Source organism: Carcharhinus amblyrhynchos, chromosome 4 (assembly GCF_965287045.1).
Source record: "Carcharhinus amblyrhynchos chromosome 4, sCarAmb.v2.hapA, whole genome shotgun sequence".
Classification (NCBI taxonomy): Eukaryota; Metazoa; Chordata; class Chondrichthyes; order Carcharhiniformes; family Carcharhinidae; genus Carcharhinus; species Carcharhinus amblyrhynchos.
The window spans coordinates 135819459-135941354 of NC_137327.1; the positions used below are offsets into that span (position 1 = coordinate 135819459).

Below are 121896 nucleotides of genomic sequence, written 5' to 3' on the forward strand. Positions count from 1 at the left end.
ACTTTCCCGTCGCTGCTTCTTTCGAGCGAAAAGCAATGTTAGTCACAGTGACCGTGAGCCATACAGAAAAAAAACTAGCAAGGTTCCAGCTTCAGTGATGACAGTTTTGTGATGCTTTAGCTGTTCGCCACTGGTCCAAGTGTTACAATTAACCTCACATTCCACCAGTAATCCCCATTGCAAATAAACATGTTTATGACAAGAAGCACCGGAGGGGTGGGGGCAGAGGAATTTTTGGGGTCGCAAGAAGCAACTCATTGAAGTAGATGGGGGGGCAGTGTTCCAAAAGCTCCTGATTCCAGTGAAACCTGGTCTGGTGAGACTCCTTACACTGCCCACCAACTCCGTCACCTCAGCAAATTAGAACTCAGACCAAAGGATGCTGAGCTTAAGCATCAAGGGGGTGAAAGGTTACGGGGGGGTGGGTGGGACTCTGGGGTCGAGGTTACAATCAGGTCAGCCAGGATCACATTGGATGGCGGAAGAATTGGCCGAGGGACCGAATGGCCTACTCCTGCTCCTAATTCGTGTGTCTGTATCATGAGAAGAATAAAATATAAAAGCAAGGAAGTGCTGCGATAATTACAAAGAGCCATGGGGTCAGTATTGTCTGAAGGAAAAGGAAGGGGCTTGATTTCTCCCATGTCATCAAAGCCCACTATAGTATGTCCTAATTGTCGTAATATGACCTTAAGGGATAGCAACATTCCATCACGAGAAGGGACATGTGATCCAGTCTCAGTTTCACTTTAGCCTCTGATCGAAACACAGCGAACACAGCTCTGCTGCTGTCTTTAAAAAACCTGTTTACTTGCGCTTATCATGACAAATCCCAGGATTTCAGCTCAGTCAATTAAAGGTGACACAGTGGGGTGGCTGGTCACTGAATATCATGGGAGCAGTATTAAACTGTTACCTGATGTCAGACACTTCACAACAGCTTTCGGGATCTGTATTTCACTGATTATTAGCAAAATTGATCATAAGAACATAAGAATGTAAGAAATAGGAGCAGGAGTAGGCCATCTAGCCCTTCGAGCCTGCCCCGCCATTCAATAAGATCATGGCTGATCTGAAGTGGATCAGTTCCACTTTCCCGCTTTCTCCTCATTACCCTTAATTCCCCTGCCTATCAGAAACCTATCTACCCGTGTCTTAAATATATTTAGCGAGGCAGCCTCCACCACTTCAACGGGCAGAGAATTCCAGAGATTCACCACCCTTTGAGTGAAGAAGTTCCTCCTCAACTCTGATCTAAACTGCACCCCTCTTATCTTGAGGCTGTGCCATCAAGTCCTGCTATCCTTTTTAAGCGGGAAGAATCTCTCTACCTCTACCCTATCCATCCCTTTCATTATCTTATACGTCTCTATAAGATCCCCCCTCAGCCTTCTAAACTCCAACGAGTACAGACCCAGTCTATTTAGTCTCTCTTCATAGTCCAACCCCCTCATCTCCCGTATCAGCCTAGTGAACCTCCTCTGCACTCCCTCCAAGGCCAAAATATCCTTGCGCAAGTGCGGCGGCCAAAACTGCACACAGTACTCCAGCTGCAGCCTAACCAGTGCCCTGTACAGTTGCAGCAAGACCTCCCTGCTTTTATATTCTATCCCCCTCGCTATAAAGGCCAGCATCCCATTCGCCTTCCTGACCACCTGCTGCACCTGCAGACTGGGTTTTTGCGACTCATGCACAAGGACCCCCAGGTCCCTCTGCACCGTAGCATGCTGCAGTTTTTCGCCCTTTAAATAGTAATCCCTCCTACTATTATTTCTGCCAAAGTGGATAACCTCACACTTGCTAACATTATACTCCATCTGCCAGGTCCTCGCCCACTCGCTCAGCCTATCCAGATCCCTCTGCAGACTTTCCACGTCCTCCGCGCAATTTGCTTTTCCACTCATCTTTGTGTCATCAGCAAATCCTATGCTTGAGTTCATCCAAACGATCGAATATACACAGCAGTCCCTCTGGGTTCTTCCAGAGTTCTCCCAGAACATTCCCAAAATGAGGATACTGATCCAGTACTGGATTCTTCAGATTTATTCCACAGTTCAGATCCTGGAATTTAAAACTGAAAACAAATGGGAAGGGTGGGAAGATTGGACAAGGTCACGAAAAAGGGCAGAGGCAAGCATTTTTAAATTGGTATTTTTCATTTGTGTTTTCCAATTGGCACTCAGGCTGTCTGAAACTTTGATGTCAGTTGTAAATTATTTATGTTTTGTCCCTACATTATGACTGGCACAAATGACATTTTGCTAATTGGAATTTCCCCGTCTGAGGGGTTTTAAAGATGACCAACAAAGAGATATGAAGCAGCTCTGACTGTATGGAAGACAGAAACAGCATGACCAACCCATTAATACACTCATCCCGGCAGTCAGGAGGACACACTTTGGAAAACAATTATTGCAGGCAGAAGTTTCAATTACCAAAAAAAAAAGAAGGGGACTTGTGTAAACGCCTGACTCCTCGATGCCTTCTTAAAAATATTCCAGCCACAGTGTCTATGCTTTCAGTAATACAGCACAAGAGAATTTGTGTCAGGCTGTTTACATCGCTCCTCAGTAAATTTAAGGTAGGAAGTTGCTCCCAGGAGATTGACTATGGCAGAGCTCTGTGGCAGAGTGCTTAGCTCACCCGCTCTCTGCCAAGTTACCCTTGCTCGCTCCTGTCTTCCTTGGTGTCCCCTGCCTTCATCCACCAGCTCCAAATACGGGTCATCCACATCTACAATGAAATTATTTTCAAAGGCAGTCAGTTCTGAGGGAAGGAGGCAGCCTAGTGGTTTTATCGCTAGTCTATTAATCCAGAAACTCAACTAATGTTCTGGGGACCCACGTCCGGGAACCGGAATCCCACAACGGCAGATGGTGGAATTCGAATTCAATAAAAAAAAAATCTTGAATTAAGAGTCTATTGATGACCATGAATACATTGCTGGTTGTCATAAAAACCCATCTGGTTCACTAGTATCCTTTTGGGAAGGAAATCTGCTGTCCTTATCTAGACTGATCTACATCTGACTCCACATCCATAGCAATGCGGCCAACTCTCAAATGCCCTCGGGCAGCTAGGGATGGGCAATAAGTGCTGGCCAGCCAGGCATGCCCATGTCCCACCAATTAATTAAAAAAAGCAGCCCGGCACCGACACAAAGTTGTTAGTGGCTGTCAAAGTTCTGTTGTTCAATGCAGAAAAAAGATTCAGAATGCAGCTCGGAATTTTGCCAGTAGCCTATGAGTGTATGGCCCATTATGTGGGCTCCTGCAGTGTTATGGTGGGTTGTTAGCACCGATTAGCTCAGCAATTTGCTTATATGTATCACCTCATTAGTCAGGTCTGTGGCAGACCGGTTTCTCACAAGGTTTACAGAAACATAGGTCTCTTATTTCAATATAGAACCATAGAACAACCATAGAACACTACACCACAAAAACAGGCCCTTTGGCCCTTCTTGTCTGTGCCAAACCATTTTTCTGCCTAGTTCCACTGACCTGCACCTGGACCATATCCCTCCACACCCCTCTCATCCATGTACCTGTCCAAGCTTTTCTTAAATGTTAAAAGTGAGCCAGCATTTACCACTTTATCTAGCAGCTCATTCCACACTCACATCACTCTCTGTGTGAAGAAGCCCCCCCGTAACATTCCCTTTAAATTTTTCTCCCTTCACCCTTAACCCATGCCCTCTGGTTTTTTTCTCTCCTAGCCTCAGTGGAAAAAGCCTGCTTGCATTCACTCTATCGATACCCATCAAAATCTTATACACCTCTATCAAATCTTCCCTCATTCTTCTACGCTCCAGGGAATAAAGTCCTAACCTATTCAATCTCTCTCTGTAACTCAGTTTCTCAAGACCTGGCAACATCCTCGTAAACCTTCTCTGTACTCTTTCAACCTTATTAGTATCCTTCCTGTAATTAGGTGACCAAAACTGCACACAATACTCTGAATCTGGCCTTGTAAGGACAGTGCTTTCGATGTCAGTGGAGAGTCTTGATTCATGATGGCAAGTGGTAATCATTCAGAATGAAATGAACATTTGTATGCCACCTATCAGATGAAACACAAGGACCAAATTTTCGCCAGGGCACATTTTGGAGTGAAATCCAATTTACCTTCACATTCCTGACTTTGTACCGTTTTCCTTTGGTGTTTTCGAGGGTCATGAATGCCCAGCATTTGAAAATCTACAGCTGCCCCTACAGAAGTTGAGGTTCCTATTTTGAATAGGGGACACAAATTGAATTTCCTCTCACTCACCGTTTTCATTCAGTGGCGTGAGTTCTGGAAGCTCATTAAGCATACACCATGTTTGAGCATTTCAGAAGAATATGGAAAGCCTACTGAGCAGTCTGGAAATTCTGAAAGGCAAGTTGTAAAATGTTCTGACACCTTCAGAGGTCACTATTTGATGCTGTATTATAAAGTAGATCTGTTTTTAATGCAGTGATTCATCATAAGAATCTGTCCTGCAAAAGTAAGTTGACCCCCTTCATTGGCTAGCATTGTGGGATTGTTCACATGCATTGAAGTACTTTTTGAATGGAGAAAGTACCACAATGTATTGTAAATGTTTTTAAAAAGTCTGCTACTGTTATGTTTTTTGAACTCTGATTTAATTGGCTTTGCAGATCTGGCTGTTTAAAAAATAAACAATGCTTTGGAAAGTATAATAAAATGGTCTACACCTGTCCCATCCATTGATTGACAGGTGCCCTGCTTTGAAATGGAAATATAGATCTGGGTTAGTGGAACTGGAAGCTCTTGTTTGATAGTTGTTCCTTTATGAATGCTTGTCTGGTTTTCAAAAGCTTCACCTTAGCAGATGGTTTTATTAATCCAAGGGCTGTTGAAGTTTATAAAGCCGATAATAACAAAATATGGCTTCGATATTGTTCTTGTTTCTTTACAAACTTTAGAGGCACTCAAAGGATTATAATGCTTTCCCCTTAGGTTTGTGAATGTGAATTTAGCATTTTCTTAGCATTTAAAAGTTTAATATTTCTTCAATGATCTCAAAATAATTTACATTGCTTTAAATAGCTCCTGAGGACTGTACATAGTGCACACTGAGGGTACATAATGAGGGCACAGAGATGGCAAGTGTGATTGAGGAGGCCTATGGTGGCATGGATATTAAGGTGGTGGGGAGGCCTGGGTTGGCATGGGTTGGCATCAGGGTGGCGGGGGGGGTGGTGAAGTAGGGAGAGGTTTAGGGGGACTTTAGACAATGTTGGGAGCTGGACTGCTGTGTTGGAGAACTGAGGCAGACCTTCTACCCAGCCCATTTTGCACCCACACACTTCACGTACTCCATCACAGCTCACAGCCTGAATCATATACCAAAAGATGAAAATCTCTCAAAAGTCACAAATGGATCAGGTTTGCATTTTGCGAGCCGCTAAAGTGCGAGGGCCATGTTTCCCTCAGCCCAGATAAACATTCAGTCTCTCGGTATCTTCTGCCTGTAAAACAGGCACAGAGTGATCCCATTTCTGGGCAAAAATATATAAACACAGAAATGCACCATCGGCTGCTTCTGAAACAAATAAGATTTTTCTCAGTGCTAACAAGCCTACAGGCACTTAGAGCACACTTGAGACGGTGGCACAATGGCTAGCACTGCTGCCTCACAGCGCCAGGGAGTAGGGTTCGATTTCCAGCTTGGGTCACTGTCTGTATTTGCACATTCTCCCCATGTCCGCGTGGGTTTCCTCCGAGTGCTCCAGTTTCCTCCGAAAGACATGTTGGTTAGGTACATTCGCCAAGCTAAGTTCTCCCTCAGTGTACCCCAACAGGCGCCAGAGTGTGGCGACTAGGCGATTTTCACAGTAACTTCATTGCAGTGTTAACGTAAGCCTACTTGTGACACTAACAAATAAAATTTGAACTTTTAAGATGAGCTTCATTGTCCAGTTTCAGAAACAAAGGCATCCGCTATTCTCTCTGCTTAACTTTCATTCAAGCTACTGAGTCACAGTTAGATTCTATATCCTGGGGATCTTAAGGCATACTTTTTACCTTCTCAGATAAAGATCAAATGTGCAGAGGCGAACTGGGAGAGGAAACTCATCACTGCCAAACACTGTAACCACATGTGGAAGTTATGCAATGCTGAGGCATCCTGGGGTCTAACTTCTCCTAACTTTCTAGAATTGGAACACTGCTGTTCTCTTCAAGATAATAAATTTGCTGCATCATTACATGATATATGGTCATATAATCATAGGAGATTCACAAACTAGGAGGAAACAAGTAACCACAAGTTCTTAATGTTGTTTAAAATTACCAGAAGGAATTTTTTCCTTTGACTCATTGCAACATGTGGACTAGTGATAATGAGCTGTAAAGAAATGGCCCCACCAACACACCACATTTCAGAGCCCATTATAAACAACAGGAAACATTAAACATTTTGGGTCGGTTCCATTTTCTTTTTACTTTTTCTGAAAAAATTGCTCTCGACTGAGCCCAGGCTGGGACAAAAAAGGAGAGTTCACCCAAAAATACACAAGCAATTTAACACACACACACACACACACACACACACACGAGAAACAGCCTGGCAAAAGCCAAGACATGGATCAGGGAATGGTTAAAAGGGCAGAAGTAATGTGTGCAGCGGCTGAAAGGAGGGAAAATGAGAGAAATAAAAGGCACATAAGGGACAACAAGATGTGATTAGAGTTAAAAGCAGATCAGTAAATGGAATGAAAACTAATCAACACTAAGGATGCCCCACATGACCATTATAACGGTGGGTACGGATAGAATCATAGAACCCTACAGAGCAGAATCAGGCCCTTCAGCCCATCGAGTCTGCACCAACCACAATCCCACCCAGGCCCTATCCCCATACATTTACCCGCTAATCCCTCTAACCCACACATCCCAGGGCACTGAGGGGCAATTTTAGCATGGCCAATCAACCTGACCCGCACATCTTTGGACTGTGGGAGGAAACCGGAGCACCTGGAGGAAACCCACGCAGACACGAGGAGAATGTGCAAACTCCACACAGACAGTGACCCAAGCTGGGAATCGAACCCAGGATGCTGGAGCTGTGAAGCAGCAGTGCTAACCACTGTGCTACCGTGCCGCCCTTCGGTGGGGAGTGTAACATGTTCTCAGAAGCAGAAGTCCCTTCACCAAACACCATTTATAAGCCTGACAACAGCATACAGAGTGCTTACAGTTAGCAGTCTACACTCGGAGTGCCAGAGCAACTGACACTCCTGGTTAAATACAAAGCTCTCTGACTGGCTATTAATTTGGCTTTTAATCAGGGAGTTCATATTCCATCAGGCCCACCTCAACAGCCTGATTAATGTCGTTACGGGGGTTAGGGTGTCCCCAGCATTAGAACAAACCTACTCATTTCCTCCATTCCTAAAATGATCCAACAGGCTTTTGTGTTGGAATTATGAGTTCAAATACCAGTCTTTCTGAGCCATCAGATCGGGTTACTGCCTTGTGCAGTGAAGGCTGACTCATTGAATTCCTTCATGCGGGATTTGGACCAAACTCAGGTCAGCATGGCCATTATCTCTGACAAAAGGTAAAGAATTCGGGGCCAGGAAATGTGCCTAGCAGCGGAACAGTGAGGGTGAGGATGGGTGGGAGTGAGGATGCGTGGGGGGGGGGTGCTGTTCTTGGTGGCTGTCCCAGTGCAACTCCTCGCTACTTTCCAGACTCTCTCCCCCACCTCTATCCTCAGCACAGTAAAATTGAACCAATATTTTCAGGTGGTGTGGAGTGTGTATATTGCAATACATGAGGTGTTGTAATTATGTGGGACAAGTTACAAGGGCCAACGTGTTTTAACCTGTCTGTCATTGTTTAATATTTTTAATTTTTTTGTTGTTTCCAGTCAATTTGGTTTAGTAGGAGTTATGCTTCCTGCTAGGTGAACCTACTGTAAGAGGAAGAAGCTTGGGCAAGGTGGTCTTTGGGAGACAGACCCAATGTCCGAATGGCCTCCTGATGCACTGTAGGGATTTTATGGCAGCAAGGGTTTTGAAAAGCTACAGAGTTGAGCAGCGTACATTGAGAGAACAGACAATCCCCAAAACACCTGTCTGGACCCCAACATCTCAACATGGTGGCTCTGAGTAAAAGACCCACCAAACCTTAGAAAGACGAAACAGGGCTGGCAAGAAAACAGATCTGTGAAGGGGCACAAAGGAAAAAAAATGCGATGCACCAAGACATCAGAACATTGGAGAAGCAGCAGTACAAGCCAAGACATTGAACCGCAGACTGGACAGCTGTGACCACAGGCATGGAGTAGCAAACAGCTCTATAGAAGAAATAATTTCTAACTGTTGTACTTGTGCCATAAGCAGCCAAGAACAGAAAGAACCACTACAGCCGACTACTTTTCCAAGAAGGCCAGAGGAATGCCTGGGAATAGATTTATTTGAATTTAGGAGGAAAAGTACGGTGGCCCAGTGGTCAGCATTGCTGCCTCACAGCGTCAGGGACCCAGGTTCAATTCCCACCTTGGGTCACTGTCTGTGTAGAGTTTGCACCTTCTCCCCACGTCTGCATGGGTTTCTTCCGGATGCTGTGGTTTTCTCTCACAGTCCAAAGATATGTGGGTTAAGTGGATTGCCCATGCTTAATTGCCCCTGAGAGGGACTAGGTAAGGTAAATGGATGGTGTTATGGGAATAGGGCCTGGGTGGGATTGTGGTCGGTGCAGACTCAGTGGGCTGAATGGCCTCCTTCTGCACTGTAGAATTCTATGATTACCACTCACAGTGGATTGAAGTAAACAGATTGCATAGTATCACAGAAGAAACAGTCATCAAGAAGTTATGTGAGATATGGCACCTTGCTCATCTCAATGTCCGATGATGGGTCTCAATATGTTAATGAGCTAACCCATAATTTCTCAAATGAATATTGCCTGTTCACGTAACAAGTTCACCTTGTTATCCACAAGCGAATGGAGAAGCTTGGAGATGGCTATGAACTATCAAAGATTCAAAGACTTTAATTTAGCTCTTTAGAGTTATTCCCAGAGTTACTAATGAGTAGGAGATTGAGAACAAAGCTTCCATCTCTAGAACAAAAACACAAATCTAGTATCACTACAAATACCCAAGGGTGGGTGCAACAGCATGAGGAAGAACAGAGAAGTAACTGGGCTCTGAATGTTAACCACAGGGACAGAGCACTTGCGTAACCAGTGCTGAAGTCCAGGGAAGGAGAGAGAGACCAAGAGAAGGAAGACTCAATCATTGAAAACACTCCACAACCAAGTTAGTGCAGGATTGAGGCAGACCAGGGTATCATAAAGAGAAATCACAGTGACTTATTATCCTTAGAAAGACAATAGAAACATTGGATTACTACTTAGGCCCTGATAAAGAAGACTTACTACAAGCTGCAGAGCACCCAAGATAGGAACTTTAACAAAATAGAGAGTATTTTCATTTTCAAAAGCAGATCAGAAAGACTAACCCTGTGAACTCTGAGACTTTGTGGCGGGAGATATAGGAGGACGTAAGTATGATAGAGATAAATACTTGGTGGGAGATGTAAAGGGCTAACCATCAGAAACATACATGATACTAATGTACTAATGATGTCAGATCACTTGACGGAGAAATGAGAGAGGTCTAGAAGAAGGAGGAACTCCAACATGCATAGAGGTCCAAATGTGTAAATACTTGCTGTAAATGAAGAGTAATAGTTCTGAGAAACTACAGACTCGAGCAAAATAGGCAATCCCCAATGCTCCCCTCTGGACCCCAACTCTGCAACAAGACCGCGAGAGGGTTGTAGTCTATGTTAACACCTTTGATGAAACAACCACATCTACCATGTGCAAATCCATGGCCAGGAAACCAATATGGTGATCAAAAGAAAAACATAAGGCAAGTTTGTGAATAAATTTACCAATATGGACACTGCATAATCTTGGATTTGCTTTGCTCATGTTGGATTTTAAAAATTATTCAGAATTACAAGTGTCATCAGAACATGGAATCATAGCTGAACACTCTCCCTGAAGGTCCGAACATGCATTCTTTTGAGAAGTGATCACTGGATAGCAAACAGGTAGAGAATCACTGGTAATTTAGTCCTCATTACAGTCCAGAGATTAGTTACTAAACGAAGAGGACAAGATTAGCTTCACTAGGTTTCCAGTTTCCTCCCAACACCCCAAAAACATGCTTTTAGGCTGATTGGTGTTAATAAATTGTCCCTAAATTAGACCTCCCTTAATCTGGCGCACATATAATTCTCCAAATTTGCACCCCTTTATTGTGGAGTCCAAGCGATGTAGACAAAAGTCGTAGGTAGAAAAAGGATTGGAATGAGGCACTCACTGAGTGTTAAAATGGGCGGCGCGGGCTTGTAGGGCCAAAGGGCCTGTTTCCTTCGCTGTGTTGTTCTTCGTTCGTGTACTATATTGTGACAAAAGAGAAACTTCAATGCCAGATCCGAATTGTCAAGGTTTATTTTTCAAGCAGCTGGCACTGTCTATCAGCAATAAATGCATAGTTCCATCAGAAAGTCATATTCTAATGCACCATAACCAGTGATTTTCTCAACAATACTTTGCGACTTCAAACTTGCGTATGCGTTGCTGGTGATTTCTAAAGGAGTTTCCAATATAACCGCAACATGAAATATCAAATAGCTAACTTTCTTCCAGCACTTAAGGTTATTAAGCCATTCTCCTGATGCTTGGATGGAATATTATGCATCCTTTATTCATGGGAATTGATGTCGCTCACAAGATCAATTTCTCATCCCTAATTGCCCTTTAGAAGGCGGTGGTGGTTAGCTGCTTTCTTGAATCTCTACACCCATGGTTGCTGTGGGGAAGGGAGTTCCAGAATTATTGACCCAACAATGATGAAGGAATGACAATATATTTCCAAATCAAGATAGTGGGTCATGGAGGAGAACTTGCAGGTGGTGGCGTTCCCCTGCATCTGCTGCCCTTGTTTTTCTAGGTGATAGAGGTTGTGGGTTTGCAAGGTGCTTTTGGAGAAACCTTGGTGACTTTCTGAAATGCACCTTGTAGATGGTACACTATACATTGGTGGTGGAAGGAATGAATGTTTAAATTGGTAGATGGGTTGTAAACTAAGAGGGCTGCTTTGTCCTGGATGGTGTCCAGCTTCTTGCACGCTGCTGGAGTTGCATGCACCCCAGCAAGAGGAGAGTATTTGAGCACACTCCTGACTCACGCCTTGCAGATGGGGGACAGGCTTTGGGGAATCAGAAGATGAATTATATGAATTCCTAGCCTATGTCTTGCTTGTAGACACAGTCTGTATATGGTTGGACCAGTTCAGTTTCTGGTTAATGGTAACTCCCCCCTCGGAAGTTGATAGGGAGGGATTCAGTGATGGTAATGCCATTGAATGTCAAGGGGTGATGATCAGATTCTCTCTTGTTGGAGATGGTCATTGCTGACACTTGTGCTGCACAAATGTTACTTGCCACTTGCTAGCCCAGCTACAAGTCATAATATTGTCTGGGTCTTGTGCATGTGGATACAAACTGCTTCCATATCTGAGGATTTTGTTCTGATCCATTGGTCATACGATTGCTTATTTCTGTCTTTAACATGCTGTTTAGCATGAGTCAGTAGTCTTGTCACATACAGTGGAGTCCTGATACAATGCAGCCCTGTCTATGCCCCATAACAGACCGTCCAGGTACAGTACAGCTCCACCAGTGCCCCACAACAGGTTCTCCAGGTACAGGGCAGTTCCTGGTACAGCGCACCCAGTCCTGGTCTTGCCTGAGAGCATCAGGAATCGGAACAGCAGGAAGAGATGGCAGGGTGTGCTGTCTAGCGGGGACGTAGTGCTAAACATTGTACATTCATCAGCAATTGTCGCCACTTCTGAGCTCGTGATGGACGGAAGGTCATTGATGAAGCAGCTGAAGATGATTGGCTTAGGCCACTCCACTGAGGAGCTCCTGCAACAATTTCCTGGGGCTGAGGTAATTGGTATCTAACAAACAGAACCATCTTCCTTTGTGTTGGATATGGCTCCAACCAGAGGAAAATTTTCCCCCATTCCCATTGACTTCAATTTTATTAAGGTTCCTTGGTATCACACTTGGTCAAGCGCTGTCTTAATATTGGGGGCAGTCACATCCACCTCACTCCTGGAATTCAGCTTTCTTCTCCATGTTTACACAAAGGTTATAATGAAGTCTGGAGCTGAGGGGCTTTGGCAGAGCCCAAACTGAATGTCAATGAGCGGATGCCACTACCCAGCACTGTCACCGAAACCTTCCGTCACTCTGCAGTTGGACTGCATTTGTCCTGCCTTTTGTGGACAGGACATAACTGCTCAACTTTCCATACTGTCAGGTTGGTGCCAGTGTTGTAGCTGTAGTGGAATAGCTTAGCTAGTTCTAGAGTACAAATCTTCAGTACGACAGTTGGGAAAAGTTTTTGCTGTGTCCCCATGCCTTCAGCCTTTCTTATTATAACATGGCAATTCATTGAATTGGCTGAAGTCTGGCTTCCATGATGCTGTGGACCTCAGGAGGAGGCCAAGTTGGATCATTCACTTGACATATCTAGCTGAAGCTAGTTGCAGATGCTTCCGCCTTATCTTTCGGACTGACACACTGGGCTTCCCCATCATGGAGGGTATTTGTGAAGCTTGAGTTAGTTGTTTAATTGTCAACCACTATTCACAATTGGATGTGACAGGACAGTAGGTTTCTGATCCAACCCATTGGTCGCTTATCTGTCTTGAGCATGCTGTTTAGCATGGACATAGTCCTATGTTAATCAGGTTGACATTTCATTTGTAGCCACCCTTGCCCATGTTCCCCCTAACCCCTTCATTTAAATTGGTAATCTGGTTTGATGGTAATGGTAGTGAGAGTGGAACCCCGGATCAGGAGGTTACTTCCTGTTTAGGAGGCTGATGGGGGATCTTATTGAGACGTATAAGATAATGAAGGGGCTAGATAGGGTAGAGGTAGAGAGATTCTTCCCGCCTAGAAAGGATAGCAGGACTAGAGGGCACAGCCTCAAAATAAGGGGGGGGTGCAGTTTAGAACGGAGTTGAGGAGGAACTTCTTCACTCAAAGGGTGGTGAATCTCTGGAATTCTCTGCCCGTTGAAGTGGTGGAGGCTACCTCACTGAATATATTTAAGTCACGGGTAGATAGGTTTCTGATAGACAGGGGAATTAAGGGTTATGGGGAGAAAGTGGGAAAGTGGAACTGATCCACTTCAGATCAGCCATGATCTTATTGAATGGCGGGGCAAGCTTGAAGGGCTAGATGGCCTACTCCTGCTCCTATTTCTTCTGTTCTTATGCGCCTGATTGTGGTTGATTACAATTCTGCTGCACTGCCAATAATCCACAATGCCTCTTATATGCCCAGTTTGGAAATGCGAGACCTGTTTTGAATCTATACCATTTAGTACAGTGTTAGTGCCCTACACAATGAAACACATCCTCAGTATGATCGCCACTATGACTATGCCGTAGTCACACTTACCAATACCGTCGTAGACAAATCTTCACAATGTAGATTGGTGAGGGTGAGGTCAAGCAGCTTCTTCCCCTCACGTTGGTTCTCTCAGCACCTGGCCCAGCTTGGCAGAACTCTACCAGCTTGGTCAGTCATGGATGCTGCTAAGTCACTCTCAATGGACATTGTCCCAAATTCAGAGTATATTCTATCCCTTTAGTACTTCTTCCAAGTGGTATCCAACAAGGAGGAGTAATGATTCATCAGTTGAGGGCAGTAGGTACTAATCAGCAGGAGATTTCCTTGTCCATGTTTGACCTGATGCCATGAGACATGCTGAAGATTGCTAGGACCACATTGATCTGGTTGTATACCCCCATTCTGTCACCTGGTGATGGTGGAACAGAACATACCCAGAAATGGTGATTGAGGTGTTATAAAGATGTGTCATATAAAATATTAATTTACGTTATCTGCTGGGCATACCTATATATTGGACTTTTTTTTGAAAGGACACTTTCAGCCAAGAAAAGGACATGTGGACAGCAGCTACAATGTTGCATTTGCAAAGAACATAAGCTGATTTATGGAGACACAAAGTCTTTGGAGCACTCAGAGAGAGATCAGTGTGATCCAGCTCTCGGGTGTTAAAAAGGACACTGGGTTCTGTATAGTCAGGGAGAGAACTGCAGGGACAACAGCCTTATCCCATCTACTTTTCTTCTGAAATCTATGGCACCTAAACTGAGCTGTATGCGATTTGGAAAACCCACCAGAGGACATCATTGCTGCAAACCAAAAGTTCTTAAAGGAGAATTCTGAATCAACCAGCCATGACTGCAAAGTAACTGCTCCATTGTGGATTCTTTGATTGTAAGTAAGTCTTTGGATATTCCATGATTCTTTTCTGACTTTTCTACTTTTCTTGTTACTTGGCCAAATTATTTGAGGCTGCCGAGTTTTTCTTTTTTGCATGCTTGGGGGGATTGTGTGTGTGCTGTCTTTACACTAGCCGTTATTTGGACTTGTTAAATTAAGAAACTTGGCTGGCTTGTTTCTCACACCAAGCTATACACAATTAGCACACCTCCTTCTAAATTCAAACTCTTGTTATGGCCAACTCAGGCGTGGATAAAAAAAGGACTCTGTTCATTCTTGTTAACCTGGTTGTAAGAGGAGTCAAGGACATCATCTGTACGGAATGATTTGGTGAGTATGACTGGCTGCTGCTTGACCAGCCTGTGGGACTGACCTCCCAAGTTTGGCACAAGTCTTCAGGTGTTAGCGAGGAGGAATTTGCAGAGCTGAGTGTTGATTCTGAGGCCTAGGTCAATGTTGGGTGGTCTGTTCAGTTTTATTCATAGTTAACTTTCTATAGCTATTTGATACAAGCAGCTTTCCAGGTTGCCTCAGAAGGCAATTAAGAGTCAAATGCGTTGCTTTGTATTGGGAGTTAGATGTAGACCTCACTGTGTAAGGACAACAGATTTCTTTCCCTGAAGAAATCAGGTGGGTTTTTGCAATCTGATGACTTCATAATCAAACTTTTTTATTAGTTAATTGAATCTAACATCCCCCAGTCGCTGTTGTGGAATTTGAATTCATGCCCTTGGAGCATTAGTTCAGGCCTCTGATTACTGGTCGAAAAATATTACCATTAGGTAGCTATCCCTAATCTATTTGGAAATGTATGCAAATGATAAAACAAAAGACAAAAAAAATCATATCCATAGCTATCTTTATCAAAGATTTTAACAGCAAACATTGCTTAGTATTTCCAATAGATAGAATAAAGTTACATAAATACAAAAAAATGCTGAAATAAAAACAGAATTTACATTATAAAATACATACACAATAAATCCAAAATTATCTCCTAAACAATATACAAGAAAGAGATTGCAACTATAATTTATTGGGTTGAATATTGGGTACATGCTCTTGTTCATTCCCTTATATACATCCCCAGAGCAGAAGATATGGCTGCTGGTATCCAACTCCCACTTAAAAAATTTGCATTTGCATATGACACAAGGATAGACATTTTTCATGAAAAAAGTCTTTGCTGTTTTCTCAATGTATTTAGTTGGACCAATGTGTGATGGCCATGCATAAATAAATAGTTTGTGCGTTTAATCTCATGGAGTAGAATTTTAAGGATGGCGAGTGATCAGCAATGCGCCAGCCCGAGAATCACTGCCTATCACACAACCACTGACTCTCCAACTCCCACTGCCACTTAACACTCATTCAGCATTGATTGACAGTGGGCAGGACTTGGTAGGGATTCCTGTATGTGAGAGCTATCGACCAATTAGATTGGTTGATAACTCTTTAACCCAGCCAGGCACAGAGCTGCAGTGGACAAAAGCGGCATTGCACCCCCTCCACTCCCACCCTCACCTCCCCCCCCTCTTCCCACCTAAGGTGAGCAAAAGATGGAAATGTCTATTTCCCACCCTCTCCGCATCCACCAGCCTAAACATTGAGTCCGGGCAGGATAAGGGCCTTAATAGGTGAATGGGCAGGTTTCCCAACTAGGGACAAAATTGCAGCTGGGGTTGGGTGGGTGGGTTACCGGGGGGAGTGTGAGGACTTCTGTCCATTCAATTTTTTGCCCCCCCCCCTCACCTCAGAACCCGCTTTGTGAGGAGTGTAAAATTCTGCCCATGCATATAAACTAAATGTGGAATAAATGCACTTTGTATTGATTCGGTAGTGCTCTGAATAGTGTTTCACTTCCATGGATAAGGTACACGGAATGGCTCCAGTAATATACAGCTGGACTGTCCTGACACGGCCACTGTCCAAAACAACTTCAGCTATAAATCCTGAGAATATAACACGGAACAAACTTTCCCATTCTGCCCTCCTCACTTAAAATAAATAAAAGTTTAAAAACAAATGGAATCACTCTGCCGCCATTCTAGTGCCCTCCCCGAGCAAGAACAGCTGGTGAGGGGCAGACCATGGAAAGATCTGTTGACCTTGGGTGTGGAATTTCTGGTTTCAGGGTAAGTGTGGCTGGAAAATCTCAGCCAAGTTAACAATACTCCGAACAGCAACAACAGATATTATACCATCAACAATACTAACCCTCTGCCCCACCAACTGTTTCCTTTTGCCTTCTCTCCAGCAGACAGCATCTGGTTTTTGATAGTGACTGCATTCTGGTACCTCCCTCAAGCAGCCCTTTGTTTTATCTTAATAATAGTTAGACCATTGAGGAATGAAATCATGAAGCACTTTGTCAAAAGGACAAAGAACATATGGAAAGGCCATGAATCTTGGCTCAATTGAAATTGAAGGTATGAAGGGTCATTGACCAAGAGTGGGTAATTGGTACAGATTCACCATAATGTAAATGAACGGCTGGAGAACTTGAATGGTTTGCTCTTGTTCCAATCTTCCCATTTTCTTTTGTGACTCGGGACAATGAGCAATAGGGAGGCAATCACTCCAGGACAAGTCCATTGGAAAGAATGAGCAACTGTGTTCCCCGCATAGAGGCTGAGAGGTACTGTGGCATTCATTCATGGGATGTGGGCATTGCCAGCTGGGCCAGCATTTGTTGCTCACCCCTGAGGACATTTACAAGTCAACCACATTGCTGTGGATCTGGACTCACTTATAGGCCAGACAAGGTAAGGATGGCAGACTTCCTTCCCTAAAGGACACGAGTGAACCAGATGGGTCCTTATCACAATCAACAATGGTTTCATGGTCATCATTAGACTTTTAAATTTTTTATTGAATACAAGTTTCACCACCTTCCGTGGTGGGATTTGATCCCAGGTCCCCAGAGCCTTACCCTGGGTCTCTGGATTACTAGCCCAGTGACAATACCACCAGGCCACTGCCTTCCCACTTACTACACTAACTGTAGCTAAGTTAACTCAGTGGTAACAAAGCATAAAAATACAGGGACATTCCTGGATCACATGACTCATTGTCACACCACAAAATGCACTTAATCGCAGAGCCATCCAACATTTGAAAAGATTTTCACATAAAAAGACAGAATTCCTTTGCTTATTATCAAAGAATCCCAAGTTTCAATCCTGAGCAAAGTTCAGAAGGGTCAGTCTCATTGCATTCAATAGTCCAGCTTCACTTGATGTTGTAACAGGCTGTTAGTGAACCTTCCAATGGGATCCCAAATCTGAAGTAGGATCCCAAGCTTTGATGTTTGTTCCCTGGTGCAGTTCAGAAATGCAGTTCACCACTTTATGTCTGTATTTTAATGACACTTAGAGACAGCTGGCGTTCACTCTTTGTTTGAATTGGAGTAGTGTCTTTCTCAAGACTCTCCTCTCCAGAGTCCAGACACAACCTGCAGCACTCCCCAACAACTAACGTTATCACAGATCCAATAACCAGTAAAAAGGCAAGTGCAGATATTAGAAACAGGAGGGGACTGACTTTTGTGATGCTTTCAGAATGACATTCCTCTATGTGATCATTTAATGACTGGAGTGTTGAAGAATCATTCTGCTTCAGGTAAAAGCATTCAGCTTTACCTATATCTGGTATTTCAACATTAGTACTATTCAGTGCATGCAGCCAGGTCAATGTGCAACAATTAAAATAATTTCCACTCAAGTACAGTGTTTTAAGAGTTTGGGACACGTTTCTAATTATCAAGTCTTGAAGAGCATGAAGATTGTTGCCCCGAATATCAAGGATTTGCAATGGAGAACATCCAATGCCATCGGGTAAAAATTCTAACTGATTGTATGACAAATCCAAATTTTGGAGGTGACTCAGGCATGTCAGAGTGACTTTGGAGGTTTGGATCGAATTCCACCTTAAAGAGAGGTATTGCAAAGATTGTTCTAAGCCTGCCAGGGCCTGCCTGGGTATTTCCAGGTATTTATTTCTTGAAACATCCAAATATACCAAGGGGGTCTGATAGAACGTGTAAGGTGCCAACTGCACAATGTTATTTCCATTGAGGTTGAGGTACTTAAGAGAAGGGATTCCAGAAAAAGACACACACGTATTATTTTTATGATGGGTCTGTTGAATTTGGCTATCATACCCCATGATTTCATTTGCCTCGTTACAAATCTTCAGATTATTGTTTGCAAGATTGACTTTTTCTATTTTGGGTAGGGCTTTAAAAAGCAGCGGGGGTAATAACCGAATGGAATTATTTTGAAGGTACAAGGATCTTAAAGACAGGAACTTCTGATTATCTGTCCCTACAGATAGATTGTCGAGTATATTGTCACTCAGATCTAGAGAAGACAGAAAACTCAATTTATCACCATTTTCTATACTAAAATTCTGAAAACAGTTTCCACTGAGGTTCAAGTGGTGGAGGGAACTAAATTTGTTCAGAAAACTATGTGATATGTCCAGCAGTACATTGTTACTTAAATCCAGAAATATTACTTCTGATAAATTAGCGTGGGCACTGTGGTTGGATGTCTTGCTAAACACCGAAAATTCTTCATATCTGTTTCTTACGTCCCATTCAGCTGAATTGTTCAATAAATCAGGTGTTACACTGACCATTAAATTGCTAGACAAATTCAAATGTTTTATCTGATGCAGTCTCGGAAGAAATGGAAAATGAAACAACCTGTTGTGACTCAGATCAAGCACTTGGAGATGGTACTCTTCCTCATTCTCGTTGGTTATGAAGAATTCAATGCCGTTTCTGCTCAGGTTCAAGAGTTGGAGGTTTGGAAGATGAAAGTTGGAAATGCAAGAAAGCGAATTCATGGCCAAGTTTAGTTCAACCAAGTTTGGTAAACACTCAAAGGCTCCCGCGGCTATTTCTGTAATATAGTTTTTTTCGAGGGAGATGCGTTTCAAAAGCAGCAGCTCACAAAACATATCGGGTGTCAGCTTCATCAATAAGTTCCCTGAAAGATGTAACACTTGCAGTGAAGACAGATTTTTCAGATGGACAGTCACTGTGTCACTGTGCCAATAATTCTCTGACAGGTTTAGCACTTGAAGCTCCTTTAAACGGCTGAAGGCTCCGTCACTGGATGAAAAGTTCCTGCCCAGGTGATTGTTTGCCAGAACGAGCACTCTCAGGCTAGTCAGATGCGCCAGAGCCCCGGATGCTATCGTCTTCAGTTGGTTATAGGAGACATCCAGGTGTTGCAGTGAACTGAAATTTAGCAGTGATTCCTCGGTCAACATTTGGATTGAGTTATGGGATAAGTCTACTGTTTTAGTCCCCAACATTGGAAGATCAGGTACTTGGGAAAGATTATGGTACTGACAGGACACAACATGGTCTTTCTGCCAAATAAGATTGAAAACATTAAGTATTTACTTTTCTCAGAAACTTTTCATATAGTTTAAAGAACACATTTGCACTACAACAAAAATAAAACTCAGCTGGCATATTGGGGATATTTACGAATTGCTAGCAGTGAATGCATGTCCTGTGGGCCATCTGGATATGATAAAGGGGAAACATTGGTAGTTTAGGAGCATCTCTTCACCAAGCTGGGGTATTTCAAAAACTGAGTTGAGTTGAGGTTATTGATTTCTGCAATTCTACTTTATAAAGAGTCAGAATTTTGTAGAAAGCATCTTAAATGACAGGAATACTTATATTTTTTGGTCTGTTGCTACCCAAGGGGACCACTCATACAAAGAAGAAAAGCTAAATAGTAAAAAAAAATTGCTGAAATCTTCTCCCGCCATTTTAACATCATTGTGAAACTGTTTATTTGGAGTGAGTCTTTGCCTTAGCATGTCCTGCCTTTTGAGTTGGAGGATGCAATATTTAGATCCTGTTCCAGACAATTCCAGTGAGTGAAAACCAGGGTTCCGGCTCGGATTTCTAATGCTGAGATGATACCTAGGACAGTGCAAAGGTCCGGTGTCCTTTTATGGCGCTGCGCATTGTACAGATTGTTAGAGACTGTAAAGCCTCTTTGATGTAGATGATTAACTACGTTATCAGCTGCTATATATAGGGGTGGCATGGTGGCATAATTGCACATTCTCCCCATGTCTGCGTGAGTTTCCTCCGGCTGCTCTGGTTTCCTTCCACAGTCCAAAGATGCGTGGGTTAGGTGGATTGAACATGCTAAATTGCCCCTTAGTGTCCCAGGAGGTGATAGCCTAGTGGTATTATCGTTAGGCTATTAATCCAGCTGATGGTCTGGGAACATTCTAGTTTGAATCCCACCATGGCAGATGGTGGAGTTTGAATTCAATAAAATCTTGAATTAAGAATCTACTCATGACCGTGAAACCATTGTCGATTGTCAGAAAAAACCCACCTGGTTCACTAGTGTCTTTAGGGAAGGAAATCTGCTGTCCTTACCTGGTCTGGTTTACATGTGATTCCAGAGGCACAGCAATGTGGTTGACTCTCAGCTGCCCTCCAAGGGGAACTAGGGATGGGCAATAAATACTGGCTAGCCAGCAATGCCCATGTCCCATGAATGAATTTTAAAAAATATGTAGGTTAGGGGAATTAGCCATGGGAAATGTTTGGAGTTATGGGGATATGGTGGGGGAGAGGGTCTGGGTAAGATATTCTGTCAGAGGTTCGGTGCAGACTCAAAAGGGTTGAATGGCATCTTTTACACTGTTGGGATTCTATAAAGATACTTATGGCGCAACACATTACTGCCTACGGATCTTTCCACTACTTCCCAAAGAACTCTGTGAAAGCACAACAAACAAACCAAATCTGATTTCAACCTGAAAGAAATTCAAATGTAATTCTCCTTTACAAAACCGAGGCACAAGATTTCAGAATACAGCTTCAAATTGGCCAATTGAGAACAATGTGTAGACCAACTCAAAAATCTGGGTCAGAAGAGAGGTGGTGGGGGGGGAGGGTCCATCACTTTTACCCGACCTAAGTGACTTTTACTAACCGTGACACTTGCACTGACTGACTCTCTGAGCAGAGCTGACTAAACCACAATTCAAAAACCTCTGACATTACTACCTGACCCACAAAGTCCAAAATATTATTCAAACACGCCCAATCCATGTGAATTCAATGCTAACTCAACCACATGGGAATGTGGAGATAAATAGGAACAGGAGAGAAATCAGAAATGTTCAGATTCTCTGATAATCTACAACCTTTCATCAGTCTGAGGACCTATGTGTATACACACTTCTTTCATAATTGGTACAAGTAAAAGGGAGGAAAAGGGATTTATTCTCCACAAAATATATATATAATGACTAACTTATTATCTCTTCTTAAAAAATATATTCCTTTCTTCTTCAGTAGTCAGCATGTTAACACTGCGAAGCAATAGGTTTGGAGTTCAAAGGGAGAGAGGAAGGGAGAGGAGAGCTTACCGTTTGACAGGCTTTGACCAGAGCGTGTCTATCACCACTGCTGCTGGTTAGAAGGCAAGAAACGGCCGTAAACCACAGGAACAGCCAGGAATTCATCTCTCCGCCCCAGACAACAAAAGAATGACATGACTGCTGCACAGCGTGTTCAACATATCCCTGGATCCTGAGCTATCGTAATCGGGGAAAATTGGGCGAGTTTGGAAGTCATTTTACGCACAACGTGACTTCTGACCAAGTGTGTGTGTGTGTGTGTGGGATAGTGGCCAGGAATAGGATCAGCCACCCCCGTACACACAAACACGAGGTTGGTGTTGTATTAAACGGGTAGGTTTTCCTTCTTAGGGCTCGTTACTATTTTTCTGGGTAATTTAAAGCAATCATGGGACAAATAAAAGGCAGAACTCCACCCCCGCCTCCCCCCCACCGTAGAAATCAGTCAACTAAATTTAAACTTAATATAGTGATTGTTGGAAAGTCTGGAGTGACCGCATTTCTTTATTTTCTACCTTTTTACCTTTGCTCATAAATATAGATGTGTTTGTGTGGTACATGCATTTGTGTATGAGTGTGAGATTGTGCCTTTGTGACTGTTGTATATGAATATATGTTTGCATTTGACTCTGTATGTTTGTATATGTGTATCTCTGGCATTTGTGTTGTTAGTATGTGTGTGTGTGAATGTTTTCCTTTGTGTATGTGAATGTTAGCATGTGGATGTGTGTGTGGATGTGTTTGTGTGTGTGTGTCCACTTATGGGAGATTTTATTAATTCATGGGACATGGGCATCACTGGCTGGCCCAGCATTTATTGCCCATCCCTAGTTGCCCTTGAGAAGGTGGTGGTGAGCTGCCTTCTTGCATCGCTGCAGTCCACGTGCTGTGGGTTGACTCACAATGCCGTTAGGGAGGGAATTTCAGGATTTTGACCCAGCGACTGTGAAGGAACGGCTGATATATTTCCAAGTCGGGATGATGAGTGACTTGGAGGGGAACTTGCAGGTGGTGGTGTTCCCCATGTATCTGCTGCCCTTGTCCTTCTAGATGGAAGTGGTCGTGGGCTCGGTAGGTGCTGTCTAAGGATCTTTGGTGAATTGCTGCAGTGCATCTTGTAGATGGTACACACTGCTGCTACTGAGTATTGGTGGTGGAGAGAGTGGATGTTTGCGGATGTGGTGCCAATCAAGTGGGTTGCTTTGTTCTGGGTGGTGCCAGGCTTGTTGAGTGCTATTGGAGCTGCTCCTATCCAGGCAAGTGGGGAGTATTCCATCACACAGCTGACCTTGTAGATGGTGGACAGGCTTTGGCGAGACAGGAGGTGAGTTACACACTTTGACCTGATTTTGTAACCACTGTGTTTATGTGGCTAGTCCAATTGACTTTCTGGTCAATGGTAACTCCAGTGATGTTGATAAGGTTAGATGTGTAAACACATGAGTTTGTGTGTGAATATTTATTTATATGTCTATTTGCATGTTTGTGCATGCTTGTTGATGTTTATGTGTGTTTGTGTGAATATAGGAACCTGTTTTGTCATCCGCCAATATCAAGGATGATCTGGGACATAATTCCACATATCCTTTATTTAATATCGCTTAATACCTTTGGTTGACATACATCTATCCATTTCAGTTTTAAATTTAATAAGCGATCAATTGCTGTTTGCAGAAGGGAATTTCAAATTTCTACCACATTTTGTGTTACCCCATTTTGCTCCGTAATGATGTGAGTCCAATTTTTAGACCATAACCTCAAAACCCAGACACCCTGAACAATACAGATAGTTTCTACCTATCATTTCTCTTTGTTCATGGGATGCAGGTACTGTTAGCTCGGTCAGTTTTCCTTACCTATCCCTAATTGTGAGGGTGATGGTGAGCTGCCTTCTTGAACCACTGCAGTCGCTGAGGTGTAGGTACAACCACAGTGCTGTTAGGGAGGGAGTTGCAGAATTTTGACCCAGCGACAGTGAAGGAACAGCAATGTAGTTGCAAGTCAGGATAGTGAGTGACTTGGAAGGGAACTTGCAAATGGTAGTGTTCCTATGCACCTGCTGCCCTTGTCCTTTAAGCGGTAGACACTGTGGGTTTGGAAGGAGCCTTGATGAATTGTTGCAGTGCGTTTTGTAGATGGTACACATTGCTGCCTGTGTGCGTCAGTGTGGAGGAAGTGAATGTTTGTGGATGGGATGCCAATCATATGGGCTACTTTGTCTGGATGATAAGACCATAAAATGTAGGGGCAGAAATAGGCCATTCGTCCATCAAGTCTGCTCCGCCATTCAATGAAACCATGGCTGGAATTCTCCGACGTCACCCATAGCTGGGATTATCCGGTCCTGCTGCTATAAGCGGCGATTTGGCTGAGCTCTGTTCTCGCTGGCGGTGGTTGCAGGGTGTATGTGACTGGAGAATTCCAGCCCATGACTGATCTGAAATAATAATCCACAATTCAATTTTCCAGCCTTATCTCCATAACCCTTGATTTCCTCGCTGATTAAAAATCTGTCTGTCTCAACCTTGAACATACTGAACTACCCAGATAATAAAGACATTAGTGAACCAGATGTTTTTTATGACAACGATTCATGGTCATCATTAGACTATTAATTCCACATTTTTTTATTGAATTCAAATTCCACCATCTGCCGTGATAGGATTCGAACCCAGGTCCCTAGAACAATACCCTTATTTCTGGATTATTCATCCAGTGACAATGATACTAAACCACCAGCTATATGGTGTCAAGCTTCTTGAGTGCTGTTGGTGCTGCTGTTTGACTTTAACCTGGTGTTGTGAGACTTCTTACTCTGCTGCACTCATCCAGGCAAGTGGGGAATATTCCATCGTTATCCTGTAGATGGTCCCTTGTAGATGGTGGACAGGCTTTGGGGAGTCAGGAGATGAGTTACTCAATGGAGGATTGCTAATGCCCAGGATATTGATAGCAGGAGATACAGCATTGGTAATGCCATTGAATGTCAAGGGGCTACTTATTATCCCTCATATCTGGAAAACCTTGATCAAATCACCCTTTAAGCTTCTAGATACAACTCTAATCTCTCTTGTGTAATTTTGCTTTATGATTAAACAATTTGAGACCTTGTAAGAACATAAGAAATAGGAGCAGGAGTAGGCCATCTAGACCTTCGAGCCTGCCCCGCCATTCAATAAGACCATGGCTGATCTGAAGTGGATCACTTCCACTTTCCCACTCTCTCCCCATAACCCTTAATTCCCCTGTCTATCAGAAACCTAGCTACCCGTAACTTAAATATAACATAAGAAATAGGAGCGGGAGTAGGCCATCTAGCCCTTCGACCCTGCCCCGCCATTCAATAAGATCATGGCTGATCTGTCGTGGCTCAGTTCCACTTTCCCGCCCTCTCCCCATAACCCTTAATCCCCTCTCTTATCAAGAACCCATCAACCAGCTTCTTAAAAATATTTAGCGAGGCAGCCTCCACCACTTCAACGGGCAGAGAATTCCAGAGATTCACCACCCTTTGAGTGAAGAAGTTCCTCCTCAACTCCGTTCTAAACCGCCTCCCCTTTATCTTGAGGCTGTGCCCCCTAGTCCTACTGTCTTTTTTGAGCGGGAAGAGTCTCTCCACCTCTATCCTATCCATCCCATTCATCATCTTATACGTCTCAATGAGATCTCCCCTCATTCTTCTGAACTCTAACGAGTACAAGCCTAGTTTATTCAGCCTCTCCTCATAGCTCAACCCCCTCAACTCTGGTATCAGCCTAGTAAACCTCCTCTGCACTCCCTCCAGGGCCAAAATATCCTTGCGCAGGTGCGGCGCCCAAAACTGCACACAGTACTCCAGCTGTGGCCTCACCAATGCCCTATACATTCCGAGGTAGCCTCCACCACTTCAATGGGCAGAGAATTCCAGAGATTTACCACCCTTTGAGTGAAGAAGTTCCTCCTCAACTCCGATCTAAACTGCCCTCCCCTTATTTTGAGGCTGTGCCCTCTAGTTCTGCAGTTGTGTACAGTTGTGTTAAATGTGATCTACACTCCTTCTGACTTCAGTACCTTAGAATCCCTACAGTGCAGAAGAAGGCCATTCGGCTCATCGAGTCAGCACCGACTCATACCCAGGTTTACCCTGTAACCCCAGTTAGTTACTCTGCTAATCCCCATAACCCATATATCTTTGGAACACTAAGGGGCAATTTAGCACGGCCAATCAACCTAACTTGCACATTTTTGGACTGTGGGAGGAAACTGGAGCACCCAGTGGAAACCCACACAGATATGACGAGAATGTGCAAACTCTACACAGACACTTACCCAAGGCTGGAATTGAACCCGGGTCCCTGACACTGTGAGGCTGCAATGTTAACCACTGTGTCACAAAATCGCCCAAAAGTCTATTCACGGCATGAGTTTAAATTTATTTATTAATATTACAAGTAGGCTTGCATTAACACTGGGTGATGCTGGCTATGCCAGCGTTTGTTGTCCATTCCTAAATGCCCTTGAACTCAGTGGCCATTTCAGAGGGCACTTAAGAGTCAACCATACCACTGTGGGTCTGGAGTCACATGTAGGTCAGACCAGGTAAAGACAGCAGATTTCCTTCCTTAAAGGACATTAGTGAACCAGATGGGTTTTTACAACAATGCACAATGGTTTCACAGTCATCATCAGACTTTTAATTATGGATTTTTTTTATCGAATTCAAATTTCACCATCTGCCATGGTGGGATTCAAACCTGTGACCCCAATGTATTACCCTGGGTTTCTGAATTATTAATCCAATGACAATATTATGCCACCACATCAATGTATTCTTCCTAAGATGTGGTGCCCAGAACTGCTCACAAATCTCCAGATGTGGTCTATTCAGGGTTTTATCTGGCTGAAACATAACTTTTACCCTCATATGTTCTAGTCTTTTATATATAAAGGCCAAGTTTCAATTAGTGCTGTTGATTATTTTCTGTATCTCTTCACAACATTTCAATGATCTACATATTTGAAGCCCCAAGTCTCTTTGATTTGATTTTGTTTGATTTGATTTATCATTGTCACGTGTATTAGTATACAGTGAAAGTATTGTTTCTTGTGTGCTACACAGACAAAGCATACCATTCATAAAGAAGGAAAGGTGATGTGCAGAATGTAGTATTACAGTCATAGCTACGGCATAGATAATATGAGGTAGGTCCATTTAAATGTCTAATGGCAGCAGGGAAGAAGCCGTTCTTGAGTCAGTTGGTACGTGATCTCAGACTTTAGTATCTTTTTCCTGATGGAAGAAGGTGGAAGAAAGTATGTCTGGGGTTTGTGTGGTCCTTGATTATGCTGGCTGCTTTTCCAAGGCAGCAGGAAGTGTAGACGGAGTCAGTGGATGGGAGGCTGGTTTGCATGATCGATTGGGCCAAGTTCACAATCCTTTGTAATTTCTTGCGGTCTTGGACAGAGCAGGAGCCCATACCGAGCTGTGATGCAACCAGAAAGAATGCTTTCTATGGTGCATCTTTAAAATCTGGCAAGAGTTATAGCAGACATGCCAAATTTCCTTAGACTCCTGAGAAAATAGAGGCATTGGTGGACTTTCTTAAGTATAGCATTGGTATGATGGGACCAGGACACGTTGGTGATCTGGACATTTAGAAACTTGAAGTTCTCGATTATTTCTACTTCATCCCCACCGATGTAGACAGGGGCATGCCCTCCACTACGCTTTCGGAAGTCAATGACCATCTCCTTCATTTTGTTGACATTGCGAGAACGATAATTGTCATTGCACCAGTTCACCATATTCTCTATCTCTTTCCTGTACTCCGTCTCATCATTGTTTGAGATCTGACCCATTACAGTGGTGTCATCGGACTTTTTTTTAGCTTTTCACCATTTATCCTTCTTAGATCCAAAGTGGATGGCCTCACATTGAAATCCATTTGCCATAGTTTTGCCCATTCACTTAATCTATCCGTATCTCAGTGGCTTCCAAACTGTGGGTTACGATGCCAGTTGGAATCCCAGAAACAGTAAGTGGGGTTACGATCACCGGATTGAAGGGAATGCCAGCAGTGGAAAGTTCCAGTCAGGGAAACAGTTCTTGGCACCTGATCCTGCAGAGAGTAGAGGCTGGAAATCAGAGCTAGGGCAGGCGGACAGCTTTCTGCAGAACTTGGGAAGAGCATTCTTGCTCCTGCAGACCCACACGGAGTGCCAGAAGAGCTTCTTACCTTGGAGCGCCATTGATGATGTCATTGAGCATTCACTTCAGTACGTTAATTAGGCCTTGTCTAGTGGAGGGCATGCTCTTGTCTACAGTTTGGGGCAGTGATTTCTGCCTTGTAAAACTTAAAAGGGGACAGAATTGTGGTTGGGTTGTCCAATCCATCCATTCTGATTTTCTCCGCCCGGCAAATGGGGGTTAAAATTGAGTCTTCAAGCTCCATCGTTCCATGAGTTACCAGAAGGATGGTCACATCTATGCAGGTCCCTGTCAGTGAGAACCAGTACCTTCAGAACAGCAAGAATGGGGAGAGGCCAGAAATAGAACGAGATGAAAATAAGGAACACAGCCAAGAATTGAAGGTTAGAATTCAGTTTTTGTTGACATCTGGGTCAGTCACATTAATTTTTAAGCGTTAAAATAGGGTCATATTGGAAAATAGTTTGGCTTTATGATGCTACACTTCCATTTACACTGCTTACCAGAATGCAGAGGAGATTTACCAGGATATTGCCTGGTATGGAGGGTCTTAGCTATGAGGAGAGATTGGGTAAGCTGGGGTTGTTCTCCCTGGAAAGACGGAGAATGAGGGGAGACCTAATAGGGGTGTACAAAATTATGAGGGTATGGATAGGGTGAACAGCGGGAAGCTTTTTCCTAGGTCGGAGGTGACAAACACAAGGGATCACAGGTTCAAGGTGAGGGGGGGCGAGGTTTAACACAGATGTCAGAGGGACGTATTTTACACAGAGGGTGGTGGGGGCCTGGACTGCACTACCAAGCAGGGTGGTGGGGGCGGACACGCTGGGGTCGTTTAAGACTTATCTGGATAGTCACATGTGCAGACTGGGAATGGAGGGATACAGAAGAATGGTCTAGTTGGACCAATGAGTGGTGCAGGCTTGGAGGGCCGAAGGGCCTGTTTCCTGTGCTGTACTGTTCTTTGTTCTTTGTACAATATTCCCTAACTTTGTGCGATTGGCAAATTTAAATACACACCATCTAAGTATTTAAAAAGTGAAGCCCAAACACTGATTTCTGTGAGCGCTAGTAGTCACATTCTGCCTGTTACAGAATCTACCTACTCTCAGCCTCCCGCAGGCAGCTTCCTAACCAATTCACTGAGGAGAGAAGGTATGGCCTAGTGATATTATCGCTAGTCTATTAATCCAGAAACTCAGCCAATATTGTGGGGACCCGGGTTCGAATTGCGCCAAATGGAATTTGAGTTCCATTAAAAAAACTGAAGTAAGATTCTATCGATGACCATGAAACCATTGCCAATTATCAGCAAAAAGGCCAACTGGTTCCCTAATGCCCTTTAGGGAAAGAAATCTGCCCTGCCTACCTGGAGCTGGGAAGTCTGCCCCTCCAGGTGTCTCGCCCTGTCCTAAGGGTCAAGCCATGGGGATATGGCTGAGGTTAGAGCGGACAGAGCTCTTACAAGGACAGAAGGAGGAGGACAACCTCTCCAACTATGCAAGCATGGATGAAAGTGGCCATAGAAGTGTAAGAGGAATTTCCCGAGGTGTCCTCTGGGGGATCTTGTACTCAGTTGACTTCACGCAACCAATACAGAGACCATGAAAGACAGCATGTAGTTAAAGAACAAAAGGAAGTTTGTTGCTAATGCATGCATCAGGAGAAAAAATAGTCAGTGAGTGCCGACTACCCTCTCTGGCTTAACAGTACATGTGTGAGATAGATATAGCTTTTCTGAACACTTAGATTTCTCGCCCAGCTTGTCACTCAAACTGGAGAGTCCAATTACAATATTACATATTGTAGCCAATAATGCTCCATCCTGTCAGCAAGATCAGGAACTCATTAGTCCACTGCACCTGAAAGTTCCTCCCTTGTTACTAAGAAACCTAACTAGTAAATCTGGTAGATTCAAGGACATTCTCTGTTACCTGCAAATTTTTATTGGTAAAGGGAATCAGTTCTCTTGCCTGAATCCAGCTGCCTTCATCAGTATGAGAAACTGTACGAGCCCCACTAACCAGGAGTGAATGTACTCCTGTACATTCCAAAGCCTTGATTAACTTGCAGCTGCCTAACCCAAGCTGATAAGGAGAACTGCCTTCTTCATACTCCATTGTCTTAAAGAATTCAGTCCATCTGCTACTGTCTATTTCCCATCATGTTGAGCAGTAAAATTGTTAGTTGACCAAGGTTCAGAAGGCACACATTAAGAATACAGTTTCATTTCATGATACATGACTAAATTAATTATACAGAAAATATCTTTTCATATATTGCATTAGGCACATGGTGAATCCTTATTCTATATATAAGCACCTTGTAATATTCACCATAACCTAGTCTTTTATAGTAAATTTAAAACAAGGGCCTTTTATACCAGCAATTTTATACTACTCTCCTTCAGTCCCCACTTTTGGGCATTGGCCAGTCCAAGATAAGGCCACTAAATAGAATTGTCCCAACACTTGTTTCTACATCCTGGAGGACAACTGGTTCCTTTGTATCCTTTTTTGCTCAACTTAACTGCGTCACTGGTGCTATCCCTTCTGTGGACTTGGTCAGTCTCACACAGGGCACACTTGACTACATTGGTGAGTGCCATCAATGCCAAGATCATCAGGAATAATATTGCAATTGCTTGTAGGATTGATGTTCCCAGCCATCCTGATCACCATTCACCCAGGGTAGACAATGGCGGTTGTTTAAATTTCTCCATCTCTTTTCTGATGTGAGCAGTGAGATTAGTTATGTCTTCTGAACTATCTGGTATGTAGGTGCAGCACTCTGAGCCAATCATTGCACATGTCCCAGCCCTCACTGCCAAGACGTATTCCAATGCTAATCGATGCTGGAGCACCACAGTGTGCATGGTAACCATCTCATCATCAATTGCAGCGAGGGTAGTACCTGTGTCATTGGCAATTTGCTCCAAAATGGATGGCAATATTCTAACTTCTCGCATTGCCTTACCATTCCATAGCTAGGAAAGAGCTTGCCAAAGAATCGTTCTGTTTCTGAAATTTCTCATTGATGTCTTGGCGAGGGGGGATGTTTGTGAGTGTGGTAAAGGTATGGGAGCATACGTACCTTGGATCCAAGGTAATTGTGCGGAGGGTGTGGAGAGTCTGCAGAAGGATCTAGATAGGCTGGGCGAATGGGCCAGGAAATGGCAAATGGAATTTAATGTTGGCAAGTGTGAGGTGGTCCACTTTGGTAGGAAGAATGGTAGGAAGGACTATTACTTACGTGGCGAAAAACTGCAGCAGGCGACGGTGCAGAGGGACCTCGGGGTCCTTGTGCATGAGTCGCAAAAACCCAGCCTGCAAGTGCAGCAGGTGGTCAGGAAGGCGAATGGGATGCTGGCCTTCATAGCGAGGGGGATTGAATATAAAAGTAGGGAGGTCTTGCTGCAGCTGTATAGGGCATTGGTGAGGCCGCAGCTGGAGTACTGTGTGCAGTTTTGGGCGCCGCACCTGCGCAAGGATATTTTGGCCCTGGAGGGAGTGCAGAGGAGGTTTACTAGGCTGATACCGGAGTTGAGGGGGTTGAGCTATGAGGAGAGGCTGAATAAACTAGGCTTGTACTCGTTAGAGTTTAGAAGAATGAGGGGAGATCTCATTGAGACGTATAAGATGATGAATGGGATGGATAGGATAGAGGTGGAAAGACTCTTCCCGCTCAAAAAAGACAGTAGGACTAGGGGGCACAGCCTCAAGATAAAGGGGGGGCGGTTCAGAACGGAGTTGAGGAGGAACTTCTTCACTCAAAGGGTGGTGAATCTCTGGAATTCTCTGCCCGTTGAAGTGGTGGAGGCTGCCTCGCTAAATATTTTTAAGAAGCGGGTTGATGGGTTTTTGATAAGAGAGGGGATTAAGGGTTATGGGGAGAGGGCGGGAAAGTGGAACTGAGCCACGACAGATCAGCCATGATCTTATTGAATGGCGGGGCAGGCTCGAAGGGCCAGATGGCCTACTCCTGCTCCTATTTCTTATGTTCTTATGTTCTTATGTTCCATCCAATAGGGAGCCAAGGATATGTTTTGTCTCCACAGATCCAATAATTACTATTGAGTGTTGGTTGAATATTGCTTCCTTTAAAGTAATGGGATATGTTATAGGATTGATCCCCTTTGGATGGACTCAGGTAGATTCAGATGGTCTGACCCACTTTGTAGTTGTATTCATTTACCCCTAAATTCTTCTCAGGGCCTTTCAGATTCTCCACACAGTGAGTCCCCTTTGATTTTGGGTTTGGCTGTTTCAAAATCAGATTAGGAGCTGACTTCTTTAGATTATAGGCAGATGTGTACTCTATCATATAACCTATCTTCCCTGCACAGTCCCTACTGCTATGGAACTTTCTCCACATCTCTGGATTGTCAAATTCTGATATGAGGTGTCTAGGATATCTAGTCTGCTGAGATACCTGATCGGCCATTATCAACTCTGATGGGGACGTTAGCTGTAAAGTTATTCCTTCTCCCCCTGTCCGCACAGGTTTACTCCAGGTGCTCTGGTTTCCTCCCACACACCAAAGATTTGTGGGTTAGGTTGATTGGTCGTGCTAAATTGCCCCTTAGTGTCAGGGAGACTAACAGGGTAAATATGTGAGGTTAGTGGACAGGGCCTGGGTGGCATTGTGGTTGGTGCAGACTCGATGGGCCAAATGGCCTTTTTTGCCACTGCAGGGATCGTGTGATCCTCCCCCTGCAGGGATGGGAATATGTGAACAAACCCAACACTTGGACTGGTCAGTCATCTTCGTGTGTGTGTGTGCCAGATAGAGATAAGCTTTCACACATATCTCTCCAGATTGATGAAGCATCCCAGATATTGTTGCTACTTCAGCCAACATCTGCATATTCAATATTAAAATGATATAAACACTTGTATTCATTATAACAATCTCTACAACTTCTGCCTTACAATCAGACGCAATTATTGGTCAAGGTCAAATAACAACAAAATTTGTATAACATCGCGCTGCACTTTATACACACTGTCAACTTGCTTCTACATTGGGGAATATCTGATCGATCTTGATTGAAGCTGAGCCTTGTCTTTAGCTCCAGGTATCTTCACTAGCGTATAATCTGTAATACAATCCAGAGTGCCTCACAGCCTTAAAACTAGTAATCAGGACAAATTTGATCTCATCAGATTCTCTCTACTTTTATTACAATAATAACTCATTCAGTCACTGGGTCAGGTTTGCTATCTTGGGGTTTCTCACTGGGATAATGTTTTAATGGGGTCTCCTCCACAGGCTGCGCTTCTCCTTAATAAAGATGACCACCACATCGAAAGGTCCTTCCCAGTGAGTTCCTAATCCCTTTCTGTCTGTCATGAGTTCCTCCTGATGTAGGCAATTTAAGAGTCCTGCCAGCTTAGTCCAAACCCAGATGCTGCTGCAGCATGAATTTTGAGAAAATGCAGATGGTCTGTTAAATCCCTCGTACGTTGAAATATTGGTTTCCTGGCTTGTTTCTAATTCTCCTCCACCTGTGATTGGTTCCTCTGGGAGGCGCAGCGCTGTCCCTGTCGTTGTTGTTGTTCCACTGGCAGGAGTGGACCTTTGAAGCAGCAATATTGTAGGTAACACCCGCACCCAGCTCCTTCTTCATCCTTGACTAACTGTTCTTCAGTGTTCAGTTCATCCTCTCCGGCACCCCTGAACTCTGAGCGTGATGTGAAACCTCTGCTTTCTTCCCAACATTTGACAGACCTCTTTCAAAACTCGTCCCGTAAACTGGGTTCAGAATCTAACTGAAGAGGCAGTCGCCATCTGGGAATGATCTCATTTACCAATATCACAGCTACTGTCGTCGTTGTGGCAATATTTACATGGGAATGCTTCAATCCATTGAGTAAGCTGATCTGCATTTTCTAAACAGCACATCTTTCCTTGCACCCATGGTAACAACCCTGTGAAATCCATTTCTTTTCTGCACTAACGACTACCGTAACTACCGTAAACTGGACCAGATACTGGGCAAGACGACAGCTCAGTGACTAGCACTGTTTGCTATGCAGACACATGGATTTGGGGCAGTGTCTGTGGGAGTTTGCGCATTCTCCCCGTGCTTGCGTGGGTTTTCTCCGGGTGCTCCGGTTTCCTCCCACACCCCAAAGATGTGCTGTTAGGCTGATTGGCAGGAATAAATTGTCCCTAAATCAGATTCCCTCAATGTGGATGGCCATAAAACATTAGATAAGGGTCGTGGGTGGAGGGGGGGACTGGTGGTGTTAAGATGGCGGCATGGGCTTGTTGGGCCGAAGGGCCTGTTTCCCGGGCTGTTTTTTGTTCTTTGTTCTTTGTTCATCTGCTGTCGTCTGAATTACTGTCTGTGGGGACTGCTGCTGTGGAGGTGCAGCTTGGAGCGGTGCCTCAGAAGGTTGTGGGGATGCAGCCTCAGACCTTCTCTGTCTGGGACCCTGTCCTTCCCTTCTACCAGCCATCCTTTATACGATGACCTCTTTTCTGACAATGACTACACTGATTACACTCCACTGGCTCGCTTTTTGACATCCCCCGGCCCTCTGTCCCTTTCTCCCACAGACAAAATATCCACTGCCGTTCCCTGCTGTGGCCTCACAGAGTGTTGTCCATAGCTACTGGGCTGTGGATTTTCAGTCTGCACTCATAGCCCAATTTATGATTTCCCGATAATTATTTCCTATTGGGAGACTCATTTCTATCATTCCAGTCAAAACTGAACTAAATCCTTCTTTAAGCAAACTTAAAAACATATCACCCCTGGCAGGCGCAGCGACTCCTCCTACATCTATGTATGAGCAGAATTTTCTCTCTCCATATTTCTCACCTGTTTCTTTCGGGCGCTGTCTAATCAGGTTAATGCCCCTTCTCCTAAAGTGCCTCTTCGCTAACTCCTCACTTGCCTCTTCGCTTAAATCTGCAACACATTCATGTTCCGTTCCCTGTACAGTCAATCCCCTTGCAGGATTTTCCCTTGCATCTCTGCTGTTTACTACATGCTTATCTCCCGGTAAGAGATTCGCGAGTTTTACACAACTTCCCACAAAATCCCTACAGTAATTAAAAAGTCTTCAAGACTTATCTTACCCCGTTCCTGGTGAAAGGCCTTTGTACCCAAATAACCTTCCTCTGACCCTGTGGAATTTCTTTTTCTTTTACCGAATTCTATAACATAATAACAATCTTTGAAACAGAAATCAAACCTTTCAGTTTGATTCCAGGCACTAACTTATTTTTATTTCTCCTTCTTTATCTTAAATAATATCATTTTATTGAGGTAACTTGCTTACAGCACATTGTCTTATGTCAGAATTATCCCAAACTCAGAAAACAGTGTTGTGGGCTCTCAAGTGTCCATTAGTGTCCATCTCATCTCTTTTTTAAAGCACGTTGTTCCTTCATCCATAGCTATCACCTAAACTGTGTTTTACTTTCTAGAATCCCTTTAAATTTCTCTCTTTCATCCAATGAATCCCACCCTTAATTCTGTCCTCCTGTTTACTATCAGCTCCTCTATAACATACCTCTTTTTTTTAACCCTGATCACTTTCCTTTCTCATTTCTCCCACTGAATTTGTTCCCTCATCTCTAATATTAATCTGTCGGTTTGGTATTAAGCGGGCTCTCCCTCTTAGCCTGTCTCGCATCTAATACAATTTTCAACCTTCCCATATTCAAAATTTACAACAGGGTGTGCTTTGTGTTCAGAACTACTTCTCCCAATCTTGTGATTCATTCACTAACTTTGAACATCCATGTCACACACTTCATGTAAGAATGCATTATCGTAGAAACCCTACATTGCAGAAAGGGGCCATTTGGCCCATCGAGACTGCACCGACCACAATCCCACCCAGGCCCTATCCCCATATATTTTACCCACTAATCCCTCTAAGCCAAGCATCTCAGGACACTAAGGGGCAATTTTAGCACAACCAATTAACCTAACCCACTTCGGACTGTGGGAGGAAACCAGAGCACCTGGAGGAAACCCACACAGACATGAGGAGAATGTGCAGACTCCACACAGACAGTGACCCAAGCCAGGAATCGAACCCAGGTCCCTGGAGCTGTGAAGCAGCAGTGCTAACCACTGTGCTGCCATGCCTCCCAGTGTAATAAGAACATAAGAACATAAGAAATAGGATCAGGAGTAGGCCATCTGGCCCTTCGAGCCTGCCCCGCCATTCAATAAGATCATGGCTGATCTGTCGTGGCTCAGTTCCACTTTCCCGCCCTCTCCCCATAACCCTTAATCCCCTCTCTTATCAAAAACCCATCAACCCGCTTCTTAAAAATATTTAGCGAGGCAGCCTCCACCACTTCAACGGGCAGAGAATTCCAGAGATTCACCACCCTTTGAGTGAAGAAGTTCCTCCTCAACTCCGTTCTGAACCGCCCCCCCTTTATCTTGAGGCTGTGCCCCCTAGTCCTACTGTCTTTTTTGAGCGGGAAGAGTCTTTCCACCTCTATCCTATCCATCCCATTCATCATCTTATACGTCTCAATGAGATCTCCCCTCATTCTTCTAAACTCTAACGAGTACAAGCCTAGTTTATTCAGCCTCTCCTCATAGCTCAACCCCCTCAACTCCGGTATCAGCCTAGTAAACCTCCTCTGCACTCCCTCCAGGGCCAAAATATCCTTGCGCAGGTGCGGCGCCCAAAACTGCACACAGTACTCCAGCTGCGGCCTCACCAATGCCCTATACAGCTGCAGCAAGACCTCCCTACTTTTATATTCAATCCCCCTCGCTATGAAGGCCAGCATCCCATTCGCCTTCCTGACCACCTGCTGCACTTGCAGGCTGGGTTTTTGCGACTCATGCACAAGGACCCCGAGGTCCCTCTGCACCGTCGCCTGCTGCAGTTTTTCGCCACGTAAGTAATAGTCCTTCCTACCATTCTTCCTACCAAAGTGGACCACCTCACACTTGCCAACATTAAATTCCATTTGCCATTTCCTGGCCCATTCGCCCAGCCTATCTAGATCCTTCTGCAGACTCTCCACACCCTCCGCACAATTTGCCTTTCCCCCAATCTTAGTGTCATCAGCAAATTTCGACACCCTACACTCGGTTCCCTCCTCCAGATCATCTATATAAATGGTAAATAGCTGAGGCCCCAGCACCGACCCCTGGGGCACCCCACTAGTCACCAACCGCCAATCCGAATAGCACCCATTGACCCCCACTCTCTGCCTCCTATTTGACAACCAAATGGCAAATATGGCCAAATGGTAATATGGCAACATAATAATTCCTATCATTAAACATGCACTCCCATTCTACCGTATGTATCTCTTCACTAAACATTCTCTCCCCTTCTGTTAGATTTTTGATTTAGGCCAACAATTTCTACTAAATAGAAAATCTACAAATAAATTCTCGAATGTCTTAAACCCACTGCGAGTTTTATAACTCTAATTCTCTGCTGTTTCAGCAGAGTAGGTTTTCTCAGATGGATGTCTTGATGTCATCACTTTTTCTTGGAAAGATTTATCATAATCACCTTTAAATATTCCTACTAAATGAAGACTTTTACTGTCACTACAGTCCTTACAGTTTAAGCTTAAAATTTGCATGTTTAATTATTGGAGCGGCACAGGGACACTACTGTCTCACAGCTCCAGGGACCCAGGTTTGATTCCTGACTTGGGTCACTGTCTGTGTGGAGTTTGCACATTCTCTCCGTGTCTGCGTGGGTTTCCTCCGAGCGCTCCGGTTTCTTCCCACAGTCCAAAAATGTGCAGGTTAGGTGCACATTGGCCATGCTAAATTCTCCTTCAGTGTACCCGAACAGGTGCCGGAGTGTGGCAACCATGGGATATTCACAGTAACTTCATTACAGTGTTAATGTAAGCCTACTCATGACTAAGAAATAAAACTTTTTTGCAACTCTGCTCCCAGCCTCAGAACGAAAAAAATCAAATCAGCTGTTCGTGGAAAGTTTAATTCCCCTCACAACCTTTTAAATGGAATGTAACACCTTTTATGATTGAAAGAAGTATCTTCCCAAAGGTTGCAGAGTTCAAATCTCTGTCTGATTCCTATTTTTGAAAATGACCATGGCCATTGAAAATTAGTCAGATTAAGGAAGTTAAAATTTATCTAGATCCTGCATCAATCTCACCATTGTAAAATCTCAACTGGGGGAAAGTAATTTATTGAACTCACACATACTCCCCTGAAAAGCTGACTTGTGCTTGCACTGAATTTGAAGTCTGAATTTCAGGGATGGGAGAAAGGTAAAGGAATGTGCTAAAATTCAGCAGAGAGGGAAATATTCCCTACAATATGTATATATGTCAGTGGGAGCAGCAGCAATGTCTGCCTGATCAATCTGGAGACAGGCTTGATGAAAGACACACAGAATTAGAACGCAATTGTATTTGCTGCCCAGTATTTAGTAGCAATGAAATTTGGAGGCATTGCAAACTGCCTCAGATTGTCCAGAGTGAACAAAACGTGTTCCCTTTACAATGTGTTTTCATTTTGTTCTGGTTTAAACAGAAGCAGTGAAGTTGGAGTGTGAGGAGAGGGTGCAGGATGTGGAATTTTCAAAGTCATAGGGCAGAATTTTCCCATCCCCTTCACCACGGAAATCGTAGCTGGGGCAGGGGGCGCAATTTCCCTTGGGGTGAACGCGATTGGAAAATCCCAGCCATTTCCTCGGATGGTGATGGCTAACACAAGGGGACATAGCTTTAAATTAACGGGTGGTAATCATGGGACAGATGTCAGAGGTAGGTTCTTTACTCAGAGGGTAGTAAGGGCGTGGAATGCCCTGCCTGCAGCAGTTGTGGACTCGCCAACTTTAAGGGCGTTCAAATGGTCAGTGGATAGGCATATGGATAACATGGGAATAGTTTAGGTTAGAGGGTCATTAGATTGGCTCCACTGGTCGGCGCAACATCGAGGGCCGAAGGGCCTGTACTGCGCTGTAATGTTCTATGTTCTATAAACACAAATAGAAACCTTTGCTTTCTTTTGTCCAACCGATAATTAAATTCCAAAGACAAGGTTATTTGTCATACCCTACTCCACCACACGAGGGTGCTCCAACCCTTCTAGTCTTATTCGCTCTTTCTAAATACTCCCTTTAATCTGTGACCATCCTTCTCTCCATGCACAGTTTGTACCTGTAAAGATATAATTACCTGTAAGACTCACATTCCAACTGTTCTTCACATTCCAATCTGTAATTATCTTCCAATTGTGTCTTTGCCTATATATGCTGTGTTTGCAAACCTACCTCCACTCACCTGATCAAGGAGCGGCGCTTTGAAAGCTCGTTATTCTAAACGAACCTGTTGGACTTAAAGAACATAAGAAATAGGAGCAGGAGTAGGGCATCTAGCCCCTTGAGCCTGCCCCGCCATTCAATAAGATCATGGCTGATCTGAAGTGGATCAGTTCCACTTTCCCGCTTTCTCCCCATAACCCTTAATCCCCCTGTCTATCAGAAACCTATCTACCCGTGACTTAAATATATTCAGCGAGGCAGCCTCCACCACTTCAACGGGCAGAGAATTCCAGAGACTCACCACCTGGTGACTTTAACCTGGTGTTGTGAGACCTCTTACTGTGCCCCTCCCCAGTCCAACGCTGGCATCTCCACCTCTTTCTAAACAAACAGGCTTTTGCATTTCTGTCTCGCCCTCTCTTTTTAACTCCTTGAATTGTGCTCTCCGTGCACCCGAGTCTCTCACTACTCTCTGACACACGCAGAAAGCTGGTTCCCTGCCTGTTTCTTTAACTCCCCTCTTTGCTCTATGGCACTCCAGACCAACCAATTTCACTCTGTCTCCCTCTCTCTCACACGAGTCTCCATCAGGAGAGTTGTACTCCTGGGACCTCTCCCTACTAGCTGACACACACAAACTTTGTCCCCTATTCCTCTGGAACCCCTCTGTGTGAGTTCCACACACCTGAGCTAGCTGCTTCCTCCTGTATGGTCACCCCCTTGATGCTGCCCTGCTACGTGGCTTTACGCATTGCTGCATAGGAGGTCCGATTGTCCCTCGCTGTCCCTGCTACATTTAACAGAAAGAAACCTCACAACACCAGCTTAAAGTCCAACCGGTTTATTTGTCGCAAACACCCCAAGCTTTCAGAACACAGTTGGGCCGTTTGCTACAAATAAACCGGTTGGACCTTAAGCTGGTGTTGTGAGATTTCTTTCTGTTTTACCCCAGTCCAACACTGGCATCCCCACATCCTGCTATGTTTAAGTGTAGCTTCTCTGCAAACACCCTTTCTACCCATGTGGGTTCTTGCTCCGCTCCATCGGAGTGTCCGTCCCCAGCCCCACTACATTAAGTATTGTTTTCTACTATCTTTTAGGCGCCCCAGCTGTGTTTGGATATTAGAACATGGATCACTGCATGATTTAAAGGCCTTCTCCCAGCATCGTAGCTTACTGTATTCCTTATTGGAAGGTTAAGTGTCTGGAACGAGCTGCTCACTGTGCTGCAGTTAAACATTGTGTAGAGTTTTGTGATTTGTCCCTGTTAGCCCGTTCACTGGACACAGTCATTAATATGACTATCATTTTTCTCCATAATTATTATCAATCCCCCTTAAATCAAAGGAACACACACCAGAATGTCTATGGCGGGCAACTAGTTTTGCCGTATATATTGCTAGGTCTGGCTAGGTCACATGACGTACTACCACATCCTCCCACTGTTGGCCAAACCCGTTCTCTATCCAGGATCATCCTGGGTCATCTTTTCTTTATGGAAACCATGTGCACAAACCCTTCCCCTCTGGCACTTTTTGCTTCATCTTCGACAACAAATGGAATGGCTCATACGCCTCTTTGTCGCTCAGATCAAGACCATCCACATGGCTGCCTCCTCCGCTTCATCATAATCCCTGTGGGGAAACCATAAACCAAAATAGCCCCAATTTACCAAGCAACCTCCAAATGTAGAGGATACCGACAAGGTTTCATCTTCTGCTGGGTTTACTTTAACTCAAGTCAGAACCAACACAACCACAAATTAACGGCAAATTGCACTTCAAATAAAAAGATCGATTTTATTGCAAATAGTCAACGGGACAAAGATGTGTCTTACACAACCACAAGCATTCACATCACTTCCCACACAAATGTGGCACTACAGAGTGACACAATTCCACAATATGCTGTCCTTTATTCATACAGGATAGATCAGGAGTTTGGTCTAACAATAGCTTTCACCGTCGAATTTCGTGAGTACAACTATCATCAGTAAGGTTCACGTCCGTGAAGCCTCTTTCTGCTGGATCACGGCACTCCACAGTTCCTTTTCAATTAACTAACTAATAGTATTTGATTTAACCAGTTCTAGAAGACGCCCAGCTCTTTAGCAATGCCAAATTATTCAGAAAGCTCTCCAGGTTTTGGACTTTGTTAGCCAGTTTTCTCAGTACCTACAGGAGAACTCCCTTTAGGAGTCATATGGACCTGAAACTTGAACTCTGTTTCCCTCTCCACAGATGCTGCTGGACCTTTTCTGTTTTTGTTGTCTTCAGGAGGTCCAACCTCTTATTCTTCCAAACAGAAAAATTGAACTCTTCCTGAGAGTGAATTCTTTCTTCTCCTCAAAGGAATTCTCTGTGTAACTTTGTCTCTGTCTGCTTTCTTTTTGTGTCTGTATCTGTGCACTGATCACCTTCAGCCCCCCATGGCTCTGTTTGTAGCTCTCCAATGTGCCTATTAGTCACATGGTTTCTTTTTCAATTTACTTAACAACATAAGAACGTAAGAAACAGGAGCAGGAGTAGGCCATCTAGCCCCTCGAGCCTGCCCCGCCATTCAATAAGATCATGGCTGATCTGAAGTGGATCAGTTCCACTTTCCCACTTTCTCCCCATAACCCTTAATTTCCCTGTCTATCAGAAACCTATCTACCCGTGACTTAAATATATTGAGCGAGGCAGCCTCCACCACTTCAACGGGCAGAGAATTCCAGAGACTCACTACCCTTTGAATGAAGAAGTTCCTCCTCAACTCCGATCTAAACTGCCCCCCTCTTATCTTGAGGCTGTGCCCTCTCGTCCTGCTGTCTTTTCTGAGTGGGAAGAATCTCTCTACCTCTACCCTATCCATCCCTTTCGTTATCTTGTACGTCTCTATAAGATCCCCCCTCATCCTTCTAAACTCCAACGAGTACAGACCCAGTCTATTTAGTCACCCTTCACAGTCCAACCCCCTCATCTCTGGTGTCAGCCTAGTGAACCTCCTCTGCACTCCCTCCAAGGCCAAAATATCCTTGCGCAAGTGCGGTGACCAAAACTGCACACAGTACTCCAGCTGCGGCCTCACCAGTGCCCTGTACAGTAGCAACAAGACCCCCCTACTTTTATATTCTATCCCCCTCGCTATAAAGGCCAGCATCCCATTCGCCTTCTTGACCACCTGCTGCACCTGCAGACTGGGTTTTTGCGACTCATGCACAAGGACCCCCAGGTCCCTCTGCACCGTCGCCTGCTGCAGCTTTTCGCCCTTTAAATAGTAATCCCTCCTACTATTATCGGTATTGCTGCCACCAGCTGACATTGACCAACTTTTCCTAATGCACCCCTTTAGAATTGATACAAACTCTTAAAAGTTATTTCAAAACATTCTTAAAAACAATTATAAATTTTCAGGCATTTGAAGAAAATTCCCTTTTCTGTTTCTAGAACACAGATGGCCACGCACTTCTTTCCCTTGCCCCAGCCTTCTGGGTCAAACTTCCTCTTCACTACCCCCTCCCCAGGTCTGTACCAGTATCACTGTCTCGTTTCACTCCCTTCCCACCCCCTGCACCCATGATGTCTCCGTGCTCATTTTCTTTATGAATCATCCCTCTTTGTTTCTTAATGTCAGGGAATTACCAGGGTAAATACATGGGATTACGGGGATAAGGGTTAGCTGGGATTGTTGTTGGTGCACGTTTGTTTATTAGTGTCACATTAACGCTGCAATGAAGTTACTGTGAAAATCCCCGAGTCGCCAGCTCCGGTGCCTGTTTGAGTACACTGAGGAAGAATTTAGCACGGCCAGTGCGCCTAACCAGCACGTCTTTCAGACAGTGGGAGGAAACCAGAGCATCCAGAGGAAACCCACACAGACACGGGGAGAACGTGCAGACTGCACACAGACGGTGACCCAAGGACGAAATTGAACCTGGGTCCCTGGCGCTGTGAGGCAGCAGTGCTAACCCCTGTGCCGACCCATAGCTCAAGACCATAGATAGGATGCAGGGCTGGGCGGAGAAGTGGCAGATGGACTTCAACGCGGGTAAATGTGTAGTGGTCCACTTTGGCAGGACCAATGGGATGCAGGAGTACAATATCAAGGGTAGGAGTCTTAGCAGTGCAGAGGAGCAGAAGGATCTTGGGGTCCGGGTCCAACGGACTCTTAAACCGGCCACACAGGTGGAGGATGTGGTCAAGAAGGCGTATGCTGTACTAGCCTTCATTAATCGAGGGACTGAGTTTAGGAGCCAGGAGGTAATGCTGCAACTTTATAAGACCCTTGTCAGACCCCACTTGGAGTACTGTGCGCAGTTCTGGTTGCCTCACTACAGGAAGGATGTGGAAGCTATTGAGAGGGTGCAGAGGAGATTTACAAGGATGTTGCCTGGATTGGGAGGCATGCCTTATGAGGATAGGTTGAGGGAGCTCGGGCTCTTCTCCCTGGAGAGATGAAGGATGAGAGGTGACCTGATAGAGGTTTATAAAATGTTGAGAGGAATAGATAGGGTGGATTCTCGGAGGCTATTTCCCAGGGCTGAAATGGTCGCTACGAGAGGACACAGGTTTAAGGTGCTGGGGAGCAAGTACAGAGGAGATGTCAGGGGTAGGTTTTTCACTCGGAGGGTGGTGAGTGAGTGGAATCGGCTGCCGTCAGTGGTGGTAGAGGTAAACTCACTGGGGTCTTTTAAAAGACTTCTGGATGAGTGTATGGGATTTAATGGGATTGGGGGTTACAGATAGTTCTATGGCCTGGTAGGTATAGATGTGATCGGCGCAACTTGTGGGCCAAAGGGCCTGTTTGTGCTGTAGTGTTCTATGTTCTATTTGTCTCGATGGGCTGAATGGCCTCCTTCTGCACTATAGGGATTCTATGATTCTATAAAACTGCTGTGAATGCTCAAGGGCTCTAATATGTTAAAGGTGCTATGTAAATACCAGTTGTTGCCATAACACGTCTCATTGATTTTCAGGTAAATAAACTGGAACAATCTCTGGTCACTGGGGCACATTTGGAAGTTGACAAGTAAATAGAACATAAAATGATCAACCTTCACAGTAATGGAAATGACTTAGCCATTGGGGAATGTGTGGGGGATGTGTGTGTGGGGAAGTGGAGGGTTCGAGTATTAGAAGGGATGTAGAACACAACAGGACTCTTAGAGAACATCAGAAACGAAAGGACTGATGTGACGGGGAATCTGAGACAGATGAGGAATTTCCAATCTCATGCCAAAAAGAATCAGGGAAAAGTTCAGGGTTTGAAATTGTGTTGTACATTCTTGCGTTTGATTAAAACTAAATTCAGAAATATTCCAGCATCAAAATACATGTAACAACTTAATCCTGCCTTTTCATTGCCCCGATTAACATTTAGTTTCCTATTATTTAATAAATATGTGAATTATTTCTGTTAATATGATGGTAGAACTCAAAGATCTGTATTTAAACAACAGATTCCCTTGTGGATAGTCCAGAACTGTGTCCAAGTTTACTCATCCTTCAGGGATTGTCTCAGGAATTAAGGATAAATGTTGTTGTTCGTCCATCGTCATCGATGAGGACCTCAACACCATTAGTCATTTTGAGGCTGGTTGCAGTGTGTCCGAAGATGACTGATCAGGCCAATTCGGGCACGGAATGTCCTGGCACATATTGGACAGACTTACGTAGACACTGTAGTTATTGTGCTGGTGGCTCTGGACTTGCACAGCTCGTGCTTAAGTTGTGCTTCAGCAATGCACCTTGCTTCGTCAGCTTGACAGCCCTTGTGGATGAGGCAGCGCCAGGTAGGGCAGTTTTGTGCCAGCGTTTCCCAGGTGGTCATGTCAATGCCAGGCGACTTCAGGGAGGCCTTGAGTGCGTCTTTGTAACGTTTCTTCTGCGAGTATCTTCCAGCAGAGAGTTCCCCAAAAAGGGTATGTGCTTGTCTGACATACGGATGACATGATCTGCCCACCGGGTCTGCGCTCTTGTCAGCAGTGTGTGGACTGATGGTAGACTTGCTCTAGAGAGAACTTCAGTGTCTGGTACTTTGTCTTGCCATCGGATGCGTAATATTCTGCGAAGACAAGTTATGTGGAAATGATTGAGTTGTCTTGCATGCCTTTGATACGCTGTAAGGATAAATGACCCAGGCACTGCTGGGAAAAATTGCCTCAAAAAGGCGATTTAAAATATATGTTTTTTTTTTCGCTTTCCTTTGAACACTTCCATTTACTGGTTAGTAAAATGTCGGAAGAAATGTTGTTCAACAAGTCGGCTGTTTGGGAGTGAGAGGCCCAGTGATAAAACCAGGGATGGACTTACAACACAGAGCAATCATCCCGGCCAATGGGACAGGCCCATACTGAGAGGTGGCTGTGAGAGCACAAATCAGAGCCTGGTAGTTCTGAATTTGCTGATAGGCTCAAGAAATTTGAATGAGCCAATCAGCAGGCAATGCAGAACAGCTTCGGGCTCTGATTGGTGGAGTCTCCTTACAGTGGGAAAACACTGTTCCAGATGTTGCGAGGTGGTTACAATAACTTATTTTTTCTGCGATCTTTGCCCTGTACTTCTTTCTTTCCCTTGTCCCTCTTTTAAGAACAATACAGGAACAGGCCCTTCAGCCCACCAAGCCTGCACCCATACTAAGTTGCTATCCCTCTGTTCGCCTCCTGTTCACATGTCTATAAGATAGACCTTGACCATTGCTAACGTGCCTGCTTCCACCACCTCTCCTGGCAGAGCGTTCCAGGCAACCGCCAACCCCTGTGGAAAAACTTTCCCTGCATTTCATCCATAAACTTACCACCTCTCACCTTAAACCTGTGCCCTCTTGTAGTCAACCTTTCCAATTTGGGAAAAAGCATCTGACCATCCATTCTATCTATACTCATAATTTTATAGGCTTCTATTAGGTCGTTTCTCAGCCTCCAGACTTGAAAGTAATTTGGATGGATCTCCCGATTATCTGCCCTGGCATCTCTGATCTTGCGAGTTTGAGGACTAAGCAGTAACTGGACCAGAGAGGGCGGGGCCACTGTCCTAGGGTGAGAACAGAGGCCAGGGAAGGCTAGATATAGCCAGCAGCAGACAGGCAGGAACACACATGGCCATCGAGGCTCAAAGCCCAGCTAAGGGAGAGCAGCTGGAAGGTGCGTGGGGCAAGCAGGAGCTGATGTAGTTTCCAGGGAGGAGTGGGGGGTAACTCGACCAGAGGCCAGAGCTCTGAAGTGAGGAGGGCTGAGCAACCAGATCAGTGAGGGCGAGAGTGCGGGTCAGGCCTGATAGCCCGCAGCTGCAGCCATTGAGCTACCAACACACAGCAAGTTAGATGATCGAGTACCGTGATTCAAGGTCAGGGCTGTGAAGGTGTGGGCACGCCATAGCCAGGCAGTCTGAGCCAGCAGTAAGGTGAGAACTCCACACCTGGGGTACTGTGTACAGTTTTGGTCTCCTTAGGATATACTGGCACTGGAGGGGGTGCAGAGGAGATTCACTAGGTTGATTCCGGAGTTGAGAGGGTTGGTTTTGAGGAGAGACTGAGTAGACTGGAGTATACTCACTCTAATTCAGCAGAATGAAGGGAGATCTTACAGAAACATTTAAGATTATGAAGAGAATAGATAAGATAGAAGCAGGGAAGTTGTTTCCACTGGTGGGTGAAACTAGAACTAGGGGGCATAGCCTCAAAATAAGGGGAAGCAGATTTAGGTCTGAGTTGAGGAGGAACTTCTTCACACAAAGGGTTGTGAATCTGTGGAATTCCCTGCCCTCATTGAATGTTTTTAAGTCAAGGATAGATAGATTTTTGAACAGTAAAGGAATTAAGGGTTATGGTGAGAGGGCAGGTAAGTGGAGCTGAGTCCATGAAAAGATCAGCCCTGATTTTATTGAATGGTGGAGCAGGCTCAAGAGGCCAGATGGCCAACTCACATTTTTATTAAGATCAGCAGGGACAACTTGACCCAAGGCTGAGGAGCGCAAAAAAAGCCTAGTCTTTCTGAAAATTCACATTAATTGAAATGAAGATAGATCTGTCATAGAATCCCCACAGTACAGAAGGAGGCTATTCGGCCCATCGAGCCTGCATAGACCACAATCCTATCCTATCCCTGTAACCCCACATATTTACCCAGTTGTCCCACCAAACTAGGATCAATTTAGCATGCCCAATCAGCCTAACTGGCACATCTTTGGAGTGTGGGAGGAAACCGGAGCAGCTGGAGGAAACCCACGCAGACACGGGGAGAATGTGCAAACTCCACACAGACAGTGACCCAAGCCGGGAATCGAACTTTGGTCCCTGGCGCTGTGAGGCAGCAGTGCTAACCAGTGTGCCACTGTTCCGCCGATGTCAATATGAAGCAACACTATGAATCCGTCAGTCAAAAACAAGAAAATTGAAGGCGAGGCAAGAGGATGAAGCCAAACAAGGAGACAGTTTGGCACTTTAGTTTAGAAAGTTCCAAGTATTGAGCAGTGTCCAAACTGGACATTCATCCTCAACAACATCCACTGGAGGTTTTGGTGACTTGACTGATGATTTGAACTTGCCAATTTCCAGAGGCAACACATTGCCTGAAAATCTTGCAGAGAATTGGACTCTGAAGTGGGAATGGAATTACGAGATACTCTTCAAACTCATTCTTCTGCAGCTGGACCCAATGGACAAAATCTGATCCACTGAGTATGATTGAATATTTCATAATAAGTGGATTAAAATACATAAATATGGAAAATCGGAGAAAAGAGTTTGTGGTTTGAGGCTGAAAGACTTCAGAAATCTTCATGAATCCCATTTTCTAAGGGTGAAGTGAAATGGCAAGACAGAAAGGAGAAATTGATTGATATTTTTTGGAAACCTCTAAAATAGCCTACTGTTATGTTTCAGATTATTCCCTGACCCAAGTAAAGAGAAACAATCTTTTGTCGACTGGTGACCTAATCTTCATCATGAGGCAACGTGTGTGCATTCATTCAGAGATCATAGAATCCCTACTGTGCAGAAGAAGGCCATTCGGCCCATCAAGTCTGCACTGATAACAATCCTACACATGCCCTTTCCTTGTAACCCCACATAATCCCCTTGACCCTAAGGGGCAATGCCACCCAGATCTGTTCCACGTAACCCCAAGTAGTTACTCCACTAATAGCGAGGGGGATTGAATATAAAAGTAGGGAGGTCTTGCTGCGGCTGTATAGGGCATTGGTGAGGCCGCAGCTGGAGTACTGTGTGCAGTTTTGGGCGCCGTACTTACGCAAGGATATTTTGGCCTTGGAGGGCGTGCAGAGGAGGTTTACTAGGCTGATGCCGGAGTTGAAGGGGTTGAGCTATGAGGAGAGGCTGAATAAACTAGGCTTGTACTCGTTAGAGTTTAGAAGAATGAGGGGAGATCTCATTGAGACATATAAGATGATGAATGGGATGGATAGGATAGAGGTGGAGAGACTCTTCCCGCTCAGAAAGGACAGTAGGACTAGGGGGCACAGCCTCAAGATAAAGGCGGGGCGGTTTAGAACGGAATTGAGGAGGAACTTCTTCACTCAAAGGGTGGTGAATCTCTGGAATTCTCTGCCCGTTGAAGTGGTGGAGGCTGCCTCGCTAAATATCTTTAAGACGCGGGTTGATGGGTTTTTGATAAGAGAGGGGATTAAGGGTTATGGGGAGAGGGCGGGAAAGTGGAACTGAGCCACGACAGATCAGCCATGATCTTATTGAATGGTGGGGCAGGCTCGAGGGGCTAGATGGCCTACTCCTGCTCCTATTTCTTATGTTCTTATGTTCTTAATACCCCTATCCTGGAACACTTGGCAATTTATCTTGGCCAATCTACCCAACCTGCATATCTTTGGACTGTGGGAGGAAACCAGAGCACCCGGAGGAAACCCACCCAGACAGGGGTAGAACATGCAAACTCCACACAGTCACCTGAGACCGGAATTGAACCCGGAGCTGTGAGGCTGTAAATCATCTGAAAGAACAGATTCTGTGATATCAGCTGAGTTACAAAAGGAGTGTTCTTACTGGAGGAAGACGTGTTGTGGCCACAGTCAAACTGCTCTCCTCCTTCCTTTCAGAGGAAAGAATGAGTCATCGATGTCAAGTCGAAGAGGTAATTTTTTAGCGTGCCTTGAACAACTCAGTGAATTTGATGACCTTCTCAAAGAAGCTATCAATATTCGGGCTCAGGGAAGAACAACTTCTTTAATGCACAGAACCCACGATGACTTCATCATTATAATGGCAAAGCAGCTCAGAAACTAATTGACTAATGAAGTTAAAAGTGCCAAACACTATTCCACAACAGTTGACTGAACACTAGATATTAGCCGTGCCGACCAATTAACATCAATTTTACACTGTATAAGCAGTGATGGTGAAGTTGTAAAGTGACTTCTCTGTTTATCCACTTAACAACCCCACACTTCAGAATACCTGGAGGCAGCAGTTTTGGAAATCATTGCAAACTTAGGTTTGGACATCAGAAAAATAGTCGTGGACAAAGAGCTTTGATAATGCAGCAGACTTGACAGGAGAATGTTCAGGTCTACAAGCAAGACTGGACAGTGCAAGCCCCTGTGCTTTATTCATCCCATGTTCCAGTCACTCCTTGAATTTAACTTGCAGTGCAGCAGCTGTACATTTTTTTACTTCGCTCAAAACTTGTATGCCTTTTTTTATCAGTTTCTACACATTGATGGAACATACTGCAATCACATGTGGAGCAGGCAAAGGGGAAATATTTGATGGTTAAAAGAATTTGTGACACCAGGTAGTCCTTTGGATTTGAAACTGAACTTTGTTGATGTAATGGGAACCTTGTCAGATGTAGTCGTATCAAATTCAAAGAGCTCAAGCATTAAAGATGAAGCAAAATCCTTAATAGAGAAGTTTGAAAGATACGATATTGCTGCTTTTAATCTTTACTTCAAAAAATCAATGCCATCAACAAATCTGTAATAAGTCCTCAGAGGCAGAAGTCCCTTCACCAAAATTCTTTTATCTACAAGTCTGACAACAGCACACAGAGTGATTTTGGTTAGCAGTTTGGGCGGCACGGTAGCACAGTGGTTAGCACTGCTGCTTCACGGCTCCAGGGTCCTGGGTTCGATTCCTGGCTCGGGTCACTGTCTGTGTGGAGTTTGCACATTCTCCTCGTGTCTGCATGGGTTTCCTCCAGGTGCTCTGGTTTCCTCCCACAGTCCAAAGGTGTGTGGGTTAGGTTGATTGGCCATGCTAAAATTGTCCCTTAGTGTCCTGAGATGTGTAGGTTGGAGGGGATTAGTGGGTAAAATATGTTGGGATACGAGGCTAGGGCCTGGGTGGGATTGTGGTCAGTGAAGACTTGATGGGCCAAAAGGCCTCTTTCTGCACTGTAGGGTTCTATGATTCAGTCTACACTCGGAGTCCCAGAGGAACTGACACTCCTGGTTAAATGCAAAGCAAGAGACTCCCTAATTGGCCCATCAATTTGGCCCTCAATCAGGGAGCTCATATTCTAACAGGCCCACCTCAATTGCCTGATTAAAGTCATTACAAAATTGCTGCTAAATTTTGATACAAACCTATTAATTGCTTCACAGTTGTTAGCCCCCAGTTAGAAGTTTTGTCATGCAAGTTCAAAATAACCATGGCTATAATTCTCCAGCCGTTCATGCCCTCCAGCAAAGATGGAGAGTTTGGCACTCAGCCAAATCTCCGTTCACTGCGGTGGGGCCAGAAAATCCCACTGGCATGAACAGCTAGAGAATCCCGGCCTGTATCTCAGTGGAAGCAGAGGCACGAAAATTAACAGAATACAGGTCACTCTGATGATGAGAAGTGCAGAGGAAGTTACTTTTTGATGAAACTGCAGACAACGAAATCACTTGAAAAGGGAAGAAGATCATCATTGAGACTGTCAGTGTTATTTGTGACGCAATAATGGAGCAATTGCAGCTTAGAAATGAATCTCTGAAGAAAACTGAACTATTTTCCATGTGTTTTGACAGAAGTTTATTAAGAGCTGTTGTAGTAAGAAATTAATTGAATTCTACTGGGAGGACATCGACATAAATCTTTTTGAAGATGATATGAAAAAGTTCATTTGCTTCATTGATAGTAATGAGCTCTGTGCTCTTTTGAAATCCAAATACATCTATTGGTTCCCTTTCTTCTAACCTGCTTATTATAACCTCAGAGAAATCCAATTAATTTGCCAAAGGTGATTTCCCTTTCACAAAACCATGTTGAATCTGCCTGATTGTATTATAATCTCCTAAATATCCTGCTACTGCCTCTTTACAATTAGATTCTCATATATTCTCAATGACCAGATGTTAGGCTAACTGACCAATAGTTTCCTGCTTTCAGTCTCCCTCCTTTCCTGAAAAGAGTTGTTACATTTGCAGTTTTCCAATCCCCTGTGACCTTTCCCAGAATCGAGGAGATTTTGGAAGCTTTAAAGCTCCGTTCTTCTCTTAAAACATTAGGTTGAGGACCACGAGGTCCAGCTGATGAGGGTGCGTTCTCTTTTTATTTCTCCAACCCATCACCGTTCTCCCCCAAATGCCTGGAAAGAAGTTGAGGTGCACGTGGAGCATGAGAGGCAACCTTATTGAGACATATTGGACTCTTAAGGGGCCTGGCAGTGTAGATGCTGAGAGGTTGTTTCTCCTTGTGAGAGACACTAGGACCAGAGGGCATAATTTCAGAGTAAGGTGTTGCCCTTTAAGACAGAGATGAGGAGGAATTTCTTCTCTTAGAAGATAATGAATCTGTGGGATTCTTTACTGCAGAGAGCTGTAGAGCTTGGGGCATCAAGTGTGTTCAAAACTGAGATGGACAGATTTTTAAGGGAATCAAGTGTTAAGAGGTTAAGACGGAATAGTTGAACTGAGGATTATCACATCAGGTCAGTCATGATCTCATTGATTGGTGGAGCAGACTCGATGGGCCGAATGGTCCAATCCTGCTCCAATTCCTTACGGTCTTATGCATGTTACCATTGGTGCCCTTATAACAAATGGCACAACTCTGCACCTATCTATCTGCAAAAGAAGAGGACAGCATTAATACTGGAGACACATCATCAAAATTGAGACTAATATAGGTGGAAGTATATAAATAGACAGCTTCATGTTATTCCATTTTCAGTCTTTTGAATCATTTTAATTTAATCGATTTCACCACCTCCTTCCATCAGGAAAAGGATACAAAAGTCTGAGGTCACGCACCAACTGACTCAAGAGCAGTTCCTTCCCCGCTGCTATCAGACTTTTGAATGGACCTGCTTTGCACAAAGTTGATCTTTCTCTACACCCTGGCTTTGACTGTAACACTACATTCTGCGCTCTCTCCTTCCCATCTCTATGAACGGTATGCTCTGTCTGTATAGCGGGCAAGAAACAATACTTTTCACTGTATACCAGTACATGTGACAATAATAAATCAAATCAAATCAAAAATATATGTGGGCACTAAGAATTATTTGTTACGCAACAGTTCAAGTTTCCAATGGCCAGAATTTTTTCAGTGTTCTTAACTTAATCATTGGACAATAAGGGCAATATAAGCAGAAAATGCTGGAAAAGCTTAGCAGGTCTGGCAGCATCTGTGGAGCGAGAAATGGAGTTAATGTTTTGAGTTCAGATGGCTCTTTTTCAGAGCTGCTATTTATTTCCGATCTCCAGCATCCAGAGTTTATTTTAGACATTAATAAGGTATGTGGCTGTACAGTTTCCCCATAACTGTTCACTGCTTGCAGCAAGAAACTGAATGTGGAGGATCCCAACTTACAGCTCTGAGGTATGTATATAATTCATAATTTTGTAGATTCATTGTGACTGGAACAAAAACATAAATAAATGGAAGATTATTTGTACCAGCAATAATACCCTACTTCCTGCTTCAGTTCCTTTTTGGGCAGGTCAGGGAAAGTTTCTCCTTTTCCCTACAGTGTGGCGAGCCCGCAATATTAAAATACATTAACCCTGCGCAATTTTTATACTTCATGTGAGTCATGGGGCTGGAAATTTATCATAAATGTTATGTTTTAACTTGGAGGGGGTGGCTTTCATGCTGCCACATGTCTTTCTTAAGCTTTGCATGCATGTTCAATCCTGACCAATTTCTGGGACCTTCCTGTAATTTTCCCTCTCTTTAGTGACAAACTGTCTGCTCTTAGTGTTGTCACAACACCGGAAACTCCCCAAAATGGGAGTCAGGCAGAGCGGAACCTACATCCTGAGATTATATCCCATCAGACATTGGAGTCCAAAGCTCTGAAGCATTGCACTATTTATCCTCCAGCTTCTCATTTTTAATCCCAAGTGTAACTACTCAATGTTTCTGGAGAGATATGAATGTCAGTTTTTTTGTATTTGACGGTGGTGGTGATGATATCTTCACAGGATTAGAGAGGCCTAGAGGATTGCTTTATACTCAAACCCCTTAACGGCTAGGAAGCCCATCTCATTTCCCCAACACAGCAGCCCATCTCCCAAAAGTAAACCTCACTCATGACCCACAATCAATGCCTATGCCACTCCTGCCACTTCACATTAGTCCATGCCACCCCTTAGCTCCTTAAAATCCTGTGCTGCCATTTTCCCTGAAATACCATCTGATGCCCCACTCACATTTTCCTCCATGCCACCCATTGTCCCTTACATTTCGCATGTCGCCTCTATTCCCCGAATGCCATGCCCTCTCACGTTCCACCATGCACCTATGACCCTCACAATCCCATTGTACCCCGTGCTCCCATGCCCTGTCACTTTTCCCATGCCACCCTGCTACCTCACGTTCCTCCATGCCACCCAAGGCTCTCACATTCCCTGAGCCTTTTCTACATCCCAAATGCCACCCGATGCCCGCTATATTCCCTATGCCACTTCTACGCTCACACCTATCCGCAATGATCACTCGCTCAGTAGGCAATACATACAATTTTCATGAGCCATGCAGTGGGAAATGAAAATATTTTAAAATAATTGGAAAAACATTAAACTTCTAACAATCTCAGTGAAAACAGAAATCAAACCCACTATCACTGATACAGGATCAAAAACTCAGAGGGAAATAATGCTGTAATCATTTAAGTGTCTATTAAGCTTGAAAACAAATAACAAACCACACCAAAGATATAATCTGTTATTGTAGGTTTGTGAAACTTGGATCAATAAGACAACCTACTGGGCTGTATCTTCTGAAACACAGCCAAGCATTCATAATGGAATAGCCGTCATAACAAAAACCTCCAGCTCCACTGACAGGACATGCATTCACTTTAATTTGAAAACAGAGTGACTGTCAATCAATGAATGGGGTAGGTATGCCTTCTGAAGCAGGGTTTTATTCTTAAATAGTCAGATCTGCCAGGTAATTGAAATCAGAGAACAAAAACATCACAGCAGAGGACATTTCAAAAATATTTTAATAAATTATGGCACTTTCTTTGAAATTTGAGTTCTTCAAAGATGTAAAAAACAAGATGAATAATGAGGATACTGTTGATGTTGCATATCTGGTCTTCCAGAAGCCATTTGATAAGGTGCCACTCGACAGATTAATACACAAGGTTAGTTGACATGGGATTAGGGGTAATTTTTTTATTAGTTTAGATAGAAGATTGGCTAACTCACAGAAAGGAGGTCCTTTTCTGGTTGGCGAGATGTAACTAGTGGGGTGCCAGAGGGTTCGGTCCTCAGGCCCCAACGGTTTACACTGTGTATTAATACCTTGGTGCAGAGGTCGCCGGTACTACAGCCAAATTTGCAGATTGTACTAAAATAGATGGGATAGTAAGCTGTGATAATGAAATTAGAAATTTACAGATGAATATGGAGAGGTTAAGTGAAAGCAGCAAAACAAGTGTGAGGTTATCTATTTTGGTAGGCAAAATACAAAGACAAATTATTATCTAAATAGAGAAAAACTTTGGAGTGCTTCAGTGCAGAGGGATCTGGGCATCCTTGTGCATAGATTGCAGAAGACTAGTACACAGGCACAGCAGGTAGTAAGGCAAATGGAGTCTGAACATTTATTGCTAAAGGGATAGAGTATAAAAATAGTGAAGTGTTGCTGCTTCTGTACAAAGCATTGCTGAGATTGTATTTAGAATATTGTGTACAGCTTTGGTCGGGGAGGGATGCAGTTGCATTGGAGGCAATTCCAAGGAAGTTCACTAGATTGATTCCAGAGATGAAGGGTTTGTCTTAGGAAAAGGGATTGGGCAGTTTAGGCCTAAACTCCTTGGAGTTTAAAAGAATGAGAAACCTAATTAAGGTGTAGAAGATGAGAAGGGGAATTGACAAAGTCGACGTGGAGAGGATGTTTCCTCTTGTAGGGCAGTCTAGAACACGAGGCCATAATTTTAGAATAAGGGGCAGCAAATTTAAAACAGAGATGAGGTGAAACTACTTTTCTTAAAGGGTCGTGAGGCTGTGGAATTCACAACTTCAGAACATGGTGGATGCTGGGGCATTGAGTAAATTTAAGAAAGAGATGGACAGATTTTTAATTAGTAATGGGATGAAGAGCTATGGTGAAGGGCTGGAAAATAGAGCTGAAGCCAAGTTGTGATAAGCTATGATCATATTAAATGGCGCAACAGGCTCGAGGGACTGAATCACCTACTCCTGCTCCTAGTTCTTATGATCTTTATGATTTTCTCCATTGAGAAAGTACTGGAATGCATGTGAACAGTGGCACAATGCTGGTCAATGTAAAGGTCAACGTACATTTGCACAAGAAATGACTGTAGACTTTAGAAATTTTCCAGCCACAGATTTTTTTTCTTTATTAAGCAGCAACATGAGAAGTGCATTTTGCCGTTCTAAAGGAATATTTCCTGAATGAAAGGTTTGGAAAATTTGATAGGACACCTGCAATGTTCTCATCTACAACCTTTAAAATTGTAGAGTGGAAACCTTCCTATCCTTGGAATCAGTCATTCTTTACTTTTGTTTTTTCTTTAATACTGATTTTTGTTTATATTGACTTGGATGAAGCCCTCTCCCCGATTCAATATTGATTTCCTTAGGGTATCTGGCTTGCTGACCCCTTTCCTCTGCTGCAAATATTAACATAAATTGAGCAGATCTGCTTGTTCCTCATTTTCATTAAGTGTCACCATTTTCAAGCGGCCAACATTTCTCCCACCTGCCTACCCTTTTCCCAACTTAATTGTAAGAAAATATGATTTTTATATATCTTACAAGCTTATCCTCACTCCTGCTTTGTAGCTGTTACTTTCTGTTTTGTCACCTTTTGCTGCTCTTCAGATGAAAAGGGATATCGAGAGGTCCACATATACTTGGTGCGACTTTTAAAAGATGCAATTCAATTAAACTATAATCGGCAAGTCAGAGGTAGCTAACGGAAAGGGTGTCATCAAGTCATTAAGGTTTAATCTTTGCATATTTTTCGTGGTGAGTGGGGAAAGATGGAACTTGAGTTTATTTAATACGGTCACAAGCAGGCTTACATTAACACTGCAATGAAGTTACTGTGAAAATCCCCTAGTCGCCACACTCCAGCGCCTATTCGGGTACACTGAGAGGGAATTTAGCATGCCCACTGCACCTAACCAGCATGATTTTTGGATTGTGGGAGGAAACTGGAGCACCTGGAGGAAACCCACTCAGACACGGAGAGAAATTGCAGATCCCACACAGTCCATAAGACTTAGGAGCAGAATTAGGCCATTCGGCCCATCGAGTCTGCTCCGCCATTCAATCATGGCTTTTTTTTCTCATCCCTGGTCTCCTGCCTTTTTTCCATAATCCCTGATCCCCTTATTAATCAAGAACCTACCCTTTCTCTGTCTTAAAGACACTGAATGACCCGGCCTCCACAACCTTCTGCAGCAAAGAGTTCCACAGATACCCCACTCTCTGGCTGAAGAAATTCCTCCTCATCTCTGTTTTAAAGGACTGTCCCTTTAGCCTGAGGTTGTGCCCTCTGGTTCTAGTTTTTCCTACTAGTGGAAACATCCTCTCCATGTCCACTCTATCCAAGGCATCACAGTATCCTGTAAGTTTCCATAAGATCCCCCCTCATCCTTCTGAATTCCAACAAGGACAGATCTAGTGTCCTCAACTGTCCCTCATATCGTCACTGTCATCCAAGCCAGGAATCGAACCCGGGACCCTGGCACTGTGAGGCAGCAGTGCTAACCACCGTGCTGCTTTGTAGTTGAGAGCAAACACCCAATTAAGTGATGATTGGATCCAGGTTTGAGTAGGGTGGGCAGAATCTTTTGTTCCAGCCAACAGCAGGAAGCGTACAGGGCAGTGGAACTTAATTTGGCCACATTTTGGTTTCTCAACAACAGGATGGATTATGTTACTTTAGGATTTTAAAGGTGGGTCAAACTTCGCAACAAACAACCAACTCAAGAACAGCTTCTTCCCTGCTGCTGTCAGCCTTTTGAATGGCCCTACCTTGCACTAAGTTGCTCTTTCTCTACACCCTAGCTATGACTGTAACACTACACTCTGCACTCTCTCCTTTCTTTCTCTATGAATGGTATGTTTTGTCTGAATAGCACACAAGAAACAGTACTTTACACTGTGTGTTAATACATGTGACAACAATAAATCAAGATCAAATATTGGGAAGCCCTTTAGCAATGCAGTCGAAATTCATACATGCTCATTAAGAGACCAGCTCACCAGAATTAAGCGCAGCCTCTAAATTAAGTTCCCCATCACGGAGAAATTAGAATGTTCACCCTTACCGCTGCATGTTAATGGTGTGACCTGACAATATCGACTCCATCCATGGTGCACTGTTGTCTTTAGAGAGTGCCTGTAAATAGCAGCTAATACTTGTGACTGGGTAATGTAAGTGTATGTGTAAGTTGCCATCCAAACTTCCCCACCCCAGCAGAAATCGCCTTCACTTCCGCACCCACCACCAAACGTAGAACAAAAGATTCCAACCAGTGAAACACAGGATTGGAAACTGTTCAGATAGAGACTACAGACCGGTTTCAGTCAGTCAGATCAAAAGGTCAACAGCCAAGAGTTATTTTTACTGGACTTCCCAAAGTTGTTCCACCTCAATAATGTTAACAGGGCACGATCGAGTATCTCATAGTTTGGTTTCATTATAAGGCACATTTTGCCCCAGTGGTCCAACTTTTATACAATAAGCAATGATAACAGAAGTACTCAAATAGTCAATGTGCCCTTTACTGAACGCTCCTGCATGTGGGATAGCGCACAGCTAAAATTTAAGGCTGTTGATTGTATACGTGACTTCTGATTGGAAGCAGTCTACCTGAGCAGTTCTTCATCAGAAACTCCAGCAATGGAGATGCTCCAATTTCTCCCACTCAGCACCACTGCAGCCAGAGAGCTAACGCAGCTATCTGTTCACACTGCTGTCACAATACACTACCTGGCTTCATTTACTAATGCCATGTTGTGTGACACTGACAAGAAAACTAAGAAAATGGTAACAAACAGGAGAAAGTTCAGAGTCAGAATGTTATGTTCCCATAATGTCGCACTTTTCTGAGCAGGAACATTCTTTCCACCATTCACTCACAGTAAATGAGCCCAGAGGAGTTAACTAAAATTTTTGAGATTATCTATTGGTGGCACAGTGGTTAGCACTGCTGCCTCACAGTGCTAGAGACCTGGGTTCGATTCCCAGCTTGGGTCTCTGTCTGGAGTCTACACATTCTCCCCGTGCCTCTGGGTGCTCCGGTTTCCTCCCACGCTCCAAAGATGTGTGGGTTAGGTGGATTGGCCACGCTAAATTGCCCCTTAGTGTCAGGGGGAACTAGCTAGGGTAAATGTATGAGGTTATGGGGATAGGGCCTGGTGGGATTATGGTTGGTGCAAACTCGATGGGCTGAATGGCCTCCTTCTGCACTGTAGGATTTTATGATCAATTAAATTAAAACATGTTCATTTCCTGGACCAAGATGTTTAATCCCAATTTAATGCTGCTCCTTCACCTTATTTTTAATATGTATCTTGAAATAACTCCACTGTAAGAGTTCATTCTTCAAGCCTTCAAGAGAGAAGGGAGTACAGATCTGTTGCTTTGAACAGGGTTGTTTTATGGGAGCGCAGGTCAATGAATCCACCCTGCTGTCCAAACACAGTCTGATAGAAATGTTCTCTTATATTCCACCAGCAGGTGGAGACTGCTGTTCAAGCAAACAAAGGATCAACTCACCATATTTTCCTCTTGCGTAAAAGTAATGGGATGTTGTTGGGTGATACTATCTGTCTGTGATAAGCACTGCTCTGAGGATTCCTATTCTCAAAAATGGATTCACAAGGCTTTGAAGAAAGTTGACTTTTTTCCAATAACAAAAGCATTATGTACTAGCACAGTGATTAGCACCACTACCTCACAGTGCCAGGGACCTGGGTTCGATTCCCGACTCGGGTTACTGTCTGCGCGGAGTGTGCACGTTCTCCCCGTGTCTGTGTGGGTTTTCTCTGGGTGCTCCATTTTCCTCCCACTGCCTGAAAGATGTGCTGGCTCGGATGCATTGGCCGTGCTAAATCCTCCCTCAGCGTACCCGAACAGGTGCTGGAGTGTGGTGACTATGGGATTTTCACACTAACTTCATTGAGGTTGGTGTTAATGTAAGCCTAATTGAGACACTAATAAATAAGCTGGAAACACAAGTAGTTGCATTATAGATGTCAACATGGACATATCTATATTACGGGGAACATTTATTCAATATGTATTATATAGCCATAGTTTAAGATCATCAATAGACTGTGAAATCCATGATGACCCTGTCACGCTTCTTGTATTGGTTTTTGGTGTTGGTAACACCGTCACATAACTGAATAATTATCATCCAGGCTAAGCAGTATGGGACAGAACATAAACTGTAAATTATAAGGATGCAGTCCGCCACATGGCAATAAATTGGTGGATAGTAGGAAGAACAGGTTTAAAGGGCTGAATGGCCACCTCCTGGAGTAATAATGGTCTGCAGAGCAAATATCTGGTCCTGTTTCCTGCTTCAGATCTCCCAGGGGAGCAACAAAATACCAGGAGAATATGGTAAACTGGTAGAACTGGGGTTATGTTACCATCTGGAATAGGCTGTCTGAAAGGATGGTGGGATATAACATTCAGAAGAGAATTAGTTAAGAACATTATGGGATTATGTGGTATGAAATATCTCTACCAAAGAGCCGGCATCAACATAATGGACTGAATGGCCTTCTTATGAGTTGCAGCATTCAATGATTCCGACCCATCAGAATTTCAGGGCCATACATTTAGAGCAGCACGGTGTGGGCACTGCTGTTTCACAGCATCAGGGATCCGGGTTCGATTCCAGATGTGACCAGAGTGTTTAAAGGCTGCTCTGTATACTGTTGTAGTCTTGGTGTTATGTTTGTTAGTTATATTTCAGTGTCAATTACCCTGCAGCATTGAACAGCCTGTTCACACTCCCAATCTAGACTTTTATATGAAGCTTGGCCACCTGAATTAAGCAGAAAATGATAAAGTTGATCAACAGGGTTGGTTCATGTATGGTAAATGTTCAGGGGGAGGCGATGGTCTCATGGTTTTATCGCGAAACTATTATTCCAGAAACTCAGCTAATATCTGGGGGCCCGGGCTCAAACCCCACTATGGCAAATGTTAGAATTTGAATTCAATAAAAAATATCTGGAATTAAGAGTCTACAGATGACCCTGAAATCATTGTTGGAAAAACCCATCTGGTTCACTAATTTCCTTTACGGATGTAACTCTGCTGTCCTTACCTGGTCTGGCCTACATGTGACTCCAGGGCCACAGAAATGTGGTTGATTCTCAACTGTCCTCTGAAATGGCCTCGCAAGACACCTAGTTCAAGAGTGACTAGGGATGGGCAATAAATGCTGGCCATCTAGAGATGCCCGTGTCCCACGAATGAATTCAAAAAACACTGGGTTAAGATATGAGAGGGCCACTCAAGGAACTTTAACCCAGAATGTATCAGTTGTTCCTGTAAAACTGATTGGTCATACTAAATCACTCAACTGACTATGTATCCTGTTTGCAAACTGGACGCAATGCCTGGCAAACTATTCTGCCACCCAGCAATGGCTCTTTAATGATATTGCTGAGAAATACTTTTCCCTCCAGCTATATATGATTAAATGTTGTCATGTTGATTTGCTGGACATTAACATAATGGAAAACTATCGAATGAGTAATGGGAGAGGGGAGCACCTGGTTACATTAAAAAAACATGTGCGTAACAGGATGACAGATGGCCACTGGAGAGGTAGATGGATTAATCTAACAAAATGATTCTCGTGTCGTTATGGACTGTGAGTGATACACAGCAGAATTTTATTTCAGCAATCAAGATCCTCAAACGGATATAATGATGTGTATGTGTATTATGTATACTCAGATCTGTCCTGGTGGTCCCATTAAGGTGACTAAAGCAAAACTGAGCCAGACAAATGTTTAAAGATTGGGGACCAGTGCTTCATCTATGATGATTTAACTGATCTCAGCTTAGAACTACAAAGGCAACGTAACGTGGATACTGAAAACTGGAAATTTAAACTGAAAATGCTGGAAATTCTCAGCAAAAGGGAGTGTCAGTGATAGGGTGCAAAATCTGAGAGATTAAATGAATAAAAAGGGGTGATGCTAAAATTCCGAAGTTGGCTTTTGTGTCCTTGGGCTGAATTTTCCCATCCCGCCCACCAGAGGAATCGTAGCGGGCAGCGGGGTTGGGGGGGCGGGTGTGGTGGGTGGGGTGGGAGGGTAGGATATGGACAGACCAGGCAACAGCTAGTGACCCCCCAGCAGGATTTTCCGGTTTTGGGGCGAACACTGCTGGATAATTCTACTTGTGTTGGGGATATGGGACTAGGAATGCAACATAATTCAGGGTTTGAGTTTCTCAAGGTTATGCAATTGGGATAGTGCTGGTTGGCAAAGGGCAGGATCCGAGAGGCCGTGATGACCTGAAAGTCCTGTGGCCCAGTGACACTCACCATGAGCAAGGGACTGGGGAGAGTGGGAGGTACCCAGTGACGTATATCCCAGCGAGTTTCTAACTTGAAAGCACGAGCAGGGAGTGGAAAGATGAAAGGTTGTGGGGAAGAGATCATTATTCATTTTTCAAAAAAACTATTATCAACTTTCGGATAAATCAGGGTAGAGGTAGCAGTGATATAATACCTGAAGGTGTACAATGCCATAAGTAGTGTTGTAGTGATAACATCACTGGACTGGTTATCCAGAGGCTCAGGCTAACTCTCAGGGGATATGGGTTCAAATCCCATCATTGCAGCTGGTGGAATTATTGTTCAAGTCTGAAAAATAAAGCTAGGCTCATCGATGGTGACAACTATCATTAATTATTGGAAGAACCCATCACGTTCACTAATGTGCTTCAGGGAGGGAAATCTGCCATCCTTACCCGGCCTGGCCCACACGTGACTGCTGACCCACTAGCTATCTGATTGACTCTAACATTTACTCTAAAATGGCCCAACACACAACTGAGTTCAAGGGGCAATTAGGGATGGGCAACAAATGTTGACTTTGCCAGTGACACCCACATTCCATGAAAGAATAAAGAACAAAACCCGCACAAAATACCCACAACAGTCAGCACCTACACTATAATGCAACAATTCCCTGGCTGCAGATACCAGGGCAATGTAATTCATGTAAATAGCATCAGGTGTTATAACAACCTGAATTGGTACATAAAATTCTCTTCAATGTATATTGGGGCAAGATTCTTCCCGTCTTTTCTAATCAAATAAAATGGTATAGATGAGTTTGAATGGATGCTGCCAGTAGCGATTAAAGGAAACCTTCACACCATAGTTATAAAATGATGTCAGATGCACATCAGGTTTCCATTATACTTGTATGATTTTGTGTACCGTTAGGGGTTGCTGTACTAGTATAGTTTAGGATGTTATTCAGGGCGGCACAGTGGTTAGCAATGCTGCCTCACAGCTCCAGGGACCCGGGTTCAATTCCAGCCCTTGGGTCACTGTCTGTGCAAAGTCTGCACATTCTCCCCATGCCTGCGTGGGTTTCCTCTAGTTTCCTCCCATAGTCCAAAGCTGTGCAAATTAAGTTGATTGACCAAGGTAGATTGGTGCTTAGTGTCAGAGGGTTTAGCAGGGTAAATATGTGGGGTTGCGGGGATAGGGCCTGGGCTGTCGGTGCACGCTCAATGGGCCAAATGGCCTCCTTCAGCATTGTAGGGATGCTATGATTTCATGATTCTAAAGTTAATCCCACTTCAGTAATGTAATACAGTGCAAACGTCTTGAGAAAAGCATATATCATGTTGATCGGTGTTTAAATAAATTCCTAATTCGATCACATGTGCAGAAAGTAGTCTTAGGTCTTCTGAGGCCTTAGATTTGTGCTCAAAATATCTCTGCCACATGTTGGATTTTTAGAACTTTTTTTAATGGGATAAGATCAAAAGCCCTTTACACGAGAAATATTCGACAGCTAAATTTCTATACGTCATTGCTGTGATGGATGGGCATCGAATTGAGTTAACGTTTCTCCAAGATTACTTTTAATAATCCATCTCTGGTTTATCTGCCTCAATGGTCCTAATGCCACTAAGAATAACCTTTTGCAATGTCCTTGTTAATCAGGTGATAGCCTCTTAATCAGAGGATGAGGATTAAGGTTGCCATCTGTGAAGTTACCATTGTCCTCCCGGCTGTGGGAGCTGTTTCGATGCACACTGTCTTCTTCCTAAACAGATTTTTCTTGTCAGTGCTGTAAATAAAAAGCGAAAACATGGGTTAAAAGTGAAACTCAAGGTCCACCACCATTAGTTCAATCAATATCATACTGGAATTAGCTTGATAGATCTTAGAATCATAGAATCCCTACAGTACAGAATGAGGCCATTCAGCCTATTGAATCTGTACCGACCACAGTCCCACCCGAGCCCTTATCCCATAACACCATGCATTTACCGTGCTAATCCCCCTGACAGTAAGAAGTCTCACAACACAGGTTAAAGTCCAACAGTTTTATTTGGCAGCAAAAAAAAATCCTTCCTATAATGCAGCCACCAGAACTGTACGCAATACTCCAAGTGTGGCCGCACCAGAGTTTTGTACAGCTGCAACATGACCTCATGGCTCCAAAACTCAATCCCTCTACCAGTAAAAGCTAACACACCGTACGCCTTCTTCACAACCCTATCGACCTGGGTGCCAACTTTCAGGGATCTATACACATGGACACCGAGAAAGTGTGAACGGTAATACCTTGACCATGCTGTACTCCAGCATTGCACTGCAGTTTCATAGAAACATAGGAACTAGAAGCAAGAATAGGCCATTCGGTCTTTCAAGCCTGCTGTGCCATTCATTTCGATCATGTCTGACCATCAAATTCAACATCCTGCATTCCCCACCACCCCCCCTTCCCATGTCGCTTGATCCCTTTAGCTCCAAGAGCTCTATCTAATTTCTTCTTGAAATCAGACAATGGTTTTGGCCTCAACCACATTCTGTGGGAGTGAATTCCACACAATCACCACCCTCTGGGTAAAGAAATTTCTCCTCACCTCAGTTCAAAAAGGTTTACCCCTTATCCTCAAACTGTGAGCCCTAGTTCTGGACTCCCCCACCATTGGGAACATTCTTTCTGAATCTACCCGGTCTAATCCTGTTAGAATTTTGTAAGTTTCTATGAGATCCCCCCTCAGTCTTCTAAACTCCAGTGAATATAATCCTAACCGACTTAGTCTCTCTTCATATGACAGACCTGCCATCCCAGGAATCAGCCTGGTAAACCTTCGCTGTGCTCCCTCTATAGCAAGGACATCCTTCCTCAGATAAGGACACCAAAACTGCACACAATACTTCAGGTGTGACCTCATCAACACCCTATAGCAAAACATCCCTATCTCTATATTCAAATCCTCTCGCTATGAAGGCCAACATACCATTTGCTTTCTTCACTGTCTGCTGTATCTGCGCGCTTACTTTGACTGGTGCACGAGGACTCCAAGTTCTTGTTGAGCATCTCTCTCAATTTACACTCATTCAAGTAATAATCTATCTTCCTATTATTTCTTCCAAAGTGGATAACCTCACATTTATCCACATTATACTGCATTTGCCATGCAGATGCCCACACTCAGCCTGTCCAAATCAGGCTGAAGCATCTCTGTATCCTCCTCACAGCTCACCCTCCCGCCCAACTTTGTATCATCTGCAAATTTGTTACTAGGGATTATGTGTTCAAGTTCCAGGATTGGGACTTGAACACATATCTTCATATTCACTTGCAGTACATTGAAACATTGGATACAATGCTGTGAGATAGAAATTGTTTTATGATGTAAAAAAGGCACTGTATGAGTTTATTTTGGTATTCAACATCCTTTGCCCAACTTAAAATGAGACTTGATTCATGCTGGGCTATTGTTTCATAGCATTGGGTATGAGCAGGTTTTCAGACTAAGCTGTAGTTAAGTCCTAACATATCCTCACCTCTTGTGCAGTAGCAGTTCTATGGATAGTGATTGAGAGTGAGATCCTCACTGGTTTTCCCCTTTCCCCAGATCAGGAGATCAGACGCCATTATGGGAACCCTACACCAACTTGACTGAGATCAACTAACACAGCACTAATCAGGAGATCAAATCTAGGAATCTCTTAGTCTGGATGGCTCTGTACCATATTGGGTGTTAGGTTAACCCAGTAAACCACTGGGCTATTATTTTCATCCAGTTTACTCTTTTTTGCTCCTGAGAGACCACAAGACCGTAAGTAATCGGATCAGGGCAGCGCAGTGGCACAGTGGTTAGCACTGAGGCCAGAGGCCCGGGTTCAATTCCAGCCTCGGGGGACTGTCTGTGTGGAGTTTGCACATTCTCCTCGTAAATGCATAGGTTTCTTCCAGGAGCTCCGGTTTCCTCCCACGCACCAAGGATGTGCGGTTGAGTTGATTCCATCGGGATGGGACCTGGTAGGGTTGTTGTAGGTGCAGGCTCGATGGGCCGAATGCCCTCCTCCTGCTCTGTAGGGATTCTATGATTCTGTACTATGAACAGGAGTGGGCCGTTTGGCTCCTTGAGTTTGCTCCACCATTCAATAGGATCATGGCTGATCTGATATTCCCCAAGTCCACTTTCCTACCCTGAGTAATAATAAAGGAAGGTCCCATGGATCCTTCTGCAGTAGCTGAACAGAATGCTCATTCTTTGTGCATCAACCTACACAGTGAGGGTTACTGGGGAATATCAGACTAGAGGGAGTATCATGGCTGTGATTCATAGATTCATAGACTGTGATTCATGAATCCCCTTGCAATAAACGTCAACATCCCATTTGCCTTCCTAATCACTTGCTGAATCTGCATACTAATTTTGGTTCGTGTGCGTCTCCTTTGGAGCAGGAGTCACTGCTTAGTAATCAAAAGCAGGGACCGTGACTACATTTATTTCCAATTGCACTATGTTGCATCCTTTCATTCCTGTGCTAAAATAAGTTTTAAGTTTATTTGTCAGTGTCACAAGTAGGCTTACGTTGAACTTACTGTGAAAAATATAATTGCTTTAGGATTGCTCTAAAATACTAAACATAGTATGGGCACCATATACATCAGTAAATACATATAAAACAAATAACAAAGAAAATAACAGTACAGGAACTGTGGCCCTGCATTGACCATGCTGCCTGTCTGAACTAAAACATCCTACCTTTCCAGGGACCATATCCCTCTATTCCCATCCTATTCATGTATTTGTCCAAACGCCCCTTAAAAGTCACAATTTGTCATATTTGGAAATCAGTGATAAAATTAATAAATCATTGCCTGCTTTAAAGGTCACAGGAACAAATAAAGTGATGAAGTGCTTCAGGATAAATTTGGGACGAAGGGTGACCAACTGCCTGGATTTAAATGGGATGCTTTGGTTTGTTGGGTTGGACAATTGTTAACGGTCACTATTTAATCCAGATGTTAATATCTAGAAATTGATGTTGATCCTGTATAAGAGGATAAACAAATACCATGTTCACAAGATTCCTTTGTCTATAACAGCAGCATTAACCATTGAGAATGGATAAATGATACATCAGGGCGATATTTATCTCTGATAAAGACCGCTCTTAGAAATCAGAGATGTTGTCAGTTCTAATTACAAGAGGAGATTATTGCCCAGTATATTCTTTTCCACTGTTGCTTACTCCTGAGCATTAACTAACATGGCAGAATTGAGGCAAATAGAGGGATTTTGCCCAACAGGTATGGAACATAGAACTTAAGAGCAGGAGTAGGCCATTCACTCCTTCAAGCCTGCTCTGCCATTCAATAAAATCATGGCTAATCTGGATGTGTCTCAATTTCACTTTTCTATCTGCCCCCCTAACTGCCCTCCCCACCCCAACCCCCATGATCCTTAACTCTGTTGTCTATCAAAAATCTGCTATCTCTACCTTAACTAAATTCACCCAGCCCCCAGAGCTCTCTGGGGAAGAGAATTTCACAGGCGCTCACAAAAGAAAAGAAAATTCCCCCCCCTTCCCCCTCTTGAATGGGAGACCTCTTATTCTTAAACAGTGTCGCTTTGTTCTGGTCTCTCTTACAGTGGGAAACATTCTTCAGGTATCCACCCTATCAAGTTCCCTCAGGATCTTGTGTGTTTTAATAAGATCACCTTTCAGTCTTTTAAACCCCAATGGGTATAGGCCCAACCTTTTCAACCTTTCTTCACAAGGTAAGCCCCTCAGTCCAGGAATGAATTGAGTGAGCCTTCTCTGATCTGCTTCTGTCACACAGTACACAGTATTCCAGATGTGGCCCTGTACAGCTCCAGTACAACTTTCCTGCTTGCATATTCCATTCCCCTTGCAATAAAGGTCAACATCCCATTTGCCTTCCTAATCACTTGCTGAATCTGCATTCTAATTTTGGTTCATGTGCTAGGACACCCAGATCCCTCTGCACCATTGAATTTTGCAAATCTCTCTCCAAGTAAATGGAGCAGGATTGGGAGTGGATTTAGGGGTGGGGGGGAGGAGGGAGTACTCTGTAGGTAAAATCACCTCTAAAAACCTATTGGCTTACTGTTGTTTGACTCCTCCCCTCCTCTATCTTAACCTGAGTAAAGGAAGTGTAGACCTTGAGTGCCCTACATGGCCTCCCACTCCCTCTACCCGCAAGACTCTGCTGAACTTTTGTACTCCTCCCTCACCCAACTCCAGAGCTGCCATGTGTTAACTGAGCACTAGTGAAGATCTCCGAACTGTCTAATCACCATCTATCAGCAGTTAATCATTTCAGGTGGGCAGCTGGCTAGTGAGTTATGAATGAAGGCTGGGAATAAAAAGTCTGAGCCACAACTGACAAAATAGATTGGGCACAAATTGACTAAAAAAAAGTACACACACACACACACACACACACACATATACAAAACACCACCACCAGCTCCCCCCTCCCCAAACCCACCCCTACCCCACCATGAATTACAACAATATAAAGTGCTTTCGGTGAATGAGTAAGAATGGTGATAGGAAATTTTTTTTGATGTAATCATTCACAAAAATGTTAAAGTGAACAAGATAGTGCACAAGACACAGAATATTATACATTTATATACACAGAACAGTCTACATTTAGATACACAGAACATTATACATTTATATACACAGAACAGTCTACATTTATATACACAGAATATTATACATTTATAGACACGGCTTTACCTGGACACTTAGTTTTTGCTGTTTTTGTTCTTTCATTTTTTTGTATCTTGCCATTTCCTCCATCTGCAAACCATGAGTGTTTTGCCTGTGTGAACAAAAACATTTTGTGGTGAGATGGGGTGACTACAATTGACAGCAATAATTATTTCACCCTTGCCTCAGTTGTAAAGGTTTGTTTTGCTTACCCTGGCTTCAGTTCTGGAGGTTTTGGTAATGGCTTGGTAAAGCCCTCTTTTCCTACCAGCCAATAGGTCTCCTCAAAGCCTTGGTCCTTACAAAATAAGGAGAATGACAACACAGCAAGTTTATTTCTCTAGCACTGAACCCAACACTGGAGAAATTCTGACCAACGAGACTATGACAGGGGGAATGGGCTGCTACCTACCATCACCTCCGACTTTTCCCTGGGCACCAACTTATAGCCTTCATTCAGACTGAGAAGAATTTTGACAGTGGTGTGGTTGACATGAATGCGATAAGCTGCAAAGATATATTAAAATGTCAAAATCATGTGACATTGTTTTGATGCATTACAATAATAGAATCCCTACAGTACAGAAGGAGACCATTCAGCCCATCGAGTCTGCACCGACCGCAATCCCACCCAGGCCCTATTCCCAAACCTCACACATTTATCCGGCTAATCCCTCTGACACTAGGATTAATTTAGCACGGCCAATCAGCCTAACCCACTCATCTTTGGACGGTGGGAGGAAATCAGAGCACCCGGAGGAAACCCACGCAGACACGGGGAGAAAATGCAAACTCCACACAGGAGGCCAGAGTTGAATCCGGGTCCCTGGCGCTGTGAGGCAGCAGTGCTAACCACTGTGCCACCGTGCCACCCATATTGTATCATTGAGGCACCCTTCCACCTAATCTATGCTTTCTCACCACCCCAGAACAACGTTCAGCTGATCCATAACATAGGCGGCATTGTAAGTAATCTACAGGGAAGCATGAAATGTCAAAGCCATGTTAATAGGTTAAGTCACTGGACAAAAGTGTGGCAAATGGATTTCAATGTAGGTAATTGTGTGGTTGTCCAGTTTGGACAGAGAAAGAATAGAATAGTAGATTCTACCTTAGTCGTAATAGAATTGTATTTTTTCTCATGTGTGAAAAAGCAGGAAGAGTGGAGTTCCAAAGAGATTTTGGGGCTTTAGCTGCATCAACCATTAAAGTCTTAGAAAATAATTTTTAACAAGTTCACGGAATGCTTGCTTTCAGATCTATAGGGCTAGAACACAAGGGATAGGAGTCACACTACAGCAATGCCCTGGTTAGACGACATTCGGAGTCCCGGGAACTGCGAGGGACATCACAGCTGGAATCTTATCAACATTTACACCGGCGGGATTTTCCCATCCCGTTGCAGTGAATGGCCACCAAATTCTGTGACCTCACTGCAGCTGGACAGTGGCACGACCGATGGTAAGATCGCTCCCCACATTTCTAGGAAAACAAAATTGGTCTTGGAGATTTTCTAGAAATATGTCTGCACTTCAAGAATTGAATTCTGGCGTGAAGTTACACAAACTGTGTTGTACTTCCTGGAATGTAGAAGGTTAATGGGTGATTTGATCCACATTTTCAAGACATGAAGGGGAATGTCTGTAGGGTAGATAAAGAAATGATTTCCACTGGTTGGGGAATCTAGGATGAGAGGATATAGTCTAAAAATTGGAGCCAGACTCTTCAGGAGTGAACTTAGGAAATGCTTGTACACACACAAAGGGACAGTAATAAACAGAGGTGATGGGCTACAGGTAATTAATGGAGGTTAGAGAGCCAGTAGGAGACCTCCGTCGCCACTTTTAGGGAAGGCTTGCCACATTAAATGCCAAGTGTGGTCAGATAACTGGTCAGCAACGAGCCTTTGCCAGGATCAAGCTCTCCATGGGTTGCAGGCACATGGGAGCAGAAGAACCACCTGCTCTCCATTGCTCAGCAGCGCCACCCAGGAGGCTCCTGCTGATACTACATCCACTCGAATCCTGGAATCGCCATGGGCCCAAACGCAAGTGAATGATGGTGGGGGCGGGGAAGGGGGAAGGGGTCGCAGGAGAAGGAGGGCGGCGTCATCAGCACAGACAAGGGTGGCTGTCAGCAGCCCACCTCCCCTTTCTGCATGGCGCGATCCCCACTCGCTCTGGGTGAATTTCAGTGGCAGCTGGATGAAGATTTCCCACTTAAAGGCCTCAATTGCCAGGAGATCATCCATGGGCTTTCCCACTGCAGCCTTTATTGGGGTGGACGTGGGAAGGTGAAGGGGTCGCCAATTGTCACCCTCCCATCCGTTTAAATGCCCCCATCACCAAATTCCCCACAGGGAAGGGGACATTAAATTTTGTCCAAAGGGTAATAGATGTTTGACACTTTCTTTCACACGCGACAACTGATGCTGGATCCATTGTTAATTTTAGATCTGAGATTGATAATTAACCAAAGGATGAAGGGATACGGGGCAGAGGTGGGTATGTGGAGATGGGTCACAGAACAGTCACGATCTCACTGAATGGTGGAATAGGCTCAAGAGGTTAATGGGGCTAAATGGTGACTTCTGTTCCTGTGATCCATTAGGAAAGAAAGAAACTTTTTAAAAAAATCATTATTTCCCCCCCCCCAAATTTTTCTTTCCCATGAAGGCAATGACTCATCATAAGGTGCAGTTTCTTCCTGCCTGGAGTATCTCATCCAGTGGGTCATTGGTCATGTTTGAGACAGTTAATTTTGTGAGGCTGTTCAACCAGGTGAGGGATCACAAACCCAATTCTACCCTCAGCCAATATCCACGTATCAGGAGAAGACACTGGATAGCAATCAGGTGCCAAGAGTACACAATGAATCTTTCCATTCCTGGCCGAGAGGCTCAGACAATATTTCAATGCTGCCAAGCTAAGATCAAATGACTCGAAGGGTGACATTTATTCATCCAATCCTGGAGGTGGGGGACCCACATAATCAGACAGGAGGAAGGTGGGTGAAGACCGTATTGCTTTCCTGACCAAGTCCAGAGCTGGAAGGATCAAGACAGCGTTCTTGTTTAGAAACTAACTGAGGATCTTAAATGGCTCTTAATGGCCTTAGCACAATAGTGCTCCTACTATTCAACAAGAGGCAGGTGGGGAAACACGCCATGTGGGCAACCCAGCAAGTAAACCTTGACAGGTATGTCTGTAGCAGGTTTGGGTGGGGGTTAACCCACCTACTTGGGCAGCCTATGCCCAATGGAGAGACCTTCTGGAGTTGTGACCTTAAAACTAAACTGTTGACTTTGGAGTCTCTTTCATTGGCCCTGCTTTACCTACCTTCATTCTAATCTCCAGCAATGATCTTCAGCCTGGACCTCATACAGTACCAGATGGTGTGATTGGCAGCTCACAGAGGGGGGGATATCTGCCTAAACCACAACAAGGACCCTGTCACCCAATAGATAAGTTCCTGATTGGATCAGGGGCTCAAGTGACCACGGTGAGGTTGGCACCAGCTCTCTAGCCAATGGGCAGGCATCACCGCCAAGGGTATTTAATTCCTCCCAATATCCGCCTGGGAACTTTGGCTCCCTCAGGTACCAGGTAGCGTACTTACCCAATTCAATTATTTAAATGATAGTCCATCAGTGAAGACATTTTGTACGTCAGGCGGCTAGATGGCACTTTGGTGCATGAAAGATCAAGCCTAAAAAGGTGATTTATTTTTAATGAACTCTCCCCACTCATTGTGCCTTTGTTGGATGTTGCTTGCTCCTTCCTGAGGAAGACACCATTGCTCCTTCTCCTTCTCATTGTTTCCATGGAGAGCAAGAGAAAGCAGGCAAACATGGTGGAGACAGGATCGTCTAGAGATGTGTAGCTGGATTGACCATGGTAAATTGCCTCTTAGTGTTCCAAGATATGAGGGTTAGCCATGGGAAATGTGTGGGGTTACCATAAGACCTTAAGATATAGCAGCAGAATGAGACCATTTGGCCCATAGAGTCTGCTCCACCATTCAATCATGGCTGATTTGACTCTCTTCCCCATTCTCCTGCCTTCTCCCCGTAACCCTTGATCCATTTATTGATCAAGAACCTATCTATCTCTGTCTTATAGACACTCAATGACCTGGCCTCTACAGCCCTCTGTGGCAATGAGTTCCACAGATTCATCATCCTCTGGCTGAAGAAATTCCTCAGGGATAGAGTGGGAGAGGGGGCCTGGATAAGATAACTGTGCCAGAGAGTTGGTGCAGACTCCATGGACTGAATGGCCTTCTTCTGCACTGCAAGGGTTTTATGATTCTATGAATCATTCCTTGTCAATGATCTGAAGCTGGTTACTCAAAGTCGGTTACTCACGTTGCCCTGAGGACTCCATGCGTGAGGCTGTAGTGACGGTGTCTCCAAACAGACAATAGCGAGGCATTGTCAGCCCCACAACTCCTGCAACAGACGGCCCTATAAAAATCAACATATCATTTTGATCTTCTATAGAAGTGGTGAAAGTGGAAAAATAGTGTTTGGTGGAGAAGATCCTGAGAACTCGTTATCAGTTATCCCCCCTCTTTAACTGCAGACCCCAATTTAGCTTCTGGGATCATCCCAGGGCAGCACCAGCCCTCTGCTACCTCATTCAAGTCAACCATCTTCACACATTTAACAGCGACTATTGGCAACCTGTTCAACCATGGAGAGTATCACAGGGAATAGAAATCTTATCCCAATATAGTGTTCACATACACAAACATTTTCCATCAGGAGTTCCTGGATACCAATCAGGAGTGGGAACTTGACTGATTCTCCTGCCTCCCCACCCCCACCACCCCTCCTCTGCAGAGTAGGAGTAACGTCACCAAAATTGCTCGCCCAACTATACGGCTTTAATTGAGATGTGTTCTCTCAGACCAAAGGTCAAAAATTGTCCAAGTTTCCCATTCCTGGTACAGTGATAGATGGGCCCTCGATTCAACATCTTTGAAATGTCCCTGGAGCTTAGAAAGTTCTAGCAGGCCTGATCTCTTCTGTAGGTTGAAACCATGTACTCCACAAGGGCAGGTCAGCTATAATCAACTAAGGTGCAGGACAGCACCCAGTCCCCCAGTATCAACATATACCTAACAAAGAGAGAGGCACTGGTGCAATGATATTGTTGCTGGACTAGTAATCCAGAGACTGAGAGTAATGCTTTGGGACCTGGGTTCGAATCTCAACATGGCGAATGGTGAAATTTGACCGCGGTTCTCCCATCGTGACCCGTAACTCTTCTGGAAGGTCAGGGTGGGAGATGCGCATCACTGGCCTTGTTCTGGGACTTGCACATGTGCCAGGAACACACGCACACCTCCCAGAGCTGGCAAAGTTAGACCACGCTGGAAACGGCCGGGAAGGTAGGTGAGTAATTTAAATCTGATTTTAATATGTTTTAAATGTAATTTGAATGTAATTATCGGGTGTGCCAGGGTAAGGGAGGTGAAGGGGATCACCCCAGGATGTTCCAGGTTATACTTTCGCTGCTGTGAAATTTCAATGGTTCCAGAAACCATTGTTGATTGTTGCAAAAATCTGTCCTTTAGGGAAGGAAATCTGCCATCCTTACCCGGTCTAGCCTACATGTGACTCCAGAGCCACAGCAATGTGGTTGACTTTTAAGTGCCCTCAGAGATGGTCAATAAATGCTGGCCCAGCCAGCAACATCCACATCCAATGAACAATTGAAAAAATACCCTGCATTCTGTTGTCCTAACTGAAACTCCAGCCAGGAATGGCTCTGTCAATGTAGATTCGCAAAATATGAAATCCTCCATCTATTATGGAGTTGGTACATTATATAATCATGGGATGTATCACAAGCCCAGAAAATATACAAACCTGATGAAATCCAAAGAATTGCAGTAAGAAATAATTTCTGTAAGGAACGTTTACCAGTCTTTTATTTTGGCCATACTCTGTGATGCTATGACACGAGTTATATCAAGACATGATACTATCATACAAACCAGCTAGACATGTTGAGGAAAATGATAGGGTTGTGCTTTGTAGCTCTCCTCCCCCAGATAAAAACAAAGTGTCTCCTAAAACTTTAGCGAAGTTTAAATATTCCTGGTGATTATCTCAGCATCAGCTGATGTAAGTGGCCTTCTGCATTGCTACAATTGGTATGCAAGGCAGACTTGATGACACTGTTTTAATGCTCCCATAGAACCACTTGCATTAGAAGGAGCATTGGTAAGTAAAGACCCCACGACATAAAGAATTGCTTCAATTTAAGTGATTTCCTCCTTTATTTTCCTGAAAGTGCTGACATGTACAAGGCTCTGTCCCACATTAGCTGGCTTTACTTCACGTGCAAACCTGGTCAGTGTTAATAGATAATTTGATTGCTTTACACACACACAGACATGCATGCACATGTAACTTGCATACACATGCACACATATGCATCATCATCTTGCTTGACCATGACTTCTGGGCCACAAATAACAAATCTCTGTTTTGGAGATAATTTAACAAGGCTCCACTGGCAGTGAGCAGGGGTTAGAAAATTGGGTCATGATTTTGTGTTTAGTGAGGCTTTATTGTAAAATTACCCTAACCATTCCATTTTGAATTGTTAATGCTTCCTCTTTGCCAATCAGCCTTGCTATACTTTCAATATCCTTTGCCCATGACTTGATTATAGAAACTGATTGCTGCTCCTTGCGCCAACAGTGGTGCGAAATGGCGCAAGGATATCTTACAGCTTCAATGGAAGACTTTACCAGACATAACATGATTCAGCAGTGAGTGCCTTACCTGAGTGCAGACCTATCCTTATTCTAACTGGCACATCTGGCATATGTCTCATTTTGAAGGTGCCTACAGCACTCAGGATATCCAGTGACATATTTGCAATCTCGGCTGCATGTCTGTTACCATTCCTTGTTGGGAGGCCAGACACAACCATGTAAGCATCCCCAATTGTCTCCACCTGCATGTCAAACAAGACACCAACACAATAATGTTATCCAGATTTATTGCTCAGATACATTAGATAGATAGATAGATAGATAGATTGATAGGTAGACAGATAGATAGATAGATAGATAGATAGATAGAATCCTACAGTACAAGGAGGCCATTCAGCCCATCAAGTCTGCACCGACCACAATCCCATCCAGGCCTTATCCCCATAACCCAATGCATTTACCCTAGCTAGTCCCCCTGACACTAAGGGGCAATTTAGCGTGGCCAATCAACTTAATCTGCATATCTTTGCACTGCAGGAGGAATCTGGAGCACCCAGATGAAACCCACGCAGACATGGGGTAAATGTGCAAACTCCACACAGAGAGTGACCCAAGTCGGGAATCGATCCCGGGTCCCTGGCGCTAATCACTGTGCTACCACGCCGTCTAAAATTGTGACCTTTGTAGAGAAATGTCAGCAGCTAAGTGACAAACTTGAAAGAAAGAAGGATTTGGCAGTAGAAAGAGAAAATTTGGAAGTAGGATTGGAATCACTGTAGTTTTGTGAATCTGTAACTAAAACTAATAATATTCATCAATAGTTGCGAATGTTAATTACTCACCTTATAGACATCATGATCATCTAACACAGCATCAAAAAGTGTGTAGAGATCATTCAGGAGGTCGACCACTTCGATAGGTTCACTCATTGCTGATATTGTTGTAAAACCAACGATGTCACTGAAGTACAGGGTCACCTGGTCAAAGTGCTCGGGTTCAACGGTACAGCCAGTCTTCAGTGACTCTGAAACTGATCTAAAATTCAAGCATCACGTTCCTACCAAATTTTCCAGTAGGCAAGCTGTTGATAATTTTTGCACAGTAGTCAGCATGTTGTTAGCTTACAATAAGGTAAGTCTGGACTTAACTGGGCTTTATCGCATAATAGAACTTTGAAGGGTTTGTAAAAAAAGAAATAACTTCAATAATTTAGGTATAAACATCTAGTAATAGAATCATAGAATCCCTACTATGCAGAAAGAGGCCATTCGTCCCATTGAGTCTGCACTGACTTCCTGACAGACCATCCCCTTTGGCCCCACATGTTTGCCCCGTTAATCCCCCCTAACCTATCTTTGGACTCTAAGGGGCAATTTAGCATGGCCAATCCACCTAACCTGCATTTCCTTGGACTGTGGGCAAAATCATAGCACCCGGAGGAAACCCACGCAGAGACAGGGAGAATGTGCAGACTCCACACAGAAAGTCACCCAAGGCCAGAATTGAACCAAGTCCTTGGCACTGTGAGTGCTAACCCACTGTGCCACCGTGCCATCTTAACAGCTGGCAGCTTCCTGTGACACCATCTATGACAGCATGCTGTAAGAAATTGCACGCAAACAAAAATGTTTCAGATGGAAACAAGATTAAGGATTTGCCGATCCCACCAATACTGTTGTCAGGATTAATATTTGGGGGATTAGGCAAAAAATGGTTCGGCACTGACAAGAAGGGCCAAAAGGCCTGTTTCTGAGCTGTAATTTTCTATGGTTCTATGGATGAGCATTACAGTTAACTCAAGCAATAAAAACATAAAAACAGCATGGCATTCGGGATGCATAAGTTGTTTTTGCTTTGGGTGCATTTTGAGGCTGTAATACTATCCCATTTCAGGAACCCAACATTAGCACCAACCTCTTTCCTGTAAGAAGCAGTACTATGTTAGTTGACCCTTGTGAGACGATCCAGTCTCAATGGGGATTGACGGTTTAAATGAAACACAGAATGCTGTGGACATTTGTACAGAAATTGACAAATTTACCAGTATTCATCACAAAGTCAAATAAATTAACCTGCTCCATCACAGATACACAACGTCACTGGTCCGTGAGGAAAATGTACACTTCCAGGCCATGATATATGCAGCCGAGAGACCCAGGGGTCATAAAACCAGGTGGAGACCAACAAACAGTCATACTTCAAAGCTGTGCTTTGCTTTGATACAATTAGAAAATTAGTGAACCTTGTTTATTCCGTCAAGTCTGATGATGAAGAGCATCAAGGCACAATGTGTGTTCCAGGGTTTGTAAATCCCGATCTCAGAGATTTAGGTGGTGTGAACATAGAGTTATGACAAGTGGAACTACTTGTCACAGTGAAGCTACCAGGAACAGAACCTCAGCTATTTACAATCTAGACCAATGACCTGGATGCTTCTGTCACTATTGCTCTTCCATTCATAGAATGGAGAAGGAGGCCATTTGGCCCATTGAGTCTACACTGATCACAATCCCACCCAGGCCCTATCCCCATAACCCCATGCATTTACCCTAGCTAGTCCCCCTGATACTAAGGGGCAATTTAGCTAAGCCAATCCGCCTAACCCGCACATCTTTGGATTGTGAGAGGAAACCACAGCACCTGGAGGAAACCCGGGTAGAATGTGCAGACTCCACACAAACAGTGACCCAAGATGGAATTGAACCTGGGTACCTGGTGCTGTGAGGCAGCTCTGCTAGTGACTGTGCCACCTCGAAGGAAATTAAAATGGGGCTCATCTGGGATTTGAATCTGGGACCTCTTGCATCCTAAGTGAGGATCATACCCCAAGACCCAGCAAACCCAAGGCCAATACAACAATTTCTTCTTCCTTCCACTTAGGTGTGAACATAGAGTTAGAACAAGTGAAACTACTTCTTCCTTCCGCTTAGGTGTGTCCCTACAGACAGGATTCAATGAATCGTCATGAGGTGGAAGTATCTTGGCGAATTTTCTCTCCTCCTTAACCCAGGTACTCTCATCTGTGTGGGAGGAGTTAACTCTGGGGCCATTTATAAAATTTTTCAAGGAAAAAAATGACCGGAATGAAATCAATGTAGAAATCTCCATCAAGATTCAGGGCAAATACATTGTAATTTGAAAAAAAGACACAGAAAGGATATACTCACGGAGGCAACATTTGTGTCAGCAGTTTTTCTGTTTTCTGTTTTTCTATTTCTAATTCTTCAGTTCGCTCCCTTATCAGATCTTCCAAGTTACTGGAATATTGTTCAAGCATTCTCAGCATCGAGTCGATAATATTGGTCTTTCTACCTTTGTTAATATTTTTGAACTGCGGAAGTAGAAAGGTATAGATAAATATATAATACAAACAGTGCATTATATGTGAATGGTGGAAGGTAAGGATATGGTGTGCTATGACTGCCATAAGACGAGCAAAATGCACAGAACATAAGCACGAGGTAAATTGATAAAACTATCTCACGTTATCAAAGACTTCATCACAGCATGGTCTCCTTTCAGGTATTTCATTCCAACATTGCCTCATTAACTGGATGCACTCTATAGGAGCGTGATCTGGGGTAATAATGGGCCTGAATAAAGGAGGAGGCTTTTTAATATTCTGGATAATTTCTGAAAAAGATCAATATATACAATTAGTACCATTTCTAAATCTTTTACAAATTCAGTTCTTAAAAAAAAAGTTTCTTCCCTATTCTATACTGAAGAGACTGGATGGGATTTTCAGGCTTTTCCCGCAGGCAGGATTATCCGGTGCTGCCAAAGGTGGAATTATCACTAGATTATTAATCCAGAAACTTAGCTAATATTCTGAGGACTTGGGTTCAAATCCTGCCACAGCAGATGGTGGAATTTGAATTCAATTACAAATATCTGGAATTAAGAATCTGCTGATGACCATGAAACTACTGTCGATTGTGGGAAAAACCCATCTGGTTCACTGATGCCCTTCAGGGAAAGAAATCTGCCGTCCTTACCTGGTCTGGCCTACATGTGACTCCAGAGCCACAGCAATGTAGTTGACTCTCAATTTCCCTCAACAGATAGGGATGGGTAATAATTGCTGGCCAGCCAGTGATGCCCAGGTCTCATGAATGAATGAATAAACTCTCTTCCCCCCCCAACAACGAGTTCTCTGGTAAGCCAGGGAAAATGGCATAGACATCGGCCAACGACGAACCACCTTCACCACTGTAAAACATGCCGCGATGGGGCAAAAAAAATCACACCCACAGACTCCTCCCAAGTATAATTTAACAGGATACAAAGAGGGGGAAAAAAACATAATATCAAAAGCTGGAATCATGACAAATGCAAAATATCCCCAGATAATGCACAAAGTATTCAGCAGATCATCTAGAATAATCGAATCGCTACTGTGCAGAAGGAGGCCATTCGGCCCATCGAACCTGCACCGACAATAATCCCACCCAGGCCTAACACTGTAACCCCATGTATCTCCCTGCTAATCTCCCTGACACTAGGGGGCATGGCCAATCAACCTATCACACACATCTTTAGACTGTGGGAGGAAACCCAGAGGAAATGCACACAGACACAGGGAGAACATGCAGACTCCGCACAGATAGTGAGCCAAACCAGGGTCCCTAGCGCTGTGAGGCGGCAGTACTGAGCTTTGTGCTGCTGTGAGAAACTTGGCTGATTTCTCAAGACGTCAAGGCATATTATAGCATGCTACTGCGGCTCGACTGAGCACAGCCCAGGCCACTTCCTTCATATCCTATTTCTATTCTGTGCAGTGCATTTACTAGTTCAGATACCGGGGGAACCTGCATTTAAGGTCACAAAGAAGCTGCTTACCTTCTGCAGGCATATCGAACATGCAATATGGTGGCCCCCGGATAACCACCTCTTGCATTATGATTGAGAAACTGTAAATGTCGCCTTTGATGGTGCCATTCAATAAAGGTTGAGGCTTTCGTAATATCTCAGGAGCAGTCCAAAACAATTCTGAAATAAACAAGTATCACATGTAGTATATATTTACAAAGCAAAACTATGGGCTGAATAATACATTTAAGCATCGATGGGCAGATGGAGGGTCCACAGCTGGAGCATTCTGATGTCTGGGCCCCCCGTGTGGAAATTGCTGCCAATTGGCAGCTGGAGTGGGTTAAAGAACCATTATCAGTGTGGGAGGGTGGGATGCCCGGTCTCTGAAGCTGTAGGCTGTTGGCAAAACAAAGTCACGGCCAGTCCAAGTGCTGCACACGGCCAGGGGACCCATCAGATGATCAACAGACCCAACTACTATGCATACTAAAGGTCTTCAAATTTCTCAGTTTAAGTTGTGGCTAATGTCTGCCAACCTCAATTTTTTTAAATTCAGCAACTTTCTCACCATTTGGCATTGGTGGTTTTACACATGCAATCAATGGCTCCCTGCACCTTGAGAAAAGCTGCCTTTTTTCAAAGTTGTGCAGCAGAATGTGTTATCCCACTGCGGTCTCTGCAAGCTGTGTGGAATGAGCTTGCTGCAGAAAGGTTCAGCACCATTGCCACACTCAATGTGATAGGCTTCTATTGGCTCTCAACACAGTTCAACAAGATCTCAAACACAGAAGCCCTACAGTGCAGAAGGAGGCCATTTGGCCCATCGAATCGGCACCGACCACAATCCCACTCAGACCCTATCCTGTAGACCCACTTATTTACCCTGTTAGTCCCCCGACACTAAGGGTCAATTTAGTATGGCCAATCCACCTAACCTGCACAACTTTGGACTGTGGGAGGAAATCGGAGCACCCGGGGGAAACCCATGCAGACACGGGGAGAATGTGCAAACTCCACACAGCCAGTGACCCTGGTGGGGCAGGCTCGAGGGGTCAGGTGGCCTACTCCTGTCCTAGTTCTTATTACAGTAAAAAGTCTGACAACACCAGGTTTTAGTCCAACCTATTTATTTGATAATATACTCACTAGCTTTCGGGGTTACCCCCTTCGTCAGGTGAATGGAGAGTTCTGGCCCACTCTCCATTCACCTGACGAAGGGACTAACCCCGAAAGCTAGTGAGTATATTATCAAATAAATAGGTTGGACTAAAACCTGGTGTTGTCAGACTTTTTACTGTGTTTACGCCAGTCCAACGCCGGCATACCCACATCATGACTAGTTCTTATTCACATGAGCAGCCTGTTTGTATCTATTGTTCATTATGAAAAGGGGGATGTCCTAGCTTACCTTAGTGGTGTGACCCCTACCATGAAGGACTCCCTGCCGGCAGACACATTACAGTTCAATTAAGATTTCACACCAGAAAAACAGTAATTAGCCTCTGATCATGTGACATGGTGTCATGAAGTGAAGCTGGATTTGAGTTTTGAAAAGCTGGAAGAAGTGGGTGGCACAGTGGAACAGTGCTTAACACTGCTGCCTCACAGTGCCAGGGACCTGGGTTCAATTCCAGCCTCAGGTCATTGTCTGTGTAGCGGTTGCACATTCTCCCCATCTCTGTGTGGGTTTCCTCTAAGTGCTCTGGTTTCCTCCCACAGTCCAAAAATATGCAGGTTAGGTGGATTAGCCATAGGGTAAATTGCCCCTTAGTGTCGGGGGATTAGCAGGGTAAATATGTGGGGTTACAGGAATAGGGCCTGGGTGGCGTTGTGGTCAGTACAGAGTCAATGGGCTGAATGGCCCCTTTCTGTACTGTAAGGATTCTAATTGTTCCAACCTCCTAAAAGCTGCTTGTGAAAAAACACAGACTAGGCAATGCTAACACGAGCTGAAAGTTGCAAGTAAAATACTGGGTGAGACAAAAATGGCTGTAAAACTTTCACTTCCAGCTCCGTAGAAACGAAAGGAGATATATGGCAGTACTGGCAATGTTTCAACTTGCAATGGCAAAACTATGAAATTTAAACAGAATTAATTAACAAGCTGGAACCGGTACTTTTTGTACTGTTGGGGAGAGCATGCCACAAATTGTATTCCACCCTAAATCCATCCAAAGAACAGCAAAAACAGACAGCAGCTGATCAGAAAGGTGGGATGTCACCAGACGCTCAGAGTACAGAACGACCATCACTCCCATAGCTCCAACAATGAAAGTGGAACAACAGCAACAGTCACCACGGCAATAACAAGTGCCATGGGAATCACACTTCCCAGACAGGGAACAGCCAATGGCAATGCACACGTCTACCATTAAGAGAACTACTTGATTCAATGATTACATTTGCAATGCATATGCAGCAGCTGAGGGTGAATAAGGAACAGTTTGTTAATGCATGAAAACAGTTGTGGTACAATGACTGACTCGGGTAACTCACAGTGATACGTGATTGTACAGGCAAATTTGTCTTTTGCTTATTCAGAGCAGAGGAATTCTTATATCTTCAGTTCGTTAAGGAATGGGGAATGTTTGGGTTTTCATAGAATCCCTAGAGTGCAGAAGGAGACCATTCAGCCCATCGAGTCTGCACCGACTACAATCCCACACAGGCCCTATTCCCGCAACCCCACATATTAACCCTGCTAATCCCCCTGACACTAAGGTCAAGTTAGCACGGCCAATCCACCGAACCTGCACATCTTTGGACTGTGGGAGGAAACTGGAGCATCTGGTGGGAACACATGCAGATAGGGGGAGATGTAAATTCCATACAGACAGTGACCCCGAGGCTGGAATTAAACCTGGGTCCCTGACGCTGTGAGGCAGCCGTGCTAACCACTGTGCCACCGTCCCGCCCATGACTACACTTGAAATGCAATCATGACTACATGTCCGATCTGGCTTGCCATAGTCAAGTGAACTCTGCCACAAGGGTTTCCCAGCAGGCAACCACTTTACACTAAGTTCATAAGAACATAAGAAATAGGAGCAGGAGTAGGCCATCTAGCCCTTCGAGCCTGCCCCGCCATTCAATAAGATCATGGCTGATCTGTCGCTGCTCAGTTCCACTTTCCCGCCCTCTCCCCATAACCCTTAATCCCCTCTCCTATCAAAAACCCATCAACCCGCGTCTTAAAAATATTTAGCGAGGCAGCCTCCACCACTTCAACGGGCAGAGAATTCCAGAGATTCACCACCCTTTGAGTGAAGAAGTTCCTCCTCAACTCCGTTCTAAACCGCCCCCCTTTTATCTTGAGGCTGTGCCCCCTTGTCCTACTGTCTTTTTTGAGCGGGAAGAGTCTCTCCATCACTATCCTATCCATCCCATTCATCATCTTATACGTCTCAATGAGATCTCCCCTCATTCTTTTAAACTCTAACGAGTACAAGCCCAGTTTATTCAGCCTCTCCTCATAGCTCAACCCCCTCAACTCCGGTATCAGCCTAGTAAACCTCCTCTGCACTGCCTCCAAGGCCAAAATATCTTTGCGCAGGTGCGGCGCCCAAAACTGCGCACAGTACTCCAGCTGCGGCCTCACCAATGCCCTATACAGCTGCAGCAAGACCTCCCTACTTTTATATTCAATCCCCCTCGCTATGAAGGCCAGCATCCCATTTGCCTTCCTGACCACCTGCTGCACCTGCAAGCTGGGTTTTTGCGACTCATGCACAAGGACCCCAAGGTCCCTCTGCACCGCAATAAAGACATTACACTGAAGAGACTAGGCTTTGAGCTCTAAACACCGTCACTGCAGTCAATGGAGTTTGAACTGCGAAGCTGAGACCCTGGTCTCAGGTGTGGTTTAAAAACACACTGTAACAAGCTCACCCGTAAGAAAAGAGATTCCCCGTTTGTTATGAGTCTCACCTTGAAGGTGCATTATTGGCTTCAGAATGTTCTATAGCATCAAGTTGGATCACTAATTACATTAATTAGCTTGTCATTTGTAATTTGAATAACTTAGGTGAGTTCCTGACCTTTTGACCCACCAGCAAACCATATTATTGGAAACCAGCACAACCACAACATAAACTGCACCCAATGGTCAGAGTTTTGCTGTCATGCCTGCCCTGATTCCAGGGACCGGTGAGGCTCGGAGAACAGTATTCTCCGTTGGCCTCAGGCGGGATCGTATGAACTCGGGCGGACGTGCCAGTTAAGTTCCACCCAACGTCATCATGTCTCCAAACATGCTCCACGAAGCTGTGAATGGTCCCAATCTGGGATCTTCTTGTTCAGCGCAATGTTGTTACCATGTATGGCCTTGATCATCTAATCACAGTAGGAATAGTGTCCCCTTGAAAGGACACAACACCAACTAATACAATTTTTCCATATTTTCAGAATCTAAGTGATTAGATTCGTTCTGTGTGAAAGAAAGGAGACTTTGATTTGCCTTCATTGAATCATGGGAATTAATGATGTTCATTCAGATATATTGGTGATGAGGATGAAGAGTTCAAGTGTTAATTTATGTGAGTATTTATTAATATTCCTAGGTTCTGCTTTTCTGAATTATTTACATTGTTTGCTTGAAATTACTGGATAAAATATTCCACTACAAAAAAAAACTTTGACTGACCCATGCAGCACAAATAAAAGTAGAGTTATTGGTACCTGTACAAGCTCAAAACATGTTGAACACATGGAATATTTTACTCAGGGTGACCATTGAAGCAAACAGTAAAAAATAGAGTCTAAGGTACAATTAGAAGTGCTTTGGCAGGGAGTGTAATGGAAGAGAAATGGTGAGAAGGTGATGAATAGGTTGACCAGTGGTTAGCATTGCTGCCCCACAGCCCCAGTGACCCTGGTTCAATTCCAGGCTCGGGTCACTGTCTGTGTGGAGTCTGCATATTCTCCCCATGTCTGAATGGGTTTCCTCCAGTTTCCTCCCACAGTCCAAAGGTGTGCAGGTTAGGCAGATTGGCCGTGCTAAATTGCTCCTTACTGTCAGGGGGACTAGCTAGGGCAAATGCATGGGGCTATGGAGATAGGGGGTGGGTGGGATTGTGATCGGTGCAGACTCAATGGGCCGAATGCCCTCTTTCTGCACTGTAGGGTTCTATGAAGGGACAGCCTTGTTGGGCCTAACAGTCTTCATCTGCTCTTTGAAGTTTTTTTTGTTTTTGTACCTATCTTTATCTATTATTTCAGTGCTTGCATAGTCTTATTCCCTTCTTGAATTTTGTCTTTTTCACACTTTTGCTGTGCCTTGTTTCGTTGCAGTTTGAGAGGTTGAGCTTGGTTAGTGATTGCAAGAGAGATAGGGAGGTTAGAATAACTTTTTAACAATTGTAAAGTCAAACCCAGACAGCACAGGAATGAAGGAAGCAAAGTAAAGGGTATATAGCTATACAGAGAATGATTTCTTCACAAATCTTTCCCGTGGACTGTATTTGTCAGATCCACAACATCTGATTCTCCGGCCTCTCCTCAGTGTTTTTCTCGGATGGGGGCACACCGTTTGCTGGCAGTGGGATCTTCCGGTCCCACAACTGTCAATGAGAATTCCCACTGAAGCCACCCCATGCTGCCAGGAAATCCATGGCAGGGGGTGCACAGCCAATGGAACCAGAAAATCCCGCCGGCATGAATTCCAGACCAGATGCCGTGTACATGAACAATACTTGAGTATTTGATACACTTCTCTCATTAGTAGAAATGAGAGTCATTTCCACCTAGCCAATATAGTAAATTGCTGTATAGGAAGATAACAACGCAGTGCAAGAGTCGTCAAAACAAATTACTGCATTCATCCATCAAGTACATTGGCTTCTACCTGTTTTAGGTGCACGATTAACAAATAAATAATGCATTTGTACATTGAATACAATAATTTGTTTTGACAACATGTTCACTGCCTCTTTATTTTCCATTACAGCACTTTACTGTTATGACTTTTTCTTTGCATAACAAATATATCCTCGATGAAAATGACCTTTACAAGGAAAGCTATCATTCATTTTATTGAAGTTTTGTAGCTGTTTTTCATAGTGTCTGTTTTGAGGTTTGCGAATATTTGTTCCTCTCAATAACAGGCATTTATGAACATTTGCTTTACCACTTGCACTTCATGATGGGCATTACCTAAAGAGTGTGTTGTAATATGTTTTGTGTTGGTATATTGTAAAAGTGCTGCATAATATATGAGGGCTTCATAAAAGGCTTTGTGAAAAAAGCATTTGTTAAGTATTTTCCATCTGTGCAGAAACGCATTAAATGATTTTCTGACGTAAATGATCCAGAAACATATTGTATCACTTATTCATAGTTGACGACAATAACATATGGTTCCTCTGGCTTCCTGCTATCCTCCACCCAAAATTATTTAATAAGCACCTTGTTAAATAATTTTTATTTAATAAGGAGAAACTTCAGTGAGGAGGATAGTTTGGAGAAGTTAGCACTGTTCTCCTTGCAGAGAAGAAGGGTTCAGAGGAAATTTGATAGAGATGTTCAACATCATAAGGGGTCTGGACAGAATAGGTAAGGAGAGTCTGCCTGTAAAAGTATCAAAATTATAAAATTTAAAATGATTTGCAAAAAAACGCACATGCGAGAAAAAGGACTTTTTCACACAGTGAGTGGGTTGGATCTGGATTGCTATGCCTGGAGGTATAGTGGAGGCAGGTTGAATCGAGCCATTCAAGAGCACATTACATAATAGAAACAATGTGCAGGGTATGGGCAAAAGGTCGAGGATTGGCATTAAGTCATAATGTCCATTTGGAGAGCTGGTGCCAACTTAATGGGGGGAGTTTTCCCATCCCGTTCGCCGCACAAGTCGTAGCAGGTGGGATTGTGGGGGGTGCGGGGGGTGGGGGGGTGGGCGGCGGGTGGACCATGCAAGGTCATTGACCTCGGGCAGGATTTTCCAGTTTTGAGGTGAGTGTGGCCGGGAAGTCCTGCCCAATGGGCCAAATGGCCTCCTGCTGCACTGTAACAATTCTGTGAAACTGTGGCATTTTAAAATGACTGCATTGTTCCTAGTGCTAACCTTCAGGAAGAAAGAAAGAGGCAACTTCTATCACTCAGGATAACCCAAAGCATTTTACCTCTGGTTAATTAACTTGGCAGGGCCGTCCACCATTGTGTCGAAGTAATTTACCAGCAGTTTTATAAGCTTTTGAATAATTAACATATAGATGACTGCTTTATGATGCAATACCAATAAAGAATGACAAAAAGAATGAAGAAAACAGCAGATTTATCAGGAGCTGCTTGTATGTTTTAACTGTGAGAGTTAATCAGGTTCATGTGGCACTGGGTGGGGACAGAACTGGTTCTGCTTTGACGGCTTCAGAATGTCTACATAGTTGACCACCTCCAGTTAGATAGAATCATGTACAATCAGGAGCTATTTGGAGGAGACATCACATTGCAGCTAGGACGCACACAGCCTTTCCTCACTATAATATACTGCCCTGCATTACAGTATGATCCCTACATAGTCATTTCTGAAATCAAATTGTAGAAACAATTTGTAACTTCCAGAAAGTATCTTACAACCCAAATATTTGTAAGTCAGAAAGGTTTCAAAATAACATTCTATGAGGATTAGCATATGGGCACTTAATGCTTTTGGGCAAAGTTATTTCACAGAGATGTGAACCTTTTATAATAAATATATGCCTCCGTTGAAATAGTGAAAGAAGGAATTAATTTGACATGCTAAGCGATCATCATACAGTGTGATTTCAAGCCTCAAAATACGTCACAGACGGAAGAGACGGTGGCAGCTGGTGGAATTTCAATTCTAGTAATAACCAGGAATTAAAAAGATAGCCTCAGTAATGGTGCCATGAAACCACTGTCGCATAAACCCATCTGGTTCACTAATGTCTTTCAGGGAAGGAAATCTGCCACCCTTAGCTGGTCTGGCCTATGTGTGACTCCAGATCCACAGCAATCTGGTTAACATTTAACTGTCCTTTGCAATGGCACTCAGTTCAAGGGACGGACAACAAATTCTGGCCTTACCAGTGATGTCCTCCGCATCCCAGAAAAGACACGATGGCTTAATGAATAACAATTGCCGATTGCCCAGCTCACAGCTCAATGAGAAATGTTGGCATGGATTGCATATGGAGGACTTGTTACAATAAATGTACATCAAGGTGAGACGCATTAAATTCAATCTGCTCTGCCTGTTTTACCTTCTGCTGGAGGTTCCGTCAATGGAATGTTTTGGGCTTTAGCCACGTCAATAAATCCATAATCCGTCACTTTCAGGACAAAGCGACCATCTACCACACAATTTCGTGACTTCAGGTTTCCATGCACATAATCTCGATGGTGTAAATACCTCATGCCCTGTGGCGGTAGATGAATGGAAAATTGTCCAATCATTTGCATTGAATTTGCTTATCATTTTCAGACTAAGTAATATTAAAATCATTCTTATTTGTTCTGATATACAGTCCACAATTCTATGCAATACCACACAAATCAACAGAGAGGTGCTTAATGGTGGTTGGTTGGCAGTTGGATGTCGCCTAGAGCTATGTGTGAATATGACCTTTATATCCAACTGAATAATCAAATACTTTATTTCAATGCTAACTTATATCGTTTGTTTTCTCCCATATGTGTATTCTACAGAGCAACAGAAACAATATCGGGTACAGACATTTTTGGATTTTCTCAATGATAGCACTGAAAATACTGATTCATTCATGTTGTAATTCCATAAATAATTGGCATTATCACTGGCAACCTATCTATCCACTCAGGCACTACAGCCAAACCCGATCCTCTCTTTACAAAATGGGCACGGTATTTTCCAGCAGGAATCATTAAACAGGATCGGAGGTTAGAACCTCTCCCTTCTCCCTGCTGATGATGTGGAGTTGCCGGCATTGGACTGGGGTAGGTACGGTAAGTATTCCCACAACACAAGATTGAAGCCCAACAGGTTTATTTGGTAGCACAAGTTTTCGGAGCACTGCTCCTTCACTCACCTAATGAAGGAATAGTGCTCTGAAAGCTCATGCTACCAAATAAACCTGTTGGACTTTAATCTAGTGTTGTGGGAATACTCACTGTCCCCCTACTCAGTAGCAACATGATTTGCAACATCTGTACAATTGCTGGAGTTGAAGTCGGCTACTCAGTACAAAACTGGGTGGAAAGGTATAATAGAGCTGTCTTGGAGCACATTGGTGTATGTAGCAGCTTGTCATGATTCCTATAATACAAAGGTGACCATACTTTGATTCAGTGGGAGGCATTGTGGCACGATGGTAGCCCCCTTACCACTGGACCGGAAGCTCTGGGTTCGAGTTCAACAGTAGTCATGATGTGGAGATGCCGGCGTTGGACTGGGGGTAAACACAGTAAGAAGTCTCACAACACCAGGTTAAAGTCCAACAGGTTTATTTTGATAGTAAACCCACTAGCTTTCGGGGTTTGCCCCTTCATCAGGTGACGCAGTGTTTTTCAGTTCAACACCAGGACTTGTTGGCCACAGAAGGAGCATTCAACTCAGTTCAACGGACTGATAATCAGCTCAGAAATCCTTCCATCACTTCCCCCACTATTCCCCAATGGGGGAAACAAAGGGGGTGAAGATACACGAACAAGAACAACTTGAATTTAGTAAAGTGACATCTCGCGGTTGTGACAGGTGCTATTGATGGAAATATTAATCTTTCTTTCCTGGACCCTTTTCTATTTGTTTGTTAAAATACTCTGACACAATTCAGCAATTTGTGATGAAATGTAACAACGTCCCTTTGCATACTGCATTGACGTATATCCCCTTCCATGTAAAATCTCTTGGTGAATGAGTCAATGAAGATTAGCCCAGGTTCCATTGTTGTAAGGTAAAATGAACCTTCTCCCCCTGTAGTAAGACTATATTGCATGGTTTAACAGTATCAGTCCCTGCAATGTTGACAGGAGCAGGAAGGGCCAATAATATCAGGAATATCATCAACCTTGATCAGATCCAGCAGAAGTGATGATTTGAACATCCAGTCCAATTTCACGTCTTCATTCCTCAGTAGATCCAGCAGACTCCCACGGGTGCCGAACTCCGTCACAATAGCAAGCATTCCACAGTCAAAGAAGAATCCAAGGAAAACGTTTATATTTTCGTGCCTAAAGTCCTTAATCTAAAGCAATGAAAATCTATCAATGGGTATGACCATAGAAAAGACAGATTTCAATCAACCTCTACCCACATCGAAATAAATTTTGCTATACACTTTTGATGAAAACTATGATCCCCTAACCAGACTAATGGGTAGAATGGCAATGTCCTGTCCTGTATTATTCTACTGCATTTTACTGTATCTCTGTTATGATATACACATGTCACCAGGAGAGATTGGATAGAGATGTTCAAAACCATGAGTGATCCAGTCAGGACAGATAGGGAGAAACTGCCCTCAGTGCTGGAAGGCTCAAGCACCAGAGGGCGCAATGTTTAAATTGATTGGCAAAAGAAGCAATGGAGACATGAAGAAAAGCTTTTCCATACAGTGAGTGGTGGCACGGTGGCACAGTAGTGAGCATTGCTGCCTCACAGCACCAGGGGCCTGGGTTCGATTCTGGCCTTTGGTGACTGTCTATGTGGGCTTACACATTCTCCCTGTGCCTGCGTGGGTTTCCTTTGTGTGCTCCAGTTTCCTCCCACTGTCCAAAGAATATGCAGGTTGGGATTGGCCATGCTAAATTGCCCCTCGGTTGTCCAATGACTGTAGGTTAAGTGGATTAGCCATGGTAAATATGCAGATGTTCTTTCAGAGATTCGGTGCAGACTCGATGGGCCAAATGGCCTCCTTCGGCACTGGAGAGATTCTATGGTTACGACCTGGAATGCACTGCCTGACAGTGTGGTGGAGTTGGGTTCAATTGACAGCTTGAAAAAGGAATTGGATCATTATCTGAAAGGGAAGAAAATTGCAGAGCTGCGGGGAAAAGGCAGGGGAGTGGCAGTAAGGCAATTACCCATTCAGAGGGCTAGGACAGATATGATGGGCTGAACTGCCTCCTCCTGTGAGCTATTACCATTCTGTGACTCCATAATTTAATGTTAATATCCAGTATTTGATATATAGCAATGGGCTATTCATTATGCCCCCTAGGAATTCACAAGAACTTTTCAAGGGGTCTGCCAAATTTTCAGAATGTTTCTAAAATGATTTCACATTGACCTCCTATTTCTTTGTGCTCCTTTATTAGTCTCTATCATCTGGCCAAAAAATGCCAGTGTCAGAACCTGAACTCCACACTCACCAGCGAACACGGCTAAACCTTTTAGCATCTGTTTGCATCTGATTTTAAACCTACCATTTCAAACACAGCATTTGCACCTGGCTTAATCTTTCCATATGCTTCGTAAGGAAACTTTTTCAGCCAAACCCAGTCACCCTGCGAAGGGAAAACAGTTTCATTTAGAAAGCATAATATCCTCTTGATGAACAGTCGCACTTGGAGCCATAGTTACATATAATAAAAGACAAAAACCTCAAAGCAGACAGAATCATGTTGAAGGGGCACTACTTTTAAGCAAAAATATTGGCAAATACTTTGCTCTTGTTTGTGAAATGTTCATGACGATGCAAGAGGTAAAATTTTGGTGCGTACATGTGATGTTAATGAGGCAATGGTGAGTTTAGCAGTTTTCTACTTTTGATATCTGCTAACTCTTTCTCTTCCGTTTTAAACCAGCTCATAAGTTTTCAAACATTTCCCTGATGATTTAAATATTAAGATTTTACCAATGGAAAAGATTCCTCTTCAGAACCTCCCCCCGCCCCACCGCACCACCTCCCCCCTCTCCCTTCTTCACTCAAAGGGTGGTGAATCTCTGGAATTCTCTGCCCGTTGAAGTGGTGGAGGCTACCTCGCTAAATATTTTTAAGACGCGGGTTGATGGGTTTTTGATAAGAGAGGGGATTAAGGGTTATGGGGAGAGGGCGGGAATGTGGAACTGAGCCACGACAGATCAGCCATGATCTTATTGAACGGCGGGGCAGGCTCGAAGGGCCAGATGGCCTACTCCTGCTCCTATTTCTTATGTTCTTATGTTCTTATGTAACTGCGCTGTGAAAGTCTAATTTAATAACTTCATTGACGTAACCCACCTCCCCTTTAGGATGGAACACAGACCCGCTCAGCATCTCTCCACTATAAAAATGAAAGCATAAACGATTTTTAATTTTTAACTCTGCGCCCCCCCCCCCACTTCCCCCCACAATGCTTTCTCACTCATCGAAGGAGTTTATTTGTAATCAGAGCCTTTCTCTTACTGTTAAAAATTAGAATTTTAAATGCTACAACCAAAATGCAGCGAATGTAAATATGAAATAAAAATTACCTCATAAACTGCTACATTTGAGTTCTCGTGGGTGGCAGGGGTTAGACTTCTCATTGAGTATGACCACTTTGGAGATTTCCTATCTCTGGCCTCTGAAGTGCTTTGCCCTCCTTCACTAAATTGACTTTCTTCAACACTGAGTTTCTTAAAAACCAGACGTGGAAATGTTAAGAGTCAAACAGAAATGATATTTACCATGTGCAATTATGAAGAATACTGATTTTACTCACTATTTGTTAAGTTTCAAATTAAGTTTTAAAGTTTATTTACTAGTGTCACAAGTATGCACACTGCAGTGAAGTTACTGTGAAAATCTCCTAGTCGCTACAACTCCGGCGCCTGTTTGGGTACACTGAGGGAGAATTTAGCATGGCCAATGCGCCCTAACCAGCACGTCTTTCGGACTGTGGGAGGAAACCACTCAGACATGAGGAGAACGTGCAGACTCTCCACAGACAGTGACCCAAGTGGGAATTGAACCTGGGTCCCTGGCGCTGTGAGGGCAGCACTGCTAATCACTGTGCCACTCAGTGCCAGTGTGCCACCCACAGTGAATTACATTACAATATAAATGATTATAACTGGCAATATTATGAATATTTAGCTAAATTACTGACCTTTCCACTGAGCTGTGGGTTGATGAATGTTACATCATTGAGTGTCAGTAAAATCTTATCTGGGCCCTTCAGTAATTTTATTTGGATTACTCTCCGCCTGGAAATGACAAATCAGAAATCAGACCATAGGAAAATTATGAGTTAAAATACCCGCTTGTACTGTTAGTTGTCCTCAATGTGTCAGCCTTGGTGCAGGGCCAAAACTCTCACCTCTCAGGCAGCAGGCTAAGTGTTCCTGAGACCTGAGCACATAATTCAGGCTGGCACTGCAATGTATGACTGAGGAAATGGTGCACAGTCGGAGGTGCTGTCTTTTGGATGAGATGGTATAGACCAAGGCACAGTCAGCTGCAGGTAAGAGAGAGAGTGCAGAAACGGTGCACGAGAATGCTGCCGGAGAAACTTCAGTCATGAGGATAGATTGGAGAGGTTGGGACCGTTTTCCTTGGAGGGAAGAAGGCTGAGAGCAGACTTGACAGAGATGTTCAAAATCGTGAGGGGGCTGGACAGTACAGATCGGGAGAAACTTGTAAAAGAATCAACAAGGAGTGGGATCAGATTAAAGTGACTTGCAAAAGAAGCAAACGTGATGTGAGAAAAATCCTTTTCACACAACGAGTGGTTCAGATCAGGAATGCACTGCCTGGAAGCTTGGTGGAGACAGGTTCAATCGAGAGGGCGTTAGATGAATAGAAACAATATGCAGGGGGTACAGGGAAAAGGCAGAGGGGATGGCACTAATTTAAAATGTTGTTTTGCACAGCTGGTGCAGACACGTTAAGCCAAATGGCCTCTTTCTGCGCTATAACAGTTCTGTGATTCCTCAAAATGTTGGAAGGATCAGCCAATTGTTTATCAGCCTCTTGACCCACAAAATGAATGTTCCTTCAAAGGCCAACAAGTCCTGGAGTAAGGCTTGAACCCAGAATCTCAATGACAGAGGCATTACCTACTGAGGCACAAATCCTTTTAATTGGGCCACGGCCAAAGTCACATCAACTCCCTCATTCAAGCTCTGGATGAAACTAGTCCCACTCACCGGATGTAAATTTGTGTAATATCTGCGGATGAATGTGATCTAACCTGCCACCAGCCCATTGTATGCCATTAATTCAAGATTGGGTGATGGCCAAAAATGTGCATAAATATCTATGATAGAAGAATAGATTGCAACTTAATGCTTGGACTTGAAATCTTTTACTGTTAAGGGTAATTAGCCAAAGGCTATACCTTATACAATAGGCAAGACCCATGATGAATAACGCAGCAAGGATGATCATCAGAGACACTGTTACAGCAAAGAATGGGTCAACTCCTGAAATAAGAAGTAAATAGAACATGTTACATTAGAATAAAGTTAAAGAGAAATAAAACTTCTTGAAACTTCTGGCAGTTTATTATAATCACCCCATTTCTTTCATATACTCCTACACATGAGGTGGCACAGTGGTCAGGACTGCTGCTTCACAGTGCCAGGGAACCCGGTTCAATTCCAGCCTCGGGTGATTATCTCTGTGGAATTTGCACATTCTCCCCGTGTCTGCGTGGGTTTCCTCTGGGTGCCCCAGTTTCCTCCCACAGTCCGAAGATTTGCGAGTAAGGTTGATTGGCCGTGCTAAATTGCCTCTCAGTGTCAGGGGTGTTTAGTTAGGGTAAATTCGTGGGATTAAGGGGATAAAGCCTGGGTGGGATTGTGCAGACTTGATGGGCTAAAATGGCCTCTTTCTGTACCGTAGGGATTCTATGGTTCTATGGGTGCTGAATATGGATTCAATGCAGAATCATGGGCAGGACCTTTCAGCGGGGGAAATTTGGTCCTGCCACCCAAACAGTCAGTGGGGATTCATCCACGCCGATCACAATAGCCCCGCTACCCTTTAATGTTCGACTGGAGATGGGACTTTTACCCTTGAGGTGGTGGAACTCCCACCTTAACCAGCTGCTACCCAATGAGATTGACTGGCTGCTCTGTGGTCCCAACAGTAAGAAGCCTCACAACACCAGGTTAAAGTCCAACAGGTTTATTTGGCAGCGCAAGCTTTCGGAGTCTCAGGCTCTTTCTTCAGATGAGTGAGGAATTGTGCTCACAAACAGGACGTATACAGACACAAACTCAATTTACAAGATAATGATTGGAATGAGAGTCTTTACAGGTAATCAAATCTTAAAGGTACAGGCAATGTGAGTGGAGAGAGGGCCATGCACAGGTTAAAGAGATGTGTATTGTCTCCAGCCAGGACAGTTGGAGAGATTTTGCAAGCTCAGGCAAGTTTTGGGGGTTACAGGTAGTGTGACATGAACCCAAGATCTTGGTTGAGGCCGTCCTCATGTGTGCAGAACTTGGCCATCAGTTTCTGCTCAGTGATTCTGCACCATTGTATGTTGTAAATGCCACTTTGGAGAACGCTTATCAGAAGATCAGAGGCTGAACGCCCATGACCGCTGAAGTGTTCCCCGCTTGGAAGGGAACACTCCTGCCCCAACAGTGCCAGTGGCAGCAGTGGCCAGGACCGGGACTGCAAGCAGTCATCAGATTCTTCAGGTGGAATTTTATGGCCCCATTGCAGCAAGGTCATGCCTGGAAAATACAGTGAGCCCTTTAAAACTCAATTGACTGCAGCAAAACCAGAAAATCCCACCAGGGAGAGGGATCGTGAAATTCCAGTCCAAGTCACAGAGTTGAGACTAAGAGAAGTGTGGGGGTGTTCACAGTGGGAAGGCAAGGCAAGATCCTGGGTGGAGGGGGTGGGCGTGGGTCTTGATGGAGAGGCCACTGGGGAGGAAGCACTGTGAGGGGGGGCACTCTGCCCGCTTCATGCCCTTGACCCAAGAAGGATGACCTGCCAGATTTCCCCACCTATCCCAGGAAATGGTCCTTGTGGCCAATAACTGGCCATTTAAGTTATTGGCCACAACTGAACTGGGGTGATCGTGGGTGCGCTGTCAAAGGCCTCAACTGTCCCTTGTTGAATTGCGGACAGGGTGGTGGCTGGCAGGAAGCTTGCAGCTTCATTCATTCACTTACACTGGCGTCCAATGTGCATGTGTTGGTTACCGAATGGTGTTTCTTAAAGTAGATTAACACCAAGTCTTTAACTGGTTGTAAAACTACATCCATGTAGGTAAAGTCACCATAATCCCAGATGACCATAGGCTGCTGTGAGGGGAGGATTTGACTGGTGGTGATTTAACCTGAGGATCACCACACTTCAGGGAAGGGCCAAGGTTGAGAAGGCAGGGTCTTCATAAATAACCTGTGTGCATCAGGGATATTGCTCGTAAGATGTCACCCCGCTTCCCTCTGTGCCACAAGCCCGCTAAAACCTGGCTCCACACCTCCCTCCACAGCTGCTCTGCCAGAAACAACACCCCCCCCCATTCCCCCATACAGTTATGGGAACTATCTGTTCTCGAAATGCACACATTACTATTATAGGCAATCTGCATACAGATTCATCTGCCATGTATATTTGTACACTCTTCAGACACGCTCCTGCATAGCTATCCAGGTGCAAACAGACAAATAAAATCTGTACCATTTACCTGTGCAAAACAATCATTTTTCAGTTGCCAAGGACAAATCACGACATTACCTCTGTAACTATGATTAGAACTCTGGTAGAACAAAACCTCGGGACTTTTATTTAGTGCTGCCCTCAAAAATTTTAAAAATGCTGTCAATTATTCACAAAACCAGAGCTGCTGCTTGATTGTGATTTTGTTTTCTTTGGGGCAGACTCTAGTTTTCTAATTGTCCAAAAAATTGCTTGCCAGGGATATTTATTTTCCGTATTTTCAATAATAACCCGGGTTGGGGAGGGGTCATATTAACAGGCAGCAGATTTCTGTGTAGCCACGTGAAAGGCCAGTCTTTCTGTCAGCAAAGTAGACAGAATCCATAGGATCACTACAGTGCACAGGAGTCTGCAACAATCCCACCCAGGCCCTACCTCCGCAATCCCACATATTTACCTTGCTAAGCCTTCTAACCTACACATCCCAGGACACTAAGGGGCAATTTAGCATGGCTAATTAACCTAATCCGTACATCTTTAAACCGTGGGAAGAAACCAGAGCACCCAGAGGAAACCACGCAAACTCCGCACAGACAGTGACTCAAGCCGGGAATCGAACCCAGGTCCCTGGAACTGTAAGGCAGCAGTGCTATTCACTGTGCCACTGTGCTGGCTGCATCATAGCTGGCTACAACATGGATAAGAAGAGAGATTTTTCTTTGAATAACTAACGCTACAAATGATAAGACCATATTTGCACTTATAATTTAAGAGAAATGAGAGAACTGCACTAATGATTCAGAGGCTAATTATGCCAAAAGCTATGATGCCAACCTGGCAACTAAGGATTTCAATTTGATTTATTCTGATTTGATTTATTGTCATATGTATTGAGATACAGTGAAAAGTATTGTCTCTTGCGTGCTATACAGGCAAAACATACCGTGGATAGAGTACAAAGGGTAAAAGGGAAAAGGAGAGGGTGCAGAATGCATTGTTGCAGTTACAGGTGAGGTGAAGAGAAAAATTAGCTTAATATATAATAGGACCATTCAAAAGTCCGATGACAGCAGGGAAGAAGCTGTTCTTGAGACATGGACAGGGTAGATAGTCAGAGGCTTTTTCCCAGTCAATTATAAGGGGGCACAGGTTCAGTGTAACGGGGGAAAGTTTAAGGGAGATATGTGGAATAAGTTTTTCATGCAGAGAGTGGTGCATGCCTGGAACACGTTGCCAGAGGAGGTGGCGGAAGCAGGCACATTAGCAACACTTAAGAGGCAATTGGAAGTGTCCATGGATAGGGAGGGAATGGGGAGACACGTTTCGAGTAAGAGTAGAAGTTAGGGCATCATGATTGGTATGCGTTTGGAGGGCTGAAAGGCTTTTTCCTGTGCTGTACATTTCTTTGTTCTTGTTTTTTGAGTCTGTTGGTACATGTCTTCAGACTTTTGTATCTTTTTCCTAACAGAAGAAGGTGGAAGAGAGCATGTCTGGGGTGTGTGGGAGCCTTGATAATGCTGGCTGCTTTCCCGAGGTAGCGGGAAGTGTAGACAAAGAGCAAAAAACAATACAGCGCAGGAACAGGCCCTTCGGTCCACTAAGCCTGCATGGAGTAGACAGAGTCAACAGATGGGAGGTTGGACTGGGCTACGTTCATACCCCTTTGTCGGGTTGTGGAGGCCTGAGATTTGAGTCCCAGTTATTACTGAATTTTTGCACAATCTGTTGAGGCAGCAATAGAAGCCCCACGGGCGGTCTCTGTGCCCTGGGCGAGGAGACTGGAAATCAGTGGAGTCTCCATTCCTGAGGTGACTTCTGTACAAAGTGCCACTGTAGACTCAGTGGGGTCAGATCTGACTTGAGTGACACTCTCTGTAGTTACTGTTGGAGCGACTAGTGTGAGCAGACATTCATTTGTAATGCCACTCGGTAGAACACACAGTTAATGAAAAACATATTGAACCATATTTTGCTGGAACAAGGCATCTCGCAGCATCTGTCATTACTTAGACCTGCCGTTGCACATTTAATCACAATGGGATTTTTCCCTATAAATGACTGAGGGTGCAAGCTGATAACTCACAGGTGGAGAAAACCAGGCATCAGGAGCTGAAGTGAATGTGTCACCAAAAGCTCATGGACTGAGCAGAAAGCGTTACAGCAGAGTGGGTGGTTCAATGTCAACTTCAGGTACAAAGTAATTTGATTAAGGGAGGAAAGAAGAAAAGGAAGAATTTGTTTTTAAATGCCATTTAGAAAATCTCCAACAATTATTAAAACCTGAAGGAATAAGTTTTCGTATTGCTATAATGAATGTGAGGTTTTATAAAATGGTTATGCTGTGAGCCGTCTCTTTACTTTCAGGTAAAATGGAGTAGTAAAGCGAGTCAGGTGATCTTCATCGACTGTTGCCTGACAACAAGCCTGGGTGGTTTGGTTACCATGGGGACAGGGTGATACTTACTGGGAGAAAAGTGTAAAATGTTCGCAGGGTGGCGTGGTTGCACAGTGGTTGGCGCTGCTGCCTCATGGGTCCAGGGACCCAGTTTCAATTCCTGTATTGGGTGACTGTGTGGAGTTTGCACATTCTCTCTGTGTCTGTCTGAGTTTCCTCCAAGTGCTCCGGTTTCCTCTCAAAGTCCAAAGATGTGGAAGGAGATGGATTGGCAATGCTAAACTGCCCCTTAATATCTCAAGATCTGTAGGTTGGGGGGATGAGCAGAATAAAAATGTGGGGTTGGGCGGATAGGGACTGGGAGGGTTGTGCTATCAGAGAGAGAGTTGGTGCAGTCTTGATGGGCCGAATGATCTCTTTCTGCATTGCAGGAATCCTATGATTCCATGAAACCAAAGGCTGATCTCACTGTGGCTAGGCTTCCGGTCTACATGTTTCTGGATGAAAATAGAGAAAGAGAGAATGGAGCTGCTGTGGAACAGAGAGAAGATGATGCAGGTGGCATGTTACAGGGTCAACTGGCTTTTTGACAACCTCAATTGCCCCTTGATTATTTATTAAAATATGGCCACAATGCTGTCGACTTTGACATGGGGGTGAGCTCAGGCATGGGGTAGCAAGGTGGATTCCTGCCCTATTAGAAGTGTCCCTCCCCACCCCCCCCACTACACCACTGAAAACATGCCTGTTATGGGCACAAAATATCCAGCACATTAATCTTTGACACCTATGAAACATCACACTTTTTCTCAGGCAATGAACAAACTCCCAACTGGAACTCTAAGCAGTGTAAGATTTTAAAAATGTCATGTTACCTCCTGTGCAGATTTTCCCACGAGTAAACCAACAGGCTGAGTCCGCTTTCGGTGAGATTCCATTGGGAAAATTAATTGTTCTCCCTGTCAATCGGAGTAGGCCTGTTTCCATATCGACGGTGTACGTGTGGTGCAGTTCTGTTCCTTTGCCATCAGTGTCCAGGATTACATAATCGGTGAAACTGTCCCCATTTTGATCTGTCCAGATCTTCTGATTAAAACCGTCAACTTTTATGTTCTTGGAAAATTTTGCGATGTTACTGCCGGAGACCCAGACTTGATGTTTTCTGTTGTTATTCATAGCTTTGGCTACAAAATAGATAGCGTTATAGATAGTTCCAAACAGCGGTGATACCTGGTGACCAAAAGGCAGAAGGATTTAATGACATTGTGACAGGTTTACATAAGCAGTTTTCTTTATAATAGTGAACATGGGGATTTATACATGTAATGGGCAGGATTTTCCATCTCTCCTGCTTTGTGGCAGTGGAAGTGGCCCTTTATTAGTTGGTGATGGAATCTTCCAGTCCCACTGCTGTCAATGATGTTATTCCCATCGTTCTCACCCTCCATCACCAGGGAACCGTGGGCGGGGAAGCGGAGGAGGTATTGGTGGGATTGGAAGATCCCTCCGCTGGGAATGGCTGCAAAATCCCACCCAATGTAGAGAAAAGACACAATCACTTTATATTGGAGCCTGAAATATGTCTGCCCTTGGTGTTGTTATATCCCAGCCTCTAACCATGTTTCACTAGAATGACTAAACTTGACCCTGGCTCCTTGGGGAAATCACCCACGCAGAGGATCAACTTGAATGGCACAAATATGTGAAGGAAGTATGGCTTAGCGGGTAAATGTGAGCTGCGATACAGTTACTGAGTAACTGGGGCCTCAGACATGCCCTGATTGGGAATGTGGTGGAGGCAGATTCTATTGTGGCTTTCAAAAGAGAATTGGAAACAGCTCTGAATAGAAACATTTGTAGTGTTATGGGGAAGAGGAGGGGGAGTGGGACTGGCACACACATGCGGGGCAGAGTGGCCTCCTTTTTTGTTATAAGTTTCTAGTCTAAAACTAAAATAGCTAACGCTATTAGTGTAATCCACCCTAGCGCTTAATATGTGTGGATGGTGGGTTTTGGTAATGAGGATAAAATGCTTTTTCAACATGTACTGCCAAACTCATCCATAATAAATTTTCCCTTGGCAAGGAACCTCCAGCACACATCCCGATCTTCAGGAAAAGTGGGGAGATGGCTGGAAAATAAGGAAGTGGTACCTGATCAGGCTTCAAGTGCGTTACAATTTCCTGGCTCAGCACACGTTCTTGAAATGCCTGATGGAATGACATTTCCACAGAATCCACAGTGATTGTCAGCACTGAATCATACGCTTTCTGCAGCTTGGAGTTGTTGAGCACTGGGTAGGGAGTGTTTTGGTACGGAAGACTGTAAAGAAGAGCATCATAGGGGATAAATACGTAGCCTCCGTCAGTCATCTGCAAGTCATGGGCTACTTCCAAAAGGTGTTTCTGTTCCTCACCTCCAATTAGAACTGAGTGCATACACATGATTATCACTGAAAAACACACAAGAGGATTTTGTTATCAAGTTGTCATTGAGGTATCAAGATTCATAATTCTGGCTTTATACTATAAAAAGTAGAATTACGTAAGAACATTGGAAATAGGTGTTGGAGTGGGTCATTTGATCCTTACAGCCGGCTCCACCATTTAGTCCAAAAATGGCTGATCCTCAACCTCAGCTCTGCTTTCCAGCGCTATCTCCTTTTTCCTTTAGTTTCCTCAGCATCCAAAAATCTACTGCTCTCTGCCTTGTATAAATTCGGCAGCAAGTTTTGTAACCTCTTGTGTATTACTGATACGAGGCTCCATGTCAAGTCAAACTGAACTGCAGGTTTTCTGGTAGGAATGCAACACATGAATGTTGTAGAATCCCCACAGTGCAGAAGGAAGCAATTTGGCCCATCGAGTTTGCACTGACTCTCTGACAGTGCATCTTACCCAGGCCCTATCCCCATAAACATGCCAGTAAAAATATAGGTTTGTCCAGTCAAGTGTAAGTGTATTTTTAACAGTGCAATTGTCATAATTACTACCAAACAAATCTCTCTGGCATTGAAACTTATGTTTTTCAAGTGTGGAGTGTCATTCCCTCCAATTTTAATTATTTTTGGAGATTATAAAAGAATTTACATTTTTAAAACAACTTTTTCTTTCTGCATCTTCTCTCTCATTCCCATATATCTTTCCCTCTATTTATTTTACCTTCTGTTAATGATTTCACATTAAATTCAAATTCCATATTTTACACTTTGTGATTTAAATTTTGTGATTCCAAATTTTATAATTTTAATTATTTAGTTTATTTATTAGTGTCACAAGTAGGCTTACATTAACACTGCAATAAAATTACTGTGAAAATCTGCTGGTCACCACATGCTGGCACCTGTTTGGGTACAGTGAAGGAGAATTTAGGAGGAAACCCAGGCGGACATGGAGAGAATGTGCAAACTCCGCACAGACAGTGACCCAAACCGGGAATTGAACTCGGGTCTCTGGCGCTGTGAGGTAGCAGTGTTAACCGCTGTGCCTGGGCTTGGTAACGCCTGTTGTTTTGGATAAGGGTGTGGCTTGTCGACCAAATTGGCTTCTCTAAATCACGTTGGTTATCCTGGTGAGGACACGGTGTGCGTATCCAACATTCATGAGAAACATGCAAAACAGGCAAATCATAATCCTAACCTGCCTGAAATGCTAATTTGATGCCACTCGTGCCTCTTTCAAGCTCAATGCTGCAGCTAATGCCTTTTCTTAAATCTCACACAGCTAAATATGTGTTAGTACGAGAACACGAGATAGGAGCAGGAGTAGACCATACAGACTACAGGGTCTGCTCCGTCCAACATTCAATATGATCATGGCTAATCTTGGACTTCAACTCTACTTTCTCACCCACTCCCCATATTCCTTGATTTCTTGAGAGGCCAGCAAGCTGTCTATCTCAGCCTGAAATAAATTCAGTGATGGAGCATCCACAACTCTTTGGGGTAAAGAATTCCAAAAGATTCACAACCCTTTGAGTCAAGAAATTTCTCCTCCTCTCAGTCCTAAATGATCATCCCTCTCATCCTATCATTGAGTGCCCTGTGTTTTAAATTCCCCAAATGGTAGAAACGAACTCTCAGTGTCTATCCTGTCAAGTTTCTTCAGAATCTTCGGTATGTTTCAATGACGTTGTCTCTTATTCTTCTAAACTCTACGGAATATATCCAATTTACTCAGCCTCTCATCGAAGGACAGACCCCCTCATCCCAGAGACCAATTTAGTGAACTTTCAATAAACAGCCTCCAATGTAACTATAGACTTCCTTAAATATAGAGACCAAATTGCACCCAGTGTTCCAGGTATTACCTCACCAAAGTCCTGTAGATTTGCAGCAAGACTTCTTTACTCTTGCATTTCAATCCCTTGCAATTAAGACCAACCTGGTCTTTGTAATCCATAGTAATCTCTGGATTACTATCCAGTGACAATATCACTACACTGCCACTCCCCTCTTATGTTACTATCTGTCTCTTCATCCACAATGTTAATATAGATTGTAGATAGCTGGAGCATCAGCATTGATCCATATAGAACTATACCAGTCCCAGCTTGTTAACTCAAAAATGTTCCATTTATGCCTAATCTTTGTTTCCTGTGCTGTCTAATCCTCTGTCCATGTTGATATATTACCCCAGTCTATGAGGCCTTATTTATCACCCTTCTATGTTGCAGCTCATTGAAAGCCTTTCTCTTTAATCTCCCTTACCCGTTACATCTGCAGCAAACTCTCAACAAATCTGTCAAACACAATGTCCCTTTCATAAAACCATGTTGACTTTGACTGATCATTCTATGATTTTCTAAGAGCATTGTTAAGATTTCCTTAATAATAGATTCCAGCACTTTCCTATTAACTGATGCTATGTCAACTGTCTTGTAGTTCACTGTTTCTTTCTCCCTCCTTTCTCAAAAAGCAATCTTGCACTTGCTAACTTTCCAATCTGCTGGGGTCATTCCAGAATTCAAAGAACTTTGAAAAATTGTACCCAGTGTTCCCAATATTTTTGCATCCGCCTCTTTTAGAACCTTAACATGTAGGTCATTGGATCCCAGGATTTGCTGGATTTTCACCCCTTGAGTTCCTCCAGTATTTTTTCTCTGTTGATATTAATTACCTCAAATTCCACATTTTTATCACACAGGTTATCTTCTATTCCTGCACCTTGAATCTTCTATTATGAAGACAGACACAATAGGTTGGAGTTTGGCTACAAAGGCAAACAGTTCAAGCTAGGAAATTTCCTGTCTTGCTGGACCCACCTTGGTTAAAAGCACTCCAAAACAAATGATTTTACTCTGGGGGGTGTTAGGGAATAGGAGAGGGGTTGGTGGGCTATAATTGGAGGCAGAGGCAGGTAGTCATGGTGTTGGGTGATTACCAAGGTGGCCTGGTTAGAAGGTCCACCTTGATTTTCTGGAAATATTTCCCAGTTGTTTTAGAAGTTGTTGGACCATATGGCTCTCACCCTTTGACACATCCATCCATTTGTAACTCACATACAGAGTATAAGGCCCTTGCACCAGCTAAAATGTGAGTTCAGGTTTCCTTCCTGTGTGAAACACACCATGCCCCCTTATCCTTATCAACAAAAACTGGATCTGTCAAAATTGGGGCAGGGATTCCAAATTTTGGTCCCATCCGCCATTTTCAAAGGTTTGTGTCTCGTAAAATACAACCCAAAATATTTGTTCAATATCATTGCCATTTCCTCATTGCCCATAATAGTTTCTCCTGTCTCTGCTTCGAAGAGACCAATGTTTAGCTATTTTCTTCCTTTTTATGTTTCTAAAAACACTCTCAGTTCAGATTTTTTACTATTTTTGTAACATTTTAAATCTTTCCTCTTCATATATTACTATCCTAGAATCATAGAATCCTGGAATCCCAATAGTACAGAAAGAGGCTATTGAACCTGCACCAACACCAATCCCACCCAGGCCCGATCCCTGTTATCACATGTATTTACCAATCCTCCTGATACTGAGGGTTTATTTAGCATGGACACTTCTTTGGAGTTAACAATAACCTCCTGAGTAAGCTCTTTCAACCAGTGCAATTTAAAGGGATTAACTGTACGAAGGTTAGTTGCTGCTGACTCCTTCTGGCTGTTATTATCATTGGATCCAGGGGGACATATCTAAATGGATACAAAATTGGCTTCTTGGCAGAAGCCAGAAGGTGGTTGTAGAGGGTTGCTTTTCAAATGGAGGTCTGTGACCAGCGGTGTGTCTCAGGGATCAGTGCTGGGTCCACTGTTATTTGTCATTTATATTAATGATTTGGATGAGAATATAGGAGGCATGGTCAGTAAGTTTGCAGATGACACGGAGATTGGTGGCACAGTGGACAATGAAGAAAGTTATCCCCAATTGCAACGGGATCTTGATCAATTGGGCCAGTGGGCTGATGAATGGCAGATGGAGTTTAATTTACCCAAACGCAATGTGATGCATTTTGGGAGATTGAACCAGTGCAGGACTTACCCAGTTAATGGCAGGGTGTTGGGGAGAGTTATAGAACAAAGAGATCTCAGGGTACATGTTCACATCTCCTTGAAAGTCGAGTCACAGGTGGGCAGAGTGGTGAAGAAGGCATTCGGCATGTTTGGTTTCATTGGTCAGAACATTGAATACAGGAGTTGGGACGTCTTGTTGAAGTTGTATAAGACATTGGTAAGACCACATTTGGAATACTGTGTGCAGTTCTGGTCACCCTAATATAGAAAGGATATTATTAAACTAGGAAGAGTGTAGAAAAGATTTACTAGGATGCTACCGGGACTTGATGGTTTGGGTTATAAGGAGAGGTTGGATAGAATGAGGCTTTTTCCCCTGGAACGTAAGAGGCTAAGGGGTGATCTTATAGAGGTCTATAAAATAATGAGGGGCACAGATCAGCTAGATAGTCAATATCTTTTCCCAAAAGTAGGGGAGTCTAAAACTAGAGGGCCTAGGTTTAAGATGCAAGGGGAGAGATACAAAAGTGTCCAGAGAGACAATTGTTTAACACGGAGGGTGGTGAGTGTCTGGAACAAGCTGCCAGAGGTAGTAGTAGAGGCGGGTACAATGTTGTCTTTTAAAAAGCATTTAGATAGTTACATGGATAAGACGGGTATGGAGGGGTATGGGCCAAATATGGGCAAGTGGAATTAGCTTAGGGGTTTAAAAAAAAGGCGGTATGGACAAGTTGGGCCGAAGGGCCTGTTTCCATGCTATAAACCTCTATGATTTTATGATTCTATGACAAGTGTTTGGTGCTTCCTACAGTAATTTCAAGTTTCAAATATTTAAAGGAAATGTTGGCGCAGGTGGCAAAGGATTTCTTTTGACTTTGAAAACCTCAGAATTACGGAAAGGAAGGGAATACTGTTGATGATGAAGAATTCCTCAGTTTTGAGGTTCAAGGACAGAATAAGATGGAACAAGAGATGGCATGATAAAATATTTCTGGGATTTAGGGGAGTGGAGTTGCAGAGGAGAGAGGTAATTGTAAAATGTTATATTTTTGGAGGAATAGACGAAGATTTGTGAAAACATAATCATGGGATCGTCAATAGATTAGAGGAAGACATGCAATCAGCAGTAGCTCAGCTGGTAGCACTCTTGCCTCTGAGACAGAAGGTTCAAGGTTCAAATCCTACTCCAGGACCTGAGCACCCAAAGCAAGGTTGATGCTTTAGTGCAATGCCAAGGGACTGCTGCACTGCCAGAGGTGCTGATAGTCATGAAAGGCACTATATATAGGCAGTTTTGTTTGGATTATTCATCCAACAGTCTCATCTACTGGTCCTCTGAGAGCACCTCACTACTGATGCAGTGATAAATTGAGTGATGTTGAAAGAACGGCACAATCTTCAAATGTTAAGGCCCCGCGGGTATCAGCAGTATTTCAACAGGCTACAGTTTGCAAATTTCAAGGATTGCTTTAGTCCCAGATTTTGAAGAAAGGTTTGGACGTACCGTGAAATTTGTCAATAGCTTTTATTTTCTTTAGAACGTTTCTGATGCTCTGCGATTGGTTTTTCATTGGCAACACAATTCTCACTGGCAGTCCTTTCTTGCGGAGGACACTGGCCACTTTCGCAGCCGTGTCCACCCAAATGTCTTCACTTGATGAGATGATGGCTACATGGGCCCACCGAAAGTATCTCATTACAGTGAAGAGGACTCTGGTTGGAGGTGGTAGCGTTCGGGCAAATGTTGGGTAGTTTGTAGCATCATCGAGTTCATAGTTTACACAAGCCCATGAAAATACGATTCTGTTCCAATTTTTCCCCAGAAGGGAAGCAGCGTCACAGTAGCCTGGATTTGTTGGGCCGATGAATCCGGATGCCAGATCTGAATAGTCAAGAAAAGCAGCCAAAGCTTTGGAGGTCTGACAGTCTTCATTTAGTATCACGTAATCAAAGTGGTTGCCGAGGCTTAACGATGCATCCTTGTTGATTTGGTCTATAGCTAATTTAGCAGCGATATTTGGAAGAGCTTTGGCAAAAATGGGGTCGCATCTCCAGGGTCCTATGACTCCCACCTTGTATGTTCCACAACGCACTGAACACGGAAGTGTCAACACCACCAGAATGACACAAAGCAATAGCAAGGGTGACAAAGGAGCTGACACAAACTGTTGCTTTTTGATGTCAATCCGGATGGGATAGTTCGATATTTTCACTGTCTTGGAGTGGGAGCAGTGGATTAGCATGACTACCTCACAGCACTCCTGACCGTTCAGTTAGAAGGATCTATTTAGAACTTAATCCAGACTTTTTTGAAAGTGTTTCCAGAAATAGGTCCTGCAAAAATTAACAAAAATAGATTAAGGTTATTCTTCCTGTGAACGCCTTCACGACAGTCTGTGTTTTGTTGATAACTATTATGGTCCTGCTCCTCTTTATCCTTCAAAATCCAAATATATCACCCTACTCCCTACACAGCCTTCTTAATTTGGATACCTTCATGGGCAGCGCGGTGGCACAGCAGTTAGCACAGTTGCCTCAGAGTGCCAGGGACCTGGGGCAAGGGGGGTGCGGGTGGGTGGGTCTTTTAGGTCAGCCAGGGACCTGGGTTTAATTATGGACTCGGGTGTCTGTCTGCGTGGAGTTTGCACATTCTCCTCGTGTCTGCATGGGTCTCCTTTGGAGGCTACGGTTTCCTCCCACCGTCCAAAGATGTGTGGGTTAGGTGGATTGGCTTTGCTCAATTGCCCCTTAGTGTCAGGGAGACCAGCAGGATAAATGTGATTAAGGGGTTAGGACTGGGTAGGATTCTTGTTGGTGCAGGCTTGATGGGCCGAATGGCCACTTTCTGTAGGGATTCTATGATTCTATGCTGAAATTGATGGCAGATTCGGGACTGTCACGCTCCTGCTGTGAAGAGAAGCTCCCAGACAAAGCGTCCTAAATGTGGGAACCATTCTTAATGTATTGTAAACTTTAGGTCAGGGCATCTTCTTAAATGCATTTTCTAGGGGTGAGGCACCATGATGGATTGGAGAATTACACCTCAATATTCACTGCAACATTTCTTACATTAATATGTTCTTTTTTAAAATCTCAAAGCTATGAAAGTTTGTATTTCCCTCAGTTTTTTTTCTTCCCCCTTTAATTCTTGAAATTCAAGGTTAGGTTTCACCAAACAACTATCATTTGATTTATCTCCCCTTTCCTACATTTTTTTTTTACTTTTGTGGCATTCTGCACTTTTGACCGTTCATCAAGGTTTCTCACCAACACCTTAAGGCACTGGCTCAGTGCAGTGCACCACATAGCCTTCTATTGTCTCTGCACGGAACCCAACATCATTCTTTTCTCATGTTCTTTTGATAATTTGTATAAACTAAATTGGCTGGATAAATTTAAATTGGTACAACTTTGATCCATTTTGAAATCAGACCGAACCAGTTACAATTTCAATATTATCATTAAAATGACCTTCCGGTAAAAAGACAATTTCCAATTTACTCATTCTATAATAAGCACAGCACATCATTCTGCCTAATCTCTCACATCTCGCACAATTGAATGTACAGTGTGACTGAATGATCTTGCATTCTGTACAAGTAAAATGAACCATAAAATGGTCAGAGAAAGAAACAGATAGAGGAAAATTTGTATCATGACCTTAATGTGACAAGTTGAAGTAAATTGACAACTCAGGCTTATTAGAGTTATGTTCAATGCTGTACTAATATTTTTATTCTATTTACTGAAGCTAAGTTGCAACCCACTTGTACATTTGATTAAGCAAAGTTTGTTGTAACCATAGCAAGATCAGATTATTTCGCCAATCTCACAATCTAAAATCTATTTATTCATGTTGCAATGTGACTTTTAAAGTGGTGAATAAAATCTAAACTTACCGATTTTTAGGATGAAGAAATGAGAAGGTTACTTTCCCTCATTCTCGGTTTAACAAAGTCTTAGGTTATAGTGACTGATCTGATTAAGTCCAATCGCATCATCCTGCTTAGCACTTTTCACCTTTCAACATTAATATCATTCGTTCCTCCTTTTTTTCCTTCGCTAGATGTCAATTTTGACCGAACGTATCCAAAACCTTTACACGGAATATGTATTTATTTCCCAACAAGGTGTGGGGACAGACGGTTGCTAAGTGTTGGTGTTTTGGACAGTACAGGTTGCAGTATTGTGCCCAAGGAATTGTAAATCCTTTAAACTGACATGTAACAGAGCTGTGTATCCCAGTGACCTACATTCAATGATCTTAAGATTGTGTTTCAATTGTCCAGAAATGCTAAGTCCCAGTGCCAGTTTTACAGAGGGCGATTTCCAAGGAAAATTAGAGGGAAATGAATCAGGGCCACAAATTGATATAAATAGAAAAACAGTAAATAAGAAAAGGTTGAAATAAAACAGTAAGTAAATAGCTTGTGTATTTTACAGTATGCGCACAAACTTCCTGTGAATTTATTATTCACTGGCATAAATTAAATTTAAAAAAACACAACATTGTTGCTTCTTTCTTCCAGCTATTTACAACAATCACCATCCAATTTTGTTGCATAGGCAGCAGAATTCGCAGACCCTGGCCACAAGATGGTTCTAAGGAATAATTCTGAAACTTCTTTCCTAATTTGATGTCCACTTCGTCACTAAAGAAATTATAAGACCATAAGATGTAGGAGCAGAAACGGGCCATTCAGCCCATCAAGTTTGTTCCACCATTCAATGAGATCATGACTGATCTGATGTGATAATCCTCAACTCCGCTTTCCTGCCTTATCCCCTTAATCCTTAATTCCCAAACTGATTAAAAACGTGACTATTTCAACCTTGAACATAATTAACAACCCAGCCTCTACGGCCTTCTGTGGCAAAGAATCCCACAGATTCACTACCCTCTGAGAGAAGAAATTCCTCTTCATCTCTGTCTTAAATGGGTGACTGCTTAATCTGCAATTATGCCCTCTGCTCCTAGACTCTCCCACAAGGGCAAACAACCTCTCAGCATCTATCCTGTCAAGGCCTCTGAGAATCCTGTATGTCTCAATAAGGTTGCCTCTCATTCTTCTAAACCCCAGTGAGTACCGGCCCAACTGACTCAACCTCTCAACACTAATAAATAAACTTTAAAACTTTAAACTTTAAAAAGGTTAAACTTTTAAACTTTAAACTTGGTTGTAAATTGGATTAGACACTGGCTCAATGGAAGAAGCCAGAGAATGGTTGTGGAGGATTGCTTCTCTGAGTGGAGGCCTGTGACTAGTGGTGTGCATGATGTGGAGATGCCGGCGTTGGACTGGGGTAAACACAGTAAGAAGTCTGACAACACCAGGTTTAAGTCCAACCGATTTATTCAATAGTAAACCCACAAGCTTTCGGGGTTTGTCCCTTCGTCAGGTGAATGGAGAGTTCTGGCCTCAGACAGAGCATATAACAGCATGGACAGTTTACAGATTACTGATTAGAATGCGAATCTTTACAACTAACCTGCTATTCAAGTCTTAAAGAGGCCGACAATGTGAGTGGAAAGAGCATTAAGCACAGGTTAAAGAGATGTGTATTGTCTCCAGACAGTACAGTCAGTGGGGTTTTGCAAACCCAGGCAAGTCACGGGGGTTACAGATAGTGCGATATGAACCCAAGATCCCTGTTAAGACCGTCCTCATGTGTGCGGAACTTGGCTATCAGTCTCTGCTCAGCGACTCTGCGCTGTCGTGTGTCGTGAAGGCCGCCTTGGAGAATGCTTACCCGTAGGTCAGAGGCCGAATGCCGTGACCACTGAAGTGTTCACCAACAGGAAGGAAACAGTCTTGCCTGGTGAGCGATGTTCATTCATCTGTTGTCATAGCGTCTGCATGGTCTCCCCAATGTACCATGAAAGTAGAGGCATTGGTGGACTTTCTTAACAATAGTATTGCCATGGGGGGACCAGGACAGGTTGTTGGTGAGCTGGACACCGAAAAACTTGAAGCTCTCGACCGTTTCTACTTTGTCCCCGTTGATGTAGACAGGGGCATGTTCTCCTTTACGCTTCCTGAAGTCGATGACAATCTCCTTCATTTTGTTGACATTGAGGGAGAGATTATTGTTGCCGCAACAGTTCACCAGATTCTCTATCTCATTCCTGTTCAACAATGTTTGAGATCTGATCCACGATGGTGGTGTCATCAGTAAAACTAAAAATTGAGTTGGAGGGGAACTTGGCCACACAGTCATAGGCAATATAAGGAGTATAGTAGGAGGCTGAGAACACAGCCTTGTGGGGCACCGGTGTTGAGGATGATCGTGGAGGAGATGCTGTTGCCTATCTTACTTATTGTGGTCTGTGGGTTAGGAAGCTCAGGATACAATTGCAGAGGGAGGAGCCAAGGCCCAGGCCACAGAGTTGGAGATGAGTTTTGTAGGAATAATGGTGTTGAAGGCTGAACTGTAGTCAATAAATAGGAATCTGACATAAGTATCTTTGCTACCTTGGTGTTCTAGGGTTAAGTGCAGGGCCAGGGAGATGGTGCCTGCTGTGGTTCAATTCCAGGCTCAGGTGACTGCATGGGGTTTGCACTTCTCCTTGTGTCTGTGTGGATTTCTTCCCACATTCCAAAGATGCGCGGGTTAGGTTGATTGGCCATGGTAAATTGCCCTTTAATGTCATGGGGATTAGCAGGGTAAATAGGCAAGGTTAAGGGATAGGGCTTAGGTGGAACTGTTGTCGGTGTAGGCCTGATGGGCTGAGTGGCCTTCTTCTGCTGTGTAGGGATTCTATGATTTCCCCAAAAGGGTTAAACATTGTGGCTGTGAAGATAGGTGCATTGGCCAAGCCAAATTGCTCCTTAGTGTCCTGTGATGTGTAGATTAGTGGGATTAATGAGGCAAATATGTGGGGTTATGGGAATAGGGTGGATTTGTTGTTGGTGCAGACTCAATGGGCCAAATAGCCTCTTCTGTACTGTAGGAATTCTATGAAATGCTTAAAAATCTTCACCTGAATTCTTCCTCCGTGGCCTCCCCTAGATTGAAGAAGTGAATGAAAAGAAAAAGCTGCAAATGCAGAAAGGAGACAAAACATAAATCAATATCTGGAGAGAATAAAGATTGGGTTAGACCATTGTCTGGAAATGAATATGCTCCATCTTGCAGAAGTTACTCTTCATTAAATCACAACATTCTCACAGCCACAGAAGAATTTGTTGATTTGATTTTGATTTATTATCGTCACATGTATTAGTATACAGTGAAAAGTATTGTTTCTTGCGCGCTTTGCTAAATATTCTTTGCTAAATGCACCAAATTTCCCCTCATTCATTCAAACAAGGGCTTTGAAAGTTCCTCCCAGTCTCCTGTCATTTCCATCAGCGCCTGGAGAGGGCGCAGTCCAGGGCGGAACTGGAATCGCCGGGTGGAGTTTTCCCGGAAACCAGGCGGAAGGTTTATCGGCGCGGCACGCCGGAAGCGGAAGTTAGCTGGTGTGGCTGGAGGAAGCTCGGCGGGGTGCGGAGGGAAGGTGGCGGCGAGTTGGGGCCTGGGGCCTGGCCTGTGGCTGCTGCTGCTGCTGCCGCCTGATGGCCGGCTCTCTGGTGAGAGGGGGTCCGGGGTGTTAGTGTGTGTGTGTCCCCCCCCACCGCCCCAACCGCCCCCAGCCAGCCCGGCTCCGGCCCAGCGGGGATCATTGTCCCGGCCCACTTCCCCCCCCCCCCCCCCCCCTCAGGGAGCGGGGCTGCTGGGCATCAGAAATACAAACTCTCAGCAAGTCTGGCGGAACTCTGTGGAGAGAAACACCGACCATTCGCACCCACCCGCCTGTGTCCTGCCCACAGCTACCCCTGAACCTGCCCAGTGTTCCCAGCAGGGCCTGTCTCTTTCAAAGAGCTGCCATGGGCTGGAAGGGCCGCATGGCCTGTGTCGTATCGTGCTTTACATCTTTCCCATAGCATCGGCCATGCTCCAGTCTCCCTCAGTCTGACCCAACAGGCACCAGAGTGTGGCAACTAGGGGATTCTCACAGTAACTACATTGCAGTGTTAATGTCAGCCCATTTGTGGCACTAATAAATACATTTTGAAGTTTAGCATCCCCTTAGCAGGTGGCTGGTTCAGTGGACAACCTGCTCTTGGTAATCCAGTTTCTCCCCTACAACTGATTACAATAAAGTAAATCTCTTTCCCTCCTCTGCTCAACCCTGTGATTCTTTGATGCATGCAGCACGCTGGCGCGGTGGTTAGCACTGATGCCTGTCAGCAGCAGGGACCCTGGTTCAATTCCCAACTTGGGTCACTGTCTGTGCGGAGTCTGCACTTTATCTCTGTGTTTGCGGGATCTCTGGGTGCTCCGGTTTCCTCCCGCAGTCCGAAAGACATGCTGATCAGGTGCATTGGCCATCTAAATTCTACTCAGTGTACCCAATCAGGCATCAGCATGTGGGCGATTAGGGGATTTTCACAGTAACTTCATTGCAGTGTTAATGTATGCCTACTTGTGACACTAATGAATAAATTTAAATTGCATCTCATTGACCACAACTTGTAATGTAGCAGAACTGATTACAATGATTTTAGAGTAGCATTTGAATTTTATAAACACACGTATTTTATCAAAACATTGTGCATTTAAAAAAAACTTGTTTTTCAGGACTTCAAAACTCATGCAGACCAGGCGTGCAGGGCCGCAGATGAATTTGTCAACATTTATTATGATACAATGGACAAAAGGAGAAGGGTAAGTACCTTTGCATTTCCGTAGCTGTACACGGCTTTCCTTTTCTTGTTCATTCTGCACTTGAAGCTATTTTGACTGCGTTATGGGACAGGGAAGAGACAGCAGGGACAAGACCAGGAGAGAGAAAGTTGGAACAGGCATCTTCAGCTTCAACTCCAATAAAATGTTGTGACCATCTTTGTTAGTTACACAGAAGATGCAGTTTAAAATATGGGCGGTACAGTGGTTAGCCCTGCTGTCTCATTATGCCAGAGACCCAGGTTTGATTCATGGCTTGGGGTACTATCTGTGCAGAGTTTGCATGTTTTCCCCATGTCTGCATGGGTTTCCTCCAGCTGCTCCGGTTTCCTCCCGCAGTCCGAAAGGCATCCTGGTTTGGCACATTGAGCATTTTAAATTCTCCTTCAGTGTATGCCGGAGTGTGGCTACGAGGGAATTTTCACAGTAACTTCATTACAGTGCTAATGTAAGCCTACTTTTGATACGACTAAGTAAACTTAAATTTATATTCTGGGTTTCCATGGGGTTGTTTATGCTAACTCTAATTCTAGTGCAATAAATATGGTCATGCGTAGGCAGTTGCTTGAGGTTCTTTCACGTATATATAATCTCACCAGGCTTACCTTACCGTCTCTGACAGTCCAACAATTGCAAGGGGTACCGTGATTCCTGAGCTTTTATTTGAAGATTTAGTCTCGTAACACCTACAATATCTAACCAAAAGTTATAAACAGTCCTCTTACTACAGTCATGGGAGCAATTTCACCAGTGCATGGAACTTTTATTAAAAATACACTTTTTGATCTTCCCTGATTCTGTCCTCTGTTCGTTCTCATACTCATTTTCAGTTTAATTTTACATAAAATCTTCACTTTTATTTTTAACTTTGAACTCTGGAAAACGTTAGAAACACAGAAAGAAGGTAAGTTTAAACAATGTCTCATAGTCCATTCTAGTGCGAGGACCCTTGCCTTAAGAATAGGCACTTAAAACAGCTGAACAATGATCAGGTGATTTATTTTTTTAAATGATTTGTGCATTGTAGTTTCATCTTGTCTTGCTGCCAAAATGCAATGCCAGATCTCATCTTGCAAATGCTGCATCTCAATGAGTTACTTCATTGTCACCTCAAGGGATTGGGACTTGCTAAAATGAGCATCTGATCAGTAGCACCAAATATTTAGCATTTATTTAATTTGCCATTTGTCACATTGCATTAAGTTTTTGTCTTCAGCTTTTGATCACTGTATTTTCCTCCTGCATTTTAATTTTCCACAGGTATTGACCAAATTGTATCTGGACACAGCGACCTTAGTGTGGAACGGTAATGCAATATCGGGCCACCAAGCACTTGCTGAATTCTTTGAAATGTTGCCTTCTAGTGATTTCCAAGTAAACATGTTGGATTGCCAGCCAGTTCATGGTATGCTTCAGTTACACCTGAATTGAATCAAATATAACATGCTTTGAATTGTTAAATCCTAATAACTGCATCCGTATTAGTATTCTCAGAGTAGATTGGAGTTTTTTTTTTCCATTGGGTGGCAATGTGGCACAGTAGTTAGCACTACTGCCTCATAGCACAGGGACCTGGTTCAATTCGGCTGACTGTCTGTGTGGAGTTTGCACGTTCTCCCTTGTCTGCGTGGGTTTCCTCCAGGTACTCTGGTTTTCTCCCACAATCCAAAGATATACAGGTAAAGTTGATTGGCCCAACTAAATTGCCCCTTTGTGTCAGGGAGGTTAGCAGGGTAAATACATGGAGTTAAGGGGCTAGGGCCTGGGCTTGCTGTCAGTGCAGGCTTGATGGGCCAAATGGCTGCCTCCTGCGTTGTAGGGATTTTGATTTAAATCGTTTTACTATCTTTAACAACAAAAGCAACATGAAAAAGAGTTGGTCATGAATCTTATGATCTTTACTGCTGCATTTCTTTATCAATTTTCCCCTTCATCCACAGAAAAAGATCAATAACATTACATTTAGAAAAATTATTTGAAAAACACAAAACATTTTTTTTTCTCCTGTCCATGTTTTTTTTAGTTGTCCAACTTAGTTTCTGTTTCAAAAACAGAAAATGCTGTAAAATCTCAGCATCTGTGGGGAGAGAATGGAATAGAGTTCTGATGAAGGATCATCTTGACTCCGTGTTGGCTCTCCTCTCTCCACAGAAACTTTCAGACCTGCTGTGATTTTCCTGCATTTTCTGTTTTTATTTCAGATTCCAGCACCTACAGTATTTTGCCTTTATCTCATTTTCTGTTTGGTTAATAATATTTGTCTATTCTAAGAAAATTTGTGGGATTTTGTCTCCTCTGCCTTCTGGATTCAGTCATCGCTTTAAGAGAAGGCGTTGAAACGGAAAACATTGTTCTTTGACTGACTAGTTCATAACTCTGGTCAGCAGTTGATTTGGCTAATCTCAGATATTTAAGTGGATATTTGGTAGTACAGAACTTGAGTGTTGCTGAAAAAGTGACGTTTTTCATCAAAGTTTTTCATCTTGCACAGATCAGGGCAGTTCACAAGAATTCCAAATATAGAGCAACAATTCCTTTTATATTTGGTATTCGTGTGAATTATGCTGATGAGTGCAAGACAGCAAGCTTCAATGAAAAAGTCTCTCTTTTTCAGCAATGCATAAGATATATCAGTGTTGGTGCTTGTATTTAGTAACAGCAAAGGCTGCTTCATCAGTGCACTGGCTTTTGCATTGCAGCAGTGATTCAGTATAAATGACTAATTGTTTTACATTTGATGAGTTCATTTGCTTCTTGTAACAGGGTGATTACACACCATATAGCTCTCCACTGCACACTTCTAAGGTCTCTCCAAAACATACACTCCGTTGAGGGGATAGTGTTATCAAAATAAAATGCCCAAGGCAGCTTATTATGTTTGTACACAAGTGAACAATGGTTGTCACATCTAGCACCTTAATCTTTTCCTTTACAAATGACAGAGCAGCTTTTTCCCTGGATTTGAAACTGTCTGTAAAGATGAAAATGACAATAAGGATGGTACAGTCGTTAACACTTTTGCCTCAGTGCCAGGGACCCGGGTTCAATTTTGGTCTTGGTTATTGTGTGTAGTTTGCACGATCTTCCCGTAATTGCGTGCTTCAGTTTTCTCCCACAGTCCAAAAATGTGCGGGTTAGGTGGACTGGTCATGTCCCTAGTGTCAGGGTAAATATGAGGGGTTATGGGGATGGGACCTGAGTGGAATTGTTGTCAGTGCAGGCTCAATGGGCTTGTAGGGATGCACTGTAGGGATTCTAGGATTCATTGTATTTTTCTCTTCTCTGTCCCTGTACACTATCCTGAACATTTTTAGTTGTTGCGAATGAATTTGTCTATAAGGCATAGTGGGGGTTGTAAGCTTAATTATTTGTTTATTTTACAATACGCTCTTTGCACGTGGTAGGAGTTACCAATTACCAATGTATTAAAGATTGGATATCAAATACTTGTCTCCAATGGAAGTTTAGCTTTCTTTAAGAAGGGAGTGGGAAAATAAAATTAAAGCAAGGAACTAAAGTGGAGGCAAAACCAAGTCAATATTTCTATTATGTAAAATTCTTGTGTTCCAGCTATTGCTTTACAGAAAGATACATTCCATCCCTTTTTGTGTATCTAGCCATTGAGTTACTGTGTTAGCTTAGTAATTATTTTGAGGCTATTGGATGTGTTACTGATTCACCTGTTTGTAATGAAGTTTTTTTTGTTTGTCTCAATCTAGAGCAAGCCACTCAAGGACAGACCACCGTGCTGGTGGTCACTTGTGGAACGGTGAAATTTGAAGGAAATAAACAGCGATACTTTAACCAAAATTTCTTACTCACAGCACAAGTAACCCCACAAAATACAGTGTGGAAAATTGCAAGCGATTGCTTCCGCTTTCAGGACTGGGCCGGTTAACTCTCGCTTTTAATGGGAGGAGTAATTAAATCGACACTGCTTGGGTTTAAGTCTGTGGTAAACGGTGAAAGGATAAACAGCGCAGGAACTGCGTGAAGCATTGTGACCAGAGTAACGCAAAGAAGGGAAAAGAAAACTTGGATCATCCTCTTGTAGAGAAGCATAAAGCCAACACATCTCGTACTGATATTCAGTGTATGTTTTATAAATGATACTTGGCAAAGCCTGAGGTCTGTAAGCCATGGTTTCAATCTGAAATCTGACACTCTTTACTGTTTTCACTTTGTATACCTTGCTGTTTGAAATTGACTTCAGTAAACAATTGAATTACACCATGTTTGTGTGTTGCTCACACTTTAGATTCTCTATTAATGTCAGTGAGTTTTTCCTCCCACTCTAGTTTTCTGTCTATCTGTGCTGGGACATAGGACTAGAAATTGGATGTTTCGCAACTTGAGCCTTCTCTGTACATGGTTGCTGTGTTGCGGGTCACCCTTGGTACCATGTCCCAATGGGTATGTTGTGAGAATGAGTGTTGCTAATCATCTTGATCCTGATGTGGAGACGCCAGCGTGGACTGGGGTGGGCACAATAAGAAGTCTCCCAACACTGGGTTAAAGTCCAATAGGTCTGTTTGGAATTACGAGCTTTCGGAGTGCTGCTCCTTCATCGGGTGAGTTTTTTTAATTGGGGAACCGGGATGTTCACCTGATAAAGGAGCAACGTTCTGAAAGCTCATAATTCCAAATGAACCTGTTGGACTTGTTGATCCTGTTATTGTTCTCACTTGAATGAGGGGCACACTTTCTAGCAGTGTTTCAGTGGATAGCAAACAGGAGCAGCACGCGGGCTTATTTTTGTCACTGCCGAAGTACTGAGGTCAGTTGTAGTACTCATGTCTTCTCAAATGCAATGAGGTATAACAGCGCAGACAGGGAATTAAAACTAAGATGTCTCTATTTTGATCACTGTCAAATGCCCCTCTGCTGGTGTTCTGCTGGGTGAGATTGCTCCCGCTTAGTTCCATTCTTGGTTTATTGTAGCCAGAGAATCATTTGCAATGATTTTCCTTCTTGCTGTGTGCAGTGTTATCTCCCAAGGATCTATTCTCCTATATCTTATCTATGTGGTGCCTTTGGTGACATTGTCAGAAGGCATGGCATGTTGGACTGAGATGCAGTTGACCAAGTTACATGTCTTTATATCCAGTTGTGATTTATTCTGGTTTAACTAGCCAGTGGCGTGGTCATTGGATTGGAGTGAACATGATTCCAGCGAGCTGGGTGTTTAATAATCTTTCATGAGATGCAAAGACATCGAAATGCAGTTTCCAACAAAGTGCAGCAAGCAACCCAGACCACCATGAGAGTCTGGAGGAGAAAACCGCAACTCAATTACAAACTTTTAGCTGCACTCGGAGTTTTCCTGTCGCACCTGTAATGATGCCTGCCACTAGCAAGACCCAAAAATCCCGTTCATCCTCGTAACAATGAACATCTTTGTTTTTAAACACTTCATTTGAAAATAAGTCCAATCAGCACTAGGTTGCTCAGGTAATAATTTTCCCTGCTGGATTGACTGGAAACATAGTGGAGAAGCAATCTACTGTGAGACCATATGCTCTGAAATTTATTTTCTACTTAAACCTTTCCCCACTCATGCATGATGGCATAGTAGTTAACATTGCTATCTCAACACCAGGGACACAGGGTTCGATTTTCAGCTTGGGTCACTGTTTGTAAAATCTACACGTTCCCCTAGTGTCTATGTGGGTTTCCTTTGGGTGCTCCAGTTTCCTCCCACAGTCTGAAAGACGTGCTGGTTAGGTGCATTGGCCAAGCTAAATGCTTTATACGTGTACCTGAAAAGGTGCCAGAGTGTGGTAACCAGGGGATTTTCACAGTAACTTCATTGCAGTGTTAAGCTTACTTGTGACATTAAATTAACAATCCTTAAAACCAATCTCTGACAACCCCACCCCCAACATCTCTCTGAATCGGTATCTATGTGCTGTGTAAATATATGTTTGTTCATTTGAGGGGCAAATAAGGAGTTAGCTGGAAAGAAAGGTGGGATAGCTGGGCTGCTGTTAGGTGTGTCCATTATTGCCTCAGATTGTTGTATGGAATATATCAGCAACTTGGTGACAGGAACTCTAATTTTACAATATTAGAAATAAAGTCTACCTAGCCTAACTTTTCTAAACTCTAACAATAGAAGCAAAATATTATCAATCAAAACTTTCATTTATCAAAGAAAATGTAATAGCCTTTTTCCCAACAAAGGCAATTATTTGGTATCACTATAGTGATAGTGATCCTGAACCAATATTATTTTGTCATGGTGATACATACTGGTACTTTATACCAACCCTTGATGTGCTCCTCTTCCAGACACACAGCTGCTGTGCCATTACTAAGTCAATAATCCTTGTGATTCTCTGGTGAGAATGGCAGAGTTTTTATTTCCAATCACATAACTTAGGAGCTTTTACTAATTCATTCATAGCATTGTTGGAAAGGCTTGAGCTTATTTATTGCCCATTAGTTCTTAGCTGCCCTGAGAAGATGCTGGGCTTCCTTCAACCACTATGTAGCTGACTAGGCTGCATCAGAATGAACCACGTTCGACTGGAGTGACATATTGGCCAGAGATCCCACAAGGAATGTGATGAATTAACCGGATTTCTGATAATTTGACAAGTCACCTTTTCCTCCCAGAGTTTTAAAATTGAATTCACATTCTCAGATTGCTCAGTGGGACTGAAAGTCATTTTCTGGATCACTAGTGCAGTAACATAACCACCTGGAGGGCTGGTGGGGCAGTGGAAAGCATTCCTGAGTCAGTAGCTCTGAGTTTGAATCCCCACAGTAAAAGTCTCACAACACCAGGTTAGAGTCCAACCAGTTTATTTGATAGTAATCTCACAAGCTTTCGGAAACGGTGTTCCTTCGTCAGGTGTGTGGAAGGTTCGAAGGAATATCGTGGCCTGGGTGGGATTGTGGTCGGTGTAGACTTGATGGGACAAATGGCCTCTTTCTGCACTGTCGGATTTCTATGATTCTATCTCCTGGGGCTTCAGGATGTGTTGGAGGTCAGAAACTTTCAAATCCCACAGCTAATATCCAGGAGGGTATTTTGTTTTCCAAAATAATACTTTATTCATAAGAAAGGACATTACAACCATTCCAAAATCACCATCACACAAAAAGCAATAATATTCAGGTTCTTTACACACATCAAGTAACACTCTGAGATGCTTCAAAACAGTCAAAGAAACATTACCGACGTTTTATATTGGTCTTTACAAATGTTGCAAAGTTATTTTAAAGGTTGTTTACATGGAACAAGTTGCACTTTGAGGTGCTTCAGTGTAACTGAGAAGGCAGTGGGCACGGCACCACAGTGGCTGGTACTGCTGCCGCACAGCACCAGGGACCCAGGTTTGATTCCTGGTTTAGGTCACTGTCTGTGTGGAGTTTGCTTGTTCTCCCC

General features: G+C 43.7%; 3 protein-coding genes across 3 annotated transcripts; 1 reads left to right on the plus strand and 2 right to left on the minus strand.

Annotated features, from left to right (window-relative positions):
- Nucleotides 1-17689: 17689 nt before the first annotated feature.
- LOC145342717 (transforming growth factor beta activator LRRC32-like) lies at nucleotides 17690-21881 on the minus strand. Its single transcript, XM_080188277.1, has 2 exons — nucleotides 21786-21881; nucleotides 17690-19745 (listed from the first exon to the last, which is right to left on the minus strand). Exons 1-2 carry the CDS (start codon nucleotides 21879-21881, stop codon nucleotides 17712-17714), a joined length of 2130 nt encoding a protein of 709 aa, XP_080044403.1. The 3' UTR covers nucleotides 17690-17711.
- Nucleotides 21882-61989: 40108 nt separating this feature from the next.
- On the minus strand, nucleotides 61990-109989 carry LOC145342388 (retinal guanylyl cyclase 2-like). The gene is made up of 20 exons (XM_080187926.1): nucleotides 109673-109989; nucleotides 107278-108107; nucleotides 101469-101767; nucleotides 100191-100545; nucleotides 94636-94720; nucleotides 93406-93502; nucleotides 92789-92932; nucleotides 91759-91839; nucleotides 90402-90578; nucleotides 88620-88776; nucleotides 80428-80577; nucleotides 79070-79218; nucleotides 78753-78916; nucleotides 76428-76620; nucleotides 75653-75827; nucleotides 73220-73318; nucleotides 69266-69360; nucleotides 69066-69151; nucleotides 68881-68965; nucleotides 61990-63925 (listed from the first exon to the last, which is right to left on the minus strand). The coding sequence occupies exons 2-20, from the start codon at nucleotides 108014-108016 to the stop codon at nucleotides 63920-63922; spliced, it is 3336 nt and encodes a 1111-aa protein (XP_080044052.1). The 5' UTR covers nucleotides 108017-108107; nucleotides 109673-109989; the 3' UTR covers nucleotides 61990-63919.
- A 3251-nt stretch (nucleotides 109990-113240) lies between these two features.
- On the plus strand, nucleotides 113241-118733 carry nxt2 (nuclear transport factor 2-like export factor 2). Its single transcript, XM_080188278.1, has 4 exons — nucleotides 113241-113347; nucleotides 114399-114485; nucleotides 115764-115908; nucleotides 118223-118733. The coding sequence occupies exons 1-4, from the start codon at nucleotides 113333-113335 to the stop codon at nucleotides 118399-118401; spliced, it is 426 nt and encodes a 141-aa protein (XP_080044404.1). The 5' UTR covers nucleotides 113241-113332; the 3' UTR covers nucleotides 118402-118733.
- Nucleotides 118734-121896: the final 3163 nt, after the last annotated feature.

Bases quoted from the DNA above. Each gene is read 5' to 3' on its own strand.
- LOC145342388 (XM_080187926.1), bottom strand. From the start codon at position 108,016: ATGCTAATCCACTGCTCCCACTCCAAGACAGTGAAAATATCGAACTAT. The intron at 100,546-101,468 runs GTACCACTTCCT...TTTGGTCACCAG, and splicing joins CGCACTTGAAGCCTGATCAG to GTATCACCGCTGTTTGGAAC. The intron at 69,152-69,265 runs GTAGGTAGCAGC...TTATTTTGTAAG, and splicing joins GGGAAAAGTCGGAGGTGATG to GACCAAGGCTTTGAGGAGAC.
- LOC145342717 (XM_080188277.1), bottom strand. From the start codon at position 21,881: ATGAATTCCTGGCTGTTCCTGTGGTTTACGGCCGTTTCTTGCCTTCTA. The intron at 19,746-21,785 runs GTAAGCTCTCCT...CTTATTTGGCAG, and splicing joins TGGTCAAAGCCTGTCAAACG to AAAGACCATGTTGTGTCCTG.
- nxt2 (XM_080188278.1), top strand. The intron at 114,486-115,763 runs GTAAGTACCTTT...AATTTTCCACAG, and splicing joins CAATGGACAAAAGGAGAAGG to GTATTGACCAAATTGTATCT. The intron at 115,909-118,222 runs GTATGCTTCAGT...GTCTCAATCTAG, and splicing joins GGATTGCCAGCCAGTTCATG to AGCAAGCCACTCAAGGACAG.